This window comes from Phoca vitulina, unplaced genomic scaffold, assembly GCF_004348235.1.
Source record: "Phoca vitulina isolate PV1807 unplaced genomic scaffold, GSC_HSeal_1.0 scaffold8, whole genome shotgun sequence".
Taxonomy (NCBI): Eukaryota; Metazoa; Chordata; class Mammalia; order Carnivora; family Phocidae; genus Phoca; species Phoca vitulina.
The window spans coordinates 25,125,835-25,249,160 of record NW_022589711.1 but is presented as its reverse complement, the minus strand read 5'-3'; the positions used below and the strand labels follow the sequence as shown (position 1 = coordinate 25,249,160).

The 123,326-nt window shown below is 38.1% G+C and overlaps 2 protein-coding genes across 3 annotated transcripts; both read right to left on the bottom strand.

Moving 5' to 3' along the window:
• Positions 1-19,576: 19,576 nt before the first annotated feature.
• On the bottom strand, positions 19,577-37,090 carry NIT2 (nitrilase family member 2). Its single transcript, XM_032406421.1, has 10 exons — positions 37,005-37,090; positions 33,471-33,589; positions 32,730-32,850; positions 31,220-31,308; positions 27,611-27,704; positions 27,027-27,101; positions 25,833-25,911; positions 24,296-24,394; positions 22,166-22,221; positions 19,577-21,817 (listed from the first exon to the last, which is right to left on the bottom strand). Exons 1-10 carry the CDS (start codon positions 37,030-37,032, stop codon positions 21,726-21,728), a joined length of 852 nt encoding a protein of 283 aa, XP_032262312.1. The 5' UTR covers positions 37,033-37,090; the 3' UTR covers positions 19,577-21,725.
• Positions 37,091-41,945: 4,855 nt separating this feature from the next.
• Positions 41,946-97,109, bottom strand: TBC1D23 (TBC1 domain family member 23). Of its 2 annotated transcripts, XM_032406418.1 has the most exons (19): positions 96,824-97,109; positions 75,360-75,471; positions 73,895-74,000; positions 72,726-72,930; positions 70,042-70,165; positions 67,089-67,213; positions 66,952-66,998; positions 66,011-66,114; positions 64,547-64,669; positions 63,110-63,202; positions 60,695-60,865; positions 58,065-58,107; positions 56,234-56,343; positions 53,672-53,811; positions 52,196-52,240; positions 48,594-48,682; positions 46,300-46,435; positions 44,580-44,774; positions 41,946-43,742 (listed from the first exon to the last, which is right to left on the bottom strand). In XM_032406418.1, exons 1-19 carry the CDS (start codon positions 96,874-96,876, stop codon positions 43,661-43,663), a joined length of 2,103 nt encoding a protein of 700 aa, XP_032262309.1. In that variant the 5' UTR covers positions 96,877-97,109; the 3' UTR covers positions 41,946-43,660. The 2 variants fall into 2 exon arrangements, with proteins under 2 accessions (XP_032262309.1, XP_032262311.1); XM_032406420.1 differs by lacking the exon at positions 96,824-97,109 and having other exon boundaries at positions 42,034-43,742; positions 72,726-72,925; positions 75,360-75,449.
• Between the last annotated feature and the right edge of the window lie 26,217 nt (positions 97,110-123,326).

Sequence of the window (123,326 nt, the reverse complement as noted above, 5' to 3'; positions counted from 1 at the left end):
ACTCTGTAGCGTTTCAGAAGGGATGCCTGAAGTTATCTACCCTTTATTAATTGAGGTATAAATAGGGAATACATCCCAAAACAACAAGCAGCAGCTTTGGTTTTAAAACAGTTCAGACCGAATTTCAGGCCTCTGGAAACTCAAATTGTAGTTTAAACTGTCCCAGTACATCTCAGCTAACTGTCATCATCTTAAGGCTGTTTACAAACAGGAGGACCTCAGTATAGTTTAACAAAACAAGGAAACTTTTGAGTATAAAAGTAATAGTTAATTAAGACTGTCCTGGGTACACTGGGTTCTTTGCTATATTTATAAGGAAATAACATAGAAGGGGGAGCAATTAATCCTAACCTCAGTCCTCTGTAAAACTGATTTGTGAATAAAGTGACAGAACTTTAATAACTATTTTCAAGCCTTAACATACTGTGATAGAATGATATTGGTCCCCTGAAAGATACCCACATCTTGATCCCTGGAACCTGTGAATGTTAATTTACATAGCAAAAATGAACTTTGCACATTTGATTCAATTAAGATCTTGACATGGGAAGATTATGCTGGATTATCTGAGTGAGCCCCAAATGTAATCCCAAGTGTGCTTGTAAGAGAGAAATCGCAGAAGAGGATGTGATCACTGGGAGAGATTGGAGTGATACGGCCACAAGCCAAGGAATGCTGGCAGCCACCAGAAAACATATGACAAAGTACAACATCCATTCATGACAAAAACTCTCAACAAAGTAGGTTTAGAGGGAACATACCTCAACATAGTAAAAGCAATTTATGAGAAAACCTACAGCTAACGTATTCAATGATGAAGAACTCAGACCTTTTCCTCAAAGATCAAGAACAAGACAAGGCTATCCACTCAATACTTCTGCGTGTCCAGCACAGTACTGGAGCCCTAGCCACAGCAAAAAGAAAAGACATCCAAATTGGAAAGAAGTAAAACTTCACCTTTCTGTGGATGGCACCATACTATATACAGAAAACCCTAAAGACTCCACTGAAAAACTACTAGAACTGATAAATGAATTCAATAAAATTGCGGGATACAAGATCAACATGCAGAAATGTTGCATTTCTATACACTAATAATAAAGTAGCAGAAAGAGAAATTAAGAAAACAGTCCCATTTACAATTGCATCAAAGAGAATAAAATAGCTAGGATTAACCTTAACCAAGTAGGTGAAAGACATGTACTCTGAAAACTATAAAACAATGATGAAACAAAATGGCACAAATAGATACTCCATGCTCATGGAATGGAAGAACCAATTTTGTTTAAAATGTGCATACTACCCAGGGCAGTCTACAGATTAAATGCAATGCCTATCAAAATACCAACATTTTTCACAGAAGTAGAACAAATAATTGTAAAATTTGTATGGAACCCAAAAAGACTGAATAGGCAGAGCAATCATAAGAACAAAACTGGAGGTGTATCACAATCCCAGATTTCAAATTACACTACACAGCTGTAGTAATCAAAACAGGATGGTACTGGCACAAAAACAGTCACATAGATCAATGGAACAGAAAAGAGAACCCAGAAATAAATCCACCCTTATATGGCCAATTAATCTACCATGAAGGAGGCGAAAGCATACAACACGGAAAAAATGGTCTCTTCAATAAATGGTGCTGAGGAAACTGGACAGCTACATGCAAAAGAATGAAACTGGACTACTTTCTTACGCCATACACGAAACTCAAAGTGGATTAAAGATGAGACCTGAATGTGAGACCTGAAACTGTAAAACTCACAGAAGAAAACAAGCAGTAATTTCTTGGTCATCGGCAATCACATTTTTCTAGATCTTGTCTCTTCAGTCAAGGGAAACAAAAGCAAAATTAAACTATTGGGACTACATCAAAATAAAAAGCTTTTGCAGGGTGAAGGAAACCACAAAACAAAAAGGCAACCTACTAAGTAGGAGAAGAAATTCACAAATGATATATCCAATGGTTAAGTCCAAAAATAGACTTATACAACTCAACCCCTCAAAAACAAATAATCCACTTAAAATATGGGCAAAGGACCCGAACAGACATTTTTCCAACATACATACAGATAGCCAACAGACTCATGAAAAGATCTCAACATCACTAATCATCAGGGAAATGCAAATCAAAACCACAATGAGCTACCACCTCACACCTGTCAGAATGGCTAAAATCAAAATGAGGAAATCAAAAGTGTTGCCAAGGATGTGGAGAAGGAGTCATCCTGCCCTGTTGGGAATGCAAACTGGTGTAGGCACTGTGGAAAACAGTATGGAGTTTTTCTCAAAAAATTAGAATTACCATATAATACAGTAACTCCACTACTGGGTATTTACCAAAGAATACAAAAACACTAATTTGAAAAGATATGTGCACCTCTATGCTTATTGAAGCATTATTTACAATAGCCAAATTATGGAAGCATAATTTATTCATTGATAAATGAATAAAGAAAATGTATATATATACAGTGGAATATTACTAAGCCATAAAAGAATGAAAGCATGCCGTTTGCAACAACATGGATAGATCTAGAGGAACAACAAAGAAAAAAGAGACAAACCAAAAAGCAGACTCTTAATTATAGAGAAATAGTTGCCAAGGGGAAGGTGGGATTTGGGGGGCAGGGGGGGAAAAGATGGGTGAAATAGGTGAAGGGGATTAAGAGTATACTTATCATGATGAGCACTGAGTAATGTATAGAATTGTTGAATCACTATATTTTTACACCTGAAAGTAACACTGTATGTTAACTATATTGGAATTTAAAAAAAAAAAAAGATGCAGTATATATATGTGTATGGACGTGTATATATGTAATTCCACACAATGGACTATTACTCAGCCATAAAAAAAAAAAATGAAATCTTGATATCTGCAACAGTATGGATAGACCTAGAGGACATAATGCTAAGTGAAATAAGAAACATAAATAGCATGATTTCTCATATGTGGAATTTAAGGAAAAAAGAGATAAATTAAAAAAAACTTATTTTTTTTTAAAGATTTTATTTGACAGAGACACAGCGAGAGAGGGAACACAAGCAGGGGTAGTGGGAGAAGGAGAAGCAGGCTTCCTGCGGAGCAGGGAGCCCGATGCGGGGCTCGATCACAGGACTCTGGGATCATGACCCGAGCCGAAGGTGGACGCTTAATGACTGAGCCACTCAGGCAGCCCCCCTCCCCCCAAAAAACATTCTTAAATAGAGAAAACAAACTGATGATTTCCAGAGGGGAGCTGGGTAATGGGATGAGTGAAATAAAAGGGATTAAGACTACATTTAGCTCGATGAGGACTGAAGTGTATAAAATTGCTGAATCACTACATTGCCATCTGAAACAATATAACACTATGTTAGTAAAGAAAAAGTTGAGATGCCTCTGCCAATAACATCAAAAGGAAGACACTATTTCCAAACATTTTTTTAAATTTTATTATTAATCACCATACATTACATCATTAGTTTTTGATGTAGTGTTCCATGATTCATTGTGTATAACACCCAGTGCTCCATTCAGTACGTACCCTCTTTAATACCCATCACCAGGCTAACCCATCCCCCCACGCTCCTCCCCTCTAGAACCCTCAGTTTGTTTCTCAGAGTCCCTAGTCTCTCATGGTTTGTCTCCCCCTCCGATTTCCCCCCCCTTCATTTTTCCCTTCCTACTTTTTTTTTTAACATATTATGTATTATTTGTTTCAGAGGTACAGGTCTGTGATTCATTTGTCTTAACACAATTCACAGCACTCACCATGGCATATACCCTCTCCAATGTCTACCACCCAACCACCCCATCCCTCCCACCCCCACCACTTCTGCAACCCTCAGTTTGTTTCCTGAGATTAAGAATTCCTCATATCAATGAGATCATATGATATGTCTTTCTCTGATTGACTTATTTCGCTTACAAATATTGGGAAGATGTCAATGCTACCTAGAGCAATGTACACATTTAATGCAATCCCTATCAAAATACCATCCACTTTTTTCAAAGAAATGGAACAAATAATCCTAAAATTTGTATGGAACCAGAGAAGACCCCGAATAGCCAGAGGAATGTTGAAAGAAGCAAAGCTGGTGGCATCACAATTTCGGACTTCAAGCTCTATTACAAAGCTGTCATCATCAAGACAGTATGGTACTGGCACAAAAACAGACACATAGATCAATGGAACAGAAGAGAGAGCCCAGAAATGGACCCTCAACTCTATGGTCAACTAATCTTCGACAAAGCAGGAAAGAATGTCCAATGGAAAAAAGACAGTTTCTTCAACAAATGGTGTTGGGAAAATTGGACAGCCACATGCAGAAGAAGGAAACTGGACCATTTCCTTACACCACACACAAAAATAGACTCAAAATGGTTGGAAGACCTAAATGTGAGACACGAGTCCATCAAAATCCTAGCGAACACAGGCAGCAACCTCTTCAACCTCAGCCACAGCAACTTCTTCCTAGAAACATCACCAAAGGCAAGAGAAGCAAGGGCAAAAATGAACTATTGGGACTTCATCAAGATTAAAAGCTTTTGTACAGCAAAGGAAACAGTCCACAAAACCAAAAGACAACCGACAGAATGGGAGAAGATATTTGCAAATGACATATCAGATAAAGGGCTAGTATCTAAAATCTATAAAGAACTTATCAAACTCAACACCCAAAGAACAAATGATCCAATCAAGAAATGGGTAAAAGACATGAACAGACATTTCTGCAAAGAAGACATCCAAATGGCCAAAAGACACATGAAAAAGTGCTCAACATCGCTCGGCATCAGGGAAATCCAAATCAAAACCTCAATGAGATACCACCTCACACCAGTCAGAATGGCTAAAATTAACAAGTCAGGAAACGACAGATGTTGGCGGGGATGTGGAGAAAGGGGAACCCTCCTACACTGTTGGTGGGAATGCAAGCTGGTGCAGCCACTCTGGAAAACAGTATGAAGGTTCTAAAAAAGTTGAAAATAGAGCTACCATATGACCCAGCAATTGCACTACTGGGTATTTACCCCAAAGATACAGATGTAGTGATCTGAAGGGGTACGTGCACCCCCCCCCCGATGTTTATAGCAGCAATGTCCACAATAGCCAAACTATGGAAACAGCCAAGATGTCCATCAACAGATGAATGGATAAAGAAGATGTGGTATATACATACAATGGAATATTATGCAGCCATCAAAAAAAAAAAAAAAACCCCACAAAATCTTGCCATTTGCAACGACGTGGATGGAACTAGAGAGTATTATGCTATTTCCAAACATTTTTAAAAGTGTTAAAATTAGGCAATATGAAAATAACTACACTCTGGTTTATATTAAGGTGACACTGCACAGATTCTATTGGGGGTTGAAAGCTAGTATTCTTAGACCATTCTAGATGGTCTTCATGCTAGAGTTTATTCAAGGTCCTGCTGATCACTGGGACAGAAACGGCTGTGTTGCCTGGCCCCAACCAAAGGAGGGGAGGGAGTTAAAAGTGGGAACAGGCTAAGGACCAACATGACAACTGCCTTTCAGAGCTCAGTCAGCTTAATTTCTCCAGTTCTTTTGTTGGCACTGGAAGAAAACAGGACTCTGCAAGCGTTGTCCTAGAGGCCATGGGAGGGCTCAACAGAGAAGGCTCACAGAGCAAATGTGGGGGAAGAAGACCATGACTAAAACAGACTCCTGTACATCATTTTGGAGGATGGAAGTTTAAAGTAAAGGGGACCAGAGAGAACAGGTGAGATTCTCTGCAGAGATGGCCCATCATCTAAATTATCAATGAACTGCTTTATTAAACCGTTGTACCCAATTTTATCTCAGAATGTCTGCTTTATGTCAAGAACTGTGAAGGATCTAAGATTTTACCAGTCTTGCAAACTATTTGCCATTCTTATAAATTAGTTTCACAAATGATGGCAAAAGACTTGAGATCCTAGGTCAGAGACAATGGACCTAATTACTTAAGAATGGCAAGCAACATGAGCTTCATGTTTGCTTTGCTTCCCTTGTACCCCAAATACTATGGAAATGACCTGAAGTATCTAGGTGGATGCTGCACAGGCAGTGGGATTGTGTCACAGATGAAAAACTGAGCTTAAGAAACCAAATCTTAATGGGCTGACTGCAAGCAAACATGCCTGACTTTGGCATCAGAGGAAAACATTTTTATTATACTGGTTTGTGAACAAGCCTGTCCTATTCTCCAGAAAGAGACAGTCTCTATCTTCCCAAATCATTCACTATACAAACTTTTCTGAAAGGACAGTCTGGAAGAAAAGCTATCATTGCCTCTGTTCCTAGGACAGGCATAAACTTAAAGAGACTCACCAAGAAATGACTACCCATTTGTACATGTTTCTACCTTTTATTCATCTCAAGCTTAATCTTTCACCAATTACAGTGTCTGTCTTGGACAATAGCATGGTGCAGGGAAAAGTATTACTGGCCTCAGCATGAAGTGACCTAAGTTTTAACTAACAATGCTTTCCACTACCTGTGTGCTTTTAAGTAAATAATTGTCCTATCCAGCTCTAAATTATGTGAAGCTACACCATGTCCCAGATCTTACCCAATTAGAATCCCTTAGGGTAAATAAAAGATTGAAGAAAATGTAGAAGTCATTTAGCCAGAAAACTTGTACATATATTAGTGCAATCTGTAGGAATAAAGTCACTCCAATTCAGCATGTTTTTACTGAGCACCCATCACGGTGAGGACTAGCCACAAAAAGATGAACATAAAGGCTCCGAGGAGCTCCAAAACTAAGATGACAAAATTGGTGCCATAAAGCTCTATATAATGTGGTATGGAAACACACACGACAGTAATGAATTCTGCTAGTACTTGAGGGATAAATTGATTTAGGAAAAGAGCTTTCTAGAAAATGGGAAAAACCACCGGAATTTAAAAATAAAACCTAAGTAAAGACACATTATGAGTATGAGCTGAAAATAAGCCATCCAAGTTGAGTCCAGCAAGATGAAGCTGTTGTTTTTATTTTAACTGGTGAGAAGATGCCAATAGTGTAGCTGCATGTTTGAGAACCATCAGCATATATTTAACACTGCATATAGATGAGGTTACTTCAGGAGAAAATAAAAAGGGCTAAAAATAAAACTTTGGGAAACATTAACATCTAAGGGACAAACAAAGGTGGCAATGAAAAGTTGTCAGACCACTAACCACAGTAAGACCAAGGTCACAATGATGGTGTTAGGTTTCAGAGAGGTCAAATGGACAGGTCTACAAATAGATTATCAGTAATCTTTGCCAAAGAAGTGTCATTGGAATGGTGAGGGCAGACTCTGGCTACCAGGCTCTGAAAAGTAACTGAAAGGCAAGAATGGACTAGTGAGCAGAAATGACTCCTTTAAGAAATGGGGTGAAAAAAGTTCTAAACGAGGTGAATCCAAGGAGGTCCATGCCAAGACATAATTAAAATGGCAAAGGTTAGGGGCACTTGGATGGCTCAGTCGGTTAATTATCTGCCTTCAGCTCAGGTAACGATCCCAGGGTCCTGGGATTGAGCCCTAATTGGGCTCCTTGCTCAGCAGGGAGCCTGCTTCTTTCTCCCTCTCCCTCTGTTTGCCACTCCCCCTGTTTGTGCTATCTCTCTCTGTCAAATAAATAAATAAAATCTTTAAAAAATAAAATGGCAAAGGTTAAAGATTAAAAAAATTTTAGAAGCAGTAAAAGAGAAGCAAAAGTTAGATATAAGGGAAACCCCATAAGGCTATCAACTGATTTTTCAGCAGAAACTTAGCAGACCAGAAGGGAGTAGTATGATATATTCAAAGAGCTAAAGGGAAAAACCTACAACCAAGAATACTCCGCTAGGCAAGGTTATTATTCAGTATTGAAGGAGAGAGAGTTTCCTAAGCAAAAGTAAAAGGAGTTCATCACTACTAAACTGGCCTTACAAGAAATGTTAAAGGGACTTAAGTTGGCGGGGGGGGGGGGGGGGGGGGGGGGGGGGGGGGGGAGAGAAGGAGGCCACGGATAGAAAAGAAAATTATGAATAAAAAGATGTAAAATATGACAGCATACACATAAAATGTGGAGGAGGGAGTAAAAAAGTATGTGTTCAAACTTAAATGACCAACTTAATATTAGTTTGTTATATACTTAGGATCCTATATATGAACATCATGGTAACCACTAACCCAAAACCTGTAATATGCACAAAAATAAAGAGAAAGAAAGCCAAGCCTAACAGTACAGAAAGTCATCAATCACAAGAGAGCAAAAAAATAAAGAACTACAAAAACAACCAGAAACAACAAAATGGCAACAAGTACATACCTATCAATGAATACTTTAAATGTAAATGGTCTAAATGCTCCAATCAAAAGACACAGGGTGGGAGAATGGATGGAGAAAATAAAACCCATCTATATGCTGTCTACAAAAGACACTTCAGACCTAAAGACACATACAGACTGAAAATGAAAGGATAGAAAAAGATATACCATGCAAATAGAAGTGAAAAAAAGAAAGCCAGGGTAGCAATAGTTAGACAAAATAGACTAAAACAAAGACTATAACAAGAGAGGCACCTGGGTGGCTCAGCTGGTTAAGCATCTGCCTTTGGCTCAAATCATGATCCTAGGTCCTGTGATTGAGCCCCCTGTCGGGCTCCCTGCTTGGCAGGGAGCCTGCTTCTCCCTCTCCCTCTGTCCCCCTGCCCCGCCCCCCTGCTTGTGCATGCACACTCTAATAAATAAATAAAATCTTTAAAAAATAAAAATAAAGACTATAACAAGAGACAAGCTCACTACATAATGAAAAAGTGATCAATCCAACAAGAGGACATAACAATTGTAAATAATGTATGCACCCAACACTGACTGGAGTACCTAAATACATAAAGCAAATATTAAAAGATATAAAGGAAGAAAATGATAGTAATACAATAACAATAGGGGACTTTAACACCCTACTTGCATCAATGGATAGATCATCCAGGCAGAAAATCAATAAGGAAACTGTGTCTTTCAGTGACACATTAAACCAGATGGGCTTAACAGATATACACAGAACATCCCTCCCCCAAACAAAAGAATACACATTCTTTTCAAGTGCACCTGGAACATTCTCCAGGACAGATCATGTTAGGCCACAAAACAAATCTCAATAAATTTAAGACTAAAGGCATATCATACATTGTTTCCAACCACAACAGTATGAAACCAGAAAACAATCACAAGAAAAAAAAGAAAAATACAAACATGGAAGCCAAACAACATGCCACTACACAGCCAATGGGTTACAAAGAAAGAGGAAATCAAAAAACTACATGTAGACAAATGAAAATGATACAGTAGTCCAAAATCTTTGGGATGTAGCAAAAGCAGTTCTAAGAAAGAAATTTATAGCAATACAGGCTTACCTCAAGGAATAAGAAAAATCTCAAATTAACAATCTAAACTTACACCTAAAAGAACTAGAAAAAGAAAATCAAAACCCAAGATTAGTAGAAGGAAGGAAATAATACAGATCAGAGCAGAAACAAATGAAATAGACTGGAAAAAAAAAAGAAAAAAATCCATGAAATCAAGTCAGTTCTTTGAAAAAATAAAACTGCTAAACCTTCAACCAGACTCAAAAAAAGAGAAGACAAAAATAAAATTGGAAATGAAAGAGAAGTAACAGTCAACACCACAGAAATATAAAGGACTACAATGTTACAAAATATTACATGCCCACAAACTGGACAACCTAGAAGAAATGGGTAAATTCCTAGAAACATATAGTCTTCAAAAACTGAATCAGAAAGAAACAGAAAATCTGAACAGACCAATTACTAGTAATGAAACTGAATTGGTAATAAAACTCCTAACAAAGTCCAGGACCAGATGGATTCACATGTGAATTCTACCAAACATTTAAAGAAGAGATAATACCTATTCTCTTGGGACACCTGGGTGGCTCAGTCGGTTAAGCGTCTGCCTTCAGCTGAGGTCATGATCCCAGAGTTCTGGGATCAAGTCCTGCATCAGGATCCTTGCACAGCAGAGAGCTGCTTCTCCCTCTGCCTGCCACTCCCCCTGCTTGTGTGCTCTCTCGCTCTCTGACAAATAAAATCTAAAAAAAAAAAAAACCTATTCTCTCAAACTATTCCAAAAAACCGAAGAAGGAGGAAAGCTTCCAAACATTCTACAAGGCCAACATTGCCTTGGTAACAAAACTAGACAAAGACACTACTAAGAAAGAAAATTACAGGCCAATATCTCTGATGAACATAGACGCAAAAGTCCTCAACAAAATATTAACAAACTGTATTCAACAATACATTAAAAGGATCATTCATTGCAATCAAGTGGGATTTGCTCCAGGGATGCAAGGATGGTTCCCTATTTGAAAATCAATCAACATGATAGGCCACATGAACAAAACGAAGGATAAGAATCATATGATCATATCAGATGCAGAAAAAGCATCTGACAAAATTAAACACCCATTCATGATACAAACTCTCAGCAAAGTGGGTTTTCAGGGAACATATCTCAACATAATAAAGGCCATTTGTGAAAAAAAAAAAACAAAAACCCTACAGCTGACATCTTATTCAATGGTGAAAAACTGGGATTTTTTCCTCTAAGATCAGGAACAAGACAAAGATATCCCATATTCTCACTGCTTTTATTCAACATAATACTGGAAGTCCTAGCCACAGCAATCAGACAAGAAAAAGGAATAAAAGACATCCAAATTGGTAAGGAAGAAGTTAAAATGTCACTATTTGCAGATGACATACTATGCACTGGAAACCCTAAAGACTCCACCAAAAAAAAACCATTAGAATAATGAATACAAAAGTTACACAGAAATCAGCTGCATTTCTATACAGTAATAATGAAGTAGCAGAAAGAGAAATTATGAAAACAATACCATTTACAATTGCATGAAAAAGAATAAAATACCTAGGAATAAATTTAACCAAGGAGGTGAAAGACGGGTACTCTGAAAACTGTAAAAACTGATGAAAGAAACTGAAAATGGCACAAATGCAAAGACATTCCATGCTCAAGACTGGAAGAACCAATCTTGTTAAAATGTCCATACTACCCAAAGCAATCTACAGATTCAGTGCAATCCCTATTAAAATACCAACAGCATTTTTCACAGAACTAGAATACTACAATTTGTATAGAACCACAAAAGACCTTGAATAGCCAAAGCAACCTTGAAAAAGAACAAAGCTGAAGGTATTACAATCCCATATCTCAAAATGTATTAAAAAGCTGTAATAATCAAAACAATTTGGTACTGGCACCATTGATCAATGGAACAGAATAAACATCCCAGAAATAAAACCATGCTTATATGGTCGATTAATCAATGACAGAAGAAGCAAGAACATACACTGAGGAAAAGATAGTCTCTTCAATAAATAAATGGTGCTGGGAAAACTGGACAGCTACATGCAAAAGAATGAAACTGGACCACTTTCTTACACCATATACAAAAATAAAACTCAAAATGGATTAAAGACCTAAATGTGAGACCTGAAGCCACGAAGTCCTAGAAGAAAACACTGGCAGTAATTTCTGACATCAGCCATAGCAACATTTTCCTAGATCTGTCTCCTCAGTCAAGGGAAACAAAAGCAAAATTAAATTACTGAGACTACATCAAAATAAAAAGCTTTTGCACAGTGAAGGATACCACCAACAAAACAAAAAGGCAACCTACCGAATGGGAGAAGATATTCACAAATGATATATCTGATAAGGGGTAATATCCAAAATATATAAAGAACTTATACAACTCAACCCCCACAAAGCAAATAACCCAATTAAAAAATGGGCAAAGGGGGCGCCTGGGTGGCTCAGATGGTTAAGCGTCTGCCTTCGGCTCAGGTCATGATCCCAGGGTCCTGGGATCAAGTCCCACATCGGGCTCCCTGCTAGGCGGGGAGCCTGCTTCTCCCTCTGCCTCTGCCTCTCTCTCTCTCTCTCTCTGACTCTCATGAATAAATAAATAAAACATTAAAAAAAAAAAAAAAAATGGGCAAAGGACCTGAAGAGACATTTTTCCAAAGACATACAGATAGCCAACATGAAAACATGTTCAAAATCACTAATCATCAGGAAAATGTAGACTGAAACCACAATGAGATATCGTCTTATACCTGTCAGATTGGTAGAATCAAGAAGACAAGACATAACAAGTGTTGGTGAAGATGTGGAGAAAAAGGGACACTTGTGTGCTATTGGTGGGAATGCAAATTAGTGCAGCCACTGTGAAAAATGGTATGGAGTTTCCTCAAAAAATTAAAAATAGAAAGCCCTTATAATCCAGTAATTCCATTATTGGGTACTTACCCCCCACCCCTCAAAAATACCCCATGAAAACATGAATTCAAAGTTACATGCACCTCTATGTTTATTGCAGCATTTACAATAACCAAAAAAATGGAAACAACCTAAGTGTTCATCCATAGACGACTGCATAAAGAAGATGTGAGCTATGTATACAAGGGAATATTAGTCAGCCATAAAATGGATGAGAGCTTACCATTTGTGACAACAATGGATGGACCTAGAGGGTATCATGCTAAATAAATCAGAGAAAGGTATTTGCCTTGATTTTACTTATATGTTGAGCCTAAAAAACAAATGAACAGATAAAGAAAAAGCAGAAAGAAACCACAGAGAACTGATGGTTGTGGGGTTTGGGAGAGCAAAATGGGTGAAAGCATAGGAGATACAGACTTCCACTTATGGAATGAATAAGTCATGAGGATGAAAGGTACAGTGTAGGGAATATAGTCATTGATATTATATCAGCATCATATGGCAACAGATGATTGCCACACTTGTGAGCACAGCATAACATATAGACTTATTGAATCACTATGTTGTACACCTGAACTAATGTAATATTGAGATAGACAAATTAATAATAATAAAAAGAAATGTGGTAAAAAAATAGGAACATTTTACAGGATGGTATGGTTTTAAGTGAGAAACTTTGAGAATCAATCTACAGACACAATAGTAATAACACGAACACAAAGGAACACATTTGTAGGGTTTTAAATATTTCAGGAAGAGCTAGGAATCACAACATTTAGAATATTACTACACCTTGCCCACCATGCTCCATTCTTCCAGATTCTTGTTCACTTAGTGAATTATGAACCAGCTATGAAGTAATTACTGAACAAGAAGTAATATCCTCACCTGTTTGAGTTCTGGTTATTTGATGGTAGATCTGGAGCTTAAGTTGTTTGTTGTTGTTGTTTTAAGTAATCTCTACAGCCAAGGTGGGGCTTGAACCCCAAGATCAAGAGTCACACATTTCACTGACCAAGCCAGCCAGGCGACCCCAGAGCTTAACTTCTTAATTCTTGATTTTAACAAACCTCTTTATCCTAAAGTGCATTCTCTCTTCCAATAACTAGCTTTTATTTATTCTTAAATCTTCGCTCAAGAAGAAATAGAGCCGAATGAAGATAATAATTTAACAAGAAATACGTAACTACAACACAAAAGTGGTTATAAGGCATAACGGAGAAAAGCCCATATGAAACCTGCTGCACTGGCAATATGTTTGGCCAGTGCATACATCACAGAACACACAGCTTTTCCTGGCTTCATCAGACCCGTTCACCATCAAAACACACCCCACCGCGCTTAGGAGGTAGCATAAAAGACTTAAAACTACTGCTAGTAGAGCAGAACATTGATCCTGAAACCTAAACTCTTGTCTAAACCCTTTTCCACTTGGTAGACTTTGCACAGACTTAACTTTGGGTGGCAGCAAGAAGTCCTTCCCTAAACATCCACTTGATGTCACAATCTAACAGTTTAAACCCTGTAATGTTAGTAATTTACTCATTTGCAACCAATGCAAAACCCATTATCTGTTAGCTCTCAACTTTAAATAGCTAGGCCAATGTTGAGTGACACTTTCATAACTACCTGCATATCCTGACTTATTTCAACAAAGGACATCATCATTGTAAGGGAGTCACTTCAATTAGTTAAATGTGCTGCCTTACTTGAACTGCAGGAGAAAGACTGCAACATGTAATAGCAAACTTCAAAGTATTATGCAAAAAGTATCACTGCCTAACTCAACAAAAAGTGAGGGATTACAGAGGAATGACCTTTGACCAAAACATTTTCATGGACTTGAATGCAGTATTCTACTGTTTCAAGTGGACCAAATCCAGGGTTCATTTTGATCAGGTATCACTTTCTTAAAAGTGGAATCAGGGGGCATGTTACCACATACTGTATGAGAATAAAATGTTACATACTAATGTAGATGCCTACTTCATTCATTCATTTTATAGTCTTCGAATGCACCAGAAGGCAAGCTCACCCAATACAACAGCAAAAGGACAAGACAACATGCATTTAATGAAATACAAAAACAAGTTCTAGCATCCATGTGCTTTATCTGTTATAGGAATGCCACATAAAGTATCTTTCCTTCTATAGCTAGGATGGCTTATCCACTAGTTTTCAAACTATTCTGAGCTGTTCTTTGAAGGAAATACCATAAAGTGTTGTCTGGGGACTAAGGGAATCCAAGGCAGAGGGCTCCTAGGCTCGCCACACCCACATCAGTCAGATCCTCAGATATAGGGTTTACTGCAAGATTATCTACCAAAAAATAGTTTCACACTAAAATTACTAAGTTTAAATATTTGTCTGTGGGCCTCTTAGGATACAGAGCAATGATTCTCAAAATACAGTCCATGGTTACCTAAAAGTTCTTCCATCATTTAAAAGGATCTGTGAGGTTTAAAGTATTTTTATAAAATACTAAGAAGTTATTTGGGAACTTCTAGTTGTGGCCAAGATGGAGTTACAGGGATCAGATTTACCTTCCCATCTGAAATAACTGAAAAAAAAAAAAAAGAAAAAAGACCACATACGAAACTATTTTTCAGATACCAGTCCTCAGGACAGTGATCCAAGAGAAGGTAAACAAAAGAGGTGAATCCTCTAATTGCTCTAGCTTGAGTTTCCAGTTTGCAGCACAGGGAGTGAGAACACAGCTGGAGGTTAACAGTCTCCCTGAATTGAGGAGGCTAAGTTAGAAACCCTGGGAAGCCAAGATGGTAGGAGTTCACGGGGCAGAGGTATGGGAGAGGAGAGAGTTGCATACAGAGGAAGCTCAAGAGATCTGCAAAGGGCTATGCTCACATCTTCAGCTGAGTATTGATCAGCATATGGATATAAGGAAACTACCTAAAGCACGGACAGGAACCACCTGACAGTGACAAAGAAAAGATAGCCACTGATATATCAGACAATGATAAAAAAAAAAAAACATACACCAAAACACAGAAACTAGCAAAAAGGAAATACACAGAAAATATACCAGGGCGGTGTGTAGCGGGGGGAGGACGAAAATAGTATCATTGTTGGGAAAATTTCAAGCAACCTGATGTATATATAATTAGGGAAGGGTTCATAACACTTTAAGAAATCCTAGCTGATAAAGTTCTAAATTTGATGAAAATTATAAAACCAAGGATGCACAAATCACAAAGAACTCGTAAGCACAAGACACATGGAAAAAAAAAAAACTGCATTAAAGCACATCATAATCAAGTTCTATAAAATTAATGATGAAGAGAAAAATCTTAAAAGCACAGAGGAGAAACAGACATTACAGAGAGGGACAAAGGATAATAATGACAGTACACTTTGCCTCTGGAATCAAGCCAGAATACAGTGTAGCAGCATATTTAAAGTATTCAAAGGAAAGAAAAGGTGAATTCTATACTCAGTAAAAATATATTTTAAAAAATGAAAGCATAATAAAAACTTTTCAGATATACAAAAGCTGAAAGAATAAATCACCAGCAGACCTACGCTACCTAAAATGTTAAAGGAAGTGCTTCAAACAGAAAAACAAAGGATCTACTCTAATGAAAAGTACCAGAGATGGTAATATGTTGGCTACAAAAGATGTTTACTTGCTTTTTTTTTTTTTTTACTTGTTTTTTAAGTATCTTTAAAAGATTACTGGGTGTTTAAAACAAAAACAGCAATGTATTGTGGGGTTCATACATATGCTGAAGTACAGTGTATGACAATACAAAGAAAGGAATAAAATGAAGTATACTACTTTAAGATTCTTACATGTCAACTGGCATAATACTTGAAGGTTGACTGTGACATTAAGAATATATACTATAAACCATAAAGCAAAAAGTAAAATAACACAATAAAAAATTATGATTTATAATCCAACAAAGGAGATAAAGTATACCACAGAACAGTACTTAATCCAAGAGAAAGAATAGGAAGAAAAAGGAAACAAAGAACAAATGAGATAAATACAAAATAAAAAGATGGTAGATTTAAATCCAGCCATATCAGTAATCACAATGACCGTAAATGGCCTAAACACCCCAATAAAGAAATTGTCAAACTAGATAAAAATGCATGACCAAGCTATATGCTGCTTAACAGAAACCCACTTTAAACATGAAGACACATGGGGCACCTGGGTGGCTCAGCTGGTTAAGCATCCGACTCTTTATTTCAGCTCAGGTCATAATCTCAGGGTCATGGGATCAAGCCCCGCGTTGGGCTCTGTGCTGTGTGTGGAGCCTGCTTGAGATTCTCTCTCTCCCTCTCCCTCTGCCCCTCCCCCATCCCATTCGCTCTTTTTCTCTAAAATAAGTAACCAACCATCCTGAAGACACAGAGAGGTTAAAATTAAAAGGAAAAATGGAAAAAGATAAATCATGTTAATACTAATCAAAAGAAAGACTGGCATTATTAAAATCAGACAAAGTCACTTTAGGGCAAAAAATAGACACTTGCTTCATAATGGAAAAAGGGTCTATTCAGCAAGATGATGTAACAGCCCTAAATATTGATGCACCTAATAAGAGAGCTTCAAAAAACATGAAGCAAAAACTGATAGAAGTATAATGATAAACAAATCCACAATTATAATCAGAGCTATCAACACCCAATTTAATTATAATTATAATCAGAGCTATCAACACCCATTTTAATTGATCGAAAAATTAGAAAATCAATACAGATATAAAAGACTAAAAACATTATCACCCAATGTGACCTAATTGACATTTATAGAATACCTAAACAGCAAAATATACATTCTTTCCACCTGCACATGGAACATTTACTAAGATAGAGCATACTCTGGCCCATAAACAGTCTCAATAAATGTAATACGATTCAAATTATAAAAGTATGTTATTTGGCCACAGTGGAATCAATTTAGAAATCAGTAACAGAAAGATTTGGAAAATCTCCAAATATTTAGAAACTAAATAACATAACTCTTGGATCACAGAAGATGACAAAGAGAAGTTAGGATTTTAAATTGAATGACAATGAAAACACAATGTATCAAAGGTTGGGGATGCAATTAAAGCAATCCTGTGCCATTTATACCACTAAACGCCTATGCTGGAAAGAAGGAAAAGTCTCCAATCAAAGATATTCAGTACACACTTTAAGAAACTAGAATAAGAGCAAATGAAACACAAAGTAAGCAAAAGAAAATAAGCAGAAATCAACGAAATCAAATCTAAAAAAGAGATTTAAAAAAAAAACAATGGAATCAAAATATGGTTCTATGAAAAGTTCAATAAAATTGATAAACCTCCAACAAGAATAATCAAAATTAAGAGACAAGATGCAAATTACCACACAACTCTCTCAGACCACTGAAGAGAAGGAAATACTTTCCAGGTCATTTTTTTAAAATGTTCTAAAGATTTATTTATTTGAGAGAGAGTATGAGGGGAAGGGACAAAGGGAGAGGAAAAAGAGAGTCCCAAGCTTCTCCCTGCCACATGCAGAGGCCCATGTGCGGCCCGATCTCCTGACCCTGAGATCACAACCTGAGCCAAAACCAAGAGTCAGATGCCCAACTGACTGCGCTACCCAGGCGCCTCACTTTCCAAGTCATTTTAGGAGGCAGCAGATCCTGGTACCTAAACCAGAAAGAGGTATTACAAGAAAACTACAGACCAAACTCCCTTATGAACACAGATGCAAAAATTCAAATGTTAGCAAATCAAATCCAACAATAATTCATTATGGTCAAGTGAAGTTTATCCCAAGAATGAAAGGTTGGTTTTATAACTCCAAAATCAATCAATGTAATTCACAATATAAACAGCCTAAAGAAGAGAAAAAAGACATGTTTGTCTCAATAAAGACTGAAAAGGAATCTAAAAAAACCCAGCATCCTATCCTGATAAAAACTCTCACCAAACTAGGAATAAAAAGGAATTTCCCCAATGTAATAGAGGGCATCTATGAAAGGCTAAATTTTTTTCTCTAAGATCAGGACCAACACAACTTAAGTCCACTCACTACTTCTATTCAACACTGTTCTGGAACTTCTAGCCAATGCCACAGGCCAAAAATGAATGAATGAATGAATGAATGAAGAATGAATGAATGAATGAATGAACAAACAGGAACCAGACTGGAAAGGAAAAAGCGTATTTATTTTACAAAATGTCTTTATTTGCAGACATGATCATCTATGTAAAAAACCATATGGACTCTACCCCAAAAAAGCTGCTAGAGTAAGTGAGTTTAGTGAGGTTGCAAGATATAAGATCAAATACAGGAATAAATTTTATTTTTACTAGCAGTGAAAAATTGGAAATTAAAGTTTACAAAACAATACTACAGCATCAAAAAAATCTGTAGCCTCTACGGATAAATCTGACAAAAGATATGTATTACCTTTACAGAAGCAAACAAACATTGCTAAGAGAAATTAAAGGCCTAAATAACTGAGGACATATCTCACGTTCATGGGTTTGATATTAAGATGTCAATCTTCCACCAAACTGCTCTATAGATTCAATGCAATCCTAATCAAGATCCCAGCAGGCTTTTTTTCTATAGAAATTTACAACCTGATTCTGGAATTTATATGGAAATACAAAGGACTTAGAATAACCAAAACAATTTTGAAAAAAGCTGGAGGACTAATACCACCAGACTTTAATATTATAAAGCTACAATAATCAACACAGTAAGTTACTGTGTAAAAATAGATGAATACATTGATGAAACAGAACACAGAGGTAGATCGAGATATATAGAGCCAATTCATTTTTCATAAAGGTGCCAAGGCAATTCAATGGGAATAGGGTAAGCTTTTCAACAAATGTGCTGGAACAAACAGATAACCTTAGGCTAAAAAAAAAAAGAAGAAAAGAATCTTGACTCATTTTTTTTAAGATTTTATTTATTTTAGAAAGAGAGAGAGAGAGAGAGACAGCACCAGCGGGAGGTGCAGAGGGAGAGAATCTCAAGTAGACTCCATGCTGAGTGCGGAGCCTGACACGGGGCTCGATCCCAGGACCCTGAGATCATGACCTGAGCCGAAACCTAGAGTCAGATGCTCAACCAATGGTGCCACCCGGGTGCCCCGAAAAGCATCTTGACTCTTACCTCACACCATATATAGAAAATTGACCATTCAAAATGGATCCAAGACCTCAATATAGGAGCTAAAACTATAAAACTTCCAAAAGAAAACACAGGATAAAGTTAGTGACATCAGGTTTGGCAATTTCTTAAATACAACATAAAAAAGACAAACTTTTAAAAGAAGAAAAAGCAATTAACTGGCCTTCATGGTAATTAAAAACTGCTTTAAACAATACTTTTTAAAAAATGAAAAGACATTTTTTTTTTTCTCAGACTTGGAGAATACATTTGCAAAACATAATATCTGACAGAGGATTTTTATCTTGAGTATAGAAAGAACTCTTACTAATCAATAGGAGGATAAACACCCAACAAAAATATGGGGAAAAGCTATGAACAGACATTTCACCAAAAGGGATACTCAGATAGCAAAGCACATGAAAAGATGCTCAGCATTATTAGTCATTAGGGAAATACAAAGCAAAAAAACCACAATGAAATAACCTTACACACACATTAAAATGGCTAAACTTAAACAGTCATCATACCAAATATTGGTGAGGACGTAGAGCAGCTGGGACACTGACAGACTGATGGTGATGAAGTAAAATGGCAGTCACTTTGGAGAACAGTTTGGCAGTGAAATACACATAGGACCCCACCATTCCACTCCTAGATAATTACTCAAGAAAAACGAACAACTTGTACAAAATGTTTTTAGCAGCTTTATTTCTAATAGCCAAAAACTGGAATGGAAACTCAAATGTCTATCAAATTATGGTATATCCATATAATGGTCTACCACTCAGCAATAAAAAAGAAATGAGTGACACACACAGGGATGAGTCTCCAAATAATCATGATGAGTGAAAGAAGACAAAAAAGTATACACATTAGGTATGATTCCACTTTTAGGTAATTACAGAAAATTCAAACTTATCTACAGTGACAAAGCTGATCAGTGACTGCCTGGGGATGAGAAGAGTAGCTAGAGGGGATTATACAAGAACACAAGAAAATTGCAGGGAGGCGGGAGGCGAGGGTTGTTCATTATCTTGATTAGAATGGTTTCATGGATGTATACATGTGTCCGATTTTACCAAATTGTATACTTAATTTTAAAATGTCATTTACCTTTTTCATTCTTGTATTCCTCTGAGTATACAATGCTGGTTTTCAAAGGTTAAATGACATGATGATGTCATCACTCTTATAGCTAATAAAATGTGTGCTCATGCATTCTTTTAAAATTTTGTTTTATTTTCCAGGATGGTAAATACATATGTAAACAGTGGTGTGCTAGTGCGGGACCGCACCAGCTCACGAGTGCTAACTGCGCTTATTTCCAACTCTGTTTAGAGGTGTCATACTGACAGTCTGAGCCTTGGCCACAGTGAAAGTATTTACACCATGGAAACTGGCAAATGCTACTGCAAAATCAGGGTTTTGGGGACAGCTGGTTGTTAAACGTTTTACCAGCCCAACATATAACATACATAAAAATAAAGTTCATTGGAATTCTTAATTTTTAATGGTGCAAAAGGATTCTGAAAACCACTAGGCTAAAAATTTGCCTTTATCAAGCTAGAAAGTGTTACTAGGGAGAAAAACAAAAAGAAAAAGATTTTCAGACACTCACCCCTTCAAGAAAATCTTTTGCAGAGACTCATCTTTGGTTGCCTTGACCAAATGCCACCAGTCATTCTCCCATAGGACTCACTGTTGACACAGCCTTTCCCCTAAGACCAGGAGGGTCTGGGCTTGATTCATGAGCTCCTCCTTGAATCTGAAGAACCTCCAGGCTGCTAGGAAGGACTGGGGCTGCCATCTCCTCTAGCAAACACCAAGGGTCCATCACCTTGCTTCCCGTAGCTACTCACAGACTAAAAATGTAACTTTAACATCCTGCTCCAAAAAACTATAGCACCAGACCAAGTTTTCTACATAATGGGTTCCAACTCCAGCAATGAGATGAGAGGTGTGTGTGACACAAATGTATTTGTAGCAGGTGAATCAACCTAGATACCAAGGTCTGATACTTTTACCAACTACTATGAGGCAACTTAGTATGGGAGGTATATAGTCATCCCCTCTTCCTTCTGCTCTCAATGCCAGCCTGAGTCCTTTTTAACTATTTAATATGGTGTGAAAAATACCATGTGCTGATGCTCCATCATCTCATTAGAAAGTTCCCAGGAAGGGGAAAAAGCTGAAATTAAAAAAAAAAAAAAAAAGATCTCTTTAAAGAATTCAGCAGGGAATGGATTACGCTGCAGAAACATATCCTCCTATTTCGTGACATGTTAGAAACATAAACCTTAGGGCTTTTTCGCCTCCACTGCATAGAGGTCTGATCGCTTCTGGCTAAAAATGGGGATTTGCTGGCGTATTTCAGCCAACTTCTTCAGGTCTGCAAAAAACAGGAAAGTGTACCATTACTAAGACGTAACTCCTCACTAACCAATGAGGATTTCTTCCACAAACAGTATAAAACCCACCAGAATCTCAGCAAGTAACTCAGTAATATCAGCCTTGTCCGGAGGCCCAGGTGGCCTGGCACCTTCCCTGGGGTCATTTCAAACCAAACCAAGAAAACTCAAGCTGAGAGACAGCCCCCGGGGCTTGGCCAGAGAACTAAGGATAAACAAGAAGGGGGCCCAAGGGAGCCCCTCCAGGGGACATTAGCTTCAGAGCTACGGAATCACCCCAGACCGATGGGGACACCACGGACCTAAGCTGTGCCAACGACAAACCTTACCTATGTCTGAACACAGGACCGTCTCCTCGGTGCCGGCTTTGGCAAGGACCTCCCCCCTGAAAGAGATTCCGGAGGGAGGGAGTGGGTACTAACATCCCTGCTCTCCTCCCACCTCAGGGCCCCAGGGAAAGGCATCGGGAGACTGAAGACAGGAAGGGAGGGGCATACATTCCTGCTCCACCATTTAAGTAGCTGTGTGGCCTTGTGGCGAGTCATCTGCAAGCTCGTTCCCTAACCTATAAAGTGGAAACAAGAGCTCTGTGAGGACTGAGAAGATTATGCAGTAGGTTTCGTAAACTGCCAACTGCTAGGAAATGGTAGTTATTCCATGATTATAAACCTCCAGGAATAGAGCTCCCTGTAAAGATCAGGAAGCTCCGTCCTGTCACTTCATGAGTGCGATAGTAAGACCCTTTCGGGAGGGTGGGCTGGCTCTTTGCGCCTTCCAAGGCTGGGGACAGAGAGGCTGGGCCTGAACAGAGCCCAGCACTGCCTGGGTCTCTGGTCTCATGCTTGTGGCCCCTGGTATCTTGTTATCGGGTTTCAGTTTTTTGAAGGAAAGAAGTGGTGGGGAAACCACACCCCAACGGGAGAGGAACCCCAGGCTTAGAAATAGCAACACTCCCCCTGCCTAAATCTGGGGAAAGGCTGATCTGGAAAACCTTCCAGTCCTGAGTTTCTTAGCCCAAAGCAGGACTTCAAAGACATCTATCGAAATGAAATTTCTCCAAAACACAAAATAATCTGACCCAACAAAAAATCTGACAAAGTAAATGGTTCCATTTCCCAGATGGCCACAGACAAATTCCTGGCACCAGTGAGCTACAAACATCATCATTAATGCCATTCAACCAAATTCTTTTTATTCTTTTCTATTTCCTCCCCATTTGCCCCGGCATTCAAAGATCTCTCTCTGGGGTAACCCCAGGCACCCATCCTGATGTCAATATAAGCCAGAAGGCCCCCCAAATCCTACAGACAGAATTTTGAAAAGGAACCAATAAAGATAAATCATGTACAACTACTTTGTCTCAGAAGCAGCCAGCTTGCTCAGTAACAAGGTTCATCGGGAGAACCAGCAGGGAGCAGAGCTGCCCAAGAGGCCAGGAAACCTATCACCAACATCTGGACAGAGGAACTCGAACCAAGTTGGAGAAAATCTTCAAGCCAGTTAATCCTTCCAGCCTGCCAATGCCTCCCAAATCCTAATGTGCACGAGGCTCCCTGGTCATATCTTCCAAAGCCTTCCCCTATCACACACTTTAATCTTTGGGTCCTATAAAAACAGGAGAGAGAACTTCAGGGACCCACAGTGATCTATAACCCTTCTCAGCCTTGTTACTGGTCTATTTACCCTGAAATTATAGAAATACACATCAGTGTGTGTGTAATCATACAAATATGTGAGAAGCGGTATGGAATAAACCCAAGTTCTGAAGTCAAAGTCCTGAATCTAAACACCAGCCCTAGCCACTTTGTCCCATGAACTTCAGTTCTGCCATCTATAAACGGAGCCCAATTTAGGAAAAGTCTCTGAGTTCACATGGAGACCATGTGTGCGAAAGTGCTACAAAAACCGCACAACTACAGCCCACGAGCTGCGTACGATAACAAATGACTGCGTGCTGGGTGGACTCTGGTGCCGGCCTCACTAGGACAAGGCTTGTCCCTGTCACAGAGGTCAAGGGCAGAGTTCCCCTTAATTGAACCCATCCTCCCCCATCCTCTATTCATTAGGCAGGGAGCAAAATCCTCGCCCTGTAACTAATTCCTGTTCTAGAACCAGTCACCCAGCTTAAATTTTAACCAAAAGCCAAGAGTCTGGGAGCCCTCTTTACTAAAATCATCAGTGTTGCCTGTTTCCCCCATGTGATCCAAGTCCGACTGACAACAAGAGCCACTCCGAAGAGGGCTAAGGCCAAATACTCAGTCAGGACAGCAGGGCCACTTCTTTCTCACACGGTTTTCAAGTGGAAGGGTCTCTCGCGGACGAGGCACAGACCTGGCAGGCATGTGAGGATATGGGGGTTCGAGGGAGCGGCAGGGCTGGTGGGGAATCAGAAAACCCACCCACCCAAGTGCCGTCTCTCTCAAGCTCCTGGGGAGCCTGTCCCTGCTTAGCCAACTCACCAAGGACTCACAATAGTGCTGTGTCCCCAGGCAACATATGAGGCTTGATCATCCCGGGCAGGAGATGCCGTGGCCACATATACCTGATTATCAACAGCCCTGGTGTCAACAGACAAAAAAGAGAGAATTCATACATTATAGATTGGCAACATTTTTCTATTCCAAATGTATAGATCCTTCTTTTAAAAACTAGGACAGGGCAGGCTGGCTCAGACATGGAAGGAAACACCCAAAGCCATGAAACCCTCTCTTCAAAAAGTATCTCAATGCATAAACCAGTTCTCAACTGGGGGTGATTTTGCCCAGTGGGGACATTTGCCAATGTCCAAAGACACTGACTTTGACTTTTTGACTTTGGTGATAGGAGGCTGCTACTGGCACCTAGTAGATGGAGACCAGGGATGCTGCTAAACATCCTACCACGCACAGCACAGCCCCCACAGCAAAGAATGATCTAGTCCAAAACGTCAGCACCGCCACAGTTGACAGCCTGGCCCGAGCCAACCTGTTAACCTACAAAAGAGCAAGTCAGGGTGGCCAGAGAGAATGGACCAGCCTTGCTGGGGCCATACGCCTTGCAGGGCCGCACGGGACCTCCATGCCCCCAGTGGCCGAAGTCCCATCAGCTCAGATTAGATAAGAATTTCAGGTGGCAGCCTGCGTACATCAACCCTCCTCCCCTGGGAGCTCTCCGGGCTCAATCAGCAGATCCATGCCAGGCCATTCCAATGTTTCTCAAGCTTTTCTGCTTTCTTCAAGACTGCATTCATTAATATACATGGTATCGGATGCCCCACCCCATCTTCCACCAAGCAACCAGCCAAACACCTCTGCTGCCTCCTCTGATAAAAATCACCATCATTTTTAGAGGTGAGAATAGCGGCTACATCTGGGCAAACAAGGACAGGGTTGGTGGAAGGAACAAAAGGGAGCATTCTAGAGATTGCAAGTGTTCCGTGTTGACCTTGGTGACAGGTGAATACATGTGCAGAAAACTCACTGACCTACAGACTTAAAATTGGTGTACTTCTCTTTAAGTATATTATACCTCAATTAACAGAACTGTAATGAAGAAAACCAGCATTTCTGACCACTATTTCATGGTTTTAGCACACTTTACACAGACACACACAGTCACACTCTTCTTCCCTTCCATGTTACATCCACCTCTGCCAGCTGCCCTTCACTGCTCGCTCCCCAACCTTAGGGGACTCAGGACACAGCTACTGTGACGTGCCGAAGACACTGTGCAATGCCTCGGACTACAGATTAGAAAAACAAGACCTTGTAACAAGTGTCTTGGCAGAGTATTCCAGGAAGAGCAGAATGGCGTAAAGGATTGGGGGGGATAAGCACCCCAATCTGCAGAGCAGAGTCAACGGGCTGATTCATCTCTTCCGACTGCATCTGGATGGCAAAGCAGGCTGGGTCAGGGGCAGCATTCTGAGTCAGGAACGCTGGTACTTCCACCAAACTGGAAATCTTTTCACAAAGCAACACTGAGACACCTGAAGGTATGCCTGAGGGGCTTTCTTACCGGCCTCGCTGAAGCAACTCCCAGTGGGCTGGTCCAGTGGTCATATTAAAAGCTCCAGGATATACCAACAGCTGACAGCCTTGGGAGAGAAAGGCCAGAGAAGAGTGGGTCCAGGTTAACACCCCACCACACTAGCTCCCCATTTTGTTCTTTACCCAGTGGGGACCAAACTCGAACTTTCCCAAGCATGAAAAGATGTCAGCCAAGCCGGACACTGTCAGGAGTATTAAGTTATGGCTCTGAATTCCTTTAGAGACACACACATGCTACACATACATACAAGAACAGTGGTATTGATGACCAAAACCACGGTATGTGACTTCACTTAAAAAAAAAAAAAATCATTCAAATTTCTCTCAGCACCATATGGTCAGCTCCGCACGGCCAAGGACCACATTCACTAATGCTTTTCAAGTGAAATGGGGGGCAGAGTAGGTGCTCTAATGCTTACTGAGAGAGCTCAACAGGGTCTGCCAACCCAGAGCCCATGCACATCCACCTTTTTTGCTGAGCAGGCCATCAAAATGTTTGCACCTACTCCACTTTGTTAAGTAAAAAGTCAAGTCCGGATCAGAGTAGTTTGGACAGTCTAGCAGGGATGCTCACATTTGTTGAGTACCATACGAAGAGCTAAGTTCTCCCTCCTTAATCTCCACACACTATGCCTATGAAAAACCTGAGATCCACAGAGCTCTAAAAATTAAATAATTTACTCAAAGTATCACGTCAATTAAGGAGGAGAGTTGGAAGCAGAACCCGGATCTTCTGACTTGGCTCAGTGTTCTTCTAGGCCAGTAGGACATTTCTTCTCTGGACCAAAAAGTCACAGACTATATTTCTACTGTACCCAACATCTAGGACTACTGAGTGTGAAATCCATGACAGACACCCTAGACCACATCCTTATTTTTAGTGGGCTCCACGTGACTCTTTCCAAACATGGTAGCAAGAAGGGCTCAAAGAATAGAGCAGATTTAGGAGCACGGTTCCTGCCTTAGCTGCATGGTATGTTGAAATACAATCTCTGAAAAACCATATTGTCCATATACAGCAAAAGTCTGAGGAATCAGATGGGGTGGAGAGATTAAGACCTCTTCTCCAGTTTTTCTGCCTAAGGGCTCCCTCGACACACAAAGACCAAGCCAGAATCAAATCTCTAAGCACCTATACCACAGAGTCGTGGTGCCGTCTCACCTCTCTGGGCGTAGATCTGTGCGAGCTCTGCAAAGCGCAGGTCGTAGCAAATGCCCAGGCCCACTCTGCAGTAAGCTGTTTTTCAAACAGAAAATGCACAAATGAAAAGTTAACCTTTTGCAACACGGTGCGGCAGAGTAAAGCCTCCATGTAAGATCTCAAAACACTGATGGCAATACATTAACCCGGGGCCATGGATGGAGAAGTATAAGCTTATTCCTGCTTGGATTTTCCCTCATAAAGACATCATTTATCTCAGATTAGAAATGAGAAATTCATTCTAACTGAATGCTTATTATCTGTGTGGGAGGTGTTCAATCACAGCCTAAGAGATAAACTCTGGAAGCAATCATGCTAATAGCATGCTGTGACCAAATGGTAGAGCAAAATCAGGTCAAACCCTTTGTTCTCTGTTCAGCCCGCCCCTTCTAGATCTCTGACCATTCGCCACCCGTCTCACTTCTGGTGTTGCAGTCAGGGTATGTAAAGAAGTGGGGGAGGGACATACGAGGGGAAAAAAAAAGGGAACACCTGATCTTCTTCTACTGATACTACTAAAACAGGTGAACATGTCTGGTACTTACGAGTATCAAATGTGGAGAAACTATCACCAGGACTCAGCGTTTTAGATTCTTGAAATGTAATTTTCCCAGGAACATCGATGTCAAACAGATGGAGCTGCACCACAAGCAATGAATTTGGTTACCTCTTCTCCAGCAGGGTCACGGCAATCATAGCAAACATCTTTCCATGGCCGGAAACTGGGATGCTCTGAGATTAACTACACAAACAGCAACCCCCACACAACCCACCCCACAAGCTGACATCTTATCAAAGTGAGTTCTAATATGCAAAACGGGAAAATCATGCTGTAGGCTTTATGACACTTCTTTCCTAGGTGGTGTGCAGGCTAAGTTTCTTTTGGGAAGCAATTAACATGTTATTCTTTTATTCAGTATAAATGCTAAGTGAAGTCTTCACAGACTCATAATCAACCTGACAAACTGGCAGGAGAGGTGGAGAGCGGGAGAGCAATTAAAAATAGGTAAAATTTTCCAAACTAAATGCAGCAATATATAAAAAGAGTAACACATCATTTCGAAATTGGATTTATTCAAGGAAAGCAAACAGAAGCAAACTGGATTTATTCAAGGAAATCAATCAATGTAATTTACCACACTAACAAAATAAAGGAGAAAAGTCATATGATCATCTTAAGAGGTGCATGGTGAGCATCTGGTAAACTTCTACATTCATTCTTATTTTAAAAACAAAAGAAAAAAACTCTTCTAAGAAGGGAACTCCCTTAATTTGATAGAGTATCTGAAAAAAGAAAAAAAGTAAGGAACATCATACTTAATGGTGAAATAGTAAAAGCTTTTTCATACTGAGATCAGGAATAAGACAAGGTGAATTTCCTGTTTACACCTTTTAGTTGGAAGCAGGATCCCAGTTGTTGCTAGGAGTGGTGATAAAAATCACCTATAACCATACAGGTCCAAGGAACCAGAGGACAGAGTTTCACAGCAGCTGGAAAAGTGAGGGAGAAATCCTGAAAAGGAGGAAGGAAGCCCAAGAGGAAGAGCCCTAAGTTCTACATATGAAAATCTGTCCAAATCTCTTGCTAAGTACTGAATTAAAGATGTGTAGGGTGGACTCCAGGCAGCCCAGCTAAAGCTAAACGACTTAGAACAGAGCAGCTGAAGTTGCTGCCCACTCCCAAAGGAAAAAGAGTATGGTGTTTGAGTACAACCAAGTTAACTACTTACTAAAACAAAAAAATACAACATTTTTCAGAGTAATAGAAGCTAGAATCTCAACAACATATAATCCAATATGTAATTCAAAATTACTTGACAAAGAAACAAGAAAATGTTACCCAACTTTAAAGAAAAGGCAATCAGGGGCACCTGGGTGGCTCAGTCGTTAAGCGTCTGCCTTCGGCTCAGGTCATGGTCCCAGGGGCCTGGGATCGAGCCCCGCATCAGGCTCCCTGCTCTGCAGGGAGCCTGCTTCTCCCTCTCCCTCTGCTGCTCCCCCTGCTTGTGCTCTCTCTCCCTCTCTCTCTCTCTGTCAAATAAATAAAATCTTAAAAAAAATAAAAAATAAAAAAATAAAGAAAAGGCAATCAATGAAGGAGACCCCAACTAGACCAGATGTGATAATTACCACAAAGTAGCTATTGAAACTAAGCTCAAAGGTCTAAAGAAAAATACACTCTCAATGAATGGACATATAGGAAATACCAGTAGAAAAATAAAAGTTTATGTGAAATTTTAAAAGATTTCACTGGATTGGCATACGGGAGACTGGGGCTTACAGAAAAAAGATTCTGTGAACTTAAAAACAGATCAGTGTGAAGTGTCCACACTGAAGAAGACTGAAGAAGAGAAAACAGGTGGGAAAAACAAAAAAGCAGAGTCTTGGTGACCTGGTTTGGTGGAGCAGCATCAGAACTGAAGTCCAGTAAGAAGAGAACGGGACAGAAAAGTATTTATCAAAATAATGCCCCCGATATAATGAAAGAGTTAAATTTACAGATTAGAGAAGCACAAAGCAGGACAAATATAAAGAAAACCGTACCTAGGCAGGCACATCAGAGTCAAAACACTGAGAACTAAGGATTATGAAAAAAATTTTGAAGGCAGACAGAAAAAAACATGGATCACATACAGGAGAACAATACAAATCACCACTGACTTTTTATCAGAAAAAATTTTAAAAGAGGCTAGAAGATACCTGAAAAACATCGCTCAAATTTCTAGGAGACAGAAGAAAATGGTCAACCCAGAATTCTATTCCAGCAAAAGTATCTTTCAAGAATGAAGACAAGGGTGCCTGGGTGGCTCAGTCGTTAAGCGTCTGCCTTCGGCTCAGGTCATGATCCCAGAGTCCTGGGATCGAGTCCCACATCGGGCTCCCTGCTCGGCGGGAAGCCTGCTTCTCCCTCTCCCACTCCCCCTGCTTGTGTTCCTGCTCTCGCTCTCTCTCTGTCAAATAAATAAATAAAATCTTTATAAAAAAAAAAAAAAAAAAAGAATGAAGACAAAATAAAGATATATTCATAAACAAAAACTAAGAGAATTCCTACCTGGCACATCCTCACTAGAAAAATTCTAAAGAAGGTCTTTCTGTTTGAAGGCAAAGATACCAGCTAGAACTATGCTCTTTAGAAAGAAAAATACCAAAAAGGTAAACATTTCAGTAAACAAAATATTTTTATCTTTCTTTAAAATACACATAATTACTTAAAAACTTAGTGTTTTGTGGGATTTATATGTAGATGCAACATGTATGTCAACTATAACAGAAAATGGGGTGGGGAAGGAAATGATACAATTGGGAAGCTCTTAAATTTCATATGAACCAGTATAATATTAATTCTAAGGAGACTGCAAAAAGATAGGGTGCATGTTGTAATCCCTAGGGCAACACTTAAAAAAAACCAAAGATGTATATAGCTAAAAGCCAATAGAAAAATTAAGATGAAAAAAAGAAATTAAAATGGAATTCTAAAAAATACTCAACTAAGCCAAAAGAATGCAGGAAAGAGGAACAAAGGGAAAAAAACAGTAAAATGTCTAATGCCTAAATCCAACCATACCAATAATTACATTAAATATAAGTGGAGTAAGCACTCTAGTTAAAAGGCAGAGGTTGTCAGAATGAAGACAATAACAAGACCCAACTGCAGGCTATCTATAGGAGAATCATTTTAAATATAAAGACACATACAGGTTGAAAATAGGGAATTAGAAAAAGATGTATTATACAACACTAAGTATTAGAAGCCTAGAGTGGCCATAGCAATATCAGAGAAAAAATAAACTTCAAGACAAAGAGTATTATGAGAAAAAAAAAATGGACTTCATAATGCCAAAAGGATCAATTTACCAGGAATATTTAACAATTCTCAATATGTAGGCATTTACTATAGCAAAGATGTCAACTCTCCCCAAAGTGACCTCTCTATATTCAATGCAATTCTAATCAAAATTCCTGTAGATTTTTCCTTTGCTGAAATTGACAGGCTAAGCCTAAAATTTATATCAAAATGTCAACAGCCAAGATCCGACAAGTTGACTGTACCAATTCATCTAACGCCCCATGTGTGTACAATATGATGAGAGAGACTACGGAACGTTACAGCAAATTCTCAAGAGGTAATGAGACTTGCGACATTCCCTGCTTACCTTTCTGTACTTTACCAGTAAAGTGCCATCAGGCCCAAACACGGCACAGGTGTTATATAATTTCCCAGCATCCTCTTCAGGAATGGAACCTTTCATTGAGAGGAGAAACACACAGGCAAAGAAAATATTCTGAATAAAGCATTCTTTTATGATCACTGGACAAACACTTGATAAACTGTCACTTGGGTCCAGGAATAAAGTATACTATCTTCTAAGGGTTATTAATGGTTCTTTTTGTCTTCTTGAGGATGATCTTTCAGAGATAAACTTCAGAGTATAGATGAAATATAATTAAGTCAGATGCCAAAGACAGGTCTCAAAAATAACCAAACTGTTTGTGAATTCGGCTTTGATCTTGAGCTCCACTTAATCTATAACACTAGAGCAACATGGAGGATTCACTGTTGCTCAACTTAAATTCACCAGGTCCTGCAACATAACTGTATCCAAAAAGGCCTCCAGATGGGAATGTAAGCCAGTCCTGACACCACTGAATGTAGTTCCTGCATTTCTCTCTTTTCTTGCTTTGTCTTTTCTTCACCTCTCATTCATTTCTAATTCTTAATATAACAGAATAATTTTGCTATATTAAACAGTTTTACTGTATTTTTTCTTTAAGCAAATAGAGCATTTTAAAATGCATTTCAAGGGGCACCTGGGTGGCTCAGTCGGTTAAGCGTCTGCCTTCGGCTCAGGTCATGATCCCGGAGTCCCAGGATCAAGCCCTGCAATGGGCTCCCTGCTCAGCAGAGAGTCTGCTTCTCCCTCTGCCCTTCACCCCGCTTATACGCTCACTCTCGCTCGCTCTCAAATAAATTCTTTTAAAAAAATTTTTAAAAATCTTAAATGCATTTCAAAATCACACTTATTTCAAAACCACGTTTATAAATCTACCTTGATGTATATGGCCTCTTTGTGAAAAAACAAATTTCTTAATGTTGTATTAGTATAATGAAAGACACTCCAGTGCGGTTTTTCTTTCCACATTTCCACCTCCCTCTGTATTCCCATTGCTTCTCCAGGGAAAATCAGTTTGGTGTGTCCTTATACAATATTTACCATGTGCTACATATATAAAGACATAAAAAAAATACATAACCTTTTGTGTGAGGCATTAATCTGAATGGGAGTACCTGTTCATGTCGTATTGTACTTGCTTCTTCCATGTAACAGTGTGTCTTGAACATTTTTCCACATTATTACATAACATCCACCTCATTCTTTTTTTGTTGTTTAAAGATTTATTTATTTATTTATTTGAGAGACAGCGAGTGAGTGAGCACAGAGGGAGAAGGAGAATCAGGCTCCCGCTGAGCAGAGAGCCCGATGAAGGGGCTCCATCCCTGGACCCCGAGATCATGACCTAATCGGAAGGTGCCACCCAGGTGCCCTCACCACATTCTTTTCAATGCCTAATTTACATGGTTTGTATTCCATGGTTTAAATGTAACAGGAAGTATTCAGATGTTTTTAATGTTTAGGCCACTACACCTTGAGGGCAGGACGTTACCTCCAATGAGATATACGCCGCACTCCTTTGCTACTTCAGAAAGCTTCTGTGTGGATTCACCAGGAATTTTCTCAGCATATTCAGGAAAATATTTCGTGCCATATGGAGAATTAAAGCATTCCTAGAATAATGTTGGCAGAGAAAAAGGGAAAAAAACCCGCGAAAATATCCAACCCATTTTACAGTTCTGCTTTAAGAAGGCACAGCTGCCTCTCGTAAGCTCTGCTCGCGAAGGGGTAAAACACAGCTGGTAAGGAAAACAACAGCACCCAGAGCCAGAGAGCCTGTGGCCACAAGCGAACACCTGGGCTGGCTCAGGTGGGGCGAGGCGACACACGTCCTGTGTGCTCTCTCAGACCCTTGTCAACCTGGCAGATCGGCCTCTTCCTCACTGTCTGCAGGCGGACTATGAGCTCCCACCCTTGGGCACCCAGGCCCTGCTACAACTCGGCTTAAGCACAGGGCTGTGGGTGTTAGAATGAATCCACGGGCTCAAAATTATATCCTTAACTATGGAAAGCAATAAGCCTGTGCTTGAAAAAAATACAGAAGCTTCAAAAGCCACAGAAGATGTTTCCTCATCTGTAAAATGAGCGGTTTCTAAGCTCCCTTCCAGCACTATCATGCTGATCCCGCGAAATCTCCCATTCCCCAGAACACGCTGGACCCCTGGATGCTGGCAGTATTCTAGTCGGTCAAGAGCTCCCAGAAAGAGGTGACCCTCTCCGCCTCCATACTTACTGGCAGAGAAACGATTAGGGCTCCTTGTGTTGCTGCCTCCCGGATGAGGCCACAGGCTCGAGTGACGTTGTCTGATTTGATGGAAGAAACCTGAAGCTGGATGAGGGCCAAGCGGAAAGCTGAGGACGAAGAGAAGAGAAAACTGTCAGAAGATCTGACTGCTGAATCAGAGCAATTCTCAACCGGAGGGCAATTCCGACCCCCAGGGACATGTGACAACGGAGACATTTGGATGGGCACAACTGTTGGGGTGCTACTAGCATCTAATGGGCAGAAGTCACGGACGTTGCTCAGCATGCCAGAGGCCACAGGACAGTCCCTCACAATAAAGAACGATCCAACCCGAAATGTGACTGATGCCGAGGCTGAGAAACCCTGGAAGAGAACGCCACCCCGGGTCACGCTCCCACCGGCACGAGAGCCTCAGTGGGGTGGGCAGGGCCAGCTTCTTACATAGTAATGAGACTGCGGCTTGAAAGAAGGAGACTGAGTTTGAACATGGAATTATCCCTTACTGTTTGATCTTGGGACTCAACCTACCCCTAACCTGGGTACTGAGCACATCTCAGTGCAGGTGAAATCCCTCGGAAATCACCCACTCGCCGTGAAGTGGGGCAGCGGGCCCGTGGGAAGGGGAGACACCTGTCTCTGCTCCCCCCCCAACCAGCTGGGACCTGGTGTCCCGGGCCCAGCTGCTGGCGGGGGTGGGGGGTGGCAGCCGATGAGCTGCACCGGTGCTTATCCCGGGGCAGGGCCACCGGGCACCTGTGAGATTTTGCACTCACCCCATGAATATTCCCGTGCCCCAAAGAGCACAACAGTGAGTAGCAAATAAAAAACGCCACGAGTGGTTGAGAGAGAGACTGTGGAAGGAAAAACTAGCAGTGCTTCTTCCTGCTACCTGGGTAAGGGGCTCCACGTTTTCATCAGAGACTGAGTCCCACCGATTATGTGGCCAACAAGAAATGTCAGCCAAGGAGGTCAGGGGCTCTTCCAGGCTTATTCCCTCCTTGAGGTAATAGCTACACCCCACATGTGCTTCTCCTATATTCTTTAGAGTTCTCTTGTAGCTCTTAATCACCTACTGGTTAATCATTCTTCATACAAAATTTTCCCTGTTCAAGTGACTGGTGTGGTTTCTGTGTCCTGTCTGTACCCTAACCGATGCAGTTTTCACTCATGGTGTGATGGAAGGGGACATTAAAGGATCCAAAGCACGTGGTAACCCATGAAGCTCTGCAAAACTTCAGGAATTATCAGTAATGGCCTTCCCTAGCTTCCCTACCCCACCTCTGCTCTAGAAATCTGAAAAGCTCTAGAACCTGAAAACCATTAGAGAGTTCTCCCCCTGGGTGTCGCCTACAATGGTGCAAATGTCCCCAGAAGAAGCAACACTGACAGACCCTTACCTGTGAAGGCCTCTCTGGCTAAGTGGTAACCCTAAAAGTAGGAAAACTCAGATGTTCCACTCCTTGGTTTATCCTAAATATAGTGAGAAGAGCTCAATTTAACCCTGAATGCCGCCTGAGTAGTTTCAGAATCTGAGTGAAAATGAAGGAAACGAAAACAGGAAAAACCAAAGCTGGGATTACTTGGGAGCAAACAGATACCTTTAGGTGTCACCAGACCATCCTACAGACCCACTGAAAGTCACCACTGTAACTGTCAGAAGCTGGGCTTTGTCTCTGCTTCTGAGGGATTAAAAGATGCAATTCACCACGGCTCTGCTGACCGTTTCCCCTCTCCCTCATCCTACCCAGAAAGGCAGCTGTCCTGATCCAGGCTGGGGACTGCCTGACATTCTGCAAATCACCCCCTCCTCTGAGGGGCTGACGCAGGGAAAGGCCACCAGTGAGGGGTTTCTTGATGCTGAAAACTAGTCACTTCATCGCCTCAGCTGTAAAATGAAAATACAATCACTTTTAAGGTCCTTGCCTGCTCTAATATTTATCAGAATCTAAAAATGGAAGACTGACCAAAGGAAAAAAAAAGGATAAAAAATATCTAAAGTGAAGAGACCAACTTGGGAAAAAGCGTAAGGAATGTGTCAGGCCCTTTACGCACACGAGCATCTGAGGCGTCCTTAACACTATTCGGTAGATGAGGAAACAAGGGGATTGCAGGGGGGAAGCTGCACAGGATCAGTGAACAAGTCAGTGGCAAATCCGAGCCAAAATCTAGACCTGTAAAGCAGGATGGGAACTTCATTTGTTCGTTTTTGGGTGGGTTGCGGGGAGGTCATGTAATTTGAAAACGTTCCTCACACAAATCAGACACCACCCTCAACCCCACCAGGAACCACAGCTCTCAAGTCCACCAGCCTCTGTCATGCCCTGCGTCTTCAAAGATACCGGCCACACGCAGAGGGAGGGGTGTACAAGGACTTCCATACCCTGGTCCTGAACATTGCTTCAGCCCCCGACTTGCACTGAGCTCTGGCACGTTAAGATGAAAAACAGCACTTCCACAAACCTTACCATCTAGTGGGAGCCTCCCAAGACTCAGCAGGGGCAGTTTATGCCCATTTTACAGGTCAGGAAACTGAGGTTCAGAGAGATTAAATGACTTGTTGACATGGGCTGAGGCAAAACTGTAACGATCCAGGTCCAGACTATGAGTCCAGAGCACTCCAAAGCCTCCTGTAAAAGAATCTGGCAAAGGCCTGGAGTCAGAGATCGCTAGAAACGTGCCCCTGGGGCCGATCCAGGACAGGGATGTGTAAGGAACATGTAATACCTAACCTGAAAGCTCAATGTCCAGATGCAGAAACAGTTTGTCCAGTTTTCTTGTCCAGAAGAGAGCATTCCCCACTGGGTGTGGGGAGTGGGGTGGTGCAACATGGGGCGAGTTAACCAGTCCTCTGACCACCCAGCCCAAATGAAAGAAAACAAAGGCTTCATTTTCACGTGACAGGGTTCCAACCACAAATAATTAGGGTTGATGCCTTTGCAAAACCCAAGTCCAAAAATCAATCTGTGAAGAGAGTGAAAGCGACCCCACTGGATAGTAGCGCTAATGCAAAACCTAAGAGGCTCCAAGAATCCCACAAGACAGAGGTTCCCACACTAGCAGAAGTATCATAATCACTGAAAGGCTTTACTGAAAGTGCACTCTTCGAGTTGGGGCAGGGAAAAAGGGGGTGCGGAACTTGGATTTTAAGTGATCACCCGTCTACCCGCCTCTTCCCGCGCAGGTGAACTTGCAGGGGGCGGCCCCCGAATGCACCTAGAAGCACCGGGTGGGACGCAGGAGCCCAGCGAGGAGGAAGGCGCGGGTCCTTCTGGCCGGGAGGCCCCGCGCTCCCGCGGCCGCGCCGGCCCTCCCGGAAGCCTGGAATCCCCGGGAGGGCGCAGGGCCGCGCTCCGCCGCCAAGACGCCCGAGGCCCCAGTCCCGCGAACGCCGGGCCGGGGAAGGCCTGGGGCGCGGCGGGGACACGGAGCGGAGGCGAGGGGCTGAGCCGGGAGACCCGCCGCCGGCTCCGCAACCTAGGCCTCCCGGTCCTATGCCTGAGTTCGGGCCGCCGCGCTACTTACTGGCCATTGCTCTCCCAGGTAGCACCATCGGTGGCGCGGCCCCAGCGGAGGTCTCTGGACGGAGAGCGGCGACACGGCGCGGGGCGGGGCAGAGCCGCGCGCAGGAGGGGGCGGGGCCTGGGTTCCGCCCACACCCCGCCTCCCGGCTCCGCCCAGAGCGTGTCTTCTTTCCTGCTCTCCTCAAACACCGGTTAGTCTTCGCTGTTTGCACTAGGATGAACCAAGGAGAAACGACGAATAACAACACAATCCAGAAAAAGTAATGCCTCAAAAGGCAAAGGGACCAAGGTGGGCGACCTAAATTGGGGTGGTGTTTAACAATCGGCCTCTCCGATTCTTGGCAAAAGGACTGAACCCCTTGCTGGTTAGATCACCTCTGGCCGGGAATAATACCGTATTTGCTGATTGCCTTGGGCTACTTGAACAAGTCGCTGTGACGGGGATGGAATTACCTAGGTTGGTTTAATCACTCAAGACATCAGTGGGCTCTGACCGCAAGGCTGCTGCGTCATGGGGGAGGGGAAAAGAGAAACAGTTCAAACACAGGATCCTCAAAAGTTCAGTCCACTTGAAGCGGGAAAGCTAGGTTTCTCTTTGTCTCACGGAGTCGGAGAATGAATGAATCTCGCGGACAAAGGAGAGTGAGTAAAGCGATAGAAGTTTATTAAGCAAGGATACAGGAAGGAAGCTTTTAGGAGTGAGAGGGGTCCCGACAGGGTTGCCAACGAGGGCCTCCACTGACAGTCTTTTATTTAGAACTGACCAGGCAGCTTGTGGCCTTATCATTCTTGTGATGTCTTGGCTTGAGTAAGGGACTAGCGATAACATTTTTAATGGCTTCTTTGTTAGGGTCTGGTTATTCTTTGTTGGTCACAGGTGACTATTATAAAAAAGACACTCCCCCCACACGCCTAGGGCAGGGTGGTCTGGTTTGTTCCCTTATCTCTGGTTTCCTTACACCTCAGCGTTTTTGGGATTTCTGTGAGCCTGATCCCATAGCCCCATACCTATCTCTCCCTACCTAGCTGCGCCTGTCCCTTACTCACTCTTACTGAAATACCCTAATATTGTTAGGACTTTTGCATTTATATTTATTAGGATTGCTTTTTGATTTTTTAAAAAGATTTTATGTATTTGAGAGAGTGAGTGTGGGGGCTGGGGGTGGGGCAGAGGGATAGGGAGAAGCAGACTCCTTGCAGAGCAAGATTCCTGAGATCATGACCTGAGCCAAAGGCAGACGCTTAACAGACTGAGCCACCCACTTGCCCCGGATTGCTTTTTGATTTTTGTGTTTCATGTGTTTGTGTGTTTTTTTTTTTTTTTTCAGGTTTGGGGATCAAAAATCATAAAATGAATAAAAGCTTGGTATCCTTTTTTTTTTTTTTCTTGCTATCCTTTTCAATGCTCTGGAGTAGTTTATTGAAGTGGATCCTAGTTTTTAAAAGGATACTCTAAAAACATTTTTGGAATAGAGACATTCAAGTATGAACTGGATATTTGATGCTTTGATGAATTTTGTGATTATGCCAATGTCTTTACCCCGAGAAGATGCATGCTGAAGTATTTAGGGGTAAAGTGTCAGAATGTCTGACTTGCAAATGGTAGGCAAAAAAAAAATATGTGCTTATAGAGCAAATGTGGCAAATTTATTAAATCTAAGAGGAGAATATATAGCTGTTCATGGTACTATTTTAAGACTTTCTAGAAGTATTAAACTATAAAACTTCAAATTATAAAATGTTCATAATAAAAATGTAGGGGAAAATACGTAGCAATTATGGTTTTTTTGAAGGTTTAACAGACCAGCTGGACCTGGCTTTATAGCAGGAAGATAATAACCTTTTAATTTCTGCTATGTTTATTAGCCTATTAAGGTTCCTGAGTCAATATTGGCCACTTATAATCTGCCAAAAAAAGTCACCCATTTCATTTAGATTTGCAAGTTCATTGGCATTAAGTTGTATCTAACAGTGGTACCAAACATGGCTAGACATGTTATTAGAACATCCAGGTGGAGATGTCCACTAAGCAGTTGGTCATAAGCCTCAAACTCAGATGTTCAGGCTGGAGACTGATTTAGGAGTCATCAGCAATTTAAACTAGGACAAAGTTCTGAGTGTGGATGACAACTTGCGAGTGGACTGTGAAAAGCACAGGCATAAGAAGGGCCTGTGAAACCTGGTAAGGAGCCACCTGAGAGGTAGGAGAACCAGGAGAGGGACGTCAAGACCAAGAGTCTGTGGGCGCTATGTTCCCTACATCGCATGCAGGGAAGCTAGTGACTTGGGTTCTAGAGAAGGGAACAGTAAGAAATACGAAAACTGTTTTTGAGCTTTCCTTTAGAAGTTTCTGAAGTTCTAAACTAAGCCATAAGGGAAAAGCTAGTCACTGGGTTCCAGTTCTGGTTCTGCCACTGATATGATGCTAAGGCAAATCGCCTCATTCTCAGGGCCTTTTCATCATCTGTAGCACAGAAGGGTTCAGAAGCAAAAGGAGAGGTTGGAGGACTGGGTTCGTCTGTCACCTCTTCACTCCCTGTGAACCACAGCAGCTCTGCCTTCATGTTTCCATGTTCCCTTTCATCTGACATTTGAAAAGTAGCCAAAGATTAAAAGCACTAACTAAATGGATCTCCAAAATCTGGTATTGCCAATCATGTCTCACAGCTTCAATGACCATTTCCAGGCTGGTACTGGTCAGATTTCTATTTTTACTCCAGAGGAGCTTTCCCAGCACTTCCAGCTGCTGTAAGTCATCTCTATTTACATGCCTTGACATCAGTTTAAACTCAACCATCCAAAACTAATTTTACCATCTCTAAAAGCTTCTCCCAGCTTTGCTCTTACATAGAGGCACCACCATTTGTGCTGTTTTCCAATTCTCCTAGTTCCCCATGCCTTCCCCTCAAAAATCGAAATCACTTCTGTATGTTTACCATCCACCTCTGGTGAAGGACAGGGCCCTTCTGACTCTCCTAAAATACCCCTTGATTTCTGCCTCCTTTTCTGTCCCTGTGACCACCCCTCATGGCTAGGCTTTCCTCATTTGGGGGAGATTGCTTTAGGCAATTTAACTGGTCTCCTTTCCCTCAGCATCTTATCCTCCAATCACTCTTCATAGTATTAGGGAAGTTAGTTTGGGGGGACATAAAGTTCAATTTTGGGGGGTGAGGTAGATATACAAATGACTAATAGCAGTCAGAGACAAAGGGCTGAAAATCAGAATTAGAATCACCTCCACCACATAAGAACAAGAACTCTAAGAGCAATGAGATCTTGGGAGAATATATACTACAAAAAACCAAAAGATCCAACTTGGGAATTATCATACTGGGTTTAGAGCTTTGCACGAATGTCCATCAAGTGACGAATGGATAGGGGCACCTGGGTGGCTCAGTCGGTTAAGTGTCTGCCTTTGGCTCAGGTCGTGATCCTGGAGTCCTGGGATCGAGCCCCACATTGGGCTCCCTGCTCATCGGGGAGTCTGCTTCTCCCTCTCCCTCTGCCCCTCCCCTGGCTCATACTCTCTTTTTCTTTCTCTCTCTCAAATAAAAAAAAATCTTAAAAGTAATGAATGGATAAATAAAACGTGATATATCCATACAATGGAATATTCCTCAGGCATAAAAAGGAATGAAATTCTGATACATACTACAACACGGAGGAAGCTTGAAAATATTATGCTAAGTGAAAGAAGCCAGACACAAAAGACACTTATTGTATGATTCCTTTTATCATGAAATGTCCAGAATAGGCAAATCCATAGAGACAGAAAGGAAATTAGCAGCTGCCAAGGGCTGGAGAAGAAAGTGAAAAGGGGAGTGACTGCTAATGGGTATGGATTTTTTTTAAAGATTTTATTTATTTGAGAGAGAAAGAGAGAGCGCATGAAAGAGCACAAGGGGGTAGGGCAGGGGAGAGGGACAGAGGGAGAGGCAGAAGCAGACTCCCCCCCACCCCAACCCCACTGAGCAGGGAATCAACGCGGGCTGGATCCCAGGACCCTGGGATCATGACCTGAGCCAAAGGCAGACGCTTAACCTACTGAGCCACCCAGGCACCCCAGGTATGGATCTTTTTTGAGCGATGAAATGTTCTGAAATAAAATAGTTGTGATGGTTGCACAAGTCTCTGAATATACTAAAAACCACTTCCTTGACCTTCAAAAAGGTGAACTTTATGGTATGTGGATTATAGCTCAATAAATTTTTTAATTCAAAATGTTAAGGGTAAAGTTGAAACATTACTTTCGTCACACAACCTATGGAGTTGGGTTTTCCCCAAGACAAACTGTCAATTTTTAAATAGAATTGCCAATCTATGGCTGGCTAGTTTAGTATAAGGAGTTAAAGATCCTGTGTGAAACATACTGGCAGCAAAAATGGTTGAGTATGTATCAGTACAAATTTATCATCCCTACTAGAAAATGTGTTTCATTAGTGGTTGGCGATTAGGATCAAATCTATGTAAAGAGAATTGATTTTCTACCTTAAAAAGCAAAAATAATTCCCAGGGAGTAGGGAGGGAAGAGGGGATACCTTCCCTTTTCACTCACTCAATTTCTTTCAGCCTTTCTTTTCTAATCTTGGAAATACAGAAGATATTAACAACCTCATAATGTTGCAAACTCTGCAATCCTTGAGAGTCCATAAGAGGTGGATATCCCAGAATGAATTCTAGTTCTGTACTTAGTGGGCCCATTAAGGAAGGATGAGCTACATAAGTACCTAATACAATCAGTGACATGTATTTTCATTTAATATTTACGACTAGTAACTGTGATATTATTGCAGATGAAGAAACTAAAGTTCAGGGAAGTTAAGTAGGTCAAGGTAGAAATTTATTACACAAGGAATTTAATGTCATTAGTTTTAAACTACCTCTTCCCCCCTCCCCATATAGATGAGCAGAAATAGGAATCTAATACTTTCAATCCTAAAACCTGAACATTAGATTCCACTGAAAGGGTAGCCATCAATTTTCTAATATTGTGTTACCGACAAGAGATTTACAAATGGGAAGGGGCAGGGGAGAAAGAGCACAAGAGAGAGAGTCATTAAGAACAAAGTTATGAGCAAATTGTACTGGTTTATTTACAACTGTAATTTATAAACAGTAACACAAACATCTTTACATTAATATTATGAAAAAAGTCCCATGACTGAAATGGGCAAAAAATGGAGACTTCAGGGCATTTCTAAAGGGGGCGCCAAAGAAAGAAAAAAAGAAAAATGCAATACAACCGCTGTGGGTAGAGTTATAAATATCAAGTACTGCACCAGGTGCAATTTCATGCAAATGTCTTCAACCACTCAAGTAAACGGTTTTTATTTAGGTATTAGAATAAAATATCTTGAACTATGTTACCTGTAATTCACTTGATTTCCATTAAGTAAATTAAAATAGCTGGTTATAAATAGGGTACATCTAAATGTTTCTCCTATCAACCCCTTAGAGATAATCCATTACATTTTAGGACATGGCAGATTGTTAGGATTTGCTAGTTCCCAAAAAGATTTTATAAGGAGTCATTCCATAGCCCCAAACATGTTCCCGGATTTCTTCTCACCAAATGTGTCTAATATAGACCTCAATAAATTAAATTGAGAAAGCTGCAAAATGAAGCAGATCACTTTTTAGTTTTGTCATATTAAAAAATAAAAATAGTTTCCAAAACACTGGAACTTTTAGCAAGAGAAGACAAAAACCAAAGAAGAGAAAGAAATTTCAGAAACAGATGATAAAACAACTGTTCTTTATACAGCTCTCTTATTATTTGGCTTTTATTTAAGTGGATACTAGTGTGGTCACAGACCATAATCTCAGTAAGGATAAATCAATGTGTGTACAACACCTGTTCTGAAATATCCTAAATCAAATATTCCACTTGTAATAAAGACCAATGACATTTTTACAGGTACAATTCTGTCTCCAAAATGTTTGTTTTAATCTTAGTATGCCTACCTACTTATTATAAGCTTTTAAGTGCTCCTTAGAAACCATTAGGATGAAGTTTAGTATGTGAAGCACCGAGTGTTCAAATCATTAGCTAATGGCACAAAAAGTGATTTAGAAACTGATGCTTCAACTAGCTGGACTGCATTTCCGAGTTAGCTGGAATCTTCATCCACTTCATTAAAAAGATTTCATGTTTTTTTAAGAACAGAAACAGCAAGCTAGTAATCTATGTAATACTTTGTTTCTGATACTGCTCAGTGGATAAAACTAAATGTAGCAATTAAAGGGGTCTCTTCAACTAATTCTATCTCTAATTTTCAGTGAAGACATTGCAAGTATATATGTGTACGGGTGTTTTTAAATCTGAAAGTGATGCATGTTCCCTTTTAAAACACAGCTCTTCAAAACAGAACTGCGTTCTGCACCCTTAGTTCATAAGGGCATAGGGTCAGTTACTTCAAAGTCATTTAATAACTGACCTTTATAAATCATTTTACAAAACCAAAAATGCAAAAGAAAATTTAAGAAAAATTTTAACTGTCCAGAAATTGATTATAATAATTTACACATTCTTAGACCTGCAATTCAAGCACCCCATGAGCAAATGAAAGGTCCTCAGTTAGTATTCAATCAGGAAAATATGTCCATGTTTCTTTCTCTTGGTTGCCTTAATTTCTTTTGAAATAATTCTCTTTTATATTAACTTTCCAAAGCATCCAAAACTTTCATGATCTGTTGTTTTATGGCTTTGGTAGCATCTCCTGCATTTGGAATCAAATACCTGGGGGGGAATATACATATATATTAATATAAATTGCTTTCACTCCAGGACTCAGCTTAGATGTCACTTCCAGTGGGAAGCTTCCCGTAACCTACAAAGCAAGCAGACACACCCTCGTATTTACTCCCCATAACATCTCAATACATACTCGAAAGCACATTTTGAAAGAAAGAAAATCTAAATGTAAAAGTAAGATGATTTTTCATATACTGCACAGCCAGATGGAATGAACCACAGATCAGGAGTCAGGAGGGCTATATTTGGTCCAATTACAAGCTAGGTGTGAAGATCTGGAAGTCATTCAACTCCTCTGGGCTTCACATTTTTATAGGATTATAAAGATGGTTTAGTTTTGAGATCAGTGTGGTCCTATGGCCCTTGGTGCCAGTCCAGGAACTGTTTGTCACTGGTCCACAATAAGACAATAAGGAGGAGCTTGTACCAGACTGTAAACTAAATATACCACTCAGCACACTGCTTACTTCACTGACACTTTTTCAAAGCAATACTTTTTTTGATGAAGGAAAACAGAAACACTGGCTTATATTCTGAAACAAGCTTCCTATTGATTGCAAACCAGCATTTAGTGCAGCAATGGTACAGATTAAAGAGCCTTCTGTCAAAAAGTTTATGAAATTAGCCATGGCACTCACTGGAACCATGTGCTGATCAACCACATATGACTAACGATACAGAAGAAAAAGATCAGCAAAGAATGCTAATAAAAGCGGCTCAAGTATCCTATTCCACCATCTATTCCCCCAAATAGAGAAACAAACTATGTTTAATAATAAACTAATTCAATAATTCAGATAATACATCCTAAGAAAATCTTACCTTTCGATTGCCAAGATTTCTATTCCTGACGCACTGCTGTTTCCATACTTGAAGGTAATTAGCTCAGGATGTTTTTTTTTAGATGTAATTTTAACTACAGAATTTAGTGCTTGTCGAGACTGTATATAAGCCAATCCTTTCCGTGAAAGAATCTCCCTTAAACAGTACATGTGTGTTGCAGTAACCAACAGATGACTTGAGAGGGGGAAAAAAAACATTAAAAAACAAAGAGAATTTTAAAGAAATGTCATGCAAAACAGCTGTTACTTCAACAATAAAAAATATTCAACTCCAGATGAAATCACTTTCTGAATTAAAGAACATAGACAAAGGATCACCTAAAAACAAAAAAGCTACCCAATAACAGTTTTTAATTTCCCTTTAATTGTATGCAAAATTAATATTTTATTAACAGAAAATCTTGTAACTGTTTAAGAGCAAGTTTTATATTTTATATAATAAAATGCACAATACAGTCAGAAATCATTAAAATAATATTTTTAGAATCTACTCTGCATGGTATATGGAATATAGTACTTTTCAAACTTTTCCAGTTATTGTCTATATTCATAAACTATTCTCATTCACTATACTATAGTGTATACTTTACATTGAAGACCACTAAGCAGTAGTTGGGCTGCCTTACATGTTTTATATTTGGTAACTGGACCTTGAACATAGAATGGGCACAGGATTATTAACACACCCCCTCCTTGTGTCTCAGCTCACTTAATATAGGGACATACTCATACACTTTTATGTAATACAATAAGACTAATATCAGACAAGGCCAGAATGCAGGACATTCTGCAGAATAAAAGGCCTAGCCTCAGAGGATTCACTCATCATGGAGGAAAGGGGAGGTGGTGGTAAGGGCAGTGGTACTGTTGGACACTGGGTGAGACTAAAGAGATTAACAGGCACATGCAATGTGTGAACCATGACTGGATCCTGGATCAGGAAGAAAAAAAGAGACTAGAAAAGATACTTTGGGGCACTCTGAAAAATCTGAGTGTGAACTATATGTTGAATAATGTTCATTTTAAGGTTTTCAAAGAGTGATAATGCTATTGAAGTTGTGTAAGAGAATGCTCATATTCTTGGGTGATTTACGCTGAAGTATTTCGGGGTAAAGTGTCATATCTGTAAGATTCTTCTGAATGGCTTGACAAAAGAGAACTGTATATGTATGTGTGTCTATGTATAGATACATAAATGGAGAGATGGGGCAGTGCAAAAAGAAATTAAAATCTGATGAACCTAAGATGTTTATAAAGATGTTCAATGTACTGTTTCTTTAACTTTTTTGGTTGAATTTTTCAAAATAAAAAATTACTACGTAAGAAATATTTTTAAAAATCAAGACATTTAGGGGCACCTGGGTGGGTCAGTCGGTTAAGTGTCTGCCTTCAACTCAGGTCATGATCTCGGGGTCCTGGGATCAAGTCCCATGCTGGGCTCCCTGCTAGGTGGAGAGCCTGCTTCTCCCTCTCCCTCTCCCTCTGCCTCTGCCCCTGCTTGTGTGCCCTCTCTCTCTCTCTCTCTCAAATAAATAAAATCTTTAAAAAAAGAAAATAAAAATCAAGACATATGATACAAATTGACAAAGTGAAATTACATCTTACTATACTTGAATAAAGAAAATTTCTTCTGCAGTTCAGTTTTTGTATTAACGTCCCAAATTTAATTTTACTTCAGAAGAAGGCATTTTAAAAAGTACCTAGGAAACATGTGTCCACTTTCTTTAACTTCTTTACAAGGAAAATGATGCTTGACGTCTGGCTTGTTTATCCAAGTCTGGATGTTTACAACCTCTTTTCTGTCATCATCTGACATTGAAGAGCTATCAATTTCATCTACGAAGAATTGAAAGTATTAAAAGTGGGAATTACCAACTTTAAAAACGAGACATTTCTTAACAGCCTGAAAAAAAAATTTCAGTATTTTAAACATACAGTTTGAAAAACAAAACAATTCTAATCCTACTATATTTCCTTATGCCCCTCGTATAATACAGAAATATTATTATGAAACTTTAGGCCACATGGTAAGAAAGTGAGGTGAAAATACTAAGAATACACTTGTAACACTGTGTGTCAACTTCAATAAAAAATACTTCAATAAAAAATAATGGAAATGAATTTTTAAAAGACTAAACTATCTGAGGAATTTCAAAACTTTTGCTTTACATAACATGACTCTAATCTATGTCTAGACTCTACAGAGGTGACTGAATTGTCCAATAAGAAGCACCTATCTTGAGGGCAAAGATGGCAGAGTTCTTTTTCTCTTGCTGGTTTTTGATTTTGAGAAAAACAACCCAAAAAATCCATCCTGGGATAAATAAGTAAAAATCTCTTCAGTGTTTTTTCTTTTTCATGAGATAACTGTAAGACATTCTAATTATTTTGTTTTTCTAATTTAAGAAAGAGGAATTACAGTTGCTAGGGTTAATAATTACAAATATTCCTCCCTTTTTAAGAAATACTTCAAAATATAAAGAAATAATAAAAAAGGAAATCTCATATATCTATACACTTTCAGCCTAAATAAAAAGTGGAACCCTTGTATCTCTCTCCCCAATCACATTCCTCTCCCTTGTCCACTAAGAAACAGTGACTATCTGTTACAGTTCATCCTTTCCTTTAATCATACATGAATATCCCTAAACAACATACACTAGTGTTTTGCACTTTAAGTAACATTTATATAAATAGTAGATGGTTGGATTGTATTCTTCCACAACTGCTTCTTTACTCCCAACACTGTAAAATTTATCCATGTTGATACACACAGCTCTAGTTTTCTCATTTTCATTACTGTGCAATTTTCCATAATATAAATACATGTGTAAATACGTGACACATGAAAATATACCGTAATTTATTCATCCATATGCCTCTCAGAGGAATGAAAATAGTTGAAATGAAAACTGTTAATGAAAGAAGTTGAAATATTCAGGGAGAGCTAGAGACTGATAAATAACAGGAAGATAGCAACAAAAAGAGAGGGGCAAGGACAAAAAAAAACCAGTTAGAAATAGCACACAGAAAATTTCATTTACCTCAATGTTACATTGTTTTTGGGAAGGTGATTTTGTAATATTTATTAAACTGTCAAATGTGGTTCCCTATAATCTAACAATCTTACTACTAAGAATATACCCTCTATATATACTTAAAAAAGTTCATAAATACATGTATAAAAATATTATCATTTGAGACAAAAAAACTGGAAAACTATCAGTGTGAACTGTGAGAAAAATGATTAAATAAATTATGGTATGCTTATATGATAGAAAGAGAATGATGGTGGAATATGGGCTGAGATGGAAAATATGCAACATGTATTACTAAATAGAAAAAGCAAGGTGAAATTTGGGAGTTTTTTCCTCTCTCATTTTGTATATTTATTTACTGTTTTATTTTTTCTAACCCAATACACATATTAATATTGATCATGATTACTTAACCAAAGTAATCTTGGCAGCCACAATATGAACCAAAGTAATGAATTATTTTTAAAAAATACAAAGACAACCACAGAGAATGACAAATTTCCCTGGCACAATATCCCCATCTTGTGGCCCTTTAGGATATTGCCTCCAATTCAAAAAGGCTCTTTCCAGATGTCTCAATTTTGGAATTCCCTGACTTTAGTCTCACAACTCTCAATCTTCTAGGTGGATGGATCAAGGGGATTTAAATCAAATCCCATGGACCTAAATACTATTTCAACACTGATAATTCCCAGATCATCACCAGTTTATTAGACCTTCTCTCTTTGGCTAAAGACTCCTATAAATCAACTGCCTACTCAGCATTTCTGCTTGAATTCTAATAGGCATAACTTAGGATGTCTAAAACCAAACTCTTAGTAGAAAAACTACAGACTCTCCAATCTACAGTATCTGTCTTTTTTTTTTTTTTAAGTCGTTGTTGGCTAATCCCAGAATGCTCTAATCACTGCTGATTAGATCAGGAAAGCATCTACAGGTAAGTGTTATTACTATACCTGTGTCATATTCTTCTTCATCCCCAATGCTGAAAACAGGCTTTACACCACGGTAAGGCTTGCCCACTCTGTCACTGCTGCTCACATGCCTATATTCAAAGAATTTTAGAGGGGAAATCATCACTTAAGAAGTTACCAAAGATTTTCACCAAGTATCATATGAATATTTAAACAAAATGTACATATTCTTTGTCCCTAGCCCCCATATAACACCCAGTTTAGGATAGTTATGTTAGGGAAACTGTAACAAGATAAGGAAATTATGTTAGCAAAAGTGGCATTATGTCTTGACAGGCTGAATGCTTTCAATCTGTAAAAACTAAAAAAAAATTTTTAATATTTATATTAAAACCAGTGCTTAGATCTGTGTAGCCTTAGGAAAGTCATTTAACCTCTCTGTGATTCTGTTTTCATATCTCTAAAACAACTATAGTAACAATATTTACACTTCAAGATTACTGTGAGAATTATATCAGTTAATATTTTGTAAAGCTCTTAGAATGCCTGGCATATAGCAAGTGCTATGCACATCTGTTAGATAAAATAGGTTATGGAACCAAATATTCAAATTCTAGGAGAAGTGTTAAGGCTTTCTCATATGGGAGCAAATACCTTAAGGTTTTTCCTCCCTTTTTTTTTTTATCAGTTTCAGTTGTACAACATTGTGACTCAACAATTCTGTACATTACCCAATGCTCACCACATTATAATCCTCCCATTTTGTTTTAATAGAAACATGCTACTTCTTTTACATAAATGTAAATAAACCATGAAAATTTAATCTGCCTTTCTTTTTCAAGTGGCAGAAGCATAAACAACATGTAAACTCAAACTTGATTAGTTCTGCAGGAAGTATGACCTCTCTCTTTTTAACATAAAAATTTATACCTTAGTACTTTTTAGGTAAACTCAAACAAACCAAGAAGAAAAATTAAAATATTTCAACAAAATACATGTTTCTAGGAAAAAAGCATTGTATTATTTGTAAGATAAATGTTCCATCAAGATTATCTACAATGAAGAAAAACTGGCCTTTTTGGGTCATATATCAAGAGATAATCCAATATGGAGAAAAATTCAAGTTACATGTCTTAATCTTAGAATTCAGTTTTTCCAGAATATAGAGATCAAATCTGTATTTTAAAAAATTTCTTAATACATATCTTCAATAAAAATCTTATCATGACCCAATTTTGTTGAAATAGGCTTGAATCTTTACTTCTCCCAAAACAACATTCCTCAACAGAAACCTCACTAGAAAAATCAGTTGAGAGCTGAATGTGTAACACTCTTTGGGAATTATAAATTAATCAAACATAGTAGACAGTTTAAATCACAAAATCATCTGATTTTATGTTAAAACATATCTAATATGAAATTATCCATTTAATTATCAAACTATGCTCATTAGAGCAAATGAAATAAATAATTCAAACTATGAAACTCAGAGTTTTCTTATAAAAGACAAAGATAATACAGCTTTGTCTAAAAATACTTTAGTGCCATCTAGATTATAAAACTGTATGAGATGATTATTGGTTCTCTCCTGATTTATAGTAAAGCATAATTAAACAGACATAACATAGAAACAAAGATGTTTACAGTAGATGCTTGAACCAGAAGGCAAGTATAAACAAAGCGAAAATCAAAAAAAAAAAGCGGGGGGGGTGGATCTGGCTGGCTCAATCAGTAGATGTGACTGGATCTCAGGGTTGTGAGTTTAAGCCCCACCTTGGGCATGGAGTCTACTTAAAATTAAGGAAAAAAAATTTTAATAATCTTGTTTATAAAGATTACTGAAATAGTTTTTTTTTTTTTTTTAAAGATTTTATTCATTTGAGACAAAGAGATACAGAGAGAGAGAGAGAAAGCATGAGCAAGGAGAGAGGCAGAGGGAGAGGGAGAAGCAGGCTCCTCGCTGAGCCAGGAGCCCAATGCGGGGCTCGATCCAGGACCCTGGGATCATGACCTGAGCCGAAGGCAGACGCTTAACCATCTGAGCCACGCAGGCGCCCCCTGAAATAGTTCTTAATAGACTGGCTAAAAATTAATGAAATTCAATGGCTGGACTCTTTTAAAAAAAGCAGTATACTTATACGTTTTTAGCTGAATAACAAAAACATCTGTAACATAGTTTGACCAGGCTTTATTTACTGTGCTCAGAAGGAAACCCGGTTCTCCCTAACTTTTCACTAAATTCTGTTTTCAAAATATTTGCCTGTAGACCAAAGAAGATCATTTAAATTTTTAAAACCTTAAGAATTTGGGAGAAAATTGGGAGTTAAAATTAGACTACTTCGATGGTTCTATAAAAAGAGAAGGTAGAAAGATGATTCACAAATAGATTATAATTTTAAAAGAAGCAACTGCCTTTAAAATAGTCTCAGATAAAATTGTGATAGAGGCTCTATAATTGGCATTGTGCAGGAATAGTCACAGTAAATAAAAACTCTTACCAGTAAGTTAGGAGTAAATTACTGCTTTTAAAAATGCTACTTCTAGTCACTGAAAATATCGAAATGACCAAAAAAAAAGTCAACCCCATTATTCCAAAGCTTAACATATTTAAAATACAACTTGAGGGGCGCCGGGGTGGCTCAGTCAGTTGGGCCACTGACTCTTGATTTCGGCTCAGGTCATAGTCTCAGGGTCCTGGGATCGAACCCTGGGTCGGGCTCTGTGCTCAGCTGAGAGTCTGCTTGAGAATTCTCTCTCTCCCTCTGCCCCTTCCCCTCACTCGCACGCTCTAAAATAAATTAATTAATTAATCTTAAAAGACAACTAGAATTTCTTTTAAAATGTCCATAGATATTGCTGTAATTGATATTGTAATTTAAACTGCAGAAAAATTCTGTGGGTATAAAAACTGTAAAGCCATATAAAAGTATTAAGTTAGTAAAGTTCTTCTGTGCATCCTAATTGAAGATCCAGTAAATTTTTAAACTTAGACTTGCAGAATCTAACGACAAGTACCCCATCTTATTGGGACAGAGAAGAGATGGATTATGCATTAACATGTCCCCCATGACCTAATTTCTTTCATGGAAAAACCAAAGAACTGTGGTTCTTTGGAACTGATTTATATATGTTTTTTCACCAACCTAAATACATCTAATTAAGAAAAATCTTTAAAAAAAAGATGATAAAATTACATAACATACTTGAATTAGCAATTTTGAACCATGACTTATGCCTTCTCTCAGTAATATTCTCTAGTGTTAGGGCAGAAGATAGAAGCAAATGATCTCCAAAGCTACCACCCTGCCAACTCTGAGACTAAGTATTTCCTTTGTTTCACCATCCTCTCTTTCAGAATAAAAACTGCAGGTTTTATGAAGTTCTTGGATTTGAATGTACTTGATTTTTATCTGACGTATGACATATATAAAGCAGCATGCAAGAAAAAAAATTAAAATGATCAAGCAAAAAACAAATACAGCTCAATCAATATCACACATTCCTAAAAGCAGAATAAGAAAAGTTTAGCATTTGAAACAGCTGCATGAAATTTTAGCTAAGACAGTGTGAGGCTTATAGAGAGCATGAGGCATGCTAAAAAGGAAAAGGATGGTCCCAGAAAGCTGCTCTACTCATTGGCTTACCGCTCTGTACACGCTCTGTCTGGCCAAGGAAGATTGAAAGACATTCTATAGCAAATTGAGGCAGAGGACAGAACAAAATGATCATTAAAAACACAACGGCTTTAAAACAAAAATATAGTATAATCACTTTTTCTAACCCTGAGCATATATTATAAAGAAAATGTTTTGATCATCCCAAGTACAAAGAAAAATGAAGAAAAGCTAGTTTCAACGGATTTTTTTTAACAAAGACAACAGTCTTTTCAAGTTAGAGTTATCACTAGTTCATTTTAAAATACAATTTTAAATGTTCATGCTACAAAACTTAGCAATAGTACTCTAGTTCAGAATGCACTAACTTTAAAGTAAAAAAGTTACAGGCTTTGGAGAACAATTTTAATGAGCAAAAAAGACCCTGAGGCTTGATAAAACACTTTAATATTATTTATCAGTGGGCCATTTTAGACAGGCACGGTTTTTTTGGATTTGTGAAAATAACCTACTCTCTTCTTTGCTATTTACTAAGCAAGGAAAAAAATGTACTTTTGTATGCATATATGCTATAATTAAAAAGTAACAATAAATTTCTGACATTCAATTCTTAAAGTCAAATGTTTCAACTTTCCTAGGATACTGCAAGGAAGACATGAGAGTGAAATGAAATAATGCACTTTCAAGATCAGGCTTGCTTAGCAACAAATTCTGTGTTGGAATTATTAGGTTAGTTTTGAACTGCAGGAACAAGAAAGATCAACCAGACTACTATGTGGAGGAAAAAACATTGTGGACTCTACAGTTCCAGTAAGAAACATTAAAACTCACATTCATAAACATCATTTGTTAGCTAAACCCTTCTTTTGTAATTTGTGAGAAAACAGGGGTCACTTATATTCTGTGAACACAATTCTATGAAGATCTAAACTCTCAAACTTGAGAAAATGGGTTTCTGGGGTGCCTGGCTGGCTCAGTTGGTGGAGCATCTGACTCTTGACATTGGGGCTGTTGAGTTTGAGCCCCATGTTGGGCGTAGAGAGTACTTTAAAAAATAATTTAAAAAAAAAAGAAGAAAGAAAATGGGTTTTTGCTTTATTTAGCATGACCAAATTTTCTAGGTTACAAATTCCTAGAGGAGAAGAGGAGGTTCCTGCTTTGAGATTACTGCATTTAGTAGATAGTTCCCATCCATCTGACATGTGGGCAACAGCTACTATATGAAATGTAATATATAGAATAGCATCTTAATATTTTTTTAGTGAACCACATAAAGGGGCAGTACCATTATTTGAGTTTTATTATGAGCAGAAGAAGAAAGAAATCATTATAGTCAAATATTATAGCAATAAAGGACATCTCTGCAATTATAATGAAAACTGAAATTATCTAATTAAAAAATGTACTTTATGATTCTTCTAGAACACATTCAATTCAACTAGCTTTTACTGTAAGACACATTTCTTTAGTTACTAATCATAAACTCATACCATATAAGCAACTCACCGGTCCACAGGAGTTGATGTATTCTCAATAAAACTGATAACTTTTTCCCTGACATTAACAGATTTCGTCTTCAAAGCAACAGTCATTTTATTTACTAGTGATTTCATTCCTCTATCATTTGAGCCATTAGAAGATTCACCCTGAAAAAAAAAAAACTTACTGATAAATTAACTGTTCTCCTAATGATTAGCAGAGACACTACTGCTAAAGATTGTCTAGATGTTATGGACTGAATTGTGGCCATATGTTAAAAGTTCATTCTTCTCGTACACCTCAGAAAATGACTGTATGCAGATATAGGGCCTTTAAAGAGTAAATTAAAGTTAAATGAAGTCATACAGATGGGCCTTAATTCAATATGACTAGTGTCCTTATAGGAAGAGGGGGAGACATCAGGGATGCACATACACAGAAAAAAGGCCACGTGCGTCCAGAGAGACAAGAAGGCAGTCATATGCAACCCAGTGAGACGCCTGAGGAGTAATCAAACCTGCAAACCCTTTGATCCCAGACCTGCAGCCTCCAGAACTATAAGAAAATTAACTTCTGTTTTCCAGAGTGGCTGCATCAGCTTGCATTCCCAACAACAGTGTAGGAGGGTTCCCCTTTCTCAGCCACTTTGGAGAACAGTATTGAGGTTCCTCAAAAAGTTGAAAATAAGAGCTACCCTATGACCCAGCAATTGCACTACTGGGTATTTACCCCAAAGATACAAATGTAGGGATCCGAAGGGGTACGTGCACCCCGATGTTTATAGCAGCGATGTCCACAATAGCCAAACTATGGAAAGAGCCAAGATGTCCATCGACAGATGAATGGATAAAGAAGATGTGGTATATATATATATATATGTGTACACACACACACACACACACACACACACACACACACACACACACAATGGAATATTACACAGCCATCAAAAAGAATGAAATCTTGCCATTTGCAACAACGTGGATGGAACTGGAGGGTATTATGCTGAGCGAAATAAGTCAATCAGAGAAAGACATGTATCATATGATCTCACTGATATGAGGAATTCTTAATCTCAGGAAACAAACTGAGGGTTGCTGGAGTGGTGGGGGGTGGGAGGGATGGGGTGGCTGGGTGATCGACATTGGGGAGGGTATGTGCTATGGTGAGCGCTGTGAATTGTGTAAGACTGTTGAATCACAGACCTGTACCTCTGAAACAAATAATACATTATAAAAAAACAAAGAAAATTAACTTCTGTTGTTTAAGCCAACTACCTGGTTGTATTTTGTTATGACAGGCCTAACAGACCGATACACTAGGTAAAACCATTTTAGGGATGGGAATAAGAAATGAAAAATGAGGCTATATGTTGCATATATAAATGCATAAAGTCTGACATCAAAAACTAATGATGTAATGAATGGTGACTAACATAATGTAATAAAATAAAATTTAAAAAAATGCATAAAGTCTGAAACTACCTTCTTTATTCAATAAGAAGTAAAGTTATTGACCTTTTCTTAACTTCAATTACTCCATAAAAATAATCAAAAGTATAATCAGAATATCATTCATGTGGCTAAATTTTTAAACATTTATTCCTTATAAATTTTTGCTGTTTAAATATTTTCACCTAAGCCTTTAATTTCTCAAGAAAAATTATTTTTATGTACCTAATGTAATAGGCGTGAGTGTAATTCTTAAACTGTTTCACGGAATTGCTCCATACTCCCTAAAGGGCAAGTTAGCAAGAGGTGTCAGAAGTTTAAAAGTGTGCCCATCTTTTGCCCATTAATTACTCTTTAGAACTTGAGAAGGAAATTAGAAAGTGCCCTAGGATTTAGGTATTATTAGATGGAAAATTAAACAAATTTTAAAAAAAGAAATGCTTTTAAATAGGCATTTTATTTATTTTTAAAGTTTTTGTTTTAATTACAGTTAGTTAACATATAGTATAATGTAAGATTCTAGTGGTGGGGCTCCTGGGTGGCACAGTCCGTTAAGTGTCTGCCTTCAGCTCAGGTCATGATCCCAGGGTCCTGGGATGAGCCCTGTGACATCGTTATTGGGCTCCCTGCTCAGTGGGGAGCTTGTTTCTCCCTCTCCCTCTGCCACCTCTCTCAAATATATATATGGGTGGACTGAAGTTATAATCATGTAAATTTGTGGTGGGGGGGGGTACAGATATGGTCTGCAGGAGATGTGACCATAAGGCTCAGTATTCTTTTGGCTCATACTAATAGGGAGATTCCTAGAACCAGATCACTTGGGAGTCCCAGCTAGTCATAGGACTCAGTATTATCTCCATTGATATTTAAGCTGAAGCAGAAAATTGTCACTAGATGATACCAAACTGCAGCTGGACAGGGAGAAATCTGAATTCAGCAGGTGGATCTCCAGAACTCCTGGCTAGTTTAGATGTGCAGGCCTGTTCCATCATTACATTAACCTTGCAATAATATGACTCATCACTCTATGTGTTTGAAATATTTTGACTCCATTTCTGTTATGGTGAGAGTTTAACAGTTAGTCACCTTTCCTGGGCATTTATCCAAATCTGGCGACATATTCTACACATACACTTACATCAACAGAAGAATTGATACTGCTCCTTGAGCCTGAGGTACTAGCAATCCAATGGCCATATCCATTTTCTGGTCCATCCACATTTATGTCCGCCAGGTGCTGCTGCAGTGCTTAAGATAAACAAGAAGAAAAAAAACAATAGCTCACATTATCAACCCCCTTTGGAAAGATTCGTTACCAGAGAATGTAATAAACATGTCATAGCTGAATGAAAGAGGATCCAAAGATATAATTACAGGTATTTTTTTCTGTACCTCTGTAAAGGAATGAAGGACTCTCAGCTACAGAAAGCCTTCTTCTTCTTCTTCTAAAGCCCTCCGTACAACTACAATTTTTCATAACTGACCTTAAGGATGACAATAACTATATATAGACTTGATGTTTTCCTCTTTGGAAGGGAATCTTTAAAGTATTAAGAGATAATCTCAGCAACATTTTTATGACATAAGGGATTAAAAGAAAACCTATGGTGGCTTTTGTTTTACCACAGACATCTAATTAATCTTTCCCGTAGTAAAGAAGGTATTAACTGCTACGGAGAGATTATTTTTGAAAAAGAAATAATCCATAATTAGAAAAAAGCTTCTAAAACCTAGACTATACCATAGAAGACTGCTTTTCAGATACTTTTGATAATAAGCTTAATAACCAATTCTGTACCATGCTGTCAAAATTCCTAATAAATCACACTGGGCATAAGGCCAATACTTGCTTAACACTACTTATTAAAGTAACCCCTTTTGCAGACCACTCTGGGTATGAGCCCCAAAGGTTGTTAGTTATCAGGCCATGATATGTAGGAGATTAACATAATCCTTGCTAATATCAAACAAAGACCAAGAGGAAATAGATCCTAATCTATCAAAAATTCTAAGTTATAACACAAGATTGTATTAGGTCAGAACTTAATCCTTATGAGACTCTCATGATTCAAACTTATGATTCTACTACTCAACAAATATTAATTTTACTATTAAAGGCTCTTTATTTCTTAATTGAAATATACTTGACCTATAACACTGTATAAATTTAAGGTATACAACATGTTTGCTTTATATACTGTAATATGATTTCCATTTCGGCAATAGTTAGCACCTCTATCGCATCACATAATTACCATTTCTTTTTTATGGTGGCAATAATTAAGATTTAGTCTCTTCGCAAGTTTGATTATCATAATACAATATTGTTGTCTATGTTCACCATACTTACAGTACTCCAGGACTTATTTTTCTACTAGTCACAAGTTTGTACTCTTAACAACATTTGTAAAAAAGACAGGCTCTTTTTAATCTTTTTACCCTGACCTAATCCTTCATAAATTCTCAAATCTCTGCCTGCAGAGATTTGGCAATTATTTTACTATCCTGGATTATCAGACATTAGTCTGAAGATTTGAAAACATCAGTTTGTTTTATTCCATTCCATATTTTTTTAGCAGCTAATACTTTCAAGTAGCTCAAAAATTAAATAAAAATATAACAAAAAGGAAAGAGTATGAAAAGTATTCCTTCTACCCTTATTTCCCAGTCCTATCTATTCTACCTTCTCCATAAAGACAAATCATGTAGACTAGATGCTACTTTTTTACAAATACAAGCTCATTAAATATATCTATTGAAATAATCTTCCATTAAATATTTGCTCATTTCAACTGTCTATTGTGTTTGTCTGTTATCTATATGTCCTGCTTGCCTTGTCTTTTCTGAAAATATAGAATGACTGAAGAGAGAGTTTATCCATTAACTAATTTGGTCACTCCAAATCAGGTCTGGTGATATAATTTCCTCTGAAAAGTGGAGGCAAAGCGATTAATAAATTAAAACCTTACCCATAAATCCTCCACTGGCAATGCTCACATATTCTTTGTTTTTCTGTAAAAAAACCAGAACTTAAGTTATTCCAAAATGCAATTTAATTAAAACCTCTCATAGTTCTATAAACATTAACAAATGTAATATAAAGCTATACATTAGATTTCTGGACTTTTTCTTTTCTTTGACATTTTGGAAGCTGACAAAAAGATATACATAAATTTACCTTATACATTGTAAGGTCTGTGTTTGGGTGGAAAGAAGGGGACAACTTCATAGCTACTAACAATATTATGATTTTATTTGTATTATAGTTCCAATAATATAATGAAGAGTCAAACCAAAACCAGTAAAATTATATTTTTGGATATAATTAGAGTAGTTTTTAAAAGCTTTCAAAATATGTTGTGTCCTTCATAAAAAAGAAATATAAAAACAAATATTAGAGCTAATTATGAGTAAGAAATAACAGCATGTTACCATTTTACAAACTACTACAAAAATTAATGGATCTAATAAACAATGGCAAAGAAAGAATGAGACATAAAGAAGAGAGATATCGGGGCACCTGGGTGTCTCAGTCAGTTAAGCGTCTGCCTTCAGCTCAGGTCATGATCCCAGGGTCCTGGGATAGAGCCCCACATCAGGCTCCCTGCTTAGTGGGGAGTCTGCTTCTTGCTCTCCCTCTGCTCCTCTCCCTGCTTGTGCTCTCTCTCTCTCAAATAAATAAAATCTTAAAAAAGAGAGAGGGGCTTAGTCATTAAGCATCCACTTTTGGCTCGGTCGTGATCCCAGGGTCCTGGGATCGAGCCTGCATCAGGCTCCCTGCTCAGTGGGAAGCCTGCTTCTCCCTCTCCCACTCCCCCTGCTTGTGTTCCCTCTCTTGCTGTCTCTCTGTCAAATAAAAAAAAAAAAAAAGAGAGAGAGAGAGAGAGAGACATCTGGGTATGTACCTCCTGATAAAAGTTCACACCACCCAGGACTTCCTGTCCCCCACCAAGTCTCTAGATCTAACTACCAACTTAGAGGAAATACCAGGGACAGAACCTGATAAACAACACAATGTGAATGCAATCAGCAAAATTAGAATGTGGGAAACTCTCTATAAGACAAAGTAACCAGTTTTTCTAACGAATCAGCAAGGAAAAAAATTAGGAAAGGGAAATTATAAATTAAAAGAGACTTAAAAGATGTCAACCAAGTGCAACATCTTGTTTTGGGTCCTGGGAAAACCAGGGAAACCTGAACAATAGTTAGATTTTTTATAATAAAGTGTAATAATGATAATGTAGTTACGTCATTATAAAGAGTTTATAGGGTTCAATTCCACCTACTTTTGAATTTGTTTGAAATTTTCCATGATAAAAGTTAGGGAAAAAATTTCTATAACCACATCAAGAACTTGACTTATAAAAAAAAAAGTTCACAGTATTTCAAATTCTTGCCATGTGACAGGCCTTACAATATATAGTTTATACCAGAGAATTTTTAAAATAGGTCAATTAAATTTATAAGTAAAATGAGTCTCAGTTGCTATTTTTGTTTTTCTGTAAATTTCTAAAGATTTCTCCTTTAATAAGGTATAAAATTATCTTACAATCCCCTTTCCCCAAATACCTTGGTTCCTTCTCTGATTTTGTCTTTCAAGGATTCTTTCCCTTAGACTTATTTTCTCAAACCAAATGCCCAGTAAAATACAACATGAACAGAAAAGGATCCAACTTGAGTGGCTAGTCCAACACCATGCCCATGGTCTTCCTGATTCCACAGTTCAGGGTCATAAAAAATGAAGACTTTAATGTATAAACTATCAAAGAATAATCTAATAAATAACTGTTTTTGTAAAGAAAGAGCCATCACTGAGTGAAGCTTTGTAGAGAAGATAGAGGAACAGGTTGTATAAAATCACTAATACAAATTAGCTGTGCTGAAGACAACATCCGAACACAAAAAGGAAAGGTGGCTAAGTGCATTGAATAAATATACATGTATATTCTATTTCAAAGTAAAGAGATTAAAATGAAATATGTAGTTCCTGTAAAAAATACAGACATAAAGAGCAATACAACATAATAATCCAGAAATAGATCCTGATGCACTGAGGAATTCAGTGTATTAGAAAGGTGGAATTTCAAATTGATAGCACAACTGGGTAGCTATCTGGAAAAAAAATTTTTTTTTTTATTCCTACCTCATTTATTATACAAAAATAAATTCCAGATGGTTCAAGATCTAAATATAAAAAATAAATCAAGGGGTGCCTGGGTGGCTCAGTCAGTTAAACGTCTGCCTTCAGCTCAGGTCATGATCCCAGGGTCCTGGGATCGATCCCCGCATCGGGCTCCCTGCTCTGTGGGGAACCTGCTTCTCCCTCTCCCTCTACCTGCCGCTCCTCCCTGCTTGTGTTCTCTCTCTGTCAAATAAATAAATAAAATCTTTAAAAAAAAAAAAAAAAAATCACATAAGCATGTAAGCATGTAAGAAAAATCTCGAGAAGTCCTTTCTTAGGAAGACACAAAACCTATAAGCTGTAAAGAAAAACTACGTATAAATTTGACAATGTAGATAACAGTACAAAATTACCTATAACTTCTTAAAGGTGATAGCAATAACCACCAAGCAAAACTGAAAAACTCTGTCAGCATACCTGTAAAAAATGTGCCAGGACCATGTTCATATACATGTCTTCTTCCTCTCTACCGCTGCCCATAAAACAGAGGTGCTCCCCACCAGCAATGGAGCCGGACTCAATGGACTGCTTCTGTGCTTCCAGCAAAGATTTTACTGATTGTGCAAACTCAGATGGATTCTGGAGCATCTAGACAATTTTTTAAAAACTAAAAATGTGGCAAAATGGTATTGGACATACATTTCCAAATCTGAAATATTCTTCCAGGAAAAAAAAATTTAAATAGCTACCATAAAAACAAAGGAATAAAGGCTCTTATAAATAAAATTGCTGGGATAAGAGAAAAGAAATGTATATAAATGTACCCATAATACACTAGAACAAAAGTTGAAGATTCACAGAAAGATTAAATATGCATAGAAAATATTCTAAGAAAAAAATATTTTGTTGTTTCTTAAACAAGCTATGGTGTCATTAGGTATCATGACAAGAAAAGTTTAACACTGAGTAGAAGGGTCCATAAGTAAAAACAATACATTAAAACAAGGTGTATTTTTTAGTTTCCACTTATATGGCAAACAATGTATTTTTTAGAAGACAGAAATAGGAGAAGCCACTTTTATCAGCACTACTCCAGGTACTAGAGATAAAAGGATGAAAAATGTTAATTTCTTTCCCTCAAGGAAACAGATATGCCAATAACTACAAAAATCTGTTAAAATTCTTATAATAGAGCTACATAAAAAGCACAGTGAAAATCCAACAGAAAAATGGACAAAGAAAAGCAATTCGTAAATCAAAATACAAATAAATAGTACACTTACAAAAAGATGCTCAACATCACTTATAATTACCACTGTTTTTCACCCATCATTCTTGTAAAATAAAAAAAATAATTGGTAATGTGCTATGATGCAACGGTATGAAACACTCTCATCTACAGCTGTAAAGTGTAAGCTGGTTCTGTCTCTTTAAAGGATGATAAGGCATTTCTAGTAATGTTTTACATACTCACATCCCTCAAACCAACGGTTCTACTTTTAGAAGCCTCTTTTACAGAAATATTTGCACAAGTTCACAAAACTTGTATAAGGATCTAACTGCAGCATTGTTTACTACAAGAAAAGTGAAAATAACCCAAATGTACATCAACTGGGCAACAAATTATGGTATATCTGTACCATGGTTCACTCTACAGTCATTGCCTGGCTGGCTCAGTCAGAGCATGCAACTCTTAATCGTGGGGTCGGGAATTTGAGCCCCATGTTGGGCGTAGAGTAAAAATAAATACATAGATAAAAAAAAAAAAAATACATAGATAAAATGTGGGGATACTAAAAAAGAGAATGTACTTAAAAGGAAAGATCTCTAAGAAACAGTTTGCTGAAAAAGCAAGTGAACTGTTAAGTGAAAAATTTAGTGAAAAAAGTAAACAAGAAATACATAAATACACATTAAAAGGTCTGGAAGATTAAACAAGCTGGTAATAACTCTGGAGATACTCTTTTGAGTTTTTGAAGAAAAAAATCAAATATTCATGAATCACTCGAGCAAATTTTTAAATAAGCATAAAAGAAGGACCATCTAACCCCCCCTAGACAAGTCAAGGATGAGGAAGGCTCAGGGTTCACTTTCAGGATGCAAACAAGCTTGATCACCTTCCTTACTTAAAACACCCAAAACTGTCTGAGTTTTCCTCTATTTTACGTAAGTTTCCTCTCAACACCACCTAAACCCCTCACTATCACCTTCTCAGGCCTCAGCGTCACCTTTTTCAGATGAGATGGGAAGAAGGGCAGATCGCATAGTCAGCAAAAAGGGTTACACCTCTTTCTCTCTTCACCATCCATGAGACTCTTATAACCCAGAATGGTTTAAATGATGTCTATCCCACTCTAAGTATTTTTGACAATATTTAATTATTTACTTCATCTACTCTTTTAATTAAAGTGACCCTTAGATAGCAATTTTAACAAGTGAGCATCGATATGCCAGATACTACTCTTATTAAATACTAGTTTATTACATGCATAAGTACTCATGATTTAAAAACGGCTTATAGTAAAAAGTTTTAAAACAATTACCCAATTATAGTAAGAGCTTATATTTATAGAGTACTTACTAGATGCAAGGCACTATGCTAAGTGCTACATCAGACAACTCACAGTAAGAAGTTTAGAATTTACTGACATAACAATGGTAGGCATTAGTAAGCCACAGTTAACTGTTTGCATCTATCCTTTATCATACTTAAAGAGTGTCCTAGTGAAAAGGAAACCTGAAAACAATACTTTTGTTATAAGGGCAGAGACCCCTCCTTAAGCAGAAAGAAAATGTACCAATCTGGTACATGTATATTTATTTATGAACTAAAGAAAAAAAAAAACCTTTTTATTCTCTTTATAAAAAATTTTAACTAGCATTTATACTAACCAGATCTGAATCTAAGTGGAAAGCAGTTGATAAATGCCCAGCATTATACTGTTCTGCAGGACGGCAATCCACCACAAAGAACCGGACTCCTTCCTAAGAGGAAAACAACATCTGAGATACTGGAATTTGCCATGAGGGTCACATTTCACACAATATAATGTTACAATTAGCCAAAGGAGAGGGAACAGATTTATTAAAAACAAAACAAACAAAAAAAAAACAACAAAAAACAGATCTTACAGAATTAGGAGGACCCAATTAGAAGAGATGCAAGAAAATAACCTCAAGATCTTAAATAACTATATTCATTTTCAACAGTTAAAACACTTTATATATACTGTTCTTGACTAGAAAGTCTTAAAATATGTAGCAGGAGAATGTCAGTTTGAGCTATAAAACTATGTTGGAATTTAAAATTTTAATGTGTATCATGTTAAATATATATTTAAAAACTACATAGTTATAAACACAGATCTAGATACAATTACTATTTCTGCAAATAAGTCCACAAGTTGCCAGCAATTCAATTCATATAGGAACTAAACATCTTGGGATGAGAGGAAGTTCTGCAATGCCAGTCTGAGCTGAAGAAATTCACATGAGGATCTTTAAACTGGGTTACAGCTTTTCATTTGTTTTTTTTAATACTAGTTCTAATAAGGGGCGCCTGGGTGGCTCAGTCAGTTAAGTGTCTGCCTTCAGCTCAGGTCATGATCTCCGGGTCCTGGGATCGGGCCCCACGTCGGGCTCCTTGCTCAGCGGGGAGCCTGCTTCTCCCTCTGTCCCTCCCCAGCTCATGCTCACTTTCTCTCTCTCAAATAAATAAATAAAATCTTTAAAAAAAAAAAAAATAGTTCTAATAAGAAAAGTATGTGAAATGTTTGTTTTAAAAATATTATAAAACACCTGTCTTTCCATGCCCATACTTCTTCCCTCCATCTTGGAAATACACCCCACCTTCCAAATACACATACCCATGTTAACTGTTCCACTACTAGTAATAAAGAACATATACTGAAAACACTGGCTCACTAGATTTTTATGAAGATAGCAGTAGACAGAAAATTATGGTATATCCTCAATTCTCCTTTGTTATATGCTCTATGGCATCAGACCATCTAATTCAATTAGCTGTATGATTACCCAGAATTTAACTATTAAACGCTAAATTCACCATTTTAAGTACTTTATACAATACTCAGTTGCTTTGTTAAAAAATGAAATAAGATTTGGCAATTTACAAAAATAGTTGTCAAGAATAATTATTGACAACTAAAATAACACACAAGCTGGCAACACATTAATCATTCAAAAAAGCAACAGCTACATTGTTGCAGTAAATTAATTTTGTGGGAATCCACAAACAGGGAGGAAATGTTGGTTCCTTGCATTTAAAAGGGGCATTCCTCTGACAAACTGTGGGTTTTCTTTATTTACCCCTTGAAGCTGATTTGCTTGAAGGATCTCTGACACCGAGATGGCCAGACAAAGAGCCTGACTCAGATCTGCATCATCATCCTTAATTCCCAACAAAGTACTACCAAATAGATGGTGATTATCCTGTTTGAAGAGAAATTTTTAAAACATCACAAAGAAAAACAAAATTAATCTTTCTTCCAAAAAATATTCTTAATAAACCATGATGAAAGGTAAAATAATTACATAACACTCTTGAGTCATGTGACTTTTAAAACTTAATATTATATCATCTCAAATATTGCAGGCCAAAGGCGACAAAAAGGCTATATACAAAGTCCTTGTCACAGTTCACACAAAATAAAAGACTGTGAAAAAATAAAACATTCTACACAGCTATTTTCTATATCACCTGTAGTTAAATATTAAATTTTAAAAATGGTTATAACTTTTCAAATTTTAACATAATAAAAACAAAAGGCAAAATTATGTAATACACTGATCTACAGCCTGATTTAATTAGCAACTGCTAGTGCAGATTATTTACTATGTCTGAAGAATAAAAGCTGTTCCTCTTAAAAGACTGAAAGGCTTCTTTTTCATCCAGCATCCTAAACCACAACCCCATCATCTGACTTGTTTGACATTGCTAAGAACTGAGGTGGTCTACATAAGGCAATTATTAAAATAGCTGAAATTAGTCCCTAGAAATGAATCTCTTTTTTAATTAATTAGTTTCAGGGGAAATGTTTTTAAAAGGTTTCTCTTGTCTGCCTTCTGAAACGTATTACACTGAACATAATTTAACCTCATCTTGATGTTTCAGTGACATGACCACCAACGAGCAATCATTATGGTAGAATGCCTAAAAAAAAATGAATAAAAGACTATAATGCTCTCACGGGCACCTGAGGTCACAGACAAACCCATTTACTTTATAAATGGTACTTCTGTGCCTCCTCCACTATTAGCTTTTGCTTCTCGGAGTTTTACTTTCTAGGAACTCACACCACTCATGTTTCTAATCTGGTGTCCTTTCACTTGAAAGCACTTGAGAAAGGTTCTAAGTCTCTGTGCAGCTAAGGGACCCTTTTTTGTTCATGAGACAGCTCTGCATCACTAAAATTGCACAAAGCTGAACTCCAAATAAAGGAGGCATAATTATACACCCTCCATCAGATTTCTGAAATTTTTAAAGTCAAGAAAGCACTAACTTAAGAAATATCTCAATTTTCTCATGATCAGAAGTAACTAATAGAGTAGAAATGAAATAGTTCCTAGCATATCTGTATACTATCTTTTTAAATTTGTGTGTTCCTCTAGTAGGGAGAGTATTTACAGTGAAAAATCACATAAAACTGCAACACATAAAAAGAAAGAAAAGAGTGACAACCTAGAGTATTTTAACTTAAGTAGACACAACGTAAACCATAAAACAATGTACAAAATGTGAAATACTGAAGCTGGTAATTTCTTGTCTTCTACCTTCCTGAAAGAAGCTGGTGTTTTACTGCAATAATACTGAGCCAGAGAGAAGAGATCTTCTATATCTTCTAGATTCAAACTGGATGGAGTATTTTCCAAGAACTCTGAAAAAAGATTATAGATATGAGAACATTTTAAAAATTGTGATGAATACAATCATGAACATTATTTACATATCAAAGCTGGAGTATCTTCAACATAATAAAAACTACATAAATGGAATCTTAACAGCAATGCCTTTAAAACTGTTTGAGGAGAAGCAGAGTTCCCCAAAAGAGCTGAAACTGGTAATGCAATTCTGCTGTTAGTATAAGATAGGTTCAGGCAATCAAATCAAATTCATTAGCCTTGATGGCAGTATTGTGATTTATTTAACAAACACATGTTAAGTGCCAGGGCCCCTGGAGTTCCTGACCTAAGGAACTCTGTCTTGTGTGAGAAATGTAAAAATAAATCACTGTAATGTAGCAAGATAAAACACCACAATACAAACAGTACAAGGTGGCAGGCAATATAGAGAAGAAGTAACTTAATCTCTGTGAGTGCTAGAATGGGGAGAACCCAAAAGAACCATATTTCCACAATGGAAATAATTATGAAATCTGAGTACGCAAAGGTAAATTAAGGAAAAAGGAAGAAGAAAGGAAAGAGGGGAGAGAGAGGAGGGCATTTGATACGAACAATGAAACCAAAGTAACAGTATATGAAAAGGAATTGAAAGAGTGAAAAAACATGGAAGAAATGAACAAGGATGCAAAATGGAAAGAAAATAGTCTTCAAGATCTGCAAAAAAAAAAAAAAAGATTTGCACCTGCAGTGTGTATGAGTTGAATGAAACCTCAGAGTTCTGTAGACTAATCTCTTAAATTTATAGATGAAGAACCTGAGTTTTAGAAAATAAAGTGACTTGAAATATTTTCTCTACGTTAAGTGATACTTACGGATAACTTCTTCTTTGCTGTCCGACTCCTGGGCCAAAATAACTTCTCTGTAAAAAGAAACAAATGGATTTGAGTTAAATATTAACAGAGCACCCTGAGAATAGAAAGGAGAAAAATCTAAGCAACTTGATACTTACTTTGTATTAACAAGGATTATTAACATTAAGAAATAAATAAAAAATGGATCTGCTTGTTGTAGATATCCATCCCATATTGCCTGAGTGACTTCAATGGAACAGTAACATGCAAAAAGGCTTCCAAGCTGTAATCAGGAAATGAAATGAGACATAAACCACTAGAAATGACCTGTTCTTTTAAAAGTATGAAAGCATATGTGTAAGTAACATTACATCAAATTATCTGCACCTGATACTTAATGTGTAGCTTAATTTTACTGTATGTAATGCAAAGGCAGAATATGTGGATTCAAGGCACAATGAAGCCACTTATTATCTGTGTGACTTAAGGCACATTACTTAACCTCTAAAGCTTCCATTTCTACTTCTTAATAAAAAAAAAAAAAAAAAGGAATACTGCTACCCTTCTTCTACCACTGTTGGGAAGAGAGAGATAATTAACCTAGAGTAACTAAAGTAACTAGGACCTATCTGCCATAGCATAATAACTAATATAACTACCACTATAAGGGTAACTAGCATAATTATTATGGTACTTAACTTATAAGGTAACTGCAAGGATCAAACATGGTAACTTAAGAACATAGAGAAAAGTTTTAATGACAATATAAGGTGAATTGCTGCCAAAGCTTACTTGTCCATCATTTGAAATAGAAGAGACAAATTTATATCCCTCAATGTTTCAGGAGCTCTGTGGTTTTCTATTTCCAATAAAAGAGTTGTTTAAGTTTCTCTAGAGCCTGTGTTTTAAATTGCATAAACTCAGTGATATTTTTAAAATATTCAATTTTCATTAGATACAGAAACAATTCCATCTAGAGGTTTAAATTTAAAACATTTTTAATGGCTAATGGGAACATATACATTAGTGCATATTTCAGTACTAAACTACTGTCACATATCCTTTATTAGCTATCACTTATTTTAAATATTCTCATAACAGGCTTCAAAGTTGACATTTTTCTCCCAGTTTATAGGTGAGGAAATAGACTGGTATTAAATAACCTTCCCAAGCTCACAGAGATGGTGAGTGGTGGTGTTTGCACTAGAAAAATGACCTGATATTCCACAGCCAGCTAACTGCCATTACACTTGACCACAAAGTTTTTAAAATATATAATACTACTAATGTTTTTTGTTGTTTCAAAAATTACTATTACAAATAAGATTACTATTACAAATACCAAATATGTACATACAAACAGAATCACAATATATGATCATCAGTAACTCACGTAGCCAAACTACAGCTATCCCTGCATTGCTCACAGTTACAGCTCCTCAAGGTTTAGGAACTGGTTTTAACTGTTTCATCTCATGATTAAAAAAAAAAAAAAAAAAGGACTCCATTCCATAGACATGATACTAGTAGCAAGAACAAACTATGTGGGGCACTGATTGAAGACAGAACAGTTGTTTTAGTACTTAGTTAAAATCTGCTACCAGCACTGAGGACTAATTCAGAGATCTGGCAACAGAAATGGCAGAAGTGACAGGAGAGACCTCTGTTAGATATCAGAATGCTTAAGAGAAATAGTTTTCACTTCAACACAAATAAGTACATTGAATGGCAACACGTGTATCTCAGAGAAACCATAATTTTACAGGTATTTTATTATTTTAACTCAAAGCAACAAGATTGTGACTTAGAACTAAAGAGTAGGCTGCTGCAGTTTGAGATTTAATATGCCAGAGTTGAAACCAGTTAGAATTCTCTAAGTACCATTTCTTGAGTGTTTACTTACCCCATCACCCTCCAAGATAGGTACTATTATTATTATTATTCCCATTTTACAGATAAAGAAATTGAGGCTCAGAGGCTAAATGTCTTAAATCACATAGTTAATAAGTGGCAGAAAGGAATCCTTTCTGAAGAAAAGTTAGGTTAAGACATGATCAAGGAATATGTTTAATTTCTGAATATACATTCTTCCAGCACCCAATCACTGTTTAGAAAAATTGTCAAGTTAATCTAGAAGAGAGGTTCTCAAAGCGTAGTCTAAGGAGCCCTAGAAGTCCCCAAGAGTATTTACAGGGGAGTCCATGAAGTCAAAACTATTTTCATAATGATATATAAACTTTAATTGCCTTTTTCATACTCATTTTCTCACAAATGAACAATACTTTTCTGAATGCTACATGAACTGTAGTATCATCACAGATTGAATAAAGAAGCAGATATGAGAATCTACCTATCTGTGATCTAGCCAAATACTGAGATTCACAAAAATATAGAACAACGTCACTATTCTCACTAATTTTCTTTTGGAAAATACAGTTATTTTGCATTAGAAAAATAGGCCATTTATGTTAACATGTAATAGATTTACCACTACTTCTAAATGAATATTTTAAATTTCTTAGTTTTAATTTCTAACCAACATAATGGATCCTAAATAGATACTGAGTATAAGAGGTCCTGACACCAAAAGGTCTGAAAACCACTGACCTAGAATAATAAAACTTCCCAATGAAAATATATAGAATAACAGAGCTGAGATGTACTTTATATTCTTTTATACTGATCATTTGACAATCTTAAGACATTTTCCTTATGATTAGGTATCAATTTTTATACACACTGTCAACAATTTAATCACACAAAGTTCTAAAGTGAACTGATCCATATCACATATTTACATACATTACATGCATATATTTGCACATATTATATACAGCTATCTCAAATATATTATATATAGCACGTATACAGGTAATATATGTGAGATATATGTAAAACAACCAAAGGCTAAACTTCATTTTAAATAATCTGAACATAGGCAAGAGCTAAAAAACCAATTTTTGAAGTGCCAAAAATTTTACTCCTTTGGTTTAAGTAATAATGGTCTATAATTTAGTATTTTTATTTCTCTTCCTTGGGAAAAGAAAAAACCTAACTATAGTTTAATAGAAAGCTATTTTTCATTAAGTGTTCCTACTTTCACTTTATTACCCAGTTGAGTGCATAGGAGTCTGGAGTAATTTTCTTTGTATCAAGAAAAGAACAAAGCTCAGGCTCGTGATACTGGATGAGTAATCGGAAAAGATGAAATGGTCTTCCCTTCAGAGAACAATCCCTAAAAGAAAGAAAGGCAAGGTTTTTGCATTAATGGATCAGAAATGGTCATATTAGTAACCAGTCCTCCTGCAATACCCACTTCTTCCCCCCACCCCCAAAACACCTGAACTTCACAGCATTCATAACAAAGCCTATCTGATACAATCAGGTTCAGAACACCTAATATACTTGACTTGACAGAAAGTTTGTAGAAACAGTAGGTCTACAGCCAACTCTAGGGAGATTCTCTCCAGGTAAACCCAGGTAGCACTCAAACAAAAGGACTGCAGGGACCACTGAAAACAGCAGGACCATTTAGGTTATTTTGATAAGTTCTGGATCCCAAAAGGATATCTATAGAGTTCCAAAGAAGTCCAGCCCTCTTCTTCCCTACCAAATAAGAGGAAACTTAGAAAGACTTCTGGTTAGCTCCACAGTTAACGTATTCAAGTAGGGATGTCCTTTAACAAAGGCAAAAGTGTGAAATGGCCACAGGTGAACAAAATACTGGACCAGAGCCTTAGAAGCTGTTGAAATGGCCTGGGTACTAGTGCTCAGAATGAATTCCAAGAGGTACAAAACACTTTATGAAGCAAGTGTACTATTTCTTTTCTTCTTCCCTTGTATCTAATGAATCAATAAAAACGTAAACAGCTCCAAGTACAGGCCATCTCAATAAAAGTATTTATTGAGAAAATATCATGTGCCAGACACTGTAACAGGCACTCTACAAGGTTATCTAATTTTATCTTTACAAGCAACCCTATGAAATAGTTACTATTTTTTCCCTCATTTTACAGATGAGAAAACTGAGGCTTAGCTGTGGGCAAGTAGCTCACCCAAGGTCACAGAAGTCAGTTAAGACCTCTACACAGAAACTGCATTAAACGACCATGCCATACTACACTTCACCATATATAATTTGGTATTTCGACAAGTGATATTTTGGTATGGGTAGAGTCTCTAAAAAAACAAATTGTAAAGCAACTGAAATGAAGTAAAACGCTTCATGTGAAAAAGCTAATGAAATGAATGTCACAATTTTGACATAAAAGCACTCTGATAAAGAATGCTGGCAAATGCTATTTAAGTGGGAATACTGAAAAATAATTTCTACAAAACCAAGATCTGAGATGAATGCCAGGATTTGGAATGAACCTCTATCTACCATTTTTTTGATACTGTAAATGACAGGGATGTTTTGTAGAGAAAGCCCTAGGTTGTTAATTCAGATGCCCAGAGACAACCGGATTCAAACTGGCAAGATTACCTCCTCCTCAGAAGAACTGTATTAGTTAAAGCACAGGTGACCATCCACACTTAGGTTCAAATCTTGACTCAAACATATACCAGAAGTGTAATCCTGAGTAGGTCTTTAATCTCTCTTTGCCTCAGTTTTTGTAGTTGTAAATCAGGGATAACTACCCTTCAGTGGCCATTGTTTAAATGAGAAAACACACAAAGCACCTGCATTTAGTATAATGTGTTGTCACAGAAAGCAGTAAAAAATGGTAGCCATTTAACTACCAAGCTCCAGAATAGTAGATCTCTACTTTGGCTACATATTGCAGTCAGTTAAGAAGCTCTGAAAAAACAATGATGCCTGGGTGCCCTGCTCAGAGATTTGATAATCAGGTACATAAACAGGCCGCAGGATTTTTCAGAGCTCCCTCAATGATTCCAATGTGCATCCACAGTTCACTGTGTGGCCAAACCACTGGTCTAGGTTATGTCAAAAGTTCCTTTTGGTTCTGAAATCCTGGCTACCTGATCCACAGCACTGGGAAGTACAAGAATTCTCTCTGGCCTCATGAGTGCAGCCCCTGTACTCCCTTCCCCAGCCTCCCTGCACCTCCCCCCCCCACTACAACTATCTAAACATCTACCTATCTATTCTCAGCCTAAGTGTCACTTGCCCAAAAAAGCCATCTCTGACCTCCAGGGCAAGTTAGGTCACCCTCAGTAAATATTCCAGTAGCATTCTAGGGGCACCTGGGTGGCTCAGTTAAGTGTCCAACTCTTGATTTAGGCTCATGTCATGATCTCAGGGTTGTTGAGATTAAGCCCTGTGTCAGACTCCACGCTGGGCGTGGAACCTGCTTAAGATTCTCTCCCTCTCCCTCTGCCCCTCCCACCGAAAAAAAAAAATTCCCATAGCATTCTATATTTCATCCTCCTAACACTCAGCACACTTCTAATTACCTGTTCAATGCCTGCATATCCAAGATTACACTCCAAGCTTTAGTAATACCAGCACTTCACTTAAGGAAGCACTCTAAAAATTCTACATTCCATATAGACATTATAATGTTATTTTTATTTTATAAGGAAAGAAATTAAAATAGGGATACTACGAAAAAACTGGCATAAACTCTACAAGCATAAATTCTTAACTGAAGAATCCTTTAAAAAATGTCTATAACCACAAAAATAAAGTCAAATAACCATTAAGACTCAAACAACCCTAAAAATTATTTGAACCTCTTACTTTACCACCAAAGTAAATCTAACAACTTTAGTTCAAAGCAAACTAGACCTTTACTCATTTTTTAAACTATAATAACTAAATCGTATTTTACCTGGGAATGTACTTATTCATGATAGCATAAAAGCAGTTGTACAAATCGCTGCGTGGCAGTTGAAGATGCACCAACGGTTTCAGTAGATGTATCCAGCTAAGGGATGTGCTGTATTTAATATTACGTGATTTACAGTAAAAGGTAATTACAGATTCAATATCCAAAAGTAATTCTGTTGCCTTCTCTTCTGGCACTGAAAGCTGTTCTAGAAAAGAAGTGTCAAAATTAAGTTGCCAAGGGCCTGTTAGAAACTCCATTATTGCACATAACACTTGTTTACAAACATATGACACTATCTTAGTATATTTGGAGCATGAAAAGGACAAAATAAAACTACATGAAAGCACATGTTTCCTTATACTTATCCAATATTTACTAGCTATTCGATATTTACTTACTCAATAATACTTAACCTATATATATATGTTAAACAAAGAATGGATAATCTGAAGTAGAAAGGTAGAAAAGATAGGCTTAACCCATATTCCTGGAAAGCAAAAAGATTTTTTTCTAAACAACAGATTATCATCTACCCCATGATGGGCAGCTGCCGCTATAGCTTTGTCAGGGAAGGTGATTCATTCTCTACTTCCAAATTCCCTTTCCTTTGCACACACCAGCAATAATGTTTCTGTTGTGGTTAGTACACAAAAGCTTATCTAATCAAAACTTAACTAAAATGTGATGAAAGAGAAACAGAAAGACACCAAAGACTGTAGATGAATTTAAAAATACAAACTAAATTCATTTAATCTTGAAAAAGACCTTGTGGAGTGATTGGAAATCTTTCGCTCATGACTTACAATAGTTTTTTTATAGCAGATCATTACCTATGATGTATAGATAAACTTTTGGAACACAGACCCCTTTAATGTGGAGACTATATGCAATCATACAGATCTTTACACAAAAAACAATTTTAAAACTGTAAAGGTACCTGAAGAACTGAACATATAATAAAAAAAAAAGACCCTAAAAAATACCCTTCTTAAAAATACTAGACATTACTTCATAAGAATTTCAAAAGAGAAGTTCTAAAACTATTTATCAGCCCTTCACAAATACAACATATCCCAAATTATAACAAGATGATACTAATAGGGTAACTCCTTTACCTCAAAATATTATTTTCGAATTTTTCACTGTTTGAAAACAATTATTAAACTTACCAATAAACTCAAGACAATCTTTATGAATAGCATTCTGTTCTGGCAAGTCTAGAATACCATCCCATGATGCCAAACTATCGCCTTTTCCTGCAACATTTAGAGCAATCTGGAAGAAAGATAAAAGCAACTAGCTTCATATGTCATTTCTCATTCTTGGAAAAAACGCTGTAATAATGGAAAGTCCTGAATTTAGAAATAATAATGCATACTTCTAAGATTACAAAGTAATGTACTTATGCTCCACCAAATGTTGATCCCTTAAGTCAGATCACAATGAACACAATTATTTTAAATCTTCCTATATTAAATTTTACTACTTCATACCAATCTAGTGAATAGCATATATAAATTTATTTCAAGCAAACATCATCAATGCTATAGACTGAATGTTTGTGTCCCCCCACAAAATTCATTGTTGAAACCTAATCCCCAATATGATGTTATTTAGAGATGAGGCCTTTGGGAGGTGATTAGCTCATGAGGGTAGAGCCCTCATAATGGAATTAGTATCCTTATAAAAGAGACCCCAGAAGGAGCCCCTATCCCTTCAGACATGTGAGGACACATTAAGGATTCACTGTTTTTTTCAGTTTAATGGTATTATGGTTATTTTAAAAGTCTTTATCTTTTAGACTTTCATAGTAAAGTATTTTAGTGTTCTACCAAGGATTTACTTTAAAATAATCCAGTGGGTGGAGTAGTGAGGAAAAGATGGAGATGCTAATCAAACAAGATTTTCCAAATGTTAACAGTTAAAGCTAAGTGACAGGCCATGGGGGTTCATTATACAAGTCTCTACTTTTGTGTTTTAAATTTCTATAATAAAACATTCAGAATTCTATATACAGTTATAATTCCATTTCTGTTACATATATATGTGCAGAGAAGAAAAAATAAAAAGATATATACCAAGACATAATTATGTGTTTTACCTAGGTGATAGACAGCAGATCATTTTTATCTTATCCTATGCTTATATATTTTAACAAAGATGAGTATTTCTTTTGCAGTCATAACAAATCGTAATTTAAAATTTAAAAAAATGGTAATACACATGCACTGGAGAACAGCTGAAGAGGAAAATAAAGCAAAGTAAAATATCCTATAATTCCAACACCCAGAGAGACCTATGTCCCCTCCCCACCTTGTCTTTAACATAGCTGAGGTAATTCCAGCTGCTATTATAAATCTTATTTTACTCATTGGCTGCATTTTCCCATTTCATAAAACAATCTTCATAAACATCATTTCTAATAACTACAAAAGAAAAACACTGTCTTTTAAAACCTAAATTATTAAATAACCAAACATGACAGAAACACACATTTCAGTAAGTTGCGCTATTCAATAAATTCTCTAGATGCAGCATGCTCATAAGATGATAAAGTTTTCTGCAGCTTAAACAACTGAACATAAAAATCCTCAAATGTTATTCTTAAGTGATTAAGTTTTAGTTTCCAGTTACCTTCCAAACTTTGGCCCTCAGATCAGCAGGCAGTGGTCTCCCTTGAATTATATTTCTCAAAGTTTCAAGATCACAACCTCCTGCTTCCAGAGCTTCTTCAAGATCTTTTTCCCTAAAAAACAAGTCCTTAATAGATCAATTTTACTTCTTATTTTTTCTTATTCAAGACTGATTTATAAGCATGGTCTGTCAAAGATTGTGTCTATGAAAAGAAGGTTCTCAGCAGCCAAAATGTAATGTCAAAGCATACACGGCATTTTATCTGCTTGAAAGGGAATCTCAGGTTTCATGCAATTGACTCTTATTTTGCATTTATTTCTAACAAGATTAAAGAAATTTAAAAAGAGAAGACAGGGCAAGCAAGCTGACAGCACTGAAAAGTCACAATAATAGCAACTATTCGTGGTAATAGTAATGACTAACACCTTATATAGCACTATCTTTGTACCAGGCACTGTTCCAAACACTGTGCCTGTGTTTTTTTAATTCTCACAACAACCCTATGAAGTAACCACAATCATCACTGGCCCCAGTTTACATATGTAAAAGTTGAGGCAAAGAGGAGTTATACAGCTTATGATCACTTATCAAGTAAGTACTAGAGCCAAGATTCAAACTTTAACAGTTGGGTTCCAGAATTTATGTTCTTAATATGTGGCAAGGAGGAGAAATCATGAAATTCAGCCAAGAATTCAAAGCACTGCAGTATGGGAATAGTTAGTACATAACTTATACAGATATCATGCCTAGGGCAGTGCCTGGCTTACAGTGTCCAATTAATGTTAGAGGAACAAAAAAGCTCTAGTGGCATCACTGTATTATAAAGCAAAACAATACAATCATCAAGCAGTTATGCTCAGTCTACTATGTTTAAAGAGAAAATTAAACACGAAATAAATTTTGTTTGTATATAGTTAAGAAGAATATATTTTAAAAAAACTCTCACAAATGTTATGAACTGATTTTTAGCCACAAAATAACCACTGAAAATAACGAATTCCCTCAGAATTCTCAAAAGCTGAAGCTTCACTCTTTATTATTTTAATATACAATACATAAAAAAATCTATACAAATAAAAATCCACAACTCAGCCAGACAATTTCTAAAATTCTTTAAAGCAGCCCAAAAGGCAGTCTCCCACTACAATCAGGAAACCAAGATTTTGTCACATTTTTGTGTGTATAGGTGGTTTTGAGAAAAATAATTTACTCCCATTCCACATTCTCTCAATAAGACAAGGTTAATCTCCCTTAATGATAGGATTCCAAAAATATTAGTTTAAATGTATAAATTTTTTTTAAGATTTTATTTATTTGAAAGAGAGAGGGAACACAAGCAGGGGGGAGCGACAGGCAGAGGGAGAGGGAGAGGGAGAAGCAGGCTCCCCGCTGAGCAGGAAGCCCAACATGGGGCTCCATCCCAGGACCCTGGAATCATGACCTGAGCCGAAGGCAGACACTTAACCGAGTCACCCAGGTGCCCCTAAATGTATAAACTTACTAAAGTGTTGCCCTCTTAAGAGGAAGGAATTAAATGAAAATGTAATCACTTGGGATCATATTCAACACAAATGTAGTGATCAAATTTGAGAGATTTCTTAACAAAACTACTACAAATTCGTAAGAACAAGAAGATAACTAGTTATCACACAAAAAACATCTTGTTCTTTTGCTCTATGGTCACCAAAGTGTTGGAGGAGAAAGTGAGGGAAAGAGATTTCAAGTCTGCTGTTGAGAAATGGTTCAGGACTGTAAGTTGATAAAGAATGGGGTTTACATCTATTATCTTCTGGCCAAAATGTACGAGAGCACCTGTTAGAATTTGAAAATTGTTTGTGACCGTGAAACAAAATTTAATGTGATCTTTGATGAATAAATGCCATATTTTTAATGATTAAGTATGGAAATGAACTGAAAACACCATTGCATAAGATGGAATTCTTCTACCAAATAAATGAAGAACTAGAATTTTTCCATTTTTCAGTGCAAAAATCCTGGGTTTCTTTTTGACGTAACCTTGCCAAATCCCTTACTATTCCAGACAAAAAAGTCAGTATTTTGGGGCAAAATGCCCAACCCTCAACATACTTTTTAAATCATAATAATGTACAAGCACATCCCTGTTGATACAGCTGCTGTTGGATTCTTTGATACTGCCCCCCGGGAACCATAAACGTGGTCTCCAGCAGTACAACCATGAGCAAGAAACCAGAAAATGCTCCAACTTAAGTACTAAAAGGAATTTCTCACAAACTAAATAATTAAAAGTAACATTATCTTCTGAACAAGGTATTCAAAAGTTCAGTTATCAGACCTTCAACATTACAAATGCACTTGTAAAAGTAGGAAAAGAGTTGAAAATAGTGAAGTTAAATAATTCATGTAAGGCTCAAGTTCCTATCAAGACACAGGAACTCTATGGCACTTAGCTCTCAAATAGAATTTTCCTTCCCCTAAACCAAGTTTCCTTCTACTTCTGAATAAGCAATACCTACATTCAAAAGCAAGATGCATGTCTGGTGGAGTATGATTGGGTGTTTTGTGGTTTTTTAAATCTTCTTTGATGATGGTAGCTTCTTACTGACCTCACAAGCTAAAGGTTGGTAGAAATGTACTGCACATTCAGGCAGGTCCTAAAATAGAAAAGTATAGGCCTTGTCCATTTATCCTAGTTAAGTCTGAAAAATAATTGTCTACTTTGCTCAGAAGGTTCATGGCAAAATAAATTCAAAGCTTTGGGGTTGCAGAGTAACAGAAATGCGTCTCTTCCCGGTTCTGTGACACTGAAACCATATTTATTAGTATAATACTAGAGATTACTGCTGATGAGTCATCAATAACATATTTTCAAAACCTAAATAAAACATAATAGAATATCCCCTCACCTGATGTTCTGTGGAAAAATCACCTCATCTAAGCATTGTAACCCAAGTTGTTTTAGAATTATAGCAAGGCAAACAACGTAACTACATTCATATGAAGTTAATTTAATGCTTATTCAAGGTACCAACTAAGTAAGATTTTTCTTCTTCAACCAAATGGTAACTTCTAGCATATGGAAGCATTTGCACAATGCAAATTAAGAGGGCATGGTGGTGGGGGGGGGGGGGGACATGAATTTTCAAGCACTACCAAATTAAATATGGATTTCTAAATGATTCTAGGATTAATAAATTCAATTTGAAATTCTGTACATAATTATTTTATGAATAAGCCATACAATGAATCCATTTGAAATTATAATTTTTAAAAGCAACTAGATTATATATGTTGTGTTCCTAAAAGTTAAAAAGTCATAGAAAATCTGCCACGGGGGTTGGGGGGGGGACTATATATTACACTTTTTTTTTTTTTAAGATTTCATTTATTTATTCGTGATAGAGACAGAGAGCACAAGCAGGGGGAGGGGCAGAGGAAGAGGGAGAAGTAAGCTCCCGTTTAATGCGGAGCCTGATGCAGGGCTTGATCCCAGGATCCTGAGATCTTGGCCTGAGCTGAAGTCAGACCCTTAACTAACTGAGCCACCCAGGTGCCCCTACACTATTTTCTAAATTGTTTTTCCCCAACCATGTTCTAAAAACTTCTTTTCCCTATAATTTAAAAAACTGATGGAAACTTTAATTGTATATATTCCAAACACAAGATGAAAACAAGATTTAGTTCATCTCTCTCTTCTTTTTTTAATGTATACCTTTCTGCACTCAAACTCCATATCCATTATCATCAACCATTCTCCACTCCTCCTCACCTGGCTCCCAGCCTCTGACAACCACTGACTTACTTTCTGTCTCTACACATTTACCTATTCTGGACATTTTATTTTATTTTTTAAAGTTTATTCATTTTTAAGTAATCTTGACACCCAACACGGGGCTCGAATTCACAACCCCAAAATCAAGAGTCACATGCTATGCTCTCCCAATTGAGCGAGCCAGTGCCCCAATTCTGGACATCTTATATATGGAATCTTATTTATGTAGTCTTTGTGTCTGGTTTCTTTCACTCAGCATAATGTTTTCAAAGTCTATTTTGTAGCATGTATCAGTACATGATTTTTATTGCTAAATAATATTGCACTGCATGTATATACTACATTTTATTATTTTTTTTGAGAGAGAGAGAGACAAAGTGCAAGCACACGCAAGCCTGAGCATTGAGCATGCACATGGAGGGGTAGTAGGGGGAGGACAGAGGGAGAGGGAGACAGAATCCCAAACAGGCTCCACACCTAGCTTGGGGCTTGATCTCAGGACCCTGATATCAAGACCTGAGCCAAAATCAAGAGTTGGACATTTAACTGACTGAGCCACCCAGGCACCCCTATACTACATTTTATCTATTCATCAGTTAATGGACATTAGAGTTGTTTTTAACTTTTTGGCTGTATGACTGTCTCAATTTTAAACATAAATATCAATAGTTCAACTGGTTAAGTGTATGATGCATATATATTATTTATTAACTATTCTTCTTAAGAAGGTCTGGAAGAATTTAAAAATCAAGTCTTTTAAAACCACACCTATTTAGGATGGCTATTATAAAAAAACAAACAAACAGAAAATAAGTGTTGGCGAGGATGTGGAGAAATTAGAACGCTGTGCACTGTTGGTGGGAATGTAAAATGGTGTAGCCACTATGGAAAACGGTATGGCTATTCTTCAAAAAATTAAAATACAGAATTACCACATGATCCAGCAATTCCACTTCTGATTCTATATCCAAAAGAAGTGAAAGCAGGAACTTGAACATTGAACAGGTATTTGTACACCCATGTTAATAACAGCATTATTCACAATAGCCAAAGGTGGAAGCAACCCAAATATACTTCAGTGGATAAATGCATAAATGAAATGGGGTATAAACACACAAAATGGAATATCATTCAGCCCTAGAAAGGAAAGGCACTGACACACTTACAACATGAATGGATCTTGAGGACATTATGCTACGTGAAATGAGCCAATCACAAAAAGACAAATACTGTACAACTATACTTATTTGAGGTACCTAGAATAGTCAAATTCACAGAGACAGAAAGAAAATGGTAGTTGCCAGGGACTAGAAGTGGGTCAGAGGTATGTCAGTATCCATTAAAACAAAACCCAAAATTGTGAAAGGTGGCTACTTCAGAGAAATGAGGTGAGAAGGACATTTACTTCGCGTGTAGCATCAGTCAGTAAAGCTTGAGTATATTTACGTCATATTTGTATGTACTGCTTGAACAATTTAAATATTTATGGATTCCTTTTTAACATTTATTTCCTTTCAGTCAGCAACAATTGCGAATGAGTAAAATGATTCAGCTAAAAGCATGTTCAAAGTAGTGCTTATTATGACTATGAAAACTACAATGTAGCTGTCTTAAAATGAGTAACTGATTTAAATTAGTAGACGGAATACCAGGCAACAATTTAAAATGCTGAAAGACAATTAATGACACAGAAAATATTTATCATATTAATGAAATACAGTAAGTTTTAAAAAACAGGCAGTTTTAAAACTAACATACAGCATATATGTGTTAGAGAAATAGTACACTATTCCCACTCCCCACCCACTCTTTCCCACACGCACTGGGAAGCTATTAAAAAATGTTTACTCAAGTAGAGTGCTTACAGGACAGTTTTTTTTTTTTTTTAAGATTTTATTTATTTGACAGAGAGAGACACAGTGAGAGAGGGAACACAAGCAGGGGGAGTGGGAGAGGGAGAAGCAGGCTTCCTGCTGTGCAGGGAGCCCGACACGGGGCGATTCCAGGACCCCGGGGTCATGACCTGAGCCACCCAGGCGCCCCTACAGGACAGTTTTAATGTCTTTTTTTTTTTTTTTTTTTTTTGGAGAGTTATTATTGTAGTCTAAAATGAACAAATATTTGCAGGAAGAAAGTAACAAGAAGGATGTTTCACTTCTTGTCCTCTGTCTTAACTCCATGGGCTAAGACCTTAAGCACATTCTTAACACCCTAAATGTCACTCCTTTGTCCTCCTGCCTCTTTCAGAAAGCTACATATTCTCAGCATTGGGTTGGTTAATCTAACCAATTCTGCCTTCTTTTGTCCCTATACTCTGCTCAATAAAGACTTCACAGGAAAATAAATTAAGACAATTTTATGATGCTATCATAAATTCACCATCTTCTCTATCTGCTTGCCATCAACGCTGGCTGAAAATTTCCTATTCACCACTTTCTTCAGAACACCTACATAGCCACTTTATCTCATCTGACTTGAAAGAAAAAACATAGGCCAGCAGGCTTCTCTTCCCTTTGATCTCAGCCCCTCTCCAAAAACAAACAGAAGCAACGAACCATCACCTCCAGACATCATTTCTGTCTTTCCTCTATGCACAGACATCTACGTATCCTTGCCCTAGCCTTAACACTGGTAACTTCACCTGGGTCTCCTCTCTTCCCCTGAACTTCTCTGAGGCCATGTGCCACCAATTATCCCCTCTCTCCTATCTTCCACTTTCTCTTTTTCCAGAAAGCTCAATATCGGCATTAGAAACAACATCAACACCACTACAAAAGCTCCTCCAAACTTTCCTTTCCATCTAGTTACCAAACTCTTGGTTGTTCCTTTCACAGCAAGCTTTCTGAAAGACTTCTCAACATTGTATGTCACTACTTCTCCCTCATCTTCTCCTCAATTCCCTCTTTTACTCCCCCGGTGTCATTTCTCCTCCCTCTTTCACCCCTACCACTCCATACGGCCACTCTCCCTATGCTCCCCACTTCCTGCCCAATATCCAAATCTTTACCTTAATTTAACCTTTCCAAGGCATCTGACAACTCTTCTTTCTTCAGAAAAGATATACAAATGACCAGTAAGTCATGAAAAGACATTCAACATCATTAGCCATTAAGGAAGTTTAAATCAAAACCACAATGAGATACCATTTTACATTCACAAGAATGGCTAATATCAAAAAGACACACTAAATTTCATACCCATTAAGATGGCCAGTATCAAAAAAAGGACAAGAATGTGGAGAAATTACAATCCTTGTGCACTGCGGGTGGGAATGTAAAATGGCATAGCCACTGTGGAAAAGTTTGGCAGTTACTTAAAAGTTATAGAGAATTACCATATAATCTAGCAATTCCACTTCTGGGTATATATCCAAAAGAACTAAAAACAAGGACTCAAACAGTTATTTCTACGTCCACATTCATAGCAGCATTATTCACAATAGCCAAAAAGTGGATACAACCCAAATATCCATCAATGGATGGGTAAACAAAATGCGGTATATACATACAATGAAATATTACTCAGCCTTAAAAAGGAAGGAAATTCTGACAGATGGTACAACATGGATGAACTCTGAAGACAAGTGATAAGTGAAATAAACCAGCCACAAATGAGTAAATACTGTATGACAAAGATAGAAAATAGAAGTTACCAGGGGCTACAGGTAAAAGAGGTGAATGGGAAGTTATTGTTTACTAGTTATAAAGCGTTTGTTTGGGATGATGAAAAATTCTGGAAATGGATAGTGGTGAGGGATGTTTGTACATAATTGTGAATGTACTTAATGTCACTGAATCATACCTATTAAAATGGTAAAACTTAATGTTATATATATTTTACCTCATAAAAAAGACAACAAAAAACTTGTACATCAGTGCTTATGATAGTATTATTTATAATAGCTAAAAAGTAGAAGGAATCCAAAAGTCCATCACCTGATGAATAAATAAAATGTAACATATTCATACAATGGAATATTACTCAGCAATAAAAAGGAATGAAGTATTGATACATGTAACACGTTGATAAACCCTGAAAACAGTATGCTAAGTGAAAGAAACCAGACACAAAGGCCACATATTGTATGACTCCACTCAGAAATGTCTAAAGTAGACAAATGTACAGAGACAGAATCAGTGGTTGTCGGGTCTGGAGTGACAAGGAATGAGAGTGACTGCTAATGGGTAGGGGGTTTCTTTTGGGGGTAATAAAAATAGTCTAAACTTAAATCATGGTGATGACTGCCTGACACTTTGAATATAGTAAAACCACTGAACTATATGTATACTTCAGATGGGTGAATTTTATGGTACATAAATTATATGTCAATAAAAATGTTATAAAAGAAGTAACTGTATCAGAAAAAGTTTAGGAATACTTTAATTTAGGGCTTTCAAATGAAATCTACTGTGTCAAACTCTCATTTACCATTTCAATGAAGGAGTGTATCGGGTTCAAGCCACACCTTAGGTTAAAGGGTAAGAGCCTGCCTTGCCTCTTTAATTCCTCAAGCTAATACCAGTTCATTTAACTACCATTGTGGGAAAGGAACAAACTCCTACACTGTTGACATGGCAGCTCAATAGCAAGACCACCAAGGAACTGAGGATATAAAGGCTTTGAGGCAACATATTACAGAGAAAATAATATAAAATTTAAAATCAGAAAATGTGACATCAGACTTTATACACTTAACAGCTGCATGGCCTAGAATACAAACTTATTCTTCACCTATAAAATGGGGATAGTACTGGATAGTCCCAGTACCATGAATCAAGAGGTGAGAAGTATTCATACAGCATATGAATTATCTTCTGTTCTACCAGAGTATCCCTCCCACTCCTCTTTCCATTCCATCTTAATGCCTACAGCTTGCCTGAATCTGTCCTTTTCAACTCTCTTTCTGGATAGACTCCATAGGCACTGAAGCCTTCACTGTAGTTGTCAGACAGTAAGTTGTTCACATGAACCATTTATGGCTACACGTAACAGAAATCCTGAGACAAATGAGATAATAATAAAACACAGAAAGGAGAAAACACTTATGTGGAAACACTAAGTCACTCTTCATTTAGTTAAGAATAAATATTTAAAGGCAAAATTAGCACTCAATAAATGTTTTTTATAGAAATAGAAAGCATTCATACAAAATAATGAAATAGCCCTAGAATTAAGCAATTAGCAATCATTCCTAGCAACTTACTACATAGTCTGTATGATTTCTCATAGCCTATTCAACTTCAGAATAACACTCTTGTCACCTCAGCAAATTGAGATAAATTTCTAACTTTAGGTAGGATGTCCTCCGAATGGAAAAAATTTTTTTTAATTCATGAAGCCTTTCAGTCTACCAAGTAAACCAAATCAAACCAAATTCTTAAATTCTAATCCTTTTTGAAAGACCTAAATGTGAGACAGGAATCCATCAAAATCCTAGACAAGAATACAAGCAGCAACCTCTTCGACCTCGGCCACAGCAACTGCTTCCTAGACACGTCTCCAAAGCCAAGGGAAACAAAAGCAAAAATGAACTACTGGGACTTCATCAAGATAAAAAGCTTCTGCACAACAAAGGAAACAGTCAACAAAACTAAAAGGCAACCTACAGAATGGGAGAATATATTTGCAAATAATATTTCAGATAAAAGGCTAGTATCCAAAATCTATAAAGAACTTATCAAACTCAACACCCAAAAAACAAGGAATCCAGTCAAGAAATAGGCAGAAGATGGGGCGTCCGGGTGGCTCAGTCATTAAGTGCCTGCCTTCGGCTCGGGTCGTGATCCCAAGGTCCTGCGATCGAGCCCTGCATCAGGCTCCCTGCTCCGCAGGAAGCCTGCTTCTCCCTCTCCCACTCCCCCTGCTTGTGTTCCCTCTCTCGCTGTGTCTCTCTCTGTCAAATAAATAAAATCTTAAAAAAAACAACAAAAAAAAGAAATAGGCAGAAGACACCAACACATGTTTCTCCAAAGAAGACATACAAATGGCCAACAGACACATAAAGAAATGCTCTACATCACTTGGCATCAAGGAAATACAAATCAAAACCTCAATGAGATACCACCTCACACCAGTCAGAATGGTTAAAATTAACAAGACAGGGAACAACAAATGTTGGCGAGGATGTGGAGAAAGAGGAACCCTCTGCACTGCTGGTGGGAATGCAAGCTGGTGCAGCCACTCTGGAAAACAGTATGGAGGTTCCTCAAAAAGTTAAAAATAGAGCTACCCTATGACCCAGGAATTACACTACTAGGTATTTACCCCAAAGATACAAAGGTAGTGATCCAAAGGGCACCTGCACCCCAATGTTCATAGCAGCAATGTCCACAATAGCCAGACTGTGGAAAGAGCAGAGATGTCCATCAACAGATGAACAGATAAAGAAGATGTGGTGTTTGTGTGTGTGTGTGTATATATATATGTATATGTATATATGTGTGTATATATATATATACACACACACACACACAATGGAATATTACTCAGCCATCAGGAAGGATGGATACTTAGCATTTACATCGACGTGGATGGAACCAGAGAGTATTTTGCTGAGCGAAATAAGTCAATCAGAGAAAGACAATTATCATATGGTTTCACTCATATGTGGAATATAAGAAATAGTGCAGAGGATCATAGGGGAAGGGAGGGAAAACTGAATGGGAAGAAATCAGAGAGGGAGAAAAACCTGAGAGACTCTCTACAGGAAACAAACTGAGGGTTGCTGGAGTGGTGGTGGGTCGGGGGATGGGGTAATTGGGGGATGGGCATTAAGGAAGGCACGTGATGTGATGAGCCCTGGGTGTTATACGCAACTGATGAATCAATGAACACTAGATCTGAAACTAATGATGTACTATTGTTGGCTAGTTGAATTTAAATAAAAAAAAATCTAATCCATTACAAAAAAAAAAAAGACCACATGGGACCTAGAATATACGTTAATCACCTAAACTCCAAAGAGTACAGAGAAACTATAGACAAAAACCAATTACCAATTTTTTTCCAATTTTTAAAAATTAATTTTGTATCTTAAAGTGATTGGGGTCTAAGATATATTATTGTTTGATAAAAATAAAAATTTAAAAGCTGCACTATTAAGGAAACCAATAAAAGCCCAATAAAATATCCCTGCTATGTAAACATCTTAAACATGTTATTTTTACTGTATAGGATATTGCTCAAACTTCTGAGTCTGCTAGCAGTATTAAACAGAGCCAAAAGATAAAATGGACTCAGAACTTACAGCATTCAAAAATATAAAGAACAATATAGCCTGTGATTACTGTTCCCTCAAATATTTCCACATTTGCTTATTTAAATAGGTCCTATACATGACCTACTCCCATTCAAAGTACTCTCTCGCCCTCCTTTTCCAGTTCAACTCCTTGCAAACAGTAATCACCACTCATCTCTACTTACTCTCTCCTCATTCACTCAAACCCTCCATCCTTTTCCTGAACTGCTCCAAAAAGTCATTAATCATCTATCTCAGTCCTTGTCCTCTTTACATACTCTGCAAAGTAAGATTCTCTTCTTAAAACACTCTCCTTAAGTTTCCGTTACTTTCCTTTTTTTTTTTTTTAAAGATTTTATTTATTTATTTGACAGAGAGAGACACATTGAGAGAGGGAATACAAGCAGGGGGAGTGGGAGAGAGAGAAGCAGGCTTCCCGCGGAGCAGGGAGCCCGATGCGGGGCTCGATCCCAGGACCCTGGGATCACGACCTGAGCCGAAGGCAGACGCTTAACGACTGGGCCACCCAGGCGCCCTCCGTTACTTTCCTATACCTCTCTCTAACCCTTGTTCTGAATTTTCTTTCCCTGCCAAAAGTACTCTTTTATTCAAACCTTCAATAAATATATATTGAGCACAACTACCTGCTAGCCACTGTGCGAGGTACTGGAGATCTAGCTGGTGGTTCCAAGTTTTATCTTAAGTCCTATTATTTGAAACCCACTCAAAAAAGTTGGGAACAGCTCCTTCTGAAGTGCAGTCTGTTTGGATTTGTCTGGAATGTAAATCACTATGAGCACAGATTAAACCATGACAGGCCAGCTTGCCTACATATATATTACATCCAGGCATAAGCCTCTGATCAATTACTTAAAACTCAAAAATGACCAGCTAACTAGTTCTAAGCACCAGCCCCAGATTGTGTAACAGTGTCAAGTTGCACATGTGAAGTTGTGGTTTCATGACTTACTTTGTGCCACCTTATTTCTGGTTATTTCTTAACGCCCAGGTCCTGACACATCAGCATCAAAATTTTTGTCTGAACTTATTTTGCTACTATTGTTAGCAAACTGGTTACAAATTACTATCACACCAATACTCCTTAATTAGTTCCTGAATATTTTGTGTGATATTTGGTAGAAATGAAAATAAGACAACTTTGTTACACATTCACTCCTACAGTAGATATGAAGCTCAATGACCATTATATGTACTGTGTAACTTATTTTTATTTTATTTATTTATATATTTTTTAAGTAAGCTCTATGCGGGGCTTGAACTCATGACCCCAAGATCAAGAGTCCCATTCTCTACCAACTGAGCCACCCAGGAGCCCATGTATAACTTATTTTTAAATACCAATCTCAAACCATCAAAACTTTTTTTTAAGAAAGGTTTTTTATTTTTATTTATTTATTTATTTATTTAGAGAAAGAGTGAGCAAGCTGGAGAGTGGGGTGGGGGAGGCAGAGGAAGAGGGAGAGAGAGAATCTCAAGCAGACTCCACACCCAATGTGGAGCCTGATGTGGGGCTCCATCTCACAAACCTGAAATCACGACCTGAGCCAAAATCAAGCATCAGATGCTTACCCAACTAAGCCACCCCGGTGCCCCTCAAACCACCAAAACTTTTTTTTAAGACTTTTTAAATTTATTTGACAGAGAAAGAGAGAGAGACAATGAGAGAGGGAACATAAGCAGGGGGAGTGGGAGAGGGAGAAGCAGGCTCCCTGCCAAGCAGGGAGCCCGATGCGGGGCTTGATCCCAGGACCCTGGGATCATGACCTGAGTCGAAGGCAGACGCTTAACGACTGAGCCACCCAGGCGCCTCCATCAAAACTTTCTAACAGCAAACAGTATGAGACATATTAAGAAATGACCATGATACCTTACAGTCTATGAGAACAAAATATGGTAATTACGAAATCTTGATGTTATCTGGGTTTTTGTCAGAAGCAGACACACTTATTACAGCATTTTAATAAGTTGTATATTTGAATGCCAAGAGAAAAAAAAATCCCATTCACCGGGTTGAGAAAAAAATTAGTGAAATTTTGTATCAGGATCAGATCCACAAAAGCAGCTTTGGGAGATTCCCTTGCCAAATAATATAACCCTCTCCAGAATTTTTATTTAAGCAGGATCTTGTGCCAAGTAAAGAAGGTGTAAATCTAGTCCTCTATGCTTGACAAGCTGAACATGGTATCTACAGTATGTCAGCACTGTGCAAAAGGCAAAGGAGACAGAGATCATAGAACGCTGCTCTGTAAACTACTAAAATTAACTACAAATGGAACAGATGCTTTAAATCTTCAGACTTATTTTTGATCCATAATCCATGTAGATCAAATTGCACCAATGGTACCAATGGGGTGTGCCCCTTCTGCTAAGAAAAAACTCAGGAATTTTTGCCTAAGCAAAAGAAAAAAAAAAAAGCAGCTTAAGCAGCTTCTCATAACTTTTACTCTATGTATAATGTTGCAATGCATTTGCCGTAAGCCTTTGCTTGCATAATGGAAGAATATTTTCTTTACTAATGGGAAGTTGACTTTAGAGAGTACTCCAAAGTCTTTCCTCTTTCATGCTTCCTCAAAATAAAAAATCCCTAATATACTGTTCTTTTCTATACATAAGAGGTGACTTTCCAGCACTCCTTTTTTTGAATATTTATTTATTTATTTTTGAGAGAGAGAGCAGGTGTGTGTGTGGGGGGGAGAAACAGACATGTTTCGCTGCTGAGCCCAGAACTCAATGGATGTGGGGCTCCATCTCAGAAACCTGAGATCATGACTTGAGCTGAAATCAAGAGCCAGGCGCTCAACCAACTGAGCCACCCAGGCATCCCGACTTTCCAGCACTTTCAATGCACAAAGAAATGCACCAGGTTTCCCCCACCCCACCAAAGCAGTAGTTTACTTGGAAAAGAGAGTATGTCCTTTGCCCAAGAGAATGAATAGGATGAAAACACCACAAGTCAACATAAAACAGCACATTACTTATTTCTATCACAAATTTCAAACTTATCCAAAATGTAATGAGAAAAGAAACACTACCAATATTCCTTTCCTTGAAACCATCATTTTAGAAAATAAAGGAACACTACTACAAATGAGGTGACAACACTGCACGTCTTTCCAAGGGTACTTTACCAATGGAGATTAGTATGGCAAAGAAATACACAATAGATTTTTTTTTAACTTGCATTGCAATCATCAATGATAATTTGATTAAAGAGAATCTCATTTGCCTTTGTGTCAGTGGTTAAACCTAAATAGAATCTACAATATAAAGCTCAAGAATTGCTAGTATTTAATTGCACAGCTATATGAGATAAATACATTCTTCTATGGGTCACTTTTATACTTCAAAACAAACGTTAGAAACTCCTGAAAGGGGAAAGTAACCACAAGAGAGCTATTTTAAAACCAAGTTTCTTGGGGCACCTGGGTGGCTCAGTTGGTTGAGCATCTGCCTTCAGCTCAGATACTGATCCCAGGGTCCTGGGATCAAACCCTGTGTCAGGCTTCTTGCTCAGCAGGGGAGGGGGGTCATCTGCTTCTCCCTCTCCCTCTGCTCCTAACCCCCCCCCCTTGTGTGCTCCCTCTCTCTCTCTCAAATAATTAAATAAAATCTTTAAAAAGAAAAAAAAAAGTTTCTTGTTTCTCCAATATCCCTGAATAAAACAGAAAACTTACTGAGCTGATGAAGTTACTAAACTGTATAATTACTTCTATTTTCTAATTAAATATTACTGTTCTCACAGACTGTAAATAATAATTCTATTTTATATATGATATAGGTACATGTAATATAATTATATTACTTACATAACGTACTTAACATAATTACACAAATACATTTAAACACATAATATCAGATATGTACATATTATCTAAATGTGAATATATAAGCATAATATCTCAAGATCAAAAACTAATCTATTTATTTTTGGCAAGGGTATAAGAATACATTATGAAAACTAAAGAGCTTTAAAGCTATAGTATATAATGCTCTGTATCACATCCCACCGTATCAATCATGAATTGTCCCTTTTTGTGTATATAAGACAGACAATGTGGTACACAGCTTATGCATATCCTTAGTTTTATAGGTGCCACAGATACATATGTTCAACAATGCATATGTTAGAATAGTGTGCCTTTCAAAACACAAGATTGAGTATAGACTAGCACATTTTAATTTTTATTTATTTTTAGTTTTTTTAAGTAGGCTCCACACTCAGTGTAGAGCCCAACAGAGGGCTTGAACTCACAACCCTGAGATGAAGACCTGAGCTGATATCAAGAGTCAGACGCCTAACTGACTGAGCCACCCAGGTGCCCCAGAACTAGCGTATTTTTAATTGGGTTCTCTCTAGGTGTCAAGTTTAAGTATATGTGAAATACATAATATATGCAATCAACTTAGAAAGAACACAGGCCTGAAAGAGATAGAAGTTTAAGTCCCAGATTTTCCACTAACTGGGTTTGTCATCTGACAATCCTAAGCCTGTCTTCTCATCTCTAACCAGAAAACTACAATAATTCATAACTTCCCCTTCTCATAGAATTGTTGTAAAAGCCAAATGAGATAGTATATATGAGCATCACATAAGAGATAAAGCCCTATGCAAACATATAGTATTTTTCTTATATCCTGCTAAAATTATTAAATATCACCATAGCAACTAGTTTTATGTAACAACTGCTTTAAAGCAAGAAAAGCACACACTACAGCATTCCCACCCAACTATGAAATGCTGTCAGCTTAAGGGTAAGAAAAAACTTCTTTAACTCTCAAGAAAAAGAGAGGAAACTTGAAACAAATGATTTAATGATTTAATTACTGATCATTTTCTCAGCTCAGGTCAGAGGTTAGACAGACTCTTAAAAACAAATATACATGAAATTTCAGGAAATAGGCTTTTTTTTTAATTGGCTCTTAACTTACTGCTCTTGCATTTCCACAAGAAACAATTTGTTCTTGTAAGCCTAACATGGGACTGATTTATTCTTCATTCATAATTCTCAATATCTAAATAAGTTACTTCAAGCACTGTCCCCTTTCAAGCTATATAATCCTATTCAAGCAAGTGAAAACAATGCAACTTCTGGCTTCTGGTTTTAAATCTGTCTCAAATTTTTTCTAAAACACCACACAACAGCTTGAATATAACCAGTATTTAGTTAATGTCTGCTGAATGCTTTGCTAAACTCTGTTTTGCTTTTTGAGACATGAGGGAAGCCACTGTTTTTAGTTTATACCAAGTAGAATCCACATTTTAGCATAAGCAGCAGAAATGATTTGCCACACATAGTTTCTCAATTCTGTTCAGAAGACACCTACTCATAAGTTGGCTGTGTACTGCAGCACACTTAACAGGGTGCTCCAGAATTACCTGACTTGCCTCTAAGCTAGGGAATGCACCTGTACTCTTTACAGTAAGTACAAATAAAGGAAAATAAATTAACTGAATACTTTTTTTTTGGCATGCAGAAACCAGTTACTAACATCCACAGGAGCAAAATCCTAGAACTGAATTATTATTTAGGAATTACCTTTAAAAACAGGGGCGCCTGGGTGGCTCAGTTGGTTGGGCGACTGCCTTTGGCTCAGGTCATGATCCTGGAGTCCCGGGATCAAGTCCCGCATGGGGCTCCCTGCTCAGCGGGGAGTCTCCTTCTCCCTCTGACCCTCCCCCCTCTCATGCTCTCTCTCTCTCATTCTCTCTCTTTCAAATAAATAAATAAAATCTTTAAAAAAAAACAGTAAAATCTGAATTATAAGAAAAACATTAAACAGTATAAACAAAATAAATCTTAATTTCTTTTTTTAAGTCTTCTTAATTTCTAATTATTGTCTGCATTCTGCTTACAATTTACAAAATCAAACAGCTGTCACTTAAAAACCCCTAATTCAAAACAATAAGGCTTACTTTCCTTTTCCTTTTCTTCAAGGTAATACCTAGTCTGCCCAGAACCACAAGCTGCTAATATTCCTCTTAAACAACGAGTCCCATTCTCTTTCATATTAAATGTATTTCTTATATGTAAATATACTGATTATATCATGTCTGAAATTGCAATCACCTACTCCTTAAATCTCTCCTCATATTTCAATGCTTATGAAATGGGAAGCACTGAGAACACTATTTACAAAGTGCACAGAACTTTGAAAAAGACCCTATTATTCCCAAAACAATTCTATTCACATTTCAAATGAAAAATAAAAGCTTCTTTATGAACTGCTTTTACAATTTTATGAAAAGTTTAGCAATAAATTATAATCATGATTTTAAAGTGAATATTGTAGGGCGCCTGGGTGGCTCAGTTGGTTAAGCGACTGCCTTCAGCTCAGGTCATGATCCTGGAGTCCTGGGATCGAGTCCCGCATCGGGCTCCCTGCTCAGCAGGGAGCCTGCTTCTCCCTCTGACCCTCCCCGCTCTCATGTGCTCTCTCTCTCTCTCTCTCTCAAATAAAAATCTTTAAAAAAAAAAAAATAAAGTGAATATTGTACAAAAATTTTAAACTAAACTCAGGATACCAACAGTTGTTGTAAAATTAATATCTATATAAAATATATTTTTTAAATTATGACTTTAGATGTTTAGGCCTTATGTCATGAAGAACACCTCAGAAAATGAGAAACTTTTGTTCAAATCCAAGGCTGACTGCTTCAATACCGAGAAGAGTAATTATCAATCTCTGAACTGTAAAAATTTAACATTTGTTTGATTTTTACAAACCAATAGCTTGTTTAAATTTAAATAATTTCAAACTCGCGGGCACCTGGCTGGCTCAGTCAGTAGCACATGAGACTCTTGATCTCAGGGTCATGAACTCAAGACCCATATTGGGAGTAGTTTACTTAATAGAAAAAAAAAAATTTTTAATAATAATTTCAAACTCGCTATAAACATTTTTAAAAGATTTCTCCACACCCTCTGAGCTTACGTGGCTGCAGTTTCAGAAAGTTAGAGAGCTATTTTCTGAAAAGGTGAGCATACAAGCAGACGATTACACAGTTCACAAAAACAATGGAGTCAGAAAATGTATATGAAATGACAGGTTGGTATGTTATTGCACATGATTTTACAAAAGTCATTCAGACAATAAACATCTACTGAGCCACCTGCTATCAGCCACTGCCCTTGAGAAGTTCACTATGTAAACAGCAATGATAAATCATGTAATCAGATAAATTACAGCATAATGTGTTAGGGGAAAAAATATAGCAGGTAATATATAGAGATAAATTCCTCTGGCCAAATTTTGAGCTATACATCATCTAGAACCTTGCTAAAGAGTATGGTCCATGAACCAGCAGAATTGCCATCACCTAGAAGCTAGTCAGTCAGAAATCTCAGGTCCCAAGCAAATCTAGTGAATCTACATTTTAACAAGATCCCCAGGTAATTCTAACGCACATTTAAATTTTGAGAAGCACTGGCCTGGAACATAACTGAAAATATGCAAGTGTCATCTTGTACTTTTAAGATCTTTGGGCCCCATCCTGAGCCATTTTACAAATGTATACACAATTTTAACATGGTCAGCTACCTAGTTTCACAGATTAAGAACAAACTGGGAAATACCACTAACAAAGAAAGAAAACAGAAAAAAACTAACAAAAAGCAATCTCAAAAAGAGATGGTTGTATGGGGCCATTTAACATAGCAACAATCTACCCTTTCTGCCTAGATAGGTCTCACTATAATACAGAAGTATAATAGTAATTGATATTCTTAAATGTGCCTCCTCTAACTAGACCACAAATTCCTTGAGGACAGGGACCTAGTTTTATTCTTACACATTTATATCTGTAAACTGAATGACCCTAAGTCACTGAGCTAAGTTCCAGTTAGGCAACGAGATATGTAACACATTTCAGAAAAAGTTACAATAAAAATGTGACTTGGGGCGCCTGAGTAGCTTAGTCGGTTAAGCATCTGACGCTTGATTTCAGCTCAGGTCATTATCTCAGGGTCAAAAGATCAAGCCCAGCATGGAGCCTGCTTAAGATTCTCTCTCTCCCTCTCCCTCTGCCCCTCCACCACCACCACCACCACACACACTCTCCAAAAAAAAAAAAAAAAAAAAAAAAAAAAAAGACTTTTTTTTGGAAAGAGTAAACCCTGCCCATTCCATAACAATCCATTCACTAGTCTAAGAACAGAGGCTCTACCAAATCTATGGCTCCAAATCCAAATGTCTTCTCTGATTGTATTCAAACTCACTCCTAGGGGACACCCCAGAGTGGAGTAAGCAGAGAAAAAGGAGAAAGATTACATGAGAATGGAAGGAGAGCAGAAATCACGGAACACCTCAGGGTTCCTCCATTCATGAAAATATAAACAACAAAAATTGAAAGTCACACAAAAGATACAACAACCCTAGAAGAGAACAAATGCTACCTTTAACAACCATTAGCTCCATGTTCCTTGCCTCTGTGAATCAGGCTCATATTCACAATCCTCCTAAGAACTTCTCAAAGATGCTTTAACTCTAGAAACATTTCTCACGGCCTCCAATAAACTGAACAGAGGAGGTTTATGATACAAAAATTCACACTTCCAAGACAGCAAATTTCATGAAGTTCTAGTCCTCACTCTCCAAATAATCATTAGTTTTCTTGCCTATGTCCATACTCACACAATTACTCCATTCAGAGGCCTTTCCCATCTGTTAATCTGAATGCACTATCCAATGTTAGCCACTAGCCATGTGTGGCTATTTAACACTTGAAATGTGGCTAGATCCAATTGAGATGTAGGATAAAGGTAAAATACATGTTGAATTTTGAAGACTTGTTACCAAAAAAGATGTAAAATTATCTAATTGGTTTCTTTGTATAACAATGATATGTTGAAATAATATTTTGGATATAATAAAATAATTTCAACTGCTTTTTGTTTTTTGTTTTAGTTTTTAATGTGGCTACTAGAAAATTTTATATTATAGGGGCACGTGGCTGGCTCAGTTGGGGGAACATGTGACTTGTGATTTCAGGTTGTGAGTTTGAGCCCCAGGTTGGGTGTAGAGATTACTTAAAAATTAAAAAAATAATAATAAATCTTAAAAAGAAAATTTTAAATTACATATGTGGCCCACATTATACTTCTATTGGACAACACTAGTCTAAATCCTGTTGATTCTTCAAGGCCTAATTCAAACACCTTTGCTTCCATGAAGCTTTCTCCAATAACTGCAAATGAAGTGGCTTCTGCCCACCCCCCCACCCCCCCACCCCCCCGGAAATCCCATAACACTTTCACTCACATTCCCAAAGAGCTGGATCAATTTTACCTTGTTACTTAGTGTAAATGTCACAGCTCCAATATAAGCAAATTGAGAAAAGAAACTACACGTAGGTCACCGTAAGTTTTCCTCTTACACCTTGGAGAGTACATGCATGCACTAAGGTGATACTGGATGTCTGCTAATTGAGAGTTGAATTTCTCAGTTACTATATTATCTATCCCTTTCAATGATTTCCATTTCTTTCTCAAGGATTAAAGTCCATGTCTAAAATGTCCTGTATAATTTTAGGCAAACAGCTTTATTACATGAGCTGTATACATGTCATGTGATGAAAAAGCAAATCTAAAACTATCTAATACATGTGGTCAATATACTTAAATATAAAAATTCAAAAAGCCTCTAAGGGTTTCATATTTTTTTATGATACTATCCCTAAAAATGTATTTTAAAGATCAACTATTTCAAAAGTAGGAGCCTTTCCCAAAGATTAACAACACTGGGTGACTAAAGTCCACCGAAAATTATTGGAGGTCCCTCCCCCCCACAACCCTGAGTATAAGTCAGGTAAGCACGCAAAGGCTTGGGAGCAGCAAGAGCAATGTCCAGAAAGCATCCAAAGCTGTAAAGACTGAGCTGTGAGGAAAGTGGTCGGAAGAAAAAAGACGACTTGTGTGAGACGAATAGTGGGAACTGTTGAAATGCAAAACAAGAAATAAAAACTAGAATAAAAAATATCTCAACTCTGTGGGAGGGATCCTCCCTGGGTGTATCTCTCAACCTCTCAGGCAAAGGTTGCGGTGGTAATTTCAAGTGCCTTGTCTTCAAATGGTATTCTAGCGCCTCAGATCTATATCCACGCAACTTCCTTCCGAACCAACCTACTCTAACTCCCAGGGCCACATATTCCGGCCAAACCCAGCCCTGAAGCCACCCTCTCCAGCACGTTTTGGACCGGTGAACGAAACAGGAGGACCGAACTGAGGCCCAGTACCTGGGCGACACCCCTCTCCCTTGGAGTCGGGCCTCAGCCCCTCTGGCTTGACGGAATTGGCTGAAAGGACCCGGCCGGCAGAGGGGGCGGGGCAGGGCAGTGGACTTTGTCCAGGACGGGTCTTCCCGTTCCACGCTGGCGCCTGCCAGTGCCTCAAGGACGGGCAGGATGGTGAGAAGGAAGAATAGAGGGGCAATAAGAATCAGCCCTGGGCTTTCACTCACCAGCCGTCACTGCTTGACGTTGGCCCTAGCAGAACCTCTTCTCCTTCCGCCATTGCTGTTGACGTCCACGTCACTTTGCCGAAAAGTGGACCCGGCGCCGGGACCGACTCGGAGACCCAATGTCGTAAAAGATTCTCGGAAGTCTGGGACTGAGCTTCTAGAGAGGAAAAGAAAGAGGGAGGAGGCAAGAGACGGGAGGAACGCAACGTCACGACATCCCCACGGCAAAAGGCAGCTTGGGGGAGGAGACTCAGTCAAAGCTGTTGCCCTTTCAAAGACTACATGTCCCAGGATGCCCCGGGGACCCGGACGGAATGAGGGAGTAGGGAGAGTGGGCGGAGCTTGATGAGGGAGCGTGACCTGGTAAAAGGCCTTGTGAGCGTCGTTTTTTAGCGTCCATTTGGCTTCTTCATTACGTCTTGGCGTCCTTCTTAACAAAATCAGAATTGGGAGTCCTAACTAGTGGAGAGAGTAGGAGAGGGGGGAATTCCACAGGGAAGGTGAAGGTAGGAGGATAGCCACACTTTAGTCATTTCCTGCTGTAACAACTCGGTTTGCGGAAAGAGTTGGGTGTAAGAAAGGTCACGCCCACCCCTATTTGTGGGGCGCGGTCAAAAGTACAAATGGAGGCCGCATACTTTATGCCTGAATACTTAGAAGTTGTTTGAAGTTGAAGTTGTTTGAAAACAAGCGCTAAAAATAAAGGAAATATGCTCCAACCTCCCACCTTTATATGTATCTTCCTAATAACCTGGAAGGTCAAATCCAAATTCAGATATCTAGACCTCCTGGAGTCCCAAATAGAGCTGCCACATTTCTTCTCTTCCCACCCTACTTCCTTTCCAGTTCACTCCACAAGTATGGGCACCTTGGCCTCCACGTCCAAGCTCGGTCCACACCACCACCATCAAAGCAGCAGCCTCTTGTCTCCCCTTTACCATCCAGGTGGGCACAAACTCAGGAGGATGGACCTAGGGAAACGCTTTTGCAAGCCTTGAAACCAACACCGATGAAGTAGAGATGCATGTAGCAATATGAATAAATTGGAAAAATATAATGTTGAATGGACAAAACGGATTGCAGAAGTTTAGGTAAGGTATGGTGTCATTTATATTTGGTGTTAAAAATAGGCAAAACAGTATGCTGTTTATGAATAGATGCATATGTGCTTTTAAAAATGAAGGGGAAGGGGAAGGATAGAAAAACTGGAATGGCATTTCTCATACAGCCAGACATTAGTTAAAGCAGTGAAAACAGATTTTATTCAGAAACTACTGACAGTACGGGAAAGAGCTGAGCTCTGTTCCAATTGGTGCAGAGGTGATTAGAGGTTTTAAAGGGAGAATGAGGGAGTAGGGAGAGTGGGGGCTCATTAGAGTCAGAGAAGTGAAAAATTACAAAGGGTTAGCCAGTGTGACTGTGATTAGGCCAGCTGTGTCTGCTAGCTGGCAATTTTTGAAGTTAGGATTCTATCCTCCCACAGAGGCTGGGAGACAGTGGCCCTATCATTCCTGATGATTACATTTCAAAGAAATGACTCTCAGATCCTTGAGAAGGACACTTTTAAGTTGTAAGAGAAACATATTCACAGTTGTAAACCCTTTCTAATAAATGCTCCAAGAAAGCGAGGTCAGAAACCTATCACCAGGATTGGCTAGAACAAAGAGTGAATTCTCCTGGCAGTTGAACTTTCTCAATCAGGCATTTTAATGAGGAGCTGGATTTCCGTGGGGGGCTAGAGTCCTCCTAGGGACATGGTGTTAAGTTGCTAGAAACCATGCTAGAGTTTGGTCAAGTCTCTTAGTGCAGAGGTTTGGACAGTTGTTATCTGTGGAAAGTTCTGCAGTTCTCAGAATTACATTTGGGGGAAGGAGAAGAAATGGCTTCAGTTATATTTTTAATATTTTGTTTCTTAAGAGCTGAGAAGTGTAGTACAGTAGGTGTTCACTATTCTTTATAGAGTCTATACTTTAGTATACAGAATTTTTCATAATTTTAAAACTATTTGACTAAAATAAGCAGAAAGCATAGTCCAGACATTTCATTAACAACCAAAAACATGTTTACTCTCTTCCCAAAAGGGGGATGATGCAGAGCCACATGTTATTACACCCATTTCCAAGCCCAGGATCTTTTCCTTCCGTGGGGAAAATTTCTTTTAACATGGAATGAGGGGTTTGATGACAACTATCAAAAAGAATAAAAGGCAAGAACCTAGGTCAATTTACCATCCTAACTTCAAGACTTCCACTGTGTTCCTTTAGTTGTTGGTGGGTTTTCAGAAGCTTTTCTAAAATGGTTTTAAAAACTGGGGCGCCTGGGTGGCTCAATTGTTAACCGTCTGCCTTCGGCTCAGGTCATGGTCCCAGGGTCCTGGGATAGAGCCCCGCATCCGGCGGGCTCCCTGCTCAGCGGGTAGCCTGCTTCTCCCTCTCCCACTCCCCCTGCTTGTGTTCCCTCTCTCGCTGTCTCTCTCTGTCAAATAAATAAATAAAATCTTAAAAAAATAAAAAATAAAATGGTTTTAAAAACTATTATGTTGGGGCGCCTGGGTGGCTCAGTCGGTTAAGTGTCTGCCTTTGGCTCAGGTCCTGATGCCAGGGTCCTGGGATCCAGCACCCTGCTGCCCCGCCCCCCAAGTCAGAATCTCCCTCTGCCACTCCTCCTGCTTGTGCTCTTTCTCTCTCTCTGTCAAATAAATAAATAAAATCTTTTTAAAAATGTTTCAACTTATAAAAAAAACTATCAGTGACTTCACAAGCAGTTGTTCACTGGTTAAGGTGTTTCTAATCCTCAATCGTAATGTTCATGTTTAGTATAATTAAATCAGTGATTGCTTTATACAGTGGTAAAGATATTATTGCATTAAAAATATCTCACTTGGGGCGCCTGGGTGGCTCAGTTGGTTAGGCGGCTGCCTTCGGCTCGGGTCATGATCCCAGGGTCTTGGGATTGAGCCCCGCATCAGGCTCCCTGCTCAGCGGGGAGCCTGCTTCTCCCTCTCCCTCTGCCTGCCTCTCTGCCTACTTGTTCTCTCTCTATATCTCTCTGTCAAAAAAATAAATAAAATCTTTAAAAAAAAAAATATCTCACTTGACGGGGCGCCTGGGTGGCTCAGATGGTTGAGCCTCTGCCTTCGGCTCGGGTCATGATCTCAGGGTCCTGGGATCAAGCCCCGTGTCGGGCTCCCTGCTCGGCGGGGAGCCTGCTTCTCCCTCTCCCTCTACTGTTCCCCCTGCTTGTGCTCTCTCTCTGTAAAATAGATAAATAAAATCTTAAATATATATATATATTTCTCACTTGACATTTGAAGCAGTTCTTCACTTTGTAGAAGTAAAGTCAAAACTTCTGACTTCCACTCATTTTTAATAGGGCCAGAGTCAGCTTCATGAGCATGCAACCTGGTCAACGCACAAGACCCCGTGCTTAGAAGGGCCCTGCACTTGGTCTAGTGCCCTGCTATTGCCATCTTGAAATTCCTAATGATTTAGGAACAGGAGGTCTCTTTCTTTTTGTACAGGGACCCCCACAAATTCTGTAGCCAGTCCTAGATAGGGTTAATATGATGTTAATATATAACACACTGGGGACAAGATCTCACTTGAAATTGGTTAATGATAATATTTTCTGGAGTTATAACATTTGTTCTTTACTCATCAACCTATTCTATGTTCTGCTGAGTTCACTCTGAGTTCATGATATTCACCAAGATGACATCCTCTTCCTCCAGTGGTAATCCTAGGAATCTGCTTGTTAGGTGAAGTCCTTGAAACTTGGTATGCCTTTGGTTCCTCTTTCTTGAACAGGTTCTACTGGTTTACTTTCCACAGTGTATGGTGTTTGCTCTTGTTTTGCTTGTTAACATCCAAGCTGCAGTTACTACAGATCTCAGTGGTAGGTGAGTCCTCTGCCTACAAGCCCTTTCTCCTCTTTCTCTTGCACTGGATCAGGGTCATCCACACTTTACCCTCACCTTGTCTTATCTTCTGAAAGGACAAACACCACATTGGGTTGTTGAACTCCAAGTTGCTGAGTTAGTACTGACCCCCTTGCTGATGGGTTTGTTATCATAAGCTCTTCTACTTGCTCTGAATCTGGTTTGTCCACATTTTCCCCAATACACCTTACTTCCTGAGATGACAAGGACCACGCTATGGCCAGAGAACATTTTCTAGCTGGCTGCAAATTTTTATGGGTGTAACTTCTGAGTATTTTATGCTTTAAAAAAAATCTCATAGTCCTGCCATTTACCTCAATTGTTATGTGTTTTAAAAAAAATATCATGGAACTACAAGTAGAATTTGTTAAATTCTAGTACTGGATCTCTGCCTTAAAAAAAAAAAACCCTTTTCAAGAGCTAGAGAAGAAATCATCTGTATGTATTTTCTTACATTTCTCTTTTTTCCTAATTTTAAGAAGATTTCATCAATAATACTGGGAACACTTTCTGTTCTTGTACTTCTCTATATCCCACTGGAGCAGAGGGAGTTGGACTCTCTTTTTTTATAGACCCGATGCTGTACTAAGGTGATGCTGATAGTGGTGACCATCCGGAACTGTGCACAGTGCAGCTATCCCAAGATGCATGTCCAAAAAAGGCACACCCAGTCATCCACATAGGGTATGTTACCTGCTTGTATTTGTGCAGCTAATTGTATCCCCACACCCAAATAAGGAGGTGTAGAATTATGCCATATTATCCTTGGACAAAATCAAGTTGCAATTTTTATAAAGGGAAAATTTAAGTCTCTTGGTTTTAAATGAAACTATAAAAAAATATTTTTCATCTATTATTTGTTCTTCTATGCCATATAATTATGTAATTTATATTTTATTATGTGTACTTAATTCATATTTTGACACATAGTTTATTCTCAATAAATATTTGTCAAATGAACTAAGGGGTTTTTGTGGGGGGTTTTTTTTTGAAGTATTTTTGAATGGATGAAGTCATTCACCTATACAGCTGGTTGGGATTGAGGCAGGTAGGGATTGTGAACTCATCTGTGTGGTCAATTGTTATGTTAGTGTAGTAGAATTTATTTCACTTTTCATTATAATATTATAACATTTCTTTTAACAAGAGAGAAATGATGTCAGCTGTTGTTCCTTTATTCATATTTAAGCAATCTCTTCTTGATTTTCATGTATTCCCAGGTGAAGATGAAGACCTAATAAATTGTATTAATCTACCGCTATATTAAAAATCACCCCAAAACTCTGTGTCCTAAAACATTTATTTTCTCACAATTTCTGTGGATCAGGAATTTAGAAGCAGGTAAGTGGATGTTCTGGGTCAGGGTCTCTTGAGGTTAGTCAAGATATTGGCCAGGTTTGCAGTTATGTAGTCATCTGAAGACTTCACTAGGGCTGGAGGATCTACGTCTGTGGTGGCTCACTCACATGCCTGACAAGTTGGTGTTGACTATCGGCAGGAGGCTTAGGGTCCTCTCCAAATTAGTCTTTGCATGGGCTGCTTGAATGTCCTCTTAACATGGAGTTTGGCTTCCCCTAGAGTGAGAGTTTAAGAGAGACCAAGACCAAAGCCACAATATTTTTTATGACCTAGCCTCAAAAGTCACACACCCATCATGTCTGCAATATCCTATTGGTTACACAGGTCAGCTCTGTTCAACCAATATCCTGTTGGTTACACAGGTCAGCTCTGTTCGATATCCTATTGCTTACACAGGTCAGCTACAAAAAAGCTTGAATACCCAAGGGCAAGAATCGCTAAGAGCCCTCTTAGCACCTGAGTGTCACTTGAGGTAATATTAAATCCTGTACATCCATCATTGTCCAACCAACTTGCCCCTGAGATCCCTGCCCATATCATCTCAGCTCTCCTTGAGTTATTCCTCTTCTGAACTTGTGAAGGACTGTTAACAGGCCCGCTCATGTGGGCCCTGAGTCATACAGCATCTTGTACTCTTTCACTCTGAGAATGATAACCACTTTTAAGTTCCTTTGTAGCCTCCATTACACCAAATGTAGGGCTGAAAGTATAGATGGTGTCTAAAAGTTCTTGTTGAATATTAAAATATTGATTTCTGTTTCAAAATACCTGACTTTTGAGTTTCAGAATTCCAAACTTTCCCAGGAATTTTTCTTTTTATTTTACAAGGACAGATATCTTCACAATTATCAAATTTACTTCACTTATTTGTAATTTTAAAATCCCATTAGGACCTGCATTCCAAGATTCTTTAAACTACTGAAGCCTAACATTTAATTTAATGATGAACAAAACCAAGTTAATTCCCATTCACAGATGACAAGTCAACAGTTGGCAACAATTTCAACATCTGCTTTTAATTCACTTAAAAGTGTTAAGCAAACAGTGATTTAAAAAAAAGACCTGGAAACGATAGTATTTCTTCATTATCCTTCTAGTAGTTGTCTTTGTTAAACAAAGTTGACTCTTAATAGGTTATGTAGATGGACCCAAAGTAAACATTTTGATGGGGATTGACCCATTCCTGGTCTGGGATGGTTATGTTTTAATGTGGGAACCTGTTTCATGCTTTCCTCAGTCCAAGTTTGTTCTCAAATATTCCAGACAAAGGGCTCTTGTTAGGGTTGAGTCACTGCTGGTTGGAAATAGGGATAGTAAACAGTATGTTAGCTGGAACTAGCCTAAATTTTAAAAACTTATTGCTTTTGGTGAGTTCACACATACAATCTATAAACAATATTCTTAGACAATGGCTGTGCTATTCTTTATGTGTGATCTGTCTCCATTCACCTCATACTCTTGTACTAACCCTTCCTTTTTAGTGTATGTCTTGCCAAATAAAATATTTAGCAAGGAACCGTCTAAAGGAATTGAATATACTTACATGATACATGCTTTTAACAATATGTGTATAAAATACAGGTATGTTACATTTTATTTTTTATTAACATATAATGTATTATTTGTTTCAGGGGTACAGGTCTGTGATTCATCACTCTTATACAATTCACAGTGCTCACCATAGCACATACCCTCCCCGATGTCCATCACCCAGCCACCCCATCCCTCCCACCCCCCTCCACTCCAGCAACCCTCAGTTTGTTTCCTGAGCTTGAGTCTCTTATTGTTTGTCTCCCTCTCTGGTTTCGTCTTGTTTCAGTTTCCCTCCCTTCCCTTATGATCTTCTGTCTTGTTCTCAAATTCCTCATATCAGTGAGATCATATGATAATTGTCTTTCTCTGATTGACTTATTTCACTTAGCATAATACCCTCTAGTTCCATCCACATTGTTGCAAATGACAAGATTTCATTTTTTGATGGCTGCATTGTATATATATACCATTGTGTATATATATATATATAGTATATATATACCACATCTTCTTTATCCATTCATCTGCTGATGGACATCTAGGCTCTTTCCATAGTTTGGCTATTGTAGACATTGCTGCTATAAACATTGGGTTGCAGGTGCCCCTTCAGATCACTACATTTGTATCTTTGGGGTAAATACCCAGTAGTGCAATTGCTGGGTCATAGGGGAGCTCTATTTTCAACTTTTTGAGGAACCTCTATACTGTTTTCCAGAGTGGCTGCACTGGCTTGCATTCCCATCAACAGTGTAGGAGGGTTCCCCTTTCTCTGCATCCTCGCCAACATCTGTCGTTTCCTGACCTGTTAATTTTAGCCATTCTGACTGGTGTATCTCATTGAGGTTTTGATTTGGATTTCCCTGATGCCGAGCGATGTTAAACACTTTTTCATGTGTCTGTTGGCCATTTGGATGTCTTCTTTGCAGAAATGTCTGTTCATGTCTTTTACCCATTTCTTGATTGGATCATTTGTTCTCTGGGTGTTGAGTTTGATGAGTTCTTTATAGATTTTGGGTACTAGCCCTTTATCTGATATGTCATTTACAAATATCTTCTCCCATTCTGTCGGTTGTCTTTTGGTTTTGTTGACTGTTCCCTTTGCTGTGCAAAAGCTTTTTATCTTGATGAAGTCCCAATAGTTCATTTTGCCCTGCTTCCCTTGCCTTTGGCGATGTTTCTAAGAAGTTGCTACAGCTGAGGTCGAAGAGGTTGCTGTCTGTGTTCTCCTCAAGGATTTTGATGGACTCCTGTCTCACATTTAGGTCTTTCATCCATTTTGAGTCTATTTTTGTGTGTGGTGTAAGGAAATGGTCCAGTTTCATTCTTCTGCATGTGGCTGTCCAATTTTCCCAACACCATTTGTTGAAGAGTCTGTCTTTTTTCCATTGGACATTCTTTCCTGCTTTGTTGAAGATTAGTTGACCATAGAGTTGAGGGTCCATTTCTGGGCTCTCTATTCTGTTCCATTGATCTATGTGTCTGTTTTTGTGCCAGTACCATACTGTCTTGATGATGACAGCTTTGTAATAGAGCTTGAAGTCTGGAATTGTGATGCCACCAGCTTTAAAGATTTTATTTATTTATTTGACAGAGAGACAGAGAGAGAGGGAACACAAGGAGGGGGAATAGGAGAGGGAGAAGCAGGCTTCTCATGGAGCAGGGAGCCCAACGTGGTGCTCGATCTCAGGGCCCCGGGATCATGACCCGAGCCGAAGGCAGACACTTAATGACTGAGCCACCTACACGCCCCCTAAGCTGTACATTTTAACACTGTCATTTCTACATGCCAAATTCACTTAAGAAGAATACAAAGTTAAATAAAAAGAATTCTTAGCCTATATTGAATATGAAAATGACCAGAGATACAAAAGCATTTTTAAAAATTTAGATTAAAAAATTTCTTCTCTATAATTTTTCTCACACTTTTATTCTGGACAATATCAACTACATCTCTCTTGTTAATTCCTACCTATAACCTGATAACTCCTATATCTGTATTTTTTAGCCCTAGCCTTTCTTTTGTACTTTCCATCTGTAAATCTAGCCATCTACTGGGAGCTTACACTTGGATGACCCACAAACACTCTAAACTCAACATTTCTAAAACCAACTCATCATGTCTACCTGCTTCCCAGTCCTTACCATTTCTGTAGAGGTGAATGGTTTTATCATATTTCCAGTCATCTAAGCCAGAAACCTGGGAATCATTCTAGCTTCTTTCCTTCTTCCTTTCCATAGGTCATCAAGGTCTATGGATTTTTTTTTCTTCCCTAAACATTGTTCAGATTGGGTCCTCCTTCACCCCTGCAGCTTTTCTCTTGCTTTTGTTCCTTGTTATGTTTTATGTTAAGGGATTCCTTAATTAGTCTCTACCTTCTTCCACTTTTCCCCAAACAGACAACAGCCTCTACACCAGGAGTTCAAACTGGCAGCACTCAGACTGGATTGACTTAGCAGCTTTTATTTTGTTATTTTTAATTTTAATTTTTTTTAAGATTTTATTTTTAAGTAATTGCCACACCCAACGTGGGGCTCAACTCAACCCTGAGATCAAGGGTCACATGCTCTACCAACTGAGCCAGCCAAGTGCCCCATTGTTATTTTTAATCACTTGAATGTCTTTATATACTTTTCAGTTCCCCCATCACTTTAGACCATACCCCAATTTACACACTTGTTTTTTGTTTGTTTGGTTTTTTTTTCAGTTTACACGTTTGGTAATTGCTTGGTCCTCACAGCTATTTGAATTTGTGCCTCTTGCTGCATATTTTCTAAAATGGGAATCTACCTAACTCCTTTAGTGGCTCACCATCCTCTATAAAGAATGTTCAAATTCTTTACCAATGATACAATCCTCTCATAATCATAAGTACTTTACTTTCTTCCCTTATAATATATACATCAGTCACTCTACAAGGCCTCAGATACACCCTGCTGCTCCGTGACTTTATGGCTTTGTTAAAAGCTTATTTCCTGTTACTTTCTACTAACTTCTCTCAGCTGGTTATGCCTAGCCTTAACACTTGAGCAACATTTTCTCTGTAACTCTTTCTCTCAAGCAGAATTATTCATTTCTGCCTTTTGCTACCACTTCGCCTTAAATACACCTCAATCACTGCATTTATCACACTTTAATTATGTGTTTATATATTTGTTTTCTCCAATAGAGATGAGATCCTTTGGGAACAGTTTAATATGTTTACATTTCCAGTGCCTGGCATAGTACTGGATACATAGCTGTAATTTGCTGTATGAATAAATAAATGAATGGAGAGTATATATACATATAACATTATTACTGCAAACACATATAGAGCATTTACGGTGCGCCAAGTATTGTTCTAAGCACTTCTATTAATTCCTTTAATCCTCCCAACAACCCTATGAATTAGCAATGAATGAATATGAGGTCTGAATTTAAGTTAAATTAAATAGGCAAGTGGTGTTCTATCTTCATGATTTAAGAAGCACTTTAGAAGTAGAAATGATTGTCGTGTTTGTATTAAATAAGAAAATAAGTTAATGAAAACACACAAAAGATGAAGAAGAAGGAAGACATTACTTTGGGGTCCTTATTATATATCACAATTAGGTGTGATTGCTCAGTTGGATATTTCTGCTTCAGCTTAACGAAATTCTTCCAGAGTGAGGCAAAATCTTATGCCATCATTTTTAGCCTGAAGCAAAGAATTTCTTCCTGCTATAAATATATTATTATTTTAAAAATTATTGACTTGTACAATTATTGACTTGTATTTTATAATTTGTCAGCCGAGACAAAGCCTATACTCCTGCATAAGGATGATGTTTAAATTTTGCCTAGTTATAGTCTTTACAGTGTCCAATGAGGCTCTACATAATCTGCAACTCTAACATTCCCTTCATCTGGAAAGCTCTTTCCCCAGATATCTTTGTGGTTCACCTGGATAGATAGTGTTCAGGTAGGCCTGAAGGGGAAACACCTTCAGGGAGGGAGTGACCTGATCAAATGCAGAAAAGCACCAGGCATGTTGGTGGTTGGAAGAGCAGGCCAGTGATGGTACAGACAACTCAGCCAGGATTTGGTAGGGAATGGAGAGCCATGAAGGTTCTCAAATAGAGAGAACCTCAGAGAGGACTCTGAGGAGAGAGTTTCACAAAGATGAATGTAAACATGAGTTCAGGTTGGATTGAAGGTGGACAGGATTGAAGATAGGTCAGGCAAGAGGCAGTAAGACCCTAAATGGGGATATTAGCCACAGAGCTGGAAGAAAAGTAATGCAAATGAGAAAGATTGTGGTAAGAGAGAGATTATGAAAGACAAGGCGGGGGGGGGGATGGTCCAGATGATAGATGATGGTCACAGCAGGAACCGAGCTCTCAGGAGGAGGAGGATCTGTTCGAGATAGAGGTTGGATGGAAATGGGGTATACTAGGCAGTCATAAACAAGGCCATGGCCCAGAAAATTGGATTGAATTGGGTAAAGTTCTGATTCTTGTTCTTTCTGTAAGATGAGAGGTAGCAAATCAGGAGACAGAGAATGGCAACAGGTACTCTCATGCCACCGTGAGAGGTGAATTGGTGCAACATTTTGGATGGGAATTTGGAAATACTCATATCCAAAATATGCATACCCTTTGAAACATTCCCTATGGAATTTATCTTATAGAGATATTTGCATAATTGAACAAAAGCATATACAAGGATGCTCACTGATGTATTCTTTGGCTTGTAATGGCAAAAAACTGGAGTCAACCAAATTGTCCATCATTGAATGGTACATCTATTTGATGAAAGAACATATCACTGCTAAAATAAAATGAGGTAAAGCTATGTATACTGACAAAGAAAGATGTCTATCATAAAAACAAATTGTAGGATGTGCCAACTAGATGTGAAGAATCCTTTTACAATGCATATGTATATCAAATTATCACCATGTATACTTTAAATAACTTTCAAATTTTATTTGTGAATTATACCTCAATAATGCTGAAAAATTTTTAATAAAAAATAAAACTCTTAAACATTTCCTCCCAACCACTAACAATATTCCATTGATGTATGTTCTGGTTCTACATAGCCTTAAATAAAAAGCTGGGTCAAACAGCAAATCACTTCTACTCCTTGGGAATTGTGTTAAACGTTTCATTTATTTATTATTTTTATTTTTAAAAAATTTTATTTATTTGAGAGTGAGAGAGAGCATGAGAGCAGGGTGGGGGCAGAGGGAGAAGCAGACCCCCCCACTGAGCAGTGAGCCCCATGTGGGGCTCGATCCTGGAACTCTGGGATCATGACCTGAGCCAAAGGCAGATGCTTAACCAACTGAGCCACCCAGGCACCCATCATTTATTTATTTTTAAATAAAACAAAAGAGTTGGGAGGGGAAAGCAAGTTGCAGAATGGTGTGTCTGGTATTTCTTTAGCTTTTTCCAAAAAAATATAGATAACCATTTGTAAGTGCACATGGAAAAGTCTAAATGAATATGTAGAATTATTTTTTTTAATTTTTAAATATTTTATTTATTGGACAGAGAGAGAGCAAGAAAGCACAAGCAGGGGGAGCTGCAAAGGGAGAGGGAGAAGCAGTCTCCCCGCTGAGCAGGGAACCCGATGCGGGGCTCGATCCCAGGACCCTGAGATCATGACTTGAGCCAAAGGCAGACCTTTCACTAACTGAGCCACCCAGGCACCCCAAAGCAAAGTTTATTGAGCGATAGTAAAGTGATAGCACAAAGCTCCCAAAGAGGGAGGGGACCTGAGAGGGTTGCCCTAAATGAATATTTAGAATTATTAACCATGGTAGTTTCTGGTGGGTAGGACTTGAGGTAACTTTCACTTTATACATTTATAAATTGTTAGAATTTTTTCCACTGAGTGTGTATTATGTTTAACAAGAATAAAGGTTTGGAATTTTAGAAAAACCACTTACAGATTTTCTTAAGGAGGTCAGCAGTTTTTAAGGAGTATCAGTCACTGATACTGAAGGTGAGATCATAAAAGTAGATCAAAGCAGGGCTGCCTGGGTGGTGCAGTGGGTTAAGTGGGAGACTCTTGATTTCAACTCAGGTGGTGATCTCAGGGTCGTGAGATCGAGCCCGCACTGGGCTCTGTGCTCAGGGTGGAGTCTGCTTGGGTTTCTCTCTCTCCCTCTGCCCCTCTCCCCTATTCTTTCTCTCTCTCTCAAATAAATAAATAAATCTTAAAAAAAAAAAAAGAAAAGTAGATCAAAGCAAGCAGGAAAACATGCAATGGACTTAATGCGTGAGAGAAAGTGGTACGTGGTATATAGGTGTATGAAAACTAATGGGCAAGGCCCTGCCTGCTTTGGCATCTCCTGAACATTCACGTCCCCTCTCATAACACATTCCCCTCCCCCTCACACTGGCTTCCTCTGTGTTCCTTTAATAAGCCTTCAACACATGGCCTTTGTTCATGCTGTCTCTGCCTTGAAAAGTCCCCTCACCCCTGCACACACACAGATCCCAACATACACACACAACATACTCATACTTCACATCTCAGTTCAAATGTCACTGCTCAGAGAAGTAATAGGGCAGTGTTTTGGAATATGGCAGGCCCCTTTAATTCTATGTGTCTTTAGATACACTGTATGTGATTTGAATGGGAGAATTAAGAAATTGAAAATGGGACAGGGAAAGGAAAACAGAGGGTGAGGTATATTTTAATAATATTCATGTTTTGAAACATTTCTTCCTGCTCTATATTGGCTTGTCTACCTGCTTCTCCTACTTTTAAGTTTACTTGTGGTTCTTCGCAGATGTTTCCTATGCAGGGAGGTAAGAGAATCCTGAAACGAGTAGACTGTGAATGCCTTCAGTATTATTATACCATTTCCTTTGAACAAGTTCTTTTCTGCAGGCATTTATTGAGCCTTTAGTATATACCCAATTCTGTTTGAGACCCTGGGTGGAATGAGCTTATCTAACTCCCACCTTTCCTACTTTTAGCTCTTCTATTCTCTTATTTAGTGCAAGCTCAGCCCATCACTGTGATTTTCAATCTTCTGAACATTGGAATAACCTGAGTAGCTTAACAAAAACCACACACAACAATGTGGGAACCCCCAGGGATTCTGACTGTGCTGGTCTAGGGTCATACCCAAGCACAATGGTATTCTAAAATTTCCTTGGGTGATGCTAATGTGCAGGCAGCAATAAGAACCACTGGCCTAGATCAATCTTGAAACAGCTCTACTTGGAGAACTGGAAAACACCTGACTTCTGGAAATCAAAGCCTAAATGGTTCCAATGGCACTGGTCTCTCAGATGGTGTCAGACCTGCTTCATTTGAAAAGCTAGAGGCTGAAGGAGAAAGCCTAAAAGGAGATAGCAGAGGCATCTTCCCTGGATTAAGGCTGATGACTTTAGACCAGAGTACTTGCTTGTAGGAAATAATTTGATTACGTGTACAGCTGGATTAAGGTCATTGGTCATGGAGGAGCAGAGCTGATTAAAGGCCTGTGGAGACCTATGCTAACTTTCAGATTCTGCTCTCTGCCACTCATGTGTCTCAAACTTTAAGAACAAGGAAATGTTATTTTAGGAGTTTAATGCACGGGGCACCTGAGGCCCTGGACGTTTATGCTTTATTCTTTGGCACAGTCCAGCTACCAGGACTTCTAACTCCCAAACTCCAGAGGTTACCACCAGTTGAAACTGTAAAGCAGGACAACCAATTCCCCAGTCTGGCTCAGCCACTAATCAGATAGATGTAGCCTGCTGAAATCACCCCTGTGTTCAGGGCTTTGGTTTCCACAGATCAGGTAAACTGAAGGTCTAAGCCCCTTTCAGCTTTAACAAGTGACACTAGGTGGCACTCATGTAACTTCAATGGCGACAGGATGGTGCAAGTTGGCTGCCAGGCTCCTGTCCCTTAAAAGACCCAGGGACAAGCTAGGTGTGACTTGGGAAATGATGCAGTTTTAGGAAGATTACTTGGGCCTCCTTTCATCGAGAAGAGCTTTTGATTCTGTGGATGCCTATTGCATTTTACCAGCTGATTTCACTAATTATGTACTTCTGATTTCATATTCCTTTTTTAATCATCTTAAATTTAAAAATGTCATATAGAAAACTATTTCTTTTTTTTTTTAAAGATTTTATTTATTTATTCATAAGAGACAGAGAGGGAGAGAGGCAGAGGGAGAAGCAGGCTCCCCGCTGAGCAGGGAGCCCGACGCAGGACTGGATCCCAGGACCCTGGGATCACGACCTGAGCCGAAGGCAGACACTCAACCATCTGAGCCACCCAGGCGCCCTGGAAAACTATTTCTGTGGCTCAGCTACGTTTGTAACATTGTCCAGACACACATGCTGGTGTGACATAAAAGCAAGTCATATCACCTTAGCAAGTACTCCGTTCTCCCAGTCACGTGCCGCTGCACAAGTCACTTCTAGGACAGAGATCCTCTATCCCAACACTGAACTTCAAGCAAATGGGAACCTTACCTGCGATGAGTCACCACTGGACAGGGCCACCTAGACATGGTTCTTGTTCAAAACCTTGCCCCCCACGGCTGGTTTGTCCTAGTGTTTCCAGGAGGTTCATTCCAGTCCAGGTCCACTTCAAGAATCCAATCTGGTTTAACTTGGCTTCAGAACTTGCCCTCAAAGGTGGGGCAGTCGGGAGCCTCCATGATCAGCATATTATCCAAAAGGTGGTACTTTCTTCATTGGCAGAGGCCAAGTCGCCTTACAGATGCTTTCCCTCAATCAAGGACCACAGTGCTAATATCCAAGGATTTAGCAAATAAATAAATAAATAAATAAACATGGAGGAACTGAGTTTGGGGTCTAACTCTGAGATCTGAAATTTAAGAAGTTACATGTTAATTCATTTGGGAATAAGAGGTGGATTTCAGCGACTTCATCACCTGTCAATATAAGGGATCTTGGAATTGTATGAACTTCCTGGGTTGAAGTATAGTCACAACTTCCAGGGTGTCATGTGGTGTTAAGGTTAGGGTAAGGGAATGAATGTACTGTATACACACTGGTAGAGGACAAAAAAGGTCTAAAGCCAAAATACAGCAGTGGCATTATGGGTGACTTTTACTGTCATCTGTATACTTTTCTATTTTCTCAAATTACATTTTTTTAAAAGATTTTATTTATTTATTTGACACAGAGAGAGACAGCTAGAGAGGAAACACAAGCAGGGGGAGTGGGAGGGGGAGAAGCAGGCTTCCCGCCGAGCAGGGAGCCCAATGCGGGACTCGATCCCAGGACCCCGGGATCATGACCTGAGCCGAAGGCAGAAGCTTAACTGACTGAGCCACCCAGGCATCCTTCTCAAATTTCATTTTAATGATCATGAATTTGTTTTGTGTTTTATTATTTCAAAATTCAAAAGAAAGAAGAAAAATAAATGATCAGATTTCAACAAAGGAACAGTTATTTGTAAATTACTTTGTTTATGGTGAAATAGCTAGTGTGATTTCAAAAGGGCATTGCACTACTTCCTTTGGATATGGAAATTACTGGACGCTGGTCTGATCCACTGATGGCAAAGGAACACCTGAAAGACTCTTAATAAGATCCTCATAAATATACACAAAGGGAACCCTTAAAATGAGAGTGGGATAGAAATAAAATTTTTTTATAATTTATAATTCTCTTCTTTAATCAAAATGTACTACTATAAGTATGGGATTGTTTTTCTCTACAATGATGTTTTCCATCTCAACCTCATGCTAAAGCTACAAAGTTTGACTGAGACTCAGTTGTGGCTTCCTTTAGCATTTTTTATTGCCACTCATTATTCTTAATATCTCCAAGGTAAAGAGCACCGGGCTTGGAAAAGATTTGGAGGAAATTTGGGCACAACTTTGGCACACCCTAGCAGTGTAAACACAGTCAGGTTATTTAAGTGTTCTGGGTTTCAGTTTTTCCATTTGTAAAGTAGAGCGTGGGTGCTCTTATAACTCTACCACCTCGGTTATTATAAGAATAAAATAAGAATATATGCAACAAGACTTAAAAGTTTATAGATGGGTTCTTTTGGCAACAGATGGTAAGATGGAGTTAGGAGTACAAAAGGTTTTCTGGGGGGAGTGACACCTGTAAAAGGAAAGGGGAGTAAGAATTGAGCAGGTCAGACTGCCATGCTTCCTCTGCTAGCCCAACAGGGAGCAGCAGAGCAATGGCGGCCAGTTCAAGGAGTGCCTGTTGGATGGGAATGGCCAGTTCCTCGTACCACTGCCTTGCTCAGTCATTGTTTGGGGGCCACCCAGTGAAGAGTGTGAACTCAGGTCCAATGCAGAGCAGATCTTGAAGGTGTTAGCTAACCACACTTCTTGAAGCTCAGTAACCAGGTTCTTTCTTGAAAAGGAAGACCTGAGTGGTGGATCTTAGGTCTGCCACAACCGGCCCCTAATATGAGTCTACCTGGGACCGCCACTTGAGACAGGGAACAAGTTACACCTTGAGATTACTAGTTCCCTTTCTCTGGCCACAAACTTCTGTCCTTTGATACTGTCCACTCTCTGAGCACTGAACATGCTCCTCCCAACCCCCCTTACCCCTATTCCTCTATCCCTTCCTGTCCTGGCAGTCACCTTTTTCTGATCTCTCTTGCCTCTGTAGCAAAATTCATCAGCTTGGACTCAAGATCTGGCATTTCGATGTTGCCTTCTCTTGCTCCTCTTGATCCTCTGACTGTCTCTCATGCTTGTCAGACTGACTTCTAATTTTGAGTCACCCCATAGTCTGCTCTCTTCCAAAACCTGAGCAGTAAGTCTTATTGGAGAAATGCATGTAAATCTACTGAATGGTAAACTACACTTCGGTGACAGCCAATTTAATCAAGGCATTTACTGAAGCAATGCTTTTATCTAATTCTTATTGTCTCTCTTTGCACTTCTCTAACTTTCAGGAGATAATTGACATTTATCCAATACTTCCTTGTGCCAGAGAGAGCTATGTATTTGAAACACTGACTTCCACTCTTCTCCCTCCAAGTTTTATATGGCTGGGTGATACTACCCTGACTCTTGTTCAATACCCAGAACAGTGCCGTAAACTTATTTGGCACTAAAAAAATTGTTGAATGAATAAGTAATTGAATGAAGAAAAACTAAAATTTTTATATGCCTATTGCATGCTAGGGCCAGGATCAAATATTTTATGCATGTTCTTACATTTAATTCTTACAGCATTCCCACTTTATAGGTTTAATAGTTTTCTTTTATACATTTATTTGTTGCCTATCTCGTTACTAAATATAAGTCCTTGAGGGCAAATAGCATGTCTGATTAATTTCTGTAGCTTTGTAGTTCCACTTCCCAAGCAATGCCTGATACATAGATGATGCTAAGTATAAGATAGATAAGGGATGAGATAAGTGACAGAACCAACAAATGAAAGGTCAGTGTCAAGGCTCAAACCCAAGTCTGTTCAACTCTAAGCCTTTTCCCTTTGTGGCTATGTCATGTGGCTCTGTCTGTATTAAGTGTTGTCAGCTGCCCAAGGCCTTACAACAATTTTAAGAATAAAATTTGAATTAGAAGAAAATGATCCTCCACACCATACTCCAATCAAAACCATGAACAGTAATTATAGTTGTCACTTGCTTTATTTACTTCTAAAGAATGTACCTGATATTGTAGGAGGGATAACTGGCTAGTTCATGAATTTTCTGTTTCCTCTTCAAACATTTACTTAAAATTGTCTTCTTACCTTAATATGAGGTCATCTGTGGTTCAGTAAATGGTACTGTGTTTGGGCATCATTTGGGTGTTAGTTGAATTCCATAAGCCTTCCATTTCTTACCATGAGAAAGGTATTAGCCAAAATTTGCATATGCTAAAAGTAGAGACAAAATTATAAAGCATGAGTTAAGACATTTAGCAGAAAATTATAATTAAGCTCTTAGTTAATTTTCCTTTCTGCTAGAATTTGGCTTTTAGTCAACTGATACTGTTTCCACAGTAGTGTTCACTATGTGGCAAGCCCCAGAAAGAAGCTTCTGGACAGCTTGTAGTTCCCAAAGGTATGCAAATCTTTAAACCGTATATTGAAATTGAGCAATAGAGTTGAGATTCTAGATCTCCATTCCCACCACTACTTATAAAGGAACCAAACAACTGTGAATGCATTTTAGAGATTAATGAGACTGTTACGGAACCTGGACAGGATCATCCAATGGAAGAACCAAGTGGCCCTCGGAGATCTTGGAGGACAGGAGGTTTATTTAAAGCCAGCGGGCTCAGAGGAGAGTAGTCTCCAAAGGTCTGAACCCTGAGCACAAAAGGGGCAATTTATACACTTCTACTTCTGCATACTTGGCACTTTTGGTGCGTGCGCGAAGCGGGGCAGGGAGAAGAACTCGGATTGGTGCGCACGGGAAGCACAGCAGGGAGAAGAACCCGGAAGAGCCCCGGGGCAAGGACTGAGACTCTCCCGCTGGCTCGGTCGGCCATCTTAAGACACAGATTTTCCTTATCAAGACCTTCATTCATATGGCGTTTTATGAACCTCTCAGTGTAAATGCCAACTATTTTTAAATCTTGTGATTCCATAAGGAAAATGTTTTCCTAAACAATTTGGACTGCTCTGTAATAATTCTAATGGTTTTTCTATTTAAGTACCTTTCAAAAATAGCCACAACATGTCTTTTAGAAATAGGTGGGTTAAAAAAAAAAGAAAAGAAAAAGACATAGATGGGTGAGTATTAACCAAATAGAAGCATACATTGAAGTTTCTGCTAAAGCAATGAAATCAAAATAATCTATAAAATGAGGGAGTTGAACTAAATGATCTCTAAGGCTGCTTTCAGTCATAAGGGAAAAAATCCTATGGCTCTAACTCTGAAAAAGCTTAGCCAAAGCTAAAGCCTGAATACAATTCACATGTCTTGTTTTTCATGCCTTACATGATAAATTCTTGCTCATTAATGTAACTCATATCTGGAGGGAAGTTAGCAACCTATGTGAATTCATCCACTTGTTTTTATTAACTTATCATTTCATCTACATGTTTAATAAAATGGTCATAATGTAACAAGAACTTCTAGTTAAAGGAAGAGGCATTTTCAGAAATGTGTTTTCCTTATTTATTTATTTTTTTTGCAAAAGTGGTGACAGAATTTCAAAACCCAGTTTTATATTCCACAGTTATAATTTTATGCCATATTTATATGAAAAAAAGAGCTGCTATTGCAGCACCTCTCTCAATCATAATAATATCTTACATTCATATCATGCTTTACAGTTTAACAAACTTATTTTTTCAGTTTTTAAATTTCCTATCACATTCACCTCATTGCCTCCTCAAAACCTTCTCATCACTTCTTGAGCACCTTGTCTCCTGGTCCCCTCATCCTTCATCTTTGATCACCTCAGTGGTCCTGAGGAGAGAGTTTAGCAGATATTCTCATTCAGAGATGAGCAAAGCAAAACTCAGGAAAATGAGGTAACCAGCTGGTGGGTGATGAGGCCTCAGATTACAATTTATGTTATGTCTGTAAAGTCAATTTGAATAAAGTTTTTGAATGAAAAGGAATCATTTTGGTAACTGAAAATGGATATACGGCCTGACACATAGCTAAGCCAGTATTTGTTGAACTAATAAATGGACTTTAAATTTTTAATAGGACCTCATTTTTTAGAAGTTATTTCTTTGGTACAATTCTTTTGCAGCACAATAAGGCAACATATAGCAAGAACCATAGGAATGTCTGTTGGATACTCTTTGATCCAGGAATTACATTTCAAATAATTTTTCATAAAGAAAATATCCTATAGAAGTAACATCCTTGAAGATGTTCTCAAAGTTATCAATCCCAACCAAAATACTGAAACAACCTCAAAGCCAAGGATTTAGTATCTGTGAAAGGTATTATTCATGGCTGCTCAGTAGGTTTCTCCCCTAATCACTTCCTGTATTAAACCTAATGGTAGGCACATGATCCAAGGCAACCAATCAGATTACCCATCTCCACAGCCCACAGTGATTGGTTTAGGGATGAGCCAGTAAAAGTCCTTTCTTATGACTTTTCCTTTAGAATTAGGCAGGTCTCTTCTTGCCTCTATGGTCCAAGACCAGACAAATAAAACCCTGGCATTGTCAGCCACACGGAGGAAGCCCAGCTAAGACCAACTAAGGCCAATACACAAGCAGAGGCAAGAAATGAAGAGAGAACTGTCGTAGTCCTGAAAACACGGAGCCCTGGCTCCAGTCACACCTAACATCTCTTGCACCCATGCCCACACCGGTTACTCACGCCACTAAGTCTTTATTTTTTTAGGCTAGCTTAAGCTGGGTTTCTGATATACTTAAGAGCCCTGATTACTACTACAGAAAGGAATGCTGTGTAGTATTTAAAATAGCAAGTATGGGGGTGCCTGGGTGGCTCAGTCAGTTAAGCATCCGACCCCTGATTTTGGCCCAGGTCAATCTCAGGATTGTGAGAGTGAACCCCCATAGGGCTCCATGCTAGACTTGGAGCCTGCTTGAGATTCTCCCTCTCCCTTTCCCCCTCCCCTCCTCTTAAAAAACCATAAAAAATAAAATAAAATAGCAAAGGCAGAAACATCAGAAAATGTTTACAACAAAATGTTAAGTGGTAGCAACAAAAGAAAAAAGAGTAGGTGTGTATATATAAGTATACAAGGAAGAAGGTGGATGTGTTTAACAGTGCTTACTCCTGAATAGGAGTGGAGAGGTACACTTTTCCTTTATATACTTCTTTTTTTTTCTTTTTTAGGAAATAAACCTGTTTAACTTTATTTAATCCAAACTTCTTTGACTACAGAACCTTTTCTTTCAAAAGTATCACTCATTGGGGTGCATGGGTGGGTCAGTCGTTAAGCGTCTGCCTTCCGCTTAGGTCATGATCCCAGGGTCCTGGAATCAAGCCCCGCATCGGGCTCCTGCTTGGCGGGAAGCCTGCTTCTCCCTCTCCCACTCCCCCTGCTTGTGTTCCCTCTCTCGCTGTGTCTCTCTCTGTCAAATAAACAAATAAAATATTTTTTTAAAAAAAAGTATCACTCAGTAACATTACAAAACACTAATTTTCTATAAAATGCATTGAGAGACTCTAGTATAGACAGAATTACTGATTTACATTATTCAACAATTCCTTAAAAACTCCCAGTGGCAAGGAATTTATTTCTTTACAATGCAATTTAATATAATTTAGAAAATTGTAACACATAGGAAATAGTTTTGTGTGTGTGAGTTCAAATTATACTATTTCCAAGAGTTGGTTTTAGATATATTATCTGAAGCAACGATAAAATGTGTAATCCTTTCATGACTGCCCTCCAAATACCTTTCATCTTTTCTAATTAAAAAAAAATTTTTTTTTTAAGATTTTGTGTATTTATTTGACAGAGAAAGACACAGCAAGAGAGGAAACACAAGCAGGGGGAGTGGAAGAGGGAGAAGCAGGCTTCCCACAGAGCAGGGAGCCTGATGCGGGGTTTGATCCCAGGACCCTGGGATCATGACCTGAGCCGAAGGCAGAAGCTTAACGACTGAGCCACCCAGGCACCCCTTCTTTTCTAATTTTTTGAATGAAGATGCATTTCTTTTTTTTTTCTATTTATTTGTTAATTTATTTATTTATTTTTGATGTAGTGTTCCATGATTCATTGTTTGCATATAACACCCAGTGCTCTATTCAATACGTGCCCTCTTTAATACCCATCACCAGGCTAACCCATGCCCCACCCCCTCCCCTCCAGAACCCTCAGTTTGTTTCTCAGAGTATATACTTCTATTACTTGAAAATATTTAGTCACCTGGAAGATAATACGAAAGTATTATTGTGCTAAAAGTTGTGATTTTAGTTGTTTAAAACTTTTAAAAAATAACTTGAGATGATTGTAATTATTTATTGGCTTTTCAGCAAGAAAAAAGACATTTTATTTTTTTACTTTTTCATAAATAAATATACTTAAATATTTATACTCTTTTTAAGTTTTTATTTTCATTCTAGTTGTTAACATACAGTGTTATATTAGTCCCCTTTATTTAATTAAATTAATTAATTAATTTTTAAAATTTAAATTCAATTAGCCAACATACAGATAGTACATCATCAGTTTCAGATGTAAAGTTCAGTAATTCATCAGTTGCATATAACACCCAGTGCTCATCAAATCACGTGCCCTCCTTAATGCCTATCATCCAATTACCCTGTCCCCCCACCCACCTCCCTTTCAGCAACCCTCCATTTGTTTCCTATAGTTAAGAGTCTCTCATGGTTTGTCTCCTTCTCTGATTTCTTCCCATTCAGTTTTCCCTCCCTTCCCCTACGATCCTCTGCACTGTTTCTTATATTCCACATATGAGTAAAACCATATGATAATTTTCTTTCTCTGATTGACTTATTTCACTCAGCATAATACCCTCCAGTTCCATCCACATTGATGTAAATGTCAATATCCATCCTTTCTGATGGCTGAGTAATATTCCATTGTATATATATATATATATATATATATATATATATATATATATATATACACCACATTTTCTTTATCTATTCTGTTGATTGACATCTTGGCTCTTTCCATAGTTCTTTCCATAGTTTCGCTATTGTGGACATTGCTGCTATGAACATTAGTTTATAATTTGGATCCTTTGGATAATTGCATTTGTATCTTTGGGGTAAATACTTAGTAGTGCAATTGCTGGGTCATAGAGTAGCTCTATTTTTAACATCTTGAGGAACCTCCATACTGTTTTCAGAGTGGCTGTACTAGCTTGCATTTCCACCAACAGTGTAAGAGGGTTCCCCTTTCTCCACATCCTCACCAAAATTAGTTGTTTCCTGTCTTGTTAATTTTAGCCATTCTGACTGGTGTGAGGTGGTATCTCATTGTGGTTTTGATTTGTGTTTCCCGAAGTGATGTGGATCACTTTTTCATGTGTCTGTTGGCCATTTGTATGTCTTCTTTGAAGAAATGTCTGTTGGTGTCTTCTGTCCATTTCTTGATTGGATTTTTGTTCTTTGGGTGTTGAGTTTGATAAGTTCTTTATAGATTTGGATACTAACCCTTTATCAGATATGTCATTTGCAAGTATCTTTTCCTATTCCGTAGGTTGTCTTTTAGTTTTGTTGACTGTTTCCTTTGCTGTGCAGAAGGTTTTTATTTTGATGAAGTCCCAATAGTTTATTTTTGCTTTGTTTCCCTTGGCTTTGGAGACATGTCTAGCAAGAAGTTCCTGCAGCTGAGGTTGAAGAGGTTGCTGCCTGCGTTCTCTTCTAGGATTTTGATGGATTCCTGTCTCACATTTGATTCTTTCATCCATTTTGATTCTATTTTTGGGTATGGTGTAAGAAAATGATCCAGTTTCATTCTTCTGCTTGTGGCTGTCCAATTTTCCCAACACCATTTGTTGAAGAGACTGTCCTTTTTCCATTGGATATTCTTTCCTGCTTTGTCAAAGATTAGTTGACCCTAGAATTGAGAGAAGAATAAAATGCATAAACTCTGTCATAACTTTAAAAATTAAAACTAACAAAGGGTAAGAGTAATCTCATTTTTTGGGAGTTTGCTCATAAATTATAATTCCATTGTCAAGTTAATATTTTACTTTAACTTTACATTGCTAGTGTGGTCATTCAGTGCTAGATTCTTGGTTTTCCTGGCCATTTCCTTACCACTCTTTTTTATAACTCCTTTTAATGATTGTATGATCATAAAATTTGTTCAAGTTGATTTATACTAAGACTAGTTGTGGAGGAAATCATCATTTCTTTTGCTTTGTATTAGTATTAGCTCTGGTGGTTAATTCCATATAAGATATTTCAGCTCTTGGGGTGCATGAGTGGCTCAGTTGGTTAAGCGTCTGCCTTTGGCTTAGGTCATGATCTCAGGGTCTTGAGAGTGGGCCCTCCATCGGGCTCCCTGCTCAGCTCGGAGTTTGCTTCTCCCTCTCCCTCTGCTGCTCTCCCTGCTGGTGCTCTCTCTCACTCTCTCTCTGTCAAATAAATAAATAAAACCTTACAAAAAAAAAAGGGATATATCAGCTCTCTTCTAGTCAGATTTCCTCACCTGGAAGATGAGAAATTTAGGTATACAATTTTGTGTTTTTATAAAAAATATATACAGATTTTACCCTAAGATGTGATTGGTTATTTGGTTTGGTTTATTTAATTTTGTTTAGAATAAAAATTTACCAGTGAATAATTTTAAATGGTCATCTCTTTTGGTAACTTTAGAGTAATAAATTTCTACATATTCATATCTACTAAGAGAAGTGATATATACCTATACTCCATTCTTTCTACCTACATATTGGGACGTGTGAGATGTTGGTATAATTAGTAACTTACTATTGTAAAGCACTACTTCTTACAAAGAGGGGAAAAAAGCACAATTAACACAAGGCACAACATTTCTTCACCTTCAATGCAATAAAGCACTGTTTTAGCTCTGGCCAACAAAGGGAAAAGTAACTTAAGTACTTTGAAAATGTCATTTATTTTCTCTTTACCTCATTTTTTTTTCACTTATAGAGACATAAAAATAGCTTGACAATTTCCTAAGATCTGGGTATCAATTGAGATTAAAAACAAAAATCTTATTGGCGTCTACTATTGGGAAAAGTGCACGTAGTAGAAGTATACAGCTTGATGAATCTTTACGAACTGAACATGCTCATGTAATAAACATACGAAAGAGGCAGATGTCACCATACCTTAGAAACATCCTTCATACCCCTTCAAGTCACTGTTCCTTTGCCAAAAGAGTATTAACTATCCTAATACTACAGATTTTGCCTGTGCTTGAACTTTATATAAAAGGACTCATACACTATGTACTCTTTTATGCCTGACTTGTTTCACTCAACATTTGCAGTTATGGATCATTCCTTTTCCTTGCTGTAGGGTGTTCAGTTTTATGAAAATATTGGACTTTATTTATACATTTTCTGTTGGACATTTGGGTAGTTTTCACTTCCGGCTTTATGAATTTGAAAACAAATATATTCATTTTTGTTGGGTATATAACTAGAGTTGGGATCGCTTGGTCATGGCTCCTATGTATGCTTGGTTTTAATAGAGAAGCCAAACAATTATTCAAAAATAGTTGATCCAGTTAACACCCCCACAAGTAATTTATGAGATACCTGGTTGCTACACATCTTTGCCAACACTTGGTATTTTCTCTTTTGAGGTTTAATTTACATAAAATAATTTCATAAATCATAAATCTCCTTCAAATGCAAGATATTTCCCAATTTTATTTTGCTAGTTTGTCTTGATCCAAAGTAATTTAGGGTGACTTGAGGGTAACACTGTGCATGTCACTTCATTACTCACAGTTACTGCTCTCTGGAGCTGGCTTAATTAAGCTTCGCCTTTGTTAGGCCAAATAAAAGTAAGCTCAATAACCAAACTGAATTAAACTTTACTAACTTTACTTGAGTGTTTCTCAGAAATGCTAATTATACCCCTTAATTCTACCAACAACAGACTAATTTCTCCCAATTTGGAAAACATGGAGAAGTTAAACTTTATACCACAGGCCAAGAAAATTAACACACAGCAAATACTTGAAATGCAAATCTAATTTCCCATGCAGAGTCAGTAACTCAAACACTAAGAACAGAATTGATCTGATTTCTTTTATGTCCACTGTCTGACTTCTCCACTTCTCTACATCTGACTTTGTGGGCTATTTTGAGTAGTTCTACTAGAGGTGTTTTTGTCTC

Coding starts and splice junctions, on each gene's coding strand:
- NIT2 (XM_032406421.1), bottom strand. CDS start 37,032: ATGGTGCTACCTGGGAGAGCAATGGCCA. Junction 31,309..32,729: donor CGGCGTATATCTCATTGGAG/GTAACGTCCTGC, acceptor TCTCAATGAAAG/GTTCCATTCCTGAAGAGGAT. Junction 22,222..24,295: donor AGCACTATTGTGAGTCCTTG/GTGAGTTGGCTA, acceptor AATCTCTTTCAG/GGGGGAGGTCCTTGCCAAAG.
- TBC1D23 (XM_032406418.1), bottom strand. CDS start 96,876: ATGGCGGAAGGAGAAGAGGTTCTGCTAGGGCCAACGTCAAGCAGTGAC. Junction 66,999..67,088: donor ATAATCCTTGTTAATACAAA/GTAAGTATCAAG, acceptor TTCTTTTTACAG/AGAAGTTATTTTGGCCCAGG. Junction 53,812..56,233: donor GTATCAATTCTTCTGTTGAT/GTAAGTGTATGT, acceptor TTTTTTTTTCAG/GGTGAATCTTCTAATGGCTC.